General features: G+C 35.2%; 2 protein-coding genes across 2 annotated transcripts in view; both read right to left on the bottom strand.

Annotated features, from left to right (window-relative positions):
• Window positions 1–282: 282 nt before the first annotated feature.
• On the bottom strand, window positions 283–45,181 carry LOC140170344 (uncharacterized). The gene is made up of 3 exons (XM_072193711.1): window positions 44,633–45,181; window positions 16,385–16,565; window positions 283–2,647 (listed from the first exon to the last, which is right to left on the bottom strand). Exons 1-3 carry the CDS (start codon window positions 44,723–44,725, stop codon window positions 2,613–2,615), a joined length of 309 nt encoding a protein of 102 aa, XP_072049812.1. The 5' UTR covers window positions 44,726–45,181; the 3' UTR covers window positions 283–2,612.
• A 74,184-nt stretch (window positions 45,182–119,365) lies between these two features.
• The window catches only part of LOC140169088 (uncharacterized), a 7,345-nt gene continuing 4,814 nt past the window's right edge, over window positions 119,366–121,896 (bottom strand). Inside the window, exon 5 of the mRNA XM_072192363.1 lies at window positions 119,366–121,896. This exon is cut by the window's right edge and continues 301 nt beyond it. The gene's annotated coding sequence lies outside the window, so the exon portion shown is untranslated.

Raw genomic sequence — 121,896 nt, 5'->3', positions numbered from 1 at the left:
CATTACCCAGATTTCCTTCCATTACACTGAATACAAAATCAATACAATTTACTGCAACTTTCAAATCTTGGGTTACATTGATTTAAATGTACGCTGCGACGTCAATATTTAGTCAATTGCTGTAAATGAGGTGTCAAAATGTGCAGAAATAAATTCTGCTTCCAACGCATTTTACAGATTTGTAATACAATCACCCGCTTTTGATTAATGGTCATTATTTAAGGGGGCTTAGTTACTTTTTTTGAGATGTTTATATGATACATGTGTCATATTCTGTAGCAGGGATAGGTGTTTAATTCACAACTTCCGTAAAAATTCTTTAATAAGCATATGTGCCTATTATCTGTAACACAGATATTTGTAATTTTAATTTAAAGGGAAAAATATCAAAAAGTAAATATTCGTTCTTGTCCGAGCAACTCGTTAATATTATGCCAAATATTATTAAGTTGGTCTTATTAAATTAAAGGAAGGTGACCTGATATATTTGGAAAATCAAATTCTTTAAAACTTACGTATAACATAAAATGTCATCTTTCAAGCACTCATGCAAAAATAACATGTAAATGTTTTTTGTAAATGTGACTAATTCCTAATGGAATTACCGACATTATTACAGCGTGATAATTATTGGTAGTCTACAGCGTTTTTATTTATGATAATCATCATGATCATGTAATATATTGATTTCAAATGAAAGGCCCTATTTTTCTCATAAACATATTGAAATTAGAAGTTCCAACTCGGTTTATTTCCGAAGATATCATCAAAAAACTGCCTAATTAGTCTCAAATGTGGTATACCATATTTGAGACTAATTTCATCTGATACCAAGATCAGCATTTTGATGAGGTTAAGTGTGGGGATGAGATTGTCAATCAGGTTACCCACCTTTAAATGACTGTATATCACTTAAAGGAAACAAATAATTTAGATTATATTTGTCACGAGAATAAACATTATGTATGTTATGTGAATAGCACGTATCTTTTGCGATCACAACTCTTGATCTTCATCAGGAGTCTGCCAACCGAAGTTGGAGATCAGTGACCGCTTGGACACATGTCCCGAACTTGAGTCTTGGCAACTACTGTTACATCCACCTTCGCGGTTTAATTGAATAAAGGTTGGTACGATTGACTCAAACATTAACACCCTTTCAAAGTAACACGACTCCCGGTCAATGATCTTAAACTTTGTCCATTGGTCGTTTTGGTTTGGTTTAATACCACGAAAATGAATTGCTCAATTTTGGGGCTAAAGGGTTAATAAGAGAAATGAGGACGAGAATAATTTACTCATCTGGTCAGCCAGCATAAATAGGTATTTGAACATTCACATTGTAAATATTTCTATTTGTAAAACAGTGCTAATGGCTATGACACATCGACTGCTCACGTTGGTATGTAAACTTTGGCCTCCAAATTATACTTACAGTCTCGAGTGCACGAGTAACATAATATGACCTTCAACCTTTTCCTATCTTCATGTCATATGTTAGATTTTGTTCTTATACGTCGCTTTCACTTTCGCCATTTGCACTTTTTTATTCCAAAATCGTCAAAATAATAAATTTTTATGATTTCAATGTGCTCTGATCAAGTAAATCACTGATTTGGCTTCACAGGTGGCAGGTCGATGGCATTGCCAATTTCCTGATGAAGGTCGAAGATGCGAACACAAATGTTGCCGTACACCACGTATGAGCCGTAAAGTCGGCAAATTGTATTCCGAGTTACAGTGTAAAATGTGCATGAAGGGTGTATTCATAGGTACCTCAATTTGGTGCGACATGTATCTCATTTTGATAGCGCCAGTCAAATACCTTTTAAACCAATCAATAATCCTATTGCTGAAGAGGATAATAAGTTGCATAGCTCTAGTCTTTGTTTGCTTTGGCTAAATCCTGTTCAAGTGGTGGTTACAAAGCATTGTATTTCGTCTAGGTATGTTCATCCAACAATTACAATGAGAGGACATTCCTGAACCTCGTTAATTTCGGGATGATTTGAAATGACCGCCAGTTATGACTGTTCGACATTTATTACCAGCAATGTGGAAAAAGAGACACGTGTAGAACCGAAAAATAGTACCATTTTTGTTGAAGGAGCAGAGTTCAACAAACCATAACCCAGCTTCTGGATATCGTTTGAAGTCAAATGATATATCATTCTACAGCTAATGATATATATTTTCTAAACACGAAATAAAACAAAATTGACCGGGCCGACTTTACGGCTCATTCGTGTTGTACGGTCTCAAATATAGTACGTCTGAATTCTGATTCAAATACATAATGACTCTCTATAACACGGTAACTCATTGGCGAGATACTCTACGGAGGCGGTGCCAATTACAAAGCAGAATCCGGAGAAACTCCCTTAATGGTTCAAACATTAATAGTACAATATATTAGTACGTAGCTCAACCATATAGCATACTCAACTCATTCTCTCGCAATCATAAATAAAAAAAGTTACATAAGCAGTAAATGTCGTTAAAACGTCTTTTATCTTTTCACTTGTAAAGTAAGGTTCTTCCGATGAATAATTGATCTAAATCATCGCCACCTTCTTAGGACGGTCGACCTCGTTCCAGCATGAAATAACAATTTAGATGAAGTTGTTTTTCTTCTTGTCCGCCCATTCTGTTGAATAAAAAAAGACAGAATGGCACGGATTAAAATTTGGTTCATTTAAAGTAAACTTTGATATTTTTAAGCCGTTTGTGGATTTAATTTTTGTTGGCTGTCAAAATATCGCTAGACTAAAATTGGTATGCAAACTACGTAGGCATTATAAAGTTACTAGCTCTACATCTATACAATTTTTGAAATTTGGCAAAAAAAATAGGTTAACAGGTCAAAGGTCAGGAGGAATTCGGTAATTTGTAAAGTTTGGTATTTTTTGGGTAGTCAGTCGTACAAAAAGTCAAAATGCTAAATTGAGATCTTAACCAAGGAGGTTGATATCACAAAATGTGCTTCCAAGTGGTTAATTTCACGACGTCAAACTAATGCGCAATCAATTAATCTCAATGTATGTGGTCTCCGGTCAAAAGTAAGTTTTACCTACCTACTGAAGGGTCAAGGGTCATTATTTATCAGCTCCTTTATAAAATAAATACATTTTTAATTTATAAGTCAAAAATATAATTTGAATGCAATACTGCAAAGAGGTTGACCGTCGCTATGGGGAAACATCTAAGCATAACATTCTTCAACTACTTAATCTAAGCATTATTGGCAACAAGTAATAGCAATGTAAAAAAACATTCAACGTGTAATGCTTTTAAAGCAAACTACTGGCAGTTTCTGAGCAAGACACATTTTAAATGACTCGCATAAGAAAAATAATTGTGTTTAGGGTAGGGGTGTACGTGTGTGAATGTAGTGTGTAAAGGTGAGGTATGGGTTGTGGGGTAGGGTATGTGGAACGTTCATGAGAGACAATATATTGTGGGTAGTGTGTGGGGTACGTTGTGCGTGAGAATATAAATTTAAATTTCTGTTGAGTTATTTTCCTTGTGTCAACAATTCAATATGGCGAGTACAACAAATTATTGATGGATTAAAAGAATAGTGAATGTGCTAACCACAGACGAGAAAGAAACAGACCGCGTGCAACCAGTCAAAGTCTCCGCATCTTCCAATAATGAGGGCCGATTGTTCCATGAAATGCTACAGGCAAAACTGCTACGCATTTACCGCGTATTTTTATGGTCAATCGCGATATCGCGAAGGCACGCAACGCTCTATCGCGTATACGCGAAGGCACGCAACGCTGGCGTGATTGTCAGACACGGCACGATGGAACAATCGGCCCTCATGAATATGCGAGAACTGGCAGCATACACGGGGACTTTGACTGGTTGTACGCGGTCTGTTTCTTTCTCGTCTGTGGTGCTAACGCTTGTGAACAATTCATACACCCCCTATAAAAGACATCTTAAATAATCGTCCACACAGGGAATGTGAATTTCATATGGGGTTACCTAAATAGCTGACTCCATTTTAAATGGGAGATTAAGTATCTTCCATAGCTGGTGTATGTGTTTCAATTGGAAAAGTCCATTGAGCACCTGGACTTGTAAGGTTGTTGGCGTATGTTTGGGGTGTGTAGGGGTAGGTGTCTGCATGAGTACTTGTAGGGAGATATTTGTGTTATTGCATTAGTGCATTTCTCACTTATTTCTCACTTTTCCAATTGAAACACATACACCAGCTATGGAAGATACTTAATCTCCCATTTAAAATGGAGTCAGCTATTTAGGTAACCCCATATGAAATTCACATTCCCAATGTGTTTCAATTGGAAAAGTCCATTGAGCACCTGGACTTGTAAGGTTGTTGGCGTATGTTTGGGGTGTGTAGGGGTAGGTGTCTGCATGAGTACTTGTAGGGAGATATTTGTGTTATTGCATTAGTGCATTTCTCACTTATTTCGATTATTGTTCAATTGAAATTAGAATTTTAAAAGCGTATGGTGCTCAATGGTATTAGTATTTTGAAATGCTGAAAATTACGTTGTAATTGGAATATTGTAACTCTCGTCTGACTGACCCAATTTTTGGAATACGGACTACGAAGGAGGAAGGGGTGTTGTAACCCCCCTTATTCACAGTATCATACATCATATACCATTATATAAGTTACCAATGTGTTGCTATGTGTCTCTGCTATCCAGTTATATCAAAATAAGTACAATTAACCTTCACATTCCGGCTATTGTACAATAGAATTAGGCAAAATTGATTTTAAGCAAATGGCTATCATGCAGGAAATTGATATCTCTTGAAATGAGTTAAAAACTTAAAACTTTATCACTAAAATTAGTGCAAAGGATGGATCTACTATTAGCTTAAGTCGTTGGGGGGGTAAATACACCTTTTTTATGCGGGATGAAGAACCGAAGGGGCGCACCCCTTCGTAGTGCGTGTTCCAAAGGTTTGTTTGAAGAGTGTGATCAATGTTACGAACGTTGTGTGTGTGTCTCACAGTGTCATCGACCCTATACCTTCATGGCAGAAATCGCCATGGTAGGTTGAATCCACAGCCACGATTGGCCATTTGGTTCAGACCTTTGAAGCTCTTTGAGACGAATAATTAGTCGAGGGACATGACTAAGGCTACTCACAATAGCCGGGTAATTGATCTTGGTTGTGCGTGAATAAGCTTGTATACCCCATTGAGGTCAATGGTCATCGACTTTTATACTGCCTAGTAGTGAGTGCAGCTGTACTACACGATGTAGTCCATACAGGACCAACGCAATATAAAATTAGAGTTTTGGTCCGATTTTGAGTTCAAAGCGCACGGCCAATTTTCAAAGCGCATTCTAGCGACCATCATATATCTGTTCAACACGTATTGTCAAGTGTATGAGACCACATCTGGTTTCTTGAGAAAAATTCATTTACGGGAGATATTCATCATTTTCTAACCCGGTATCGGAAGATTTTCGTCTGATATCAAAATCGTGCATAGCAATTCACGTGTATCGATCCCGTGTATTCATTTTAGTGTCTCTGCTGCACCAAATAATTATTAGCCAGGCGGTGTCGGTGTGTGTGTGTTTGGGGTGTCATGGATAATATGTCCGTTTAAATGAAAATGAGGTGTAAAAGCGTATTACTCAATGGTCTTACTAGAAGTAAGAATGTATATTGTAGTCGGAATACTACTCGTGTGCCACTTAATGTTTCGTATGTGTCGATTTGATGTCGATCAGAAAGGGTGAACGTACGTGTATGGGGCATCCACATTACATTTATGTGTCAGATGTGGAAAATTATGTTGTAGTTGGAGTTGTTTTAAAGAGGGCTCCACCGTTACATATTTGTGTGGGTGTTATCGGGCAGAAAGACGAATCTTGCTCAGCGAACAAGTTACCACGATAGGAATTGCTTTATTCCGTGTGGAGGTAACTTGATTTTTGACCAAGATTCAGCTCGCTGCTGTTATCGGACTACAAGGGTAAATCCCATAAGCCTTTGTATTTGGATCCTTGATGTCGTCACGCATGCGCACTGCATCGTTCCTGGGCACCTCACGGTGGTGAAATGCGCAGTGACGATGTTAGCTATTATAAGATGTGCAAAGTACATCGGCGTGACGTCAGGTCACGACATTAGGGGTCAGGGTTCAAAACGCAAAAATGTATGGGACTCATAATAAAAAATATAATTGCAGGGAATGCCAAAAGGGTGAACATTATGCCTTTGAGCGAGATGTCTACAACTAAGATATCCTTGTATAAACTGATAAAGACATCACACACAATCCAACAATAAAATGTCAAAGCATTACAAAATATTGAACCATAATTACAGTCAAATATGTACAATTAGTTTATGCTATTTAGGAGTACATAAAATATGGCTACATGGTGTTACGGTATTACAAGAGTAATTATAAGAAATGGTTATTTTAAAGAAGAAAAATTAACATGTGGTAATTTTTGGATCAAATGCTATCGGGAATCTTCCTTCCAGGCCCGTAACCAGGGGAGGGGGCTGGGGGCGGACGCCCCCAATTCCTAAATGCCCCAAAAGTCCCCTATGCGAGCATAGAGAGCGAAAAAATTGGGGTTTTATGCCTTTTTGTTCCAAAAAGGTCCAAATTTTGGACAAAAAGTCCAATTGTTCAAAATCCGCCCCCTAGTAGAAAACCCAAATTTTGAAGAAAAAAAAGGTCCACTTTTTCTAAATCAGCCCCACATAAATCCTGGTTACGGGCCTGCTTCCTTCTTTGGGTTAATGTATGTCTTAACACTGTCCTAGATGTTCATAGTACTGTGAATTTCATGGTATGTTTGTATAAATAAAACAATTTGTAGTCCTTAATAATTCAATGTTTCAAAAGCCATATTTATTATTAAAGGTTCGCCTTCTTCGCATGGTGAAAGATGTTCCAATTATGTTAAAAAGTCTGGTTTGAAAACTACTCCCGGGATGGTAGTACGAATTTCCTGCGTGAGAAAAACATGGTCAGGGGTTAGTATCAATTTTTCGTAGAATATATTCGATAATTCAATTAAATGATTTTATGTGGTTTTTTTTCAAATTTTTTGCCTTCTTTTATAATCGACAGGTTTAAGACATTTTCAAATCAGAGATGCCAAAAACACTTTCCCGTCCAATCAACAAATTGAGGGGTTGAAAGCCAGAAAGCCTCAACTCACAATCACCTGCTCCCATGAAATAAGCACAAAGTCGCCAGAACACTATAGAAGAAACAGTCCATTAAATAAATCAATAGAAAACAAAAGAAATTCTGGAGAAAAATTGATGTTTAAAGACCAAAGTAAGGAGCCATCCTAACATGTTTGGTTTGATTTTAAAGGGTATAGAAATAAAGGATTTCAAATCTGCAATATCTCGAAAAGTTATTTTGCCAAGTTTATTTTATTTTGTGTGCGCTGGTCATAGTGAGTTAAAGCTTTCTGGTTCTGAACCCTCGAAATATCTCAAGTCTTTATTTGCTTTTACTTTTTTTTAAAAAACAAAATACACTTTTAGGCAAAATATTATGATGTGATCCATTTTCTTCCTCGAGCTTGTTTATTGTCACCGCCACCACATACGGCAAGGTGTTCAAACTATTAACGGGGTTTGGTCAAATAAAGCAATTCTATAATAAAAGCAAATCTAATATTTGTAATCTGATTAAAATACTGTTAGCCTTTAGTTGCAATTGGCATTTTGTGCAGCACCCGAAGACAACCTTTGCAATCTTACGTTATTGAATAAGTGGGCCGACACATGGCAACTAATTGAAAGAAGGAGGTCTCGTAAAAAACAAACTTAATTCTTAAACGCCCACGATCAAAATCAATTATCTGCCTATGGGCTGGGTTCACCCATGCTTGAATTTGACAGTTGGAAGGTGTTGGCGGGGCTTAATTTTTTCATTTACAAAATGGTATTTTGCGTGTGTCAAAATGTAGCCAAAATTGTGTAGAATTTTACAGGAATGCTGTATAGGAAGTGCAATATTGTACAATGCATACGTACAAATTTAGTCATATATATTCGACGCTGATACTTTAGAAGCAAAGAAAATTGTCGATTAGAAAAATGCCCGTGGGTTTTAGTATAACGGAAAACCAAAATTGCATATAAAGCCCATATTTTAGAACCAATCAAAATGACCTATTAGAACAAATGCCACTTAACCGTTGGTTTTAGTGTGCATATAAAAAACCAAAACCAAAATTGTCTTGAAAACCCTTTCAATACGGATGTTTCTATTCAAATTAGAATCAGCACGAAAAATGCATCAAAATGAGTACAAACAAGCCTATAATTGGTTCAGTAGTAGCTCTAGATATTTTGAGAAAATATATCTAAACTTGAACTTTTGATGTGGAAACCTATGGCCATGCAGCACGCAGAGAATGGGCTATTCCATTTAAAACCCACACTACCCCTGTGGAAGATTTTGGAAATATCTTCCACAGGGAGAGTATGTTTTTCAAATGTAATTAGTCAGGGTTAATCATTTTGAAACCCATACTCCCCTGTATTATGGCTTTACATATATATTCCACAACTGGAGTGAGTATTTCAAACAGAAGTTACCCAATTGTCTATTTTATTCAAAACTCATACTCCCTCTGTGGAAGACTTTAGCTAAATCTTCCACAGGGGTAGTGTGGATTTTAAATGGAATGGCTCAATGAACGACTTTGAGACTTGTTTCCCTTTACCGACCTCATAATATGCGCAACCAATTGAGACTACATATATCCTTTGATATCCCTTTAGGCGGAATTATTAGATGACGTCATACCCGGTGTTATGATTGAAGAAAGCAGCATAAGGAAATATTGATATTATAGTTTTGCCATTGGCTAACAAAACAAAGTTTGTTACTATTGTTTTATGGTAACATTTTTGTAACATGCATTGGTAATGATTTACAACAATTAATCTAACCAAAAGCCTTTTCTTGCACTGAATGATGATCTGTGTTATAACACAAAAAAGTCGTAAAGATAGGTCAAAATTTATGCCATGAACATGATAGTGTTCTTGCTCTATTGCAGATAATTTGAAATGACATTTAGAAGTTATACCTAAATAATTGAGGCCTGGAGGAATTTGTATTTTGCTTAAGAAAATATTTGCTGTAAGTTCGAGGAAATATGGCGCGATGGTCTTGTGAGCACGTAGTTCCTATAACGCGCGTAGGAGTTCTACATGTATAATGTAGCTAATCTAAAGGACTACTAAAAGATGGGTTTGATTTCTTAAAGAATGCTGAATTTGAGTGTTTTCATTTTATCAAATATAAGAGCTGAGGTCGTGTGAGTAGTATATCGGCCATTACAGGGGGCTTTATGCGTGTGTCATTTAAATCACCCATACCATTCCAATTATTTAATATTGCTTTATTTTCGTCGAATGAAAATTAAAAAAACATTCCAAGGAGAACATCCGACACATTAGTAAAAATGTACTCCTCACTTCCACGTTTTTTTTCTCACATTTAATCTGTGAAGCAGATATGTTAAATTTCGCTGCAAGTGCAAGGAGTTAAATACATTACTTAGTCCTGGCCCTGTCCTACAGACCCGTATACAACTTTTCAGGAAGAAAGTTTGAATGTTGATTCGAGTAGGGTATGCATAGGTCTTTCAAATTCTACTAGGTGGAAAATTCCAAACCCGGGCAAACTCTGTATATGGCCGTTTTTCAAAATGGCCGCCAAAATGTACTTATGAACCAGGTATAATGACAATAACTCTGAAACTATTTGACCTAGAGGGGTGATTGAGGTGTCTATCCCCACTAAATCAAGGCTGTCTGATTGAATGAAGGGGGTTTCATGGTTGTCCGAGGTCTAGGACACCTGAAATCCAAGATGGCCGCCCGTAGCAGCCATAATCATCATATTCACCAGATGAAATGACAATAATTCGGAATCTGCTTGACCTACAAGGGTCATTAAGGTGTCTATCCCCACTAAATCAAGGCTTTCTGATTGAATAAAGGGGGTTTCATGGTTGTCCGAGGTCTAGGACACCTGAAATTCAAGATGGCCGCCCATAGCAACCAGATAATCATCATATTAGCCAGATGAAATGATAATAATTCGGAATCTGCTTGACCTGCAAGGGCCATTTAGGTCTATATCCCTATGAAATCAAGACTGTCTAATTGAATGAAGAGGGTGTCATGGTTGTCTGATGTCTAGGACCCCCGGGTCTAGGACACCCACAATCTAAGATGGCCGCCCATAGCAACCATATAAATATTCACATTAACCAGGTGAGATGACAATATCTCAATAATTATTTGATCCAGAAGAGCAATTAAGGTGTGTAACTTCGCTAAATCAAGGCTGTTTGATTAAATGATGTGATATCATGGTTGTCTGAAGTCGAAGTCACACCAAACCAGATGGCAGCCATAGCAACCACTATTAACCAAGTAAAATGTCATCAATTAGAACCTCTGTAACATAGAGGCTGGATTAATGCCGCCAAAATATGTTTTTTCACTAACAAAATGGGTTAGAGTGGCATTAAAACAGCATTTAACACATTAAATATTCAAACTTATCAATGGTAAATGGCTTTGAAGGTTACAGCAGAAACATTTCTCCCCAATTGTGTTGTTAACATGTTTCAAATCCAAAATGGTGCCGATTATGAGGTCAAAAATGGCCACCAAAATACTTTTTTCACTCAAAAATGGGTTAGAGTGGCATTAAAACAGCATTATAAACATTAAATATTCAAAATAATCAATGAAAAATGGCTTTGAGGGTTATAGAAGAAACATGTCTCCCCAAATTATGTTGCTTATGTTTTAAATCCAAAATGGCGCCGATATTATGAGGTCCAAAAGGGCCTCCACAATACATTTTTTCACTCGAAAAATGGGTTAGAGTGGCATTAAAATAACATTTAACACATTAAATATTAAAACTTATCAATGCTAAATGGCTTTAGAGGGTTACAGCAGAAACATTTTCCCCCAAATTGTGTTGTTAACATGTTTCAAATCCAAAATGGTGTCCATTATGAGGTCCAAAATGGCCGCAAAAATACATTTTAAGCAGCCATAAGTAGTATTAAAACAGCATTAAACACATTAAATATTCAAAATAATCAATGGTAAACCGTTCTAGGGATTACAACAGAAACATTTTGTACCAAACAATAGGTTGTTAACATGTTTTAAATCCAAAATGGTGCCAAAAATGAAAACCAAAATGACCGCTAAAGTATTTTTTTCATACTAAAGGCGACATTAAAACAGCATTAAAAGCTGAGAAAAAATGTATTTGGCCGCTATTTTGGACTTCACTTTGGGCGCCATTTTATTTTTGACCTCATAATCGGCACCATTTTGGATTTGAAACATGTTAACAATACAATTTGGGGAGAAATGTTTCTGCTGTAACCCTCAAAGCCATTTACCATTGATAAGTTTGAATATTTAATGTGTTAAATGCTGTTTTAATGCCACTCTAACCCATTTTTGAGTGAAAAATGTATTTTGAAGGCCATTTTGGACCTCATGATCGGCGCCATTTTGGATTAAAAACAGTATTAGCAACATAATTTAGGGAGAAATGTTTCTGCTATAACCCTCAAAGCCATTTTTCATCGATTATTTTGAATATTTAGTGCATATAATGCTGTTTCAATGACACTCTAACCCATTTTTAGTGAAAAAACGTATTTTGGCGGCATTAATCCAGCCTCTATGTTACAGAGGTTCTAATTGATGACATTTTACTTGGTTAATAGTGGTTGCTATGGCTGCCATCTGGTTTGGTGTGACTTCGACTTCAGACAACCATGATATCACATCATTTAATCAAACAGCCTTGATTTAGCGAAGTTACACGCCTTAATTGTTATTCTGGATCAAATAATTATTGAGATATTGTCATCTCACCTGGTTAATGTGAATATTTATATGGTTGCTATGGGCGGCCATCTTAGATTGTGGTTGTCCTAGACCCGGGGGTCCTAGACATCAGACAACCATGACACCCTCTTCATTCAATTAGACAGTCTTGATTTCATAGGGATAGAGACTTAAATGGCCCTTGCAGGTCAAGCAGATTCCGAATTATTGTCATTTCATCTGGCTAATATGATGATTATCTGGTTGCTATGGGCGGCCATCTTGAATTTCAGGTGTCCTAGACCTCGGACAATCATGAAAACCCCCTTCATTCAATCAGAAAGCCTTGATTTAGTGGGGATAGACACCTTAATGACCCTTGTAGGTCAAGCAGATTCCGAATTATTGTCATTTCATCTGGCGAATATGATGATTATTGTTGTTGCCCGGGTTTGGAATTTTCCACCTAGTAGAATTTGAAAGACCTATGCATACCCTACTCGAATCAACATTCAAACTTTCTTCCTGAAAAGTTGTATACGGGTCTGTAGGACAGGGCCAGGACTAACTGGTGGACACGCGATAATTCACCCAATAAAGACGTAGTCACCGACCAGTTCCAAAAATTACTTAAGTACGGGCCCTATGGAGAAACCAATTCTTTTGTTGTGCATTCACCCATATAATAATAACAATCAGATTTTAGGATGTATGTATACACAGTGATTTGATTATAACAGAAACACATAATCATTATTTGCCTTTATTATGGATGAATAACCAAATGTTGAAATAACTGTAAGTTGGATATCCACCACAATAGAATAGCTTCTGACATTTATTTATCTTCTTAACTCCTCAACAATGGTCACTGACCTTAGTCAATGGACTAAATCTACAGAAATTATCCATGGCAAACCATGGCAAACTCTTTGAGCTGTGTGAAGGATCAAGAATATTTAGTTATTAGAAGTTATTGTCGGGCTTACTAGCGAGTGACCACCGAGTAATGAAAAATCGTTTTACATTGCTTCATGATTGTCACGTTCATGTTAAAATCTGTAGATGACACAGCTCAACTGATCATACTTTTCCTACATTCGACCTTGCATGATTTTTGAGTTGACACAGTCATGAAAATAACTATAGATACTTGACAGACCATTAGTAGCCTAGTTCTGAACCTTTTCATTCATCATTCATAACAATAGGTATGTGATGGATCAGTGAAGATAAGAAGGGATTATAATATATCCGTAACCTTGATATTATAGTACATCTCGAGGAAAAAGTGCAATGGACATGTTTTCATTTTATGTTTCAAATATCACGCGCATGAAAATTGAGTATTTAACCCAAAATGGAAAATTTATTGGAAATCTGTTTAACAGATTTTTTTGACATCTTTTTCTGCACTGTATTATACCTAAATTAAGAAATTTGATAAATATTCAAAGAAAATATAGGTCATCCAAATTTTTTTTATTTTTACACATTTTGGGGCAAAAAAGGAAAAATAGGCAAAAATATCAAAATCTGTTTTAACAGCTTCATTCATCAAGTCATAACAAACGGCCTACATGCTTAATTTCTAATAAAATATTGAAATTGTGAAAAATATAGGTATTTATTGATTTTCATGTTTTTTTCTTGCAAATATGCAAATATGCAAATTATGAAATTGCAATATATAGTTTCAACATAGCATACATCTTTCAAGTGTGATGTTCAAAATGACAGACATCAATAAGAGATTCGATGAAATGTAAAGGTGTAGTAACAATTTTGGCATGGACTGTCTGGTTAGGAAAAGTACGGTAAGTTGAGCTGTACAGCTTTGAGGTACCTTTATAACAGCCGATATGTTTAAATGAAATTTATGTGGTTCTTCTGCCATATATAAATTGTAGATTATAAGCAAATTCTAAAATATCATTTATTTTTTCAATTATGTTCTTACAAACTGTGATTAATTTTGCTATTCTAATCTGTACAGGTAAATTCGTGTTGCATTTGTGAACAATGCGTAGCGAGTGCATTACGTTGGGGTTCAAGGGGTCAACGTAGGCCCCTGTTGTGGCTCTGGATTTTATCTGTTTTAAAAGCATTTAGAAGCGTCTTATTTTACGTAGACTTTTTTTCTTTCCTTTTTTTTTACCCGGGGCGAGCACCCCTTAGGTCCCACTGCTGGATAGGCGCCTGATTATATTACTAAAGGCTGAAAAAAATGATTTACTCGTACTTTAGATTTGATTAACAATAATAAATTTCCCCAGTTTAATATTGTTTCCTGTTAGTATTTGGTTGTCATACCTGGGCACAACTTTCATAATATCTGGACAAATTAACCAAAACAAACAGAAAGAGGATACAACAAACAAAGATACAACGCTTAAAAACAACAACAGTGCTTCAGTATTACGAATGACGTCAACGTGATGTGAGTTAAAGGCCCATTCAGTGATTTGCTCATCCCGAAGATCGAAAAAAAAATCATCAAAATTCAGATTTTGGTACTATTGTCATTGTTATAGATTTGGACATAAATAGGGAACAGGGGAACCTGGTTCCCAGGAAATTTTATAATTTGGAGGGAAATTTTCAAGTTCTAAATAAAGAAATACATAAGAAATAGTGGGAAATCTCAACTATGTTCCCAGGAAATTGTGCACTTTTTCCAACCCTGAGCCAGTGGTTCAGCCGAAAGCTGTGTATTTAAGACAATAAGACAATATAAAGTCTGTACAAAAAGTAACTCAGCTGTTATAAATACGCCTATAGATTCAGAACTAATTATTGTTTTCACAATATTTCAACATAGAGAGAAGGATGATTTATTTACGCGAATTTTGATACCCCATTTGTCAAATGTCGTTCAACATTAACAACGCAGTAGTGCTTTTAAAGAAAAATACCTGCACTGTAGCACGTAAAGCACGTCATTATCTTCGCGCTTTACTTCCAATCAATACAAATACCTGCAACTTTTAAATTCGGGTATCTTTGTTTCAAAACACTGCTGTATTGAACAAAACTGGACAAATTAGGTATCAAAATGCGCGTAAATAAATTATCCTTCTTTTTATGTGAAAATATTGTGAAAACAATTATTAGTTCGGAAGCTATAGGCGTATTTATAACAGCTGATTTACTTTTTGTGCAGACTTTACATGAATCTGTAATAATTTATATACTAACAGTATATAAATTATCTACACGTATTTGTATGGGGCCTCAGCTTTGCCTCAGATTTGTCAATACTGTTTTTTTTCCACATTTTCGCATTTTTTTTTCAAAAATACCTAATGATAATTTCAATGACTTATCCTTCACTTTTAGACAATTTATAAACAATTTTAATTTTTTTGCACTTTTGCTGAGATCACTGAAAGGGCCTGCAGATTGGTTACATCGGTTGAGTGATGGAATGGGCTATTCCATTTAGAATCCACACTACCCCTGTGGAAGATTTTGGAAATATCTACCACAGGGGAGTATGAATTTCAAATGGAATTAGCACATTAGGCAGCTCCATTTGAAGTTCATAGTGAGTTTCAAATGTAGCGGCCTAATGTGCTAATTCCATTTGAAATGCATACTCCCTCTGTGGAACATATTTCCAAAATCTTCCACAGGGGGAGTGTGGATTGCAACTGGAATAGCCCAATTGGCGTCACACGTTCACGTATACCGCATCGACTTGAGAAAATTTAGTCATGTCTATAATTTGTTCATACGTGGTCGCGGTACGCATGATGCAAATGGGCTATTCCAGTTGAAATTCACACTACCCCTGTGGACGATTTTGGAAATATTGTCCACAGGGGGAGCATGGTTTTTCAAATGTAATTGGTCAGAGATAATCATTTTGAAACCCATACTCCCCCTGTATTATGGCTTTACCTATATCTTCCATAACTGGAGTGAGTATTGCAAATGGAAGTTACCCAATTATCTATTCTATTCAAAATTGATACTCCCTCTGTAGCAGACTTTAGCTAAATCTTCCACAGGGGTAGTGTGGATTTTAAATGGAATAGCCCAATGACTTCGTGACCAATTGGCAGACTTGCTTGACGGCTGGTGTTTACTATCATGACTAATTCAATACAATTATTAATTTGTAAACGTGAAGTGCATGATGTATGGTACGTTCAAGTCATCATAAAACTGGTCCATACACTCTTACGAAAGAAAGTTCCAAACGGAAACATTTTTGTTTTCATAGGAGAACCCTTCTATGGAGGAACTTACGAAGCTCCTACTTGTCATACGGCGCCTAGGATACTCTAATGAACCATTAGGTTTGAATATCCTCCTTAGATCCTTCAAACATAAAACAGGTTCGTGAAAACAAAGAACATTTTGTAGAACCAATAAAGGTTCGGGTAAAGGTTCTGCATGAGCTTCAGAGAACCAATCAAGCAAGGGTTCTCTTGAGAGGACAAAACTGTTTCCTTCTTGGACTTTCTTTTGTTAGCGTGTATATCAGAACCTCAACAAGTAGGCTTACAACTACCTCGTATAAATGGTTTGCATTGAAAACTTCTTCTTCTGAAATCAAAGGTACATTTGGATGGCACGTAGACTGCTTCTTCGCCTTCATGGACTTGTCGACGCTCATCCGGACATTGGCAACCAATCACATGATTTTTATATAACCCTAATCCTCTGCCTAGGCAAATATCACCCGGTTCGCACTGTAAATGAAAGATAAAGAAAGAAGATATTTTCACATTGTTAATAATCATTAATTATAGAACTACAAAGGGGGATGTACCAACCCCTCTTGGATTTTAATTCCTCATAAAAACGCACGAGTTTACGCCCAAACGACTTAAGCTAATCGTAGATCCATCTTTGCGCTCAATTTAGTGATTGAATGTTTACCCCAGCACCTTACCCGGGGGTAGGACCTGCCATCAAAGATGACCAGGGGGTGGTGAGGCCCACCATTGGTTTTTACAGTAAAATCAATGATTTTCCTTTCGCTGTTGTAAAATTCCAAGGGCTACTAACTTTTTACTTGTTAGTTAGGTGGAAATTGTCATTTCCTTTTATAAGTCAGCTGATTTGCCAATATACACGGAAAATAACACACAGCAAATGCAGCCATGGGGCAGGTGCGATATCTACTGAAGAATGCACACAGCAAACGTAGCCATGGAAGGAGGCAGGTAGTCCCATTCTATGATTGTCCGGGGAAGAAACTATATTTGTAGCTGTTCATGTGATTTGTCATAACTCTAAACATATGGGGATGGTATTGACGAGTTTTAACTGTCTGAGTTTGAACATATTTAGGGATGGGTATTGCACTTTCACCATTTTGAATTTTATACATTCCCTCATTTCAAATATATAGTTTTGGTTTCTCTATTGTTCAGAAACCAAAAATCAAGGGATTAAAATGTGGAGATGAACTGGTATGCAATCATAACACTATTGTGCTGGGAGGACACAAGAGGGTATATTATAATCAAAAGTATAATGGCCTATACCATACGTATATAATAGCCTATTGTGCTAACATTTTCATTATCGATATCTATCAACGCGGGCGACTTTTGCCGTAGGTGGCACACTTCCATGACACCATAAAATTACACCCGAGTTCCGAGATTCGTTTGATAAGTTATGCATAGACATCGTTGAGACCAAAGAGGTTTTAAATAGAAATAGAGTCGCAATAGATTATATAATCTTTTGTTCGTTTGATGCCGATTAGAAGTTGCGACAGGCTATTCATAAAAGTGGTACCATTGTTTCGAATAAAGGGGTTCCGCCATTAAATTGGTCACTGATCCGGCATCATATTAACGCTCTACACAACAGGCGAGTATCAATAAGTGACCACACTACAGTCATGTGTAAGGGCAGTCATGTGTAAAGTGGTACCATTGTACTCATGTATTCCAAATGTGTGCTTGTGTGGGTCTGAAGACTATAAGGAGGCTTTAGCTGTCGATGCAATCATCTTTACCACCCACCTGACGATAGGTGTTTCATTTAAATAAATTGAATGCTCTTGGTGATCGATTACACATTAGAATGTATGAAGGCTGCCATTTCCAGTCCATATACATTATCTATATTACACCGTATAATGGTAATCGCTATACGTATACATGTAAGTATAAGTATAGGCCTATAGGTTGTTTTTAAGAAATTTCCATTTAATTGTATTTTAAGAAGGAGATTGGTATAGAAATAGTGGCGTATCCAAAGAGGGGAGGGGGTTGGGGAGGGACAGATTCACCTCTGTGAGAAGTCTTGGGGAGGGGGAGGAGGAAGAGGAGAGGAGGGATATGGAGAATGAGAGAGGGCTGGAGGAAGGGATAATAAAAACAAGTAGATAAATAGAAATATAAGGAAAATGATGGGAATGAGAGAGGGAGGGTGAGAGGGACAATGAGAGCGAGGGAGTGATAAAATGTAGGCCTAGGAAAGAATAAGTACGGAAAAGAAAGGAATGATGAATACATTTAATAATAATTATTAGGCCTATATAATAACTAAACACATAACAGCACTGGGCAGCCATTCGACGATGTCAATGCCTTTATTCGTTACGTAATTAAAACGCCCAGTCAGATGTATTTCACACCTACCAAACACAACTCACCCAATTTCGCAAACTGGACGTTGAATGTACACTCTCATGAATATTGATTGGCAGCATTTTCCAATATGTCAGCGCTCTAATCGGAAACAATAGAACAATAGACCCTGCAGAGCGTTGGTTGAGACGGATGGATATATACGAGACCTAGGCCTACATGTAGAAATCATGTGCATATATTGAGGGGTGGAGGGGGGTGTTTTGTTTATTTGTCTGAAATATAAACGATGCATGATGATGTAGATGATTTGATTATGAATTAGATTATTCCCCGGAAAGCACAACCCATACCTCTTACCTATGTTCCCTCCGCCACCTATATATAACCTCCTCCTCCCCCTCCCCACACTCGATATCGACTCTTCCCTATTATTCCACTCCACTCTTGAGCCCCCTCTCCCCTCCTTCCTTTCCCACTTCCAATGCTCTCTCCCCTCTGTTTCTCTTTCTCCTTTATTCCTTTTTCCTCCCACCCCTCGCCGCACACCCACACCTACCCTCTTTCCCTGGCGATCTCTTCTATCTCTCTCTCTCTATTCTCAAATAAATAAATTGAATAAAAGTTAGTTTAAACCAGCTTTCTATGATATTGATCTTCCGTCATGCGACATGCACATAAATAGAATTGTGTATAATAGTGTTTATATCAATGAAGTCATAATCTGTCAAGTGGCTATTGTAATGTCTGTGGAAATATTTCGATGGTCGATATATTTTCACAGTGAAATCAGCTTAGGCTAATTCGTAGTCTCAAGTCAATGCTTTCAAACTAAATCAATGCTTTCAAATGTAGACTGCTTTGTTCGACTTCTCTGCTCGTGAATATTGCACTGCGAAATTTAAACATTTCTTTTGTATACTTAGAGTAGGTAACTTCAAATCAAATAATTTTACGATCCACACCACTTATAAGGAACTGAAACCAAAACCGAAACTGACTGACACAAATGTTCGGTTTTAAACAAAAGGTAGAAACAATGAGTTCGATATCTTATGATTCAAGTGGTTAGGCAGGACAATAGGAAACCACGTGACCAAAACCAAAACCAAAACTAAAACTATATATTTGAAATGAGGCACTGTTGTCTTCTTCGCTACTCCAGATTTTGAAGGATATTATTGACCATGCCCTCTGTTCTCCGGTAATTGTTGGATACAAACCGAGCTGCCCTGCACTGTATTGCCTCATTTGTTTGGATGTCGGACACGTTATGGGGTCCCATACAGCACCAGCAAAACTCATTAATTTTATCCATCCCGCTTGTAATACTAGCAGGGAGCACGGTGACCAAGCGGAACGGGCTCCGACTCATAATCGGAAGGTTGCGGGTTCGAGCCCTATGGTGTGCCCTTGATTACTGCGGATTAGATAAGGTGTGACGACCCCCCCCCCCACAGCAATATTTCACGGTGGAGTCTGGCGTAATCGCTAACGAAAGAGAGATGGACACTCAGTCCTGTTAAAATGCACTTGACTTCTTGACTCTCTTTTTAATACTAGCAAGAGCGTTACATTTTTAAAGCCGTTTTCCAATATGACATCATATAAATTATTGCCGGAAATAATTGGTTCTCAAGATGAAATGAAACAGTCGAGCAGTCTATTGCGCCTTTGATTACTATACGTTACATATTTACCACCCGCACCTGTTGGCACAAGTATGGTTGATGTAGGCGTATTTGATTGTATTGAGTACGTGATTTATAAATATCATCTGATCGATGATACAAAGTCACTGACATCTGGAACTCTGTAATAAGGGGGATATTTTTATAACCTTTGAATTTAAAGGTCGAGATTATCGTTACTGGGGACGTCTTCAACACATGTCTCATGATATCATTAATCTCACTGATGCCAAGAGCTTTTGCCCAGTGTGCGAGGTTTCTCGATCAAACGCTCTAGCTATAGGGCCAATATAAAGAAGTAAGTACATGCGAGTTCAACATTTTGAAACGCAAATTTGATTTTTACATTGTTTTTTTTATGCCGGATACCTCTCCTAAATCTATTTTAAAAAGTACAAGTGATGTCCGTTTTATATTAGTACCTTTACTTAGCTTTATGATCTACGCATGTTCTTTAATTTTCAGAAGAAAATACCGTATATGTTCGCAAAATATTGGTTAAGCAATCAAATTCTAAGTAGTGTTGAAGTTAATAGACCAGGTTAAAACTGAGCTAAGTACCACTTGGAGAACCAGAAATTCTCATGGTTTATCTGGACCAGTTTTGCATGGGGAAATATGCCCCTAAAGTGACTACTTTAACCATATATATGTTTTTCATTGGATTTTGGCGGCCATTTTGAAAAAAAGAGCCCTCACGGAAAAGTTCTCAGGTTATGGGCTTTTTACCCAACAAATTCTTGTTCCCCATGCAAAACTGGTCCAGATGAGAACCATATGAGAACTTCTGGTTCTCCAAGTGGTACTTAGCTCAGTTTTAACCTGGTCTATAAAAAAAATTCTTCTAATTTAGTATATAGCACTACATATGAATATTCAATTTTACAGCAGTTTTATGTGTTTTCAAAAAAAAAATTCACAAACACCCCGCCTTGTTTGATGTTATGATCTTGTCCCAATGTGAGCGTGAAGGATGGTCCCTCATTTGTGCAAGAGTGTGGATCGTTTATTTCAGCGTTTTGTCAAGTACAATTTAAAAAAAAACATATAAAAGTTTCTAGCATGGAAGTTGTTTTAAACTATCTAAACTGAACCAAACGAGAACAAACAAGTATTTACTGTGATTAGATGAAGTACAGATGTGATATAGTACAGATGTTTGTACAGAGTTTTCTTAGGGCTGAAAAGGAGCTTCTTAGTGGCAATATCTACAGTCACAAAATTGAGTCACACATACCACAGGCATTGCAATCTTAATGTAAACAAAATATCATTGAATGTAAAATTACCTTCGTATTTGCCCCTAAAAAGGTAGCACTCATTGCATAATGTTATTTCGGTGAAAAAATAGCACAGTTAACTTCCCAATGAGTTGTTACAAATATCCTATGGGAACTTTACAATGACAAATGAAATTCATTCCTTGCAAACAAAGTCAAATTTTCATTTTTATTATATATCTTAGCCAAAGCGCAAACAATTTTCCACATGTATTCGTCAAACATTTTACCTAACCCAGGGCCCTATTTATTGCAAAATATGATGTCATAAGCGTGTCGCTAACATTACCTGTTACCCTTTTCAAATGAATCTCATTTAATAATTACATCCTACAATTTAAACGCTTCCCGCCTCTAGGCGTCACTGCACTTAATGCACAACGTCATAAAGATTCTTTTGGATTGGGCCTCCAGGCGCTATGAAAGTCTTGAGCAATATTTCATCATTATACTAGTCTGCTATTAAGTTCATCATCCGACGCTTTAAGCAAATCGCGTCTCATGCAATTTGTCTATTTCACTACGTGGATAACAAGGAAATTAATATGATGTATAAGTACACTACTCTAAAAGTATTGGTACATACAGAACAAAGACAATTATTTATCTAAATAAGTATGTAATTGAAATTATTATAGGTTTATATTACGAAATAATTATGTTATGTCGATTCCATTAGCTTCTAACAATGCGGCTAATTAAAGTATGATATTCAAAGGAAGTCATTAAAAAGGACACACTAAGTTTTGTTCTCAATCTTGGTGATATTGGTGATTCTACACGGGAAACGGAATATGCATTAAAACGCATTCCTGGGATGCGTTTCAATGTGAGCTTTTCTTGTGCGTGCAGACGTCGCGTCACGAGCGCCCTACGGTCACATGGCATCGCGCCTTGAGCGCTCAACACGCACGCGCATAAATTATGGCAATCTTTTGGTATCTTAACCTGCAGCTAGTTACGCACAGCGTCTTTCCAGTTACGCACAGCTTATTACCACTCACATTTTAACATACATTAAAAAACAAGTAACTGTGACAGCTGATAACACTATTCGCTGTAGAAGTGATGATGTATCAAACAGTATTAATTACCAATAGGTAAAAACAAATTTTGAATAATTGCCTGGCAATATAAGTAGGCTGTACTCATCACCTGTATATGTCGGTATATATGTACAATCATAGATTAAATACAATAGAGGTTGTGCATAATTATGACGTATCATACCGTAAATATAGCGGACTATTTTTATAGTGCATTCAACAAAAGCATGATTGCAATCTACCACGACAGTTCGTCTCACACATATAACAAATGCACTACGATCAAATACCGTAGGTAGATTATGGTGAAGGAAGCCGGTTCAAATCCTTTGAGGCCAATAATCAATAACCTCTATACCGCTCTTTTCAAAGACATTAATCGTAAAAGTGCGAGTGAAATGTGTATACAAGGACTATGCATAATGTGAAATTTCTATACTATTACGATCCAGGTCTTTATGTCTAATCTTTAATAATTGATGATGCGATGCAGAGTCACAGCGTACATCTAGTCCAGGGCAATACATTCAAAAATTGTTTTCACCTATCGCCATGGCAATTAATCCTGTCACATCACTACTTCTACGGTGAATACTACTTGCAGCTCATTAATCGTTTCCGATTGGCCAAATAGTTGCATGTAACGTAAATATAAGCTGCGCGCAGCTACCACCAGCTAGTTTACCATACACGCACTGTAACGCACTTACAAGAGACGCTCTCATTACGCGAACATGTTGATTCGAGTACCGTGTAGATATTTATTTTACTCGCATCCCAGGAGATCGCGTTGATGGGGATGCCCGTCTCGTATGACTCAATTCCATAGAAAGCCCTTTGGTGTACCATGCTGTGGCCCCGCTTTACACATGTTACAGGTAGGTCCAAAACAGGATGGAGTGATACCACCAGGAAAGATGTAAGAAGTTGCGAAGCTTCAAAACTGTTATAAGAAGAGTATACCAATTGCAAAGCATGGCGATAGATCATCTTCAGATCTTTGAAGCTTGATCTAGGATCTAGTCATAAGGCTGAACAACCATAAATCAAGTAGGTCAATAGGTAACATCTAACTTAAAAGTCGGACATAACCATGAGAATACACAACCTTGTGGAAGAGTTCGATAAGCCGTCTGGTCCGTATGTAGAGCGTCATATTTAATATTCAATCCTTTTAAACAGAAAAGAGGTTCGCACCAATCAGTCTCTGTGCTTGGTGGTTATCAATGACTCGCGAGGTCCTGGAGGGTGCTAGTTCTGAAGTATCCAAATAATAAGCAGGATGTCTGGATGGAATATCGCTATGTAAGAACAAATGTATTTTTGTAAATTACTGGTGTTAGAGCGCAAAATGCATTTTACGAAATAGATGATAAAAACCCTAATTGGCCGCCTCTAACCCGTGCCGGTGCATACTAGGCATCACAGTTAAAAGTATAATAACATGAACATGACATACCCAGCGTAAATAACCTAGGCTAAAAATAGCTGTTTTCCCATAGCTAGTGGGTAATGATGTCAAAACGAATACAAATCATCTAAATGCTGATCTATACTTACTTATGTTCTATTTTTACTTGCCGTCTGTTGTTCCGCGTCAATAATTGGGTTTTGTTACTATCATGTGTTTAATATAAAATGGCTTTCAGCTTTAAACACTCACCCACATTAAATGCTTTTAGCATTTAAGAATATGACAAACATATATAATGATATTACCCAAAATAGTTTTTGTGTGCGTGTACATGTGATGTGTTTGTATGATGTCATATCCTAGTTCGTGGAACACAATATCAATAACAGTTTCAACCCTGGTAACAAGAAGCGGTAAACAGACTGTGTGTAGGTAACCTAGGCAAACCTTAGTTTTTAGTCAAGGGCTTTAATTTGATATATAAAACGATGCAATTTGATGGCAAATTTGAATTCACCTAGGATACCTACTGTGTGTACGGGGTGCGTGCGCAGGTTTTCAGGGGGTGTGGGGTTGCTTTGGGCACGGGTCTCGATTCCCCCGGCTGTTCTACAATTTTCGGCTCGTTTCGCTGGAAGTAATAGCTAATTTCACCAACTTCACCCCCGATTGGGTGTATTTCCCCCGATTGGGTGTATTTCCCCCGATTGGGTGTATTTCCCCCGATTGGGTGTATTTCCCCCGATTGGGTGTATTTCCCCCGACTGACTGAAAAAGTATGGAGGGGTGGGGGCACGTGCTTCCACCCCTTTCACACGCCACTGTGTGTGTAAAGATTAGAACAAAATAAACCTTCTATTAAGGTGGCTGTGTACTCTCAGATATGCATGTAGTAAAAGTGCAATAACTTTGTAATTATTCGCGCAAGATATATAAAAGTATACATTTTTATGAAGGCAAGACATCAATAAATCTTAATATAAATACAGATTTGGGGTAAAAACAACAATTATGAAGAAAATCACAAAAAGTGAGTTTTTGGCAATATTTGTTAGGTACATCATAACAAAAAACACTCTTTCCAAAATATTTTATTTTGTTTTTAGCTCAATCTTGAGGCTCCATTCCAAAAACGGTTTTTTTATTTTTTTGATATTGGCCTTATTTTTTGAGATATTGACCATATAAGGCATTAAATTGAACTTTTTAAAATTCACAAACGCCTATTTGCACAAAATGATGCCTAAAATCATAAATAGACCAAAATATAAAAAATGAGAAAACCGTTTCTTGAGTCGATCATGCTTTTTACGATTATCAAATTTGCTTACCTATAGATGCTGTATTTATTGAGTTATCGTGTACCTAAATCGACATTTTACCGAGAAAATGAACATTGAAAGAATGGCCGTTGAAGTTTAAAGTGGTCACATTCTGCACTTTCATCGAATCTTACAGGAGAATGCGGCAGTTTTCGTTTTTCTACCTTATATAACGTGAACATCGGGTAAATCCACAGCCCCTTGAGAAGTTTGAGCGAAATCCATTCATAACTTGATATTTAAATCGGGGAAAGAACTTGAAAAACCCACATTTTATCAGCTAAAACGGAGCCATTTGACCGCTAGGTTTTTGTGAAATCAGTGCTTCCGTGGTGCTTCCATAAGATGCGCCGCGCATGTAGATACGCGTTGCGTATGCGTAGCGTATTTGTGCGTTAACAAATTGCGCGATACGCAACGCGATGCGCGGTTGCGCGCGTGTACCCTGCTGGTACAACAAAGATTTTCTTTCCTTTTCAATCTCAAATACGAGTGGAATAGTGAAATAAAATCCTTAAAATATTGCAGTTGGAGTTTACAAATCTGGATTTTCATTCCTTGTATTTATAAAAAACATAACAAAGTACAAACTTATCAAAAAAAACTCAATTTTGCGAAAGAAACCATGTCTTGAGTACACAGCCGCGTTAAATACACTCAGACGAAGTTTTGAACTACCCAATCACAGAATTTAATAACATTAACATTCCAGAATAAATGGCCAAAAGAAATAATGTTTTGCACATTTTGACACGTGTGTGCAATATAATTGTGTACATTCATTCAAGATAATATTAAGTGTTTTTAGTCATAAACATATAATTCATAAAGTTCCTTCTAAGCTAGTTGTTTTTGAACGGTAACATAAAGCTTATAAAAGCTTTACCCGAAATAAATTTAGAAATAAATTATTAACAATAATATTTGAGCAGGCGATCAAGTATGACCACAATATCAACGCCCACCTGTTACTTATTACTCTACTTTATCTTTTTAATTTAGAATTTGAATTATCTTGCCTAAAGTATTTTCATCCTCACCTGTGTGGATACACAAAAGGATTTGGAAAGCCATTCTTTGCAGTTTATTAATATTATTATTGAATTATTAGTGGGTTTTTTTTCTCTAAACGTCCATTTTACAACAATATTTGTCATAGCAAGATTAGGCGTGCTATTAATGAAAATGCAAAAACACAATCCAAAATGAAATACAATCAGCAGAAAGATGTACAAATAACGCAATGATATATATTTCAAACGAACTTGGCGGTTAAGGGTACGGTCAAAGAACATTTCTTTCATAAGTTATAGCATTTCTGCGAGTACGCCGTCGGCTATCACAGTACCGGTGCAGCCGGTCCCTGTGTGAGTAATCGAGCTTTCATCAAGACTAATCAAGTATGGATGAAGACAAAGGTCTGACGAAAGCTCGACAACTCACACAGGGACCGGCTGCACCAGTACTTTGATAGCTGACGGTGTACTCGTAGAAATACTAAAACCTATTATGAATTTTTCCGTCAATAAAACCTACTTTTTGGCTTTTAACCAATGCCCGAAGGGACCAACGATTTGTAACAAGACAATAACTACTGCATAATATGGCGTTAAGCTGGCACGCAGGAAAGTGCGAAATTTTACACATTATTTTTCATTGTATAGTAAAAGTAATGATGATAAGTACATACAAGTATATATCAGGAAATGAAATGATGCAAGGAATCCAATATCTGCATTTTTGATTTTTTTTCTTCGTTTTAAAAATATCAACAATTTTGGTCCAAATTGAAAAAAAAAATTCAAAAAGTTTGATCCTAGTTGAAGCATATGTGACCCGGCAGCACAAACGAGCCGTAAATTCCCTAAATTGTATTCTGTGTTACGGTGTAAAATGTGTACGAAGGTCGTATTCATCGATAACTTAAGCTGGCCCGACTTCCGTCTTATTTTGATAGTCAAAAACTAATCAATAATCCTATTGTTGAAGTGGATAATAAGCTTCTACCTTAGATGGCCGGCTATAGAACTTTTAATAGCTCTGGTCTTTGTTTGCTTTTGCTAAATCCTGTTCAAGTGGTGGGTTACCAGGCATTGTATTTTGTACAGGTATGCATAACCAACAATTAACAATGAGAGAACTTTCTTAAACCTCGTTGACTTAGGGATGATTTGAAATGACCGCCAATTATGACTGTTTGATATATATTGCCAGCAATGTGGAAAAAGAGACACATGTAAAAACGTAAAAGCTATAATTTTGTTGAAGGAGCAAAGTTTAACAAACCATAACCTCGCTTCTGGATATCGTTTGAAGTCAAATGATATACCATTTTTAAGTTTATGATGTTTATTTTTTAAACACGAAATAAAACAAAATTGACCGGGGGAGGAATTTACGGCTCATTCGCCGTGGACGGTCACATATTTAATAAACAAAGAAATGTTTTTTAAAAAGTGAATAGTTTTGTGTCTTAAGAACAAAATATGCAATTTTATTTAGATAGATTTAGATATTTAGGATAAGCTGTTATGGTGGACCGGAAAAAATTGGCATGGAAAATCATATTTGGCGCTTTTCTCTAAAATTGCTAATATTTGCAGAAATTTGCCGTACTTTTAGGTACTTATCATCACTACTTTTAAAGATACAATACAAAACAATGTCTCAAATTTCCCACTTTGAGTGATCCTACCTGCCCACTTAAGGTTAGCCGAAAGGTTTTTCATGCGCTTGATTTCAGAGGGGCGTAAGTTCATAACAGAAACAGCCATGCAGAAAATGAACAAGCGTACCGGGAGGTAAGCCTACTTTAATAATTATAATAGAATATCGATCCACGGTCAAGACATGAAACTTGGCTCAGCTCGTGCCCGGAGCTCGTGATGCGGCGGGGGGGGGGGGGGGCACAAGCCGTTTTCGGCAATTTTCATGAGGATTTTATAAATTTTAAAATCGATTGGGGGCACTTCCTCTGGCCCCTATGCCCGCCCCCATGAAGATACGCCACCGTCTAGAAAATGTGTTGATATTAAATTTATAGAGCCTTGATATCTTTGATGAAATAAATTAATAACATCAACAACAACATCATGAAGCAATTAAATTTTTTAATTGAATTTGGGAATATTCAACAAGACAGACTTAGCAGGCCTACAAATTTCTGAATTATATAAAGTGAAAAACAATCAATCACTGTAGTCAGCGATTCAAACAAATATACAAAAAATATAAAAGAAAGGAGCAAGAAAGAATAAAGAAATAGTGAATAAAAAAAGAAAGAAAGAAAGAAAGAAAAAAAAAAGAAATGAAAAAAGAAAAGGAGAAAGAAAAGAGGGAAGAACAGAAGTAAAAATGAGAACAGAGGGAAAAACACCGAAATTTTAGCCGCACGGGGACTCGAACCCACAAAAATAAATCATATTAGATTCAAAGACCAACGCTCTATCCGCTCGGCTACACATCAGCTTACGCAATTGATTGTCCTCGAAGGGGATATATAATTATAATTATAATGACTTGATTACAATTGCGTCCGCATAATGGCTCTTAGAATAAACACGCATGTCGGCGCTGAAATTTTGGACGAACCCGATGGAGAAAAACCTCGTTTTTTGCAAAACTAGCTTCAATTTGGAGTGAAAATCAAATGGAATAGCAATTGGCAGAATGTTGAGAAATAATGTAGGTATTCAATTGTCTAAATTAACGTCCCGTAATCAAGATATCGATAATTTCACAAACCAGCTTTTTCTCAAGCAAATTCTCCAAAATTTTCCCCAAAAACGGGCTTTTAAAATTTAATCGGTACTGTATTTGGTTCTTCCCCATGGCAACATTATTTCTTTGATCGATTTGTAGTACAATACGAAAAAGAAGAAAACAATCACTCGGCGTGGATTTATACGGGGCGCACATTTGAAAAAAACGTCATGGAACGTGTTTTTGTCTTGTGAACATGGTGCGTAAAAATGCTTTAAACGAAGGATTTTCAAACTTATTCTAAAAATTTGTATATAACACACACAAAAATGTTAAGCTACATCCAATGCACCAACATTTCACTCGCTGCGATATTTGATTACTGAGAAAACTCTGTTTTAGAGAACAACTTTATACGTCTTTTATACGTTTTTTATACGTTTCTTCGTGTAACCTTAAGGAAAAAAATTAAAAGACATGATCTATGTACAAACATAGATCATGTCCAATCAGTGTGAAGTTATTACGGGGAGGATATAAGTTCTTAAAAGTGACCCCTTATAGGTTCGAATTGCACCAGCCCCGGGGACCAGCATATTCATGAAGCTCCCGTGGCCAAGTGGTTAAGGCACAGGTCTTGTAAACCTGAGGTCCTTGGTTCGATTCCCAGGGATCACTTGTTCTACTTGCCTCCTTTATTATTTGCGACGGCGAACCTGGTGAAAAATGTATGTTTATTATATAATAAACCCGTCCATCATGCCATTATTTTTCCGTGTTATTATTTCATATGCACAAAAGGAGGCAAAAAGAAAAATATAGGCCTACCCCTTATAAATGCATTCACAAAAAGCTACAAGCAACCGAATAAAAAAAAACAGTGCAGCACTTGTTTCATGTCACTTAAAAAACCCCTTAACATAGGGGCTTCTAACAAAATGAAGGCATTTCTCCTGGACTATTGATATGCAAACCAATAACCACCCCAACATCCCAGCAGGCAAACAAACAATGGTTAAAACAAATTGAAGCGAGGTTTATCATAAATTTTTATAAAAAAATACACAGAATGTCAACATACAGTTTAAAAAAATACCCATCTTTACTTGAAACAGGTGACAGACACTTTTTTTTTTATTAATAATAATATCATTAGGAAATGAATTTGAGAAAACCTTCTGTTAATAAAATACTATGCTGAGCCACCAGCCTGGGTGGCTCACGCTCCAGTAATTTCAGATGATTGAGCTCAGAAATACATCAAAGAATGTCTTCTTTTCTCCAAATTCATTCTCTAATGGTTGACCGCCTTTAAAAGTATACTTCACTGCGAGTCCTGTCTGATTAGTGATTTTAAAACACTAAATCTCATTACGTAGACTACATAAGCCTTTAATACTCGTTTAGTGTTTTACACGGCCTACACAAACATGACACAGATTTAGTCAGCAGTCTTTAATTCAAAAGCTGTTAGCCTTTAAGACCCCACGTCATCGCCACCTACAAACTGCTCGCGTTTGCGAGAACGATGGTCACTTTTAAAACTAGTTAAAAAGTTAAACCAGTGTATAAAAAATTCTTCAGGCCTAGAAAAGGAAAGAATGAAAGAAAGAATCCAGAGAAAGTGTTTTTAAATTAAAGCAGAAAAATAGAAAACCTTAAAATAAGATAACCCGATTACCTCATCCGATATTGAAGCTAGGGTTGTTAAAAGCCAGCTGTTCAAGTACGAATCGGATGTTTATTTGAATGCTATCTCCTGGGGTTATTCCATGGAGTCGTCTAGTATTTAGGTAGCAAACACTCATGTTTCAAGCTTTTTTCATCATCATCGCTTATTCAACGTTACTTGTGTTAAAGTTACCGGGTTTAAATATAATGAGATACGGGTTTGATCGTTTGTCGAATAGTAAAAGAGTCACATTTTTAGAAAAAGACAACCAAAGTTCGGTGAACTATTTTACCAGAAACGACGAGGCATTTTAATTTCTTATGTGAACTTTTTCCATTTTCAAAATGTCAACAAGGGTGTAGTACGTAGTAAAAGTTTTAGTTAATTTAGGAAAACACGGTTCTTATATGTTGTATGTCAAAAATTATTGTGACACCAAAATGGCTACACCGTGGGGTTAGGGCTATTAAAAAATACACTTCAAAATTATAACAACATGTCAAATTATTAACTGGTCCCGTGGATCACAAAAATGTAAAATTTGTGCGCATGCGATCTACATAGTTTATAAAAGGTCTACGGTCGATTTGTTTGTTGTACAAGGGTCATAAATTAAAGTTGCTCGAACTTTCGTGAATGAAAATAATTTTTTGCTCTGACCAAAGCCAATTGGCTAAGTTACACAAGTTATAAGTGACAAAGAAGTGACAAAGAATTGATTAAAAAGGTTAACACTTGAGCCGATTGTATTCCTCCCGTGCTATAGGGTCCGCACCTTATAAGTTCCCCCTCAATACTTTTTAAAATAAATCGAAACATATTTGACGAAATGCAAACGTATAAAAAGTTCATTCACAATGGTTCATTATGTAAAAAAGAGACCGTTTTAAAAAGTGTTAAAAGTTGCATCTGAGTCCATAGGAGTCAACTCTCAAACAATACAGTAGACCAGGTCTATTCATCTGTTTGTTAAAGAAAACCTGACTGCTATGTACTCAATAAAATGTACTATGTACTTTTAAAATGGCCTCTTTTCTTACACCATTAACCATTGAGACGCTATGAATTTGCCCATGTGTGTAAAACAAATAGGGCTATACATACTCATTTACATTTTTACAATTCAAAAATTATTTTCGACTTATTTTAAAAAGTATTAGGGGGGAACCTATAAGTTCGGAACCTATAATATCTATGTTCATTTGAAACCGTTACACGTTTTTGAAACACCTAGCATTTTGTGGCTCATGATCCAGAATATTACACGCACGCCTCAGTGCGTAAGGTACTTTACTCTATAATATGATACCTGCTTTAAGCCTTAAAGTTAACCGTATAGTTTAAATAATTAGCCATAACGAAATCAAGTAGACACTTAACACCACCACCCTGTAAATAACACACTTCAAGTGGGTCCTCAACCCGCGTGGTCCGCTCCGCTTCGACATTTAGAAAACACTGTTACAGTACAGGCGCGTTGTAAGTGTCCAAGCCAACATATCCTTCATATTTGAACACAAAATGCATTTCCCTTTGTGACATTGCTATAGAAATGTTTGAAATTAACATGCAAAATATTAAATAATAACATGCCTTATATTGGTATTAGGTGCGGTTCTCCTTTATATTACATAATGTGATCGGGCACGAAATAATTGTGGTCGCACTGAAGATATTAAGCAAGTATGACGTAATAACAGAACGATGATGTAATACGTCGACTGAGTGGTTACCGTGTTGCCTCATACTGTGTTTGTGCGTCCCATTAATTCAGACTGCACCCGACAAGTGACTGCCAGTAGCATCAGTAAGCAAAGAGGCGCGCTTGTGATACAGATGTAGTTACTGTTTATCTAAAGGTATATGAACTTGTGCAGGATGTGATTTGCGACAAATTGACTAGCTCTGTATGAACACAACTTGGATCTAATCATAACTTTCGATGTGGAATCTAATGCAGCTCGTAATATTGCTTCCAATTGTAGCAGTTGATGAAACCCTTTGTAATAAATTAGCTAAAACAAGATAAATAATATTTTCATTAAAGAGTAAAATATAATTAAGATAAAAAATTTAGATCTGGGAGTATATTAACTCTCTTCACGCGGGTGTTGTCTGCAGACGACAAGTTTAAAAAGTTTTTAAAAATTCAAAATTTCAGTAATGTATATTGTCATGACCATATTTGGAATAAGCATGAAAAATGCATTAAAATGAGTACAAACAAGCCTAGTATTGGTCCAGTAGTTTTTAAGATAGCCCTTGATATTTTGAGAAAATATTTCAAAACTTCAAATTTTTCCGTTGAAGCGCATGGCTAGCACGCAGAGCATTAATGAACCCAGTGATTGTTTTTTGTAGATGCTTCATCAATTTGAAAATTTGCTAATTATCTTCCTCAACCTGGATGCATGTCGCTCTAGATGTACGCATTGTAATAAACTTGCCAAAGGTTGAACTTCAATTCGAGAGCCACTTCTAGCTCAAGCCAGTCTGAAGTATAAGCGCTTGATGACGTCATCAACCATGGATGCTGGAATATGCAGCGAACGAGGAGCGCAATGGTAAGAACAAATCTCTTCCTCGGTTATTTGACGCCACAAATACGGCAGCTTTGGAAATCAGAGCAATTTGTTGGCAAGGGATTCTGCCTCTTTTTTAAGCACTTATAGGCGGGTAAATGTCACCGAACAAGTACTGGAAATAACATCTCTTGTTAACCTCAAGGGGTTAAGCTTGGCGTATAGAGTTCGGGGTGCGCACGGGCAGACCGTGGGTAATCCACTAAGATGTTATCAATCTTAACTCTCTTCACGCGGGTGTTGACTGCAGACGACATGTTTCAAAAAATTTAAAAATTAAAAAATTTCAGAAATGTAAATTTTTATGACCATATTTGGAATCAGCATGAAAAATGCACTAAAATGAGTACAAATAAGCCTAGTATTGGTTCAGTAGTTCTTAAGATAGCTCTTGATATTTTGAGAAAATATTTCAAAACTTGAACTTTTTCCATTGAAGCGCATGGCTAGCATGCAGAGCATTAACCGAATGCTTTGAATATAGTTCTCTATCTACATTAGCTACTCCCAAAAGCACACTTTAATAATTCAATATTTTGAACGTGTAATGTCGCCACTCCCTTTGGGGTTCCTATTGTGTGAGATACTGCTGTCTAAACTAATTTATCTAACACACACTGATATATGATTTAGATACTTGACCATTAAGCATTGGTTATCTTGTAAATTATTATCTTTATTTAATGTCTCCATTTCCCTTAAGTGATATTTAAGACTGATGTGAGACGTGCTACTTACAGTGGCTTGAGGGATTGACAGCTTTTCTAGCGTGTCATCTGTAATGTAGCCTGTTCATTTATGAAATCTCATTTCAGTATGCTATCGTGACACTTGTATATTCAAGTACAATCATTGCTTAACTAAATATTGTTGTTATCACTTAACATCAATTAGATCAGAAAGCAGACTAATTTTAAACGTCGTTTGTGTTTCTTCCCTTAGCTTGTGCACGGATGGCTACCTTTTAAGGGTACGCGAGATATTGTTGGTCGAAGCAGTCAAAAAAATGATTTTCATTGTCTAAATCAATATATTATTAAAATATAACACTTTGATGTTTTGCAAAAGTTCATTCTACAAATCATATACTTTTAAAACTTGCTTGATTTATTGTTGTTAATGAGTTATGTACGTTTTACAAAAGTGTTGTTGTTTCAGCCCTCTTTACAACATAGCTCAAGAACCACATGATCTACAAAAGTATAGCTGTGGTATTTGAATTCTTCTAAACACTCACTATGAAATGATCAATGCAAATTTTGCCAAAGCTCACTACCATTCTCAACAGTTTAAAATAGTTGCCAACCTTAAGGTCCAAACGCAGTGCGAAGTTACGACATTTGGATAGAAATATTCTCTGTGATTGCTTATGGGTGAAAACAATCCTGCAACCTTTTATATAATGACATTTAACATTGCGGCACATAATGCTAATTGTATTAATTCTAGGGATCATTTAAGGGGGTACTACACCCCTGCCCAATTTTGTGCCTATTTTTGCATTTTTCTCAAAATTTATAGCACATTGGGGACAATAAGATATGTATATTATAGGGGCAAGGACTACAACTACTGCACTGGAAATTTTATTTCAGCACAGACAACAGTTGTGGAGTTACAGTCAAAAATGAGGAAAACCAATATTTGATCAATAAATCAATAACTACTTGCTTTGAGTTGCTGAATTTTCAGTACAGTAGTTGTAGTCCATGCCCCTATAATATACATATCTTACTTGTCACTAATGTGCTGTAATTTTTGAGAAAAATGCAAAAATAGGCACAAAATTGGGCAGGGGTGTAGTACCCCCTTAAATGATCCCTAGAATTAATACAATTAGCATTATGTGCCGCAATGTTAAATGTCATTATAATCTCAGCCATCCTGTGGCTGACGGTTTGGTTCTGACGTAACACATTTGAATGCCAAACACACCAGTTATATATTGGTGTGTTCATTTAGTGCTAGATTTTTATGATTTTATGACAGACCTTTAAAGATTTTATATTAAATTCAAAGCTCTCATTAATAATATTTCCATCTTTTGGGGATTCAGACTCCTCTTAGTTAGACAAAGGATTGATATTAAAATAATTCAATATCAATGTATCTTAATTTCATTATGTTACTATGTATACGGAATCCCAGTCATTGACCATTCAGAAGATGTGCATCAATTAAAAAGCTCGTAAAATATTAATTCTGTCCGTAAAATTGTGTCTATATCGCTACCTTTAGAGTACCGGTCGGCGCTGTAGGCTTTAAGCTGTGACCTTTTATAGGTGGAAAGTCCAAAATGCTGCAACATTTTAATGAAGCCCTTAAGCTAATGATATTAACCTTCAACCAATAGAAACTAATCCCGTAATTCCCGTAGGAAAGAAATCCGCTAAATCACCATACGATTTGCGTTATGTGCATCACAATGTTAAATGTCATTATACAATACATGTATTCTCACCCAGAGGATGATTTAAGGAAGCCCCATCATGCACTGCCACTTAACTTTTCAAATCCAATTGAACTCTGAGCAAAAGATGTTGTTTTAGAACTGTATGTGTGTCATTATTACTTGGTCGATTTCAGAACAAAAGTGATGTATGCACAAAGGATAATTCACACCTTCTGTAGATAACATAAAATATGAAATCGACCAACATTTTGAATGTGTTTTTATTGTAAATATATCAGTCCAAATTCAAATTTAACCATGCACGTCAATGCAGTGGGCAAGCAGTGGTGTCATGTTCACTCACACAGCTGTGCTAACCGCAAGTTGACCCCAGTGGAGGTTGGGTAGTGCTTAAATCATCCTCTGATTCTCACCTGCCCTCTGTGGGTGACGGGTTGCTTTTAAGCAACACCTGTCTATGCCAAACACATCAGTTATATATTTATCCTGGTGTTTTCACTACAGAAACAGTGTCATATTTATGATGGACTTTTTAAAGATTCACATTAACTATATATATAAGTGCTCATTAATATTCTTTTCGGGCTTCAAACTCCCCTGTCATTAACTCTCCTAAGTTTGATTTATAGTGGTCGGTACCAATGTAGTAATTTGATTTTCATATCTGAAATGACATTTAACATTGATTTTCCACGATTGTTTGATGTGATCATCTATTAAAATTTCTAAAAAAAACCCCATTATATTATACTCGTAATTCTAGACCTGGACAATACCATCAACTATCACATTGATGTGTACATATATTTCCAGCTGTTTTTAACATAGATTTTCGTTTCTTTTTCAAGTTATTCATCTTTTTCTGCTTTTTTGTTGTAGTTTTTATTCTATGAATTGTATATTTGTGTGCAAATTGAGGCGCTATTTACATATATTTTTAATTTAATTTAGCCAAATAATATAATATATTCCTAACATTTTTTGATAAAAAGTGTTTTGAACATTTCGTTGCTATTTGTTACTCTTTTTCTGATGTTTTAATACAATTATAGCAGTGTCTGCCCCTTGTAAAGATAGAAACATGATTTAAGATAAATAGCGCCATCAGTATTCACCTTTTCTTAAAAATGATGTAGTTTTACTGCTATCAAACAACCGTGTTGCATTATCTTACGTCCAGTCATTGACCAGTCAGAAGATGATGCTTTAAAACCATTTACTTTAACTATTTACAACCTTGATCAATGTAAAAAGAGTGCTTAATTAAAAAGCTCATAACATTAATTACGTTCGTGAAATTGTGTCAATGTCGCTACCTTTATAGTACCGGCTGGTGCTGTAAGCTTTAAGCCGTGACCTTTTCTGGGTGGAAAATCCTAAAAGCAGCACCCTTTTAATGAAGCCCTAAAGCTAATGATTAACCCGTCACCAGCTGACCAATAGGAACTAATCCCATAAGCCGCACAATGACTATACGATTAGCATTTTGTACAACAATGGTAATGCCATTATAGTATCAGTCACCATATGGGCAACGGTTTGCTTTTGAAGTAACACACTTGTTATATTTTTCTTTGGTGTGTTCTTTTAGTGGTAGATTTTAAGATGGACCTTTAAAGATTTTACATTGAATTCAAAGTGGTCATTAATATTAATATTTTTGGGCTTCAAACTTAGATTAGATTTGCATTAAAATAAGTCAATGTTATTCAATGTATAAGTTTGATCTGCAATTATATGTTTGGTATTTGTTGAATTTTTTATACAGACTTTCGCTTCTGAGAATTGTGTAATTTGGTACTTGGTGTTTTCCAACGATTTTTAATAAATAAAAAAAGTTGCCGGAAAGCTTTTGCAAGTGCTTTAGCAGCATACGTTAAAGGAACCTCTCGTTATGTTTGTCAATTTTGATTTTGAAAAATATCTAATTAAACGGTATGTATTCCATTAAGAATCACATATTTTTCTATTGGATTATGCTGATATTGACGAACAACCAGGACATTCTTGTGACAGATAATTAGTGTAGAATACGTATTAATTTTTGTGGCTTTTTTTCAACTAACCTGACCTTTGTTTTATAATGTTTTGTGATAAAAAAAAACTCAAACAAAATGTTGATTTGATCATATGAGAAAGAGAGAGGGGGATAGGGGAGGGATATAGAGGGAGAGGGCGAGAGAGAAAGAGAGGGAGAGAGAAAGTACAAGAAACAACAGTTATCCAAAGTCAATAGTATTTCCAACTGTTCCTTTTCTTGTCCCGATCCTACGTCTAGATGGGAAGTGTGTTCAAATGAATTCAAACAAGCGTATTGTTATCAATTTGTTTTTTGAGATAAACTTAGAAATAGTGGCATGGTTCGCGAAACGCAAAGTTTAGATGTGGAGGCACATAATAGGAATATGCAAATAAGTAAATATCTGTGCTAAATGAGGTCATGCTATCCCCTGTGTCCAAACCGTGCTTAACCATCGGGTAGCTGGGAGACAGATGAATTTGAAACGCCCACTTCAAAATCAATCTTCTGTGTTGTTTACAAAAACACTTCTTTAAGTGTTACTTTAAATTTGGTGTCAATTTCCTTATAACATCGATACCCTTTACTTCAAATTGAATGATGTACTATCAAGAAAGAATAAAAACGAAAAAATGCATTTCATTAAGACTTTTTTTTAATGTCAGTGCGAATTCAAAGGGAAGTACTGAAAATAATATTGAAGACAGAATGTGATTGAACAACGTTGTTTCTCATTGTTTGCTTTCAAAGACGATTTTCACCGGGATTTTCACAACAACACCACAATACACAATGCTTTTGCAAAACATTTTAAAACTGGTTCCTGATACATGCAATTTTCCATTGAACAAAGCCATTACAGTGTGAAATTGGTTATTTGCATATTAAAGAATATAATGACGCATTTATGTATAAAATCATTCTGGGATGTTGTGATAATCTTCTTTGGGTCAGACTTTCAGTCTGGAATATTGGGTCCAAGTTTTTCGTGTGATGCAATTGCGTTCGCATGATAAAGGTGGAGTATTGCCTTACAAAAAGAAGGGCAAAAAGTATTTAAACCCAAAAATAAATGAATTCGTTTTAGGTATTAGAAAGTGACAACTTCTTGAAGCTTCTCAATGCGTTATTTAAAAAATAGATGAATGTCATGTTTACCGCAGGAAAAGAAGTATCGCCAAGATTAGAAGACTTCGTCATATGATCGTACCATGGCACGACATGTGGAGAAATAACATTGTTTACATTAAACATGTTAAACGTGTTTTAATGAATGGAACTGGCGTGATATTCTCCTGTATTATATTGGCTGAACTTTTCGGTGATCACAACTTTAGTTACCCTCATTGCATACCGTTTTAAGCGCCCGTCATACTTTCCTGCCGCAGCGGCCGTTTCAACCAATGACAAGCCTTTATTGTGTCCATTTGTCTGCACCACGCCGCTCAGCGGCAAGCGGCAGGGTAGTATGAAACCAGCATTACACCTTATATGCAGAACAGAATCTTCTCAGCTACTCGATTCGAGTATCGAGTGTTTGTATTTTGCCTTGACAAATTCAGGTGTTAGTTTAGGATTTCGGTTAAATTACGGTTATTCTGGTAATAAGAATAGTAATGCTTACAATAAAATTTATGAGGTTGTTTTGTCTTTTTAACCCTAAATTTTTGATGTTATTGTACATATTAAACAGTTTTTAACATTTATAAAATTTAAGTTGGCATTAATAAAATATTAAAGTTGCAGAAGTGGGTAATATAAACAACTAGTTCAAAGAGTCACTATCGCTGCCCACTTTTCCATTCCACTTTTTTCTCATTGCAAGAATTATATCAAATGTTTATGGTAGTTTTAAGTTGAGCAGCTTTATGTTCAAAGACTCAAATATAGTAATAAACTGTTTTTAAAATAATAAGTATTTTAATAAAACATAATAAGGAACACAAAAAAATACTCCTGATTAAAGTAGGGTCTACTCCAAAACAAGGAAGGTCTTCTCAAACCGGTCAGTAACAAAATTACAGACTTGACATCAAGTATGGAACATTTCTTCACAATGTGTCAAGGCTAGTCTGAAAGGGGTCTGCATACACCGCATGTGCTAAATATTAATTGGGGTGTGTCGGGATGTGTATGTAGCTGGGAAGAAAAGCCGAAGATCTGTGGAAAATTTTGCCCTTTCATATTGAAGATACACATTTGTACACACACAAAAGTTAATATAATTAGATTTATAAATTTTACTTCGAGGACTGTTTAATATAAAAAATATAAATTTTTAATAATTTGCCATAAAATTTGTATTATATCGCAAAACAAAATCAAAATTACTTAATATCAGTAGGACATTCTTCGTAATCAGAATGCAATTCGATATGTCTGATGTGCCCCAGGTCCCAGAAAAATACTGTGCAAAGGTGGATGGCCGACCCCTTAAGCAGCTAAATCGAAATAAATGAAATACTTTGTGATTTTACCTCTTCTCGCAACCACGAATAACCATTTTTCGGTGATATTGCGATGTCATACACACAGCTTGCACAGGAAATGTTCACCATACAAATCAAGGTCATACCTCATTTCCTTATTACTTACGTTTTACACATTTACAGATTTTCTCCACCTTTCATGCCCTCTTAAAAGTCACCTCGTACCTATTACTCGCTCGCTACGTAATTATTGTCTGCTTGCTTTCAACTCAATTGACTCCTATATGTCAATCAGTATACGCTTCGATGAGATCGGAAATAAGTACCTGTATAAAGTGACTAGGTGATTGCACACAGCAAGGTTGTTGTCGACATACTTTGCTAAGGTACCTCAACGAGTATCTTTCAGTTTTTAAATTCAAGAACCGCTAGACCGAATTTTGGCCACAACTTGTTCATTTTATATACATTTTATGATGAAGGCACAATTTGACTGTTTTACCTATATTCAATTTAATGGAACGGGCTGTCTTATTTACGTTATGCACGGTTAATACTCTCGTCACTACCTTAAAGATGCACTAAACTAAACTGAATCGTTTACGTAAGTAAGTATGTTGATAACGAATTAATTAGTCACTTACCCTGTAACCTTTCCGCAAAATAATATAGTTTTTGGTTACTGATTATGTTCATTAAAGCATGAAATAACGCTTAGATGCAATAGGATGTTTATATTAAGCTGTAATATAAAGTAATGTTCTTATTGACAAGTAAATTTCATAGTTCATTCATTGCGCCAAATATGGACAACATTGCCTTTACTTTAAAGAGTTAAGTGAGGCTTAATAAGCCAATAAAGTGTTTTAGCTAATTTAAAAGCTAAAGCAAGATAATATTAAGCACACATATTTTTTTTCTTCTGTTCTTTCTTCACGCTTTCCTATTTTGATAATATATTTGAAATTATATAATAATTCTATTAATACGAACTTGTTTTATCAACATTGCCTTTACTTTAAAGAGTTAAGTGAGGCTTAATATGCCAATAAAGTATTTTAGCCAATTTAAAAGCTAAAGCAAGATTTTATTAAACACACATAATATTTTTTCTTCTGTTCTTTCTTCACGCTTTCCTATTTTGATAAGATATTTGAAATTATATAATAATTCTATTAATACGACCTTGTTTTATTTTTTTTTTTACTTTACTTTTTTCACACCTTATTTTAACTACCCTAATTCCGTTCCTTGCAGCAATACCTAATTCCATCCAACCACCTTGCAGCAATACCTTAAAGAAAATTGCGCATATAAAGGTCACTATCTTAAACAAGCTTCCCAACCTGCTGGTATCGGCGCCTATTTCAGCTTGAAAAAAGAGTTCCCAACATGCCTTGCGAACTAATCACAGAGATTGTTTGGTCTTATCTTCATGTAAGGAACCCTAAACCCGAACCCTACACATAAACCGTAACCCTAAACCTCGAAACCAAACCTTAGAATTCGTGATAATGCTTACCATTTATTGCATTATTTTACAGAAGTAAAGGAGTCTAATTTAACAAAATTAGTGTGTAATGTACATATCAAAGGCCCCAAACGTCAAAAACGTTTTACAATGTGGCATTTTTATCCGCAGAAGCGAACATAACATGTAAGAGTATTCAAGGGTTGACGTAGCAAAGTAACATAACATGAAATTGGAAAAACAATGACTCTTTATCTTTATGTCTCGTTTGCTAATGCAATGACACAAAAGTGAATCGCTTGGAAAATGTGTAACAACCCCCACATTATTATTTCAGTATACATATGATCCTGTTTTGTGGTTTTGTTACATTTTGATGTGCAGCTTGGACTTCAAAACAGTGTCGCTTGAGTATTCCTTCACTTAGAAGATTCAATTAGGTCTTAAATTGAGGCTAATTTATTCTATATTACTCTTATTTTTATCCTGTTTTAAAATAATTGTTAATTATTTTCTTATGCCGTTTGGCATGAAATGTGCCAAGGGTGGTTGAGGATTAGGAGGAGGAGGATTAGGAGGAGGGATTCGTATCGTAAATTTGATCTAAAACCCCCATTAAAAATTTGAATCTAGTAAAAAATGTCTAAATGAACTCCCAGACATCTAAACGAAGTAAATAAATACAGAAGGTCATTTAAAAGACTAATACTTGCTCAGAATGATTGTAAATATGGAAAAAAGAGGTGGGTTAAATCCCACCTACTTTGTGATTGTTGTTGCCCGCATTTTCTCATTTTTTAACCGATTTCCATAAAAAGGTGTCAAAATGCTCAGGAGGATGAACCACTTCAAATGAGACGTGTAGGTAAAATGTTTGAAACATTTCATTTTTTTACTATGTAAAACAAAGGTACCCCAGGTTGTGACACAGGACCATATAGAGTATGTATTTAAATGACTTATACTATAATACAGTAGGTTGTGGGATAGCAAGTGTCCTTCCTCTGGGCGTCTTAGAAGGATTCCAGGGTTGGTTGACATTTTGGGTGGCTTAAAGCACGTTCATAATTTGCTATATTCCCGTAAATATATCCGCTAGATAATATTGATCTCATCATATGGGCCGTAAACAAACCAAGCGTAAAGGTGAAATGATTGTTGCCTTAATCGTAGAGATACCGGCAGGCAGATTAGCATTACGGTTATTACTGTTTAGAGCTATTGTTAAAAGGGGCAAACTGTGGCGCCAATGGCCCAATATTATATACCTTCGTTGCTGCTCATCTAGATACTTGTAATAAAAAAGAGTAACTTTAAAATCTTATTTTCAAAGTTTTAAACGCACTATGAACCTATGTCGCTTAAATTAAATCCGGGTAGCAGAATAGAATACCAAAATGTCACTAGGACTTAGTATTTAATACTATATACCATCGTTGCTGCGCATCTAGATACTTGTAATAAAAAAGGGTAACTTTAAAATCTTAATTTCAAAGTTTTAAACGCACTAGGAACCTGTCGCTTAAATTAAATCCGGGTAACAGAATAGAATACCAAAAGGTCACTAGGACTTAGTATTTTATTATAAAGGATTACTAAGAAAGTTGGATTAGTTGTCGCTTCATTTGTAATAGAAAATTACAAGACTATTTTTCTATTAGATTTGTTCAAGTACAAGGTCTTGTAGACGTATCTGTCATTTATATTTACGTGTAATTTAACCGTTGACAAGAACCTTCTTCGTAGCTTTGCCAATTAATGCATTACTGATGTTCATAATATTTAATTATTGACACACCAAGATAACGATTTATAAGTATACTCGATGTAAAAATCTTGATTTAACAAACTTAACTTTTCTTTCATTGAAAAATACTTGCATCATATTGTGCTGGAACATGTAAATAAATTTTCCACAACATTGTGCATATGACGTATCATACCGTAAATATAGCGGACTACTCAAATGCATTCAACAAAAGCATGATTGCAATCTACCGCGAAAGTTCGTTTCACACACATAACAAATGCACTACGATCAAATAGGTTGATGACAACATTTTATTAAATGGACTGCACTGCGCCATTATTACGGTGAAGGAGACCGGTTCAAATCCTTCGTTTGGATCCAATCAATAAAAGCATGCAGGGCCTCTATTGTCCAGTACTTAAATTTAATCGATTGCTAACATGTGACGTTGCACTCCAAAATACACAGTATCCCATGTACCGTGACTGACAACGGGTACTTTTGTTGTAAAGCTATGACACCATACTGATTTTATTGTTATACCTTTCTGATGATGGTTGTTGAAGCATTTTTTTTAATTAGACAGATGAAAACGTGTTTACTTTCTCTTCACTTTTTCACTTAAGGGATATGGACGTTTGGACAGTATTTATTGTGGGACATTAGAGCACATCAGACATATCGAATTGCATTCTGAATACGAAGAATGTCCTTCTGATATCAAATAATTTTGATTTTTGAAATTCGCAATGTAATACACATTTTATGGCAAAAGATTAAAAATTGATATTTTTGATATTTAACAATACCCGAAGTAAACTTTATATATCTGATGATTTATACTTAAAGTGTATGTAGGTGGGATGAAAAGCCGACGATCAATTGAATTTTTTTACCTTTCGTATTGAAGATATGGATTTTTTTCCCAAAACACCAAAAACATCTTTTGGGAAAAAAATTTCATCTGGAAGGGCTTGCTTTTTTTCATTTTTATTTTCACAAAGGCAGTTTTAGCTTGTCAGATTATATAAACTATCAACTCATTTTATTTTTTATGAATAAGGGTTTTATCAAAATCCAATGCACTATTATGTATTATTTGTCTGTAACATATCTAGTTTATAATATAACAGTTTAAAACACTTTTCAACACTCACTTTTTCTGTGTTTTATTGTTCCGTAAATTTCAGAGAAACCCTTTTCGGTCATCTGCGGGTGGTAGCTGAATGTTGACTAGTTGATCCAGTGACCACCTGCTGAAGATGGCGAAGGGTTTCTCGGAAATATACGAAACAAAAATGTGAGTACTGAAGACGTGTTGTAAACTTTTACATATTTCTATGTATAAGAGCAGGTTTTGCTTATAACATAAAACGAAAGAAAATGTTTTAGAGAGAGGTAAAAAAGCAACTTACCCAGGTAGTTGTGATAATTGCATCTGCAAAGGTTACAAGAAGCACCGATAGTAAACAGGTTGTAAGAACCACGGTTGATAAACGTAGATCCATTTTGAGTTAATAATATAGTTGTATCTACCAAATAAGCACCGAAATATAATCAGTAGATACGCACAGTTCAGGCACTATATGTGTGAATATGTTGACTTCAAACTTAGTTTTGGCGTGTTTAAAAATTAAGACAATAACTGCCAGGCTTAGTAAAAGCCTCTGTTATTATTCCAGGTGCATAACGATACAGAACGCATAATTATTCGAATCAAAACTGCTAATTCACTGCAGAATTATATGGTATCAGGTGAAAGTATACATCTCGGAAGAAACTATTAAAAAGCTCACTGGTAGCGCACTCTCGGTACTTATCATCTGTATATCAAACATTGAATGAGTATGGTGGATAGATGGTAAGTGCGATCAGTTAGACTGTGGGTGGTGGTGTATTGTAATGTACTGCAAACTATCTGTGGCGTAGTGTTGTCACTTGCTTCTTTAAATAGTAAGCTTGTCTTCCTTTATATTGCTTTGGGCAAGAACCCGATTTCGTTATACAATCTATATTCAAACGTGGTGGCATTTGGGTGCGCCACAGTTTTTTTTATAATGGTTTTAAATTTTGTATCATACAATGTAATACCGAAAAAATGAAAAGCTATACGTGGTATGGTGTAAGAATAGCGTATTGGACTATATTGGATCCTGCTTATGTCGAAATAATAGTCAGCTTTTCTCAAGGTGGACTTGCGTGGGTGGAAGGGCAATATACTGGTTTTCGGACGTTGTCTTGGATTGTTGGGGTGGGTGCAGTGGCGGCAGCTGCAGTAAAATTTATGGGTGGCGGAGGAGCATATATTGTGCTGGTTTTACTGGAACATTTGCGACCAAAACGCGCGAAAAAGTTTTAATTTTAGACTATATCTAGCCAAAAATTAAGGTGATTTTTGGTATTTGATGAATTGGGACGCGTGATCAGTGTAAAATTGCGCAATGTCACCCTGTGTTGGCCTAAAATACGATGTTTTATGGCTAAAAAGGAAGAGGGCACTTATTGCTTCATTTTTTTCCTGGAGGGACGTCTCCCATGGATTTCTCCAAGGGGAACGTCCCTTATGGAAAACTTTCGGAGGACTTGTTCCACGTCCCCCGTTCCAGGCAGCTTTGGTGTGCGTGTCTCTGATATGTATGACATGGTATAAGTAGGAGTATGTGGGGGTGCATGTGTAAGCTGTCTGTGTACATTATCCGGGGTGGTACGTATAAGCGCAATTAAAGAAATGCCTATTTAGTTTCAAAGAACCTCCCATAGTGTATCTAACGTGTACGGTAGTATTATCTGCTTTATAAGCAATAGAAAATTGTTTTACATATATCGTTGGGCAGTAAAAACCTCATTATGTCAAAGGTCAAATGCAAAATCTCATATGTAAAAAGTGGGCCCCAGCACAAAAACGTTATGTGTAACTTTGGTCACCTCAATTTCAAGCAATAATCATAGCAAGTCTAGTCAAACAGTTGTCTAGTTCAAGAAGATTATATTATATACAGTACACCAAAAAATTAAGGTACCAGTTATGTTCACCTCCTGTATATCCTAAACATAGACATATATGTCATAATTGGAACCAGCAGCCAATAGCTGCATCTTTTAGCTCGAATTTAAGACCTCATTCGTTGAAATTGTTCGAGAAATAAAGACACGGCGATCCCAAAACCCACGGAAGATACCAATGTAAATAAAAGTTGCAGTTCTCGTGAACAAGAGAACTAGCGCCACGCTTCCATTGATTAGCACGTTAAAATTGGTGTCGTGCTTTCATTGATTAAAGCACAAAAGTGCAACTTTTGATTTCGTTTCTTCATTAGGTTTTAGATCACCGTTTCTTTAATTCTCAACCAATTTCTACAAATAAGGCCTTAAATCAGAGCTAAAGAGTAAAGGTATTGACTGTTTTTAAAAAAATTATGTCTTTATTTAGGATATACAGGGATGAACACAACTGGTACCTTAATTCTTTGGCTTACTGTATATATATACGACACTCGATTGTCTTTTAGGGTATGAAGCAAAATTAAACAACAACCCAGAAAACACAAAAATGTCATATTTTGGGTTTTGATTTAGATAGAAATATTTTAATAACATTAAATGTCGGGTTATATAAAGGTCATGGAAACATTTTAAAACGTTTGGTATTAAAACACACTACAACAACATTTTAAAAATGTTTTCAAAATGTCATTTAAAATTTTTTTGCAAACTTTTTTTGCCAAATATTGTGCCAACACTTAAATAACATTATAATTAGAATATTTGCAGTAGGTTATCAACAAATGTTTTTGAATGTTATGAAAACGTTTTATACCCTTTATATGTCCGTTATATAACCCAACGTTTAAACGTTTTCTGGCAACCTTTTCTAACCTTTTGCGAGTGATGTCGAAAACGTGTTTGCTGGGAAAGTATAATTATTGACTAAAACTTATTTTGGAATTGAACATGCAGTAAGTATTATTGACTTTAACAGATTTTTGGATTCAAACTGAACTAAGTAAACACTTTTAAAATGTTTGCGGTAATTCTCATTGCAATTAAGCGTTACTTGTATATATCATTTGACATTTAAAAAGTTCTATAATTTAACAAATGATCGAATCAGTTTTTAACACTAAATATTATATAGATATGTGATATCTGATCACCTAATTTCATGTAAAGATACGATTTTTGAAACATATTTAAAACAAAAACGCTTTCAAGAAAAAACCCCTTATTTGATTTCTGATATGTACTGATTTTTAAGGCAATAGAACCATATTAGTTCAATTATAAGTGGTTTGAATGTGGTTATTCGAATCTTGGATCATTAGTGGTTGTACATTAGTGGTTGCCTACGATACGAAATTACAAAATCAAAAATATTTTTGCATTTTCTCGTATAAGCTAAAAAAGAAATATGATTGATTTAATAATTATCATCATATGTAAAGAAATGAATGGAAGCATTTTACATCGATATTCCTAGTATTCCAAGAGGATTTCGCACATTTTGGAATTATAAGAGGAACTCAGAACATGCCAACGTCTCCTTTATAGAACGAATAATCATATATTTCCCAAAAGTTCATATGAAAGTTATTTTCTCGGTTATCAAAAACTTCCTTCACCCAATGGAATTTGGGGAGCTGCACAGATAATTGGTGGATGTTACAAACTAAATGCGGATAGGTGTGCGCCGTTCGGCAGCAACTGGCCTAGTTGATGCGATCTGATTGTGATGATTCACCATTGCAGCGAAATTACAGCGCTTTGAGTCCACTACGATCTGGAGAAAGGCGCTTTATAAATCCAAAATTTATTTTTTATTTATCACTCATCATTTAAATGTACGTAAAGATATTCCTATATATATAACAGGTATGAGAAATCGGTTTTTTAAGTTAAAATTACCGCAACTTTAAATTCAGCCTGTTTTTGGTACTTCTTGCCCAATTTCACCCGCATTTTTAGCTTTTTCAGTTTTTTAGGAAAGTGCAGTCTCATGCCTGATATAATGTTGCCTACTTATTTAATTGATTACTTGAATTTGGTCCACTCAGTTGTTAATATATTTGCATAATCATTTACGTTAATATATTTATTAGTTTGTCATACTTATTTATTCATTCAGTCATTTTTTCTTCTATATATTTATTTTATATTGTTTGTTAGCTTGTGAAGACAAAATGATTTATTATGTTTTTAGCTTAAGGGATCTGGAATGAGCGTTTTGAGCGTTTCGACAGTATTTTTTGTGGGACATGAGAGCACATCAGACATATCGAATTGCATTCTGAATACGAAGAATGTCTTTCTGATATCAATTAATTTTCATTTTATGAAATTCACGATATAATACAATTTTTTTGACAAATTATTAAAATTTGATATTTTTCACATTTTTGATATATTATATTAACAGTCCTCGAAGTAAATTTTTATCAATCTAATGGTATATTCTTAAAGTGTATGTAGCTGGGAGGAAAAGCCGACGATCAATTGAAAATTTTGACCTTTTTCCCAAAAGACCTTTTTTTTTGGTGTTTTGGGAAAAAATCTATATCTTCAATACGAAATGTCAAAATTTTAAATTGATCGTCGGCTTTTCATCCCACCTACATACACTTTAAGTATAAATCATCAGATTTATAAAGTTTACTTCGAGTTGTGTAATATCAAAAATATCAATTTTTAATCATTTGCCATAAAAATGTGTATTACCATGATTACATTGCGAATTTCAAAAAATCTAAATTATTTGATATCAGAAGGACATTCTTCGTATTCAGAATTCAATTCGATATGTCTTATGTGCTCTAATGTCCCACAATAAATACTGTCCAAACGTTCATACCCAAGCCCTTAAAGCAATATTTTGAATGTATGAATAAAAAAAAAGTTTTCCGCATTATTATATTTCATCCATTTTATTTCGTATTTCTGTTTAATTCACAGCCCATCGATATTAGATTTTATATCACTCATACATAACTTCTAGACAGTTCATTGGTTGATTGCCATTTATCATTTTTACCATCAGCCTCTCCGTGTGATAGTGTTTACCATCATAGTGCTGCGCCGTACTGCACCTGCGCCAGGCCGTGCGCTGACTTTTAGACTCGCTGATTTAGTTACGGGTGGACACCAAAATGTGAAGTATGTTTATGTTGATGAAAATATGTATTCCCTATCTTAAATTGTATTTTAAGTAGTTTAATTTATGTATGAGTGATATAAAACAAATATTAACTGTCTTAAATTCGTGTAATGGTCGAAATATAATCACTCGGGGAAAGATGTACTGTTCCATCTTTCACCTCGTGATTATATTTCGACCATCACACTCATAGACAGTTAATATTTGTATAACATTATCTCTTAAGTCTGGGTGTGACCATATCAAATTATTTTTTCAACTAGATTCATGCATTAAAAAATGAAAATCATTGAAATAGCTATTGTCACAAACTAAATCGGCTTGACCCCCATATCGCAACTCGACGAGATAACTCAACGCTTCAAATGAGTTCATACCCATTTTTAAAAACGCTGCACATTGTTTAAAAGTATTTACTCAATTACCTTGCTGAATAACCGCTTGGCCTCGCGATTTTGTATTTTTCTTATATTTTAAAATAATTGTTATCTTTTGTAAAATAATATGCCTTCATACTATTCATCGGGTTCATTTTCACAAAATTGCTATTTTCAGTGAACACGTGTACCTTTGTTATGAACATTTCATAGGTTCACAAAACACCATATTCATTCCGACTAAATTCAGTTTGAAAACATTCCTGTATAATAATCATTTACATTCAATGAAATAAGCATGACATGTTGTTTTATTATATACATCATGGGTACCAAACAGACTAGAGATTATGTTCTTGTCAAACTTCAACCGGTGGTTCATGGTGATAGGTGGTGGGCGTTGAAAAGTCTCGAATGAACAGAACCTTGATTCAAACAGAAATACAGGGACGAAATACAGAAAACGCATGCATGTTATTATTTTGGTATTCATATGTGAACAGTAGTGTATGGCAGAGGATGATTTAAGCACTTCCCAGCAAGTCTTGCGGTTAGCACAGCTGTGTGAGTGAACATGACACCACTGCCCGCCCACTGCATACACACGTGCATGGTTAAATTTGAATTTGGACAGATATATTTACAATAAAAAAACATACAAAAAGTTGGTCGATTTCACATTTTATGTTATCTACAGAAGGTGTGAATTATCCTTCATGCATACATCACTTTAGATCTGAAATCGACCAAGTAATAATGACACACGGGCAATTCTAAAACTACATCTTTTGCACAGACTTCAATGGGATTTGAAAAGTAAAGAGGCAGTTGAAACTCTAGTGATAACACTTTTACAGTGCATGATGGGGCTTCCTTAAATCATCCTCTGAGTGTATGGGTACGCCAAAGATTCCTTTGTAAAATTCTAGGCAATTTAATGCATTCTATGTAAATAAATCCTCTTATGTTTTAAATTTATATCCAAATTACGAGAGCATTCAATGTTTTCAATATTCCAAATCTCTTCTAAACATGCTTGCGCAACTCGGGATCTATATATATCCCTAAGACCCAGACTCCAGGATCATCCATTTTCTTTCGAGCGTTTCAAACAACGAAAAACGACCACGCGACGACAATCCTCGTTTACATATTCAGCCACAAGTGATTGGAATTTGCTTCCTGATGACTTTGTTTGAAATTTTGCAGTGGATTTTTTTTTAAATTTTGCACGTGTATTTTTACACATGTCTTACGTATATTTATATTTAGGAGAATTACAGCACTTTTTTTTTACACTGCAACATATTTTTGGGAAATGTTGAAGTTTCATCTTTTTAATATATTGCCGGTCTTTTGTGTATAAAATTCTGCCTCAAATGACCATCTTCAAAGGAAAAAGAACATAAACAAGTGACAGCTTGCGTCACACATTGTGCAGTAGATGCAATTTTATGAATAAAAATATTATCCTTCTTGCGTCTTGTTTGCATCCCCAACGGTAACATACTTGTAATTAAACCCATGTAAGGCGAACAATCCTTGCCACAGGCACTTCCTTAATGGGTGTGCTTGAGTCGAGGAAGGGTTGAGTTCCTAGAAATAAGATGAGGTTTTATATCTAGTAAGATTTCTTACTTTGAAAATTTACTTTGTGTTCTTCAGGCTAGGTTTTGTCTGACACCCGGTCATTTATTTAATAGATACTAGTTGTTTATTCTCTGCAAATAGTTTTTGATTATCAAATATTAATGTTTTGAAATATTAATGTCTTACTTAAAAATAAGCTTAGCTTTATATCACTTTACTGAAGAAATGCCAGTGGCGTAGCGACGGGGGCAGGTGGGGCACATGCCCTGGGCGCCACCCTTAGGGGGACGCCGAATTGACCAATTCAGGATCGATTCTGCGCCCCTCCAAGCGATGAAAGTCAACATTTTCGCGCATTCAGCACAAAATAATTTGAAAGATTTAGCAATGTCAGAAAAGTCTCAAAAACTCCATTAGAAGCACCACAAGCTACAGTAATATGAGCGGCATTACCAAGAAAAATTTGACATGAAATACGGGTTTTTAGATAATAAAGCGTGATGAATGGAATGAAAAAGAATAATATTAACAAACGATTATAAAAGAAGGGTATAGGGTATAGTACTTCATTACATGGCCACGTTGGTCAATGAATTCATTGTAAATGCACCTTGCGGTTTATCGATATATCCCCAGGAGGTGGTCAAAATAACCACGATAGTGGTCAAGAAGCCGGTTTCTTCGAAAAGAAGAGAGACAAGTGCTATAAACAGATTCCAATGAGCTCTTTAAAGTCCAGTTAGTTGGAAATGGGTGCCCTACCAGGCGCGATAGGCAATTGTTGAAAGACCAGTGCATTACGGCAGAATAGTTAAGTACACACTGACACAACAGAGTTCAATATGTTGGTGTTAAAGTGGAAATGAAAACCATTTCATTGAAAATTAAAGAACTAGCGATAAACCCGTCTCCCCTTTCAAGTGAGTTTTCCTACATAATATATATTATATACAAATTTATGTGACCATTATCACAAAACATTAATATCTTGCTTATGGATTTTTTGATACAGGTGTAAAGAGTGGTTTATAAACACGACAAATTTACACCAAATTTGACTTTTATGCATTACACTTTTGAGAAATTTGCCTTATTGGTACAATTTAAATAGGGTACTTGTGACATAATAATTATTATAAAGACATTTTTGGAAATAAAGCAACGATTTGCTCCCATTACACTGAATTTCTGATGACCAGGCTCCAAAGATTTTTGCGAAGTTTTCCTTTCTCCGCGCAATTCGCAATGGAATGTGAACGAAGATGGTCATTTTGTTCATCTGTATTGCAATGACAGCCTTGTATGAAGCATTACAGTAAATATTGAGGTAACTATCTGAATATTATGTTGTGTTGAATGACAGTTTAAATCTAACTTGCTTCATTACAGTAATGTTAACGATTCTAAAACACTTGAGAACGTTCCTGCAATCTTATTGGTTCTTACCCGTGTGATATGACACGATATGACACGGGTCAGTGCGTGTGCACTACGCGATACGCGTACTCGCTATTTGAACCAATCGGAGGTCCCTAGCAACAACGGGACTGATCGATTTTTAGCCGAGTAGGTAATTCCTTGTAAAATGTAGGGTTTAATTTGATTAAACTTTGTAATACTTAGGATATTTTTATATGAATTGAAGTGTTTAAGAATGCGAATAAAGGTATTGTTTTTAGTCGCTGTCGTACATCTATCGTCTCATATAACACGGGCGTTTTTTGGCGTAAAACAACTCGGCTTCGTCTCGTTGTTTTACTTAAAATAATGACTCCAGCGGCTAAAAACAATACCTTATACTAAGCTGTCTCGAAATAGTGTTGCTTAGCTTTGCGTATTTATCATGTACGCCTATTATTACTGAATAGTTGGACTATCGCATTATATCTATTTAGCATAGAGCCCTGTATTGCACCATAAACCAGCACCTCACCGTTATTATTGTAGTTATTACTGTAAGTTTTATCAGATATATTTAACTTAGAGCCACGCTCGCACACATTATCAAAACTCGTTCCATAATGCTCATATCTTACTGTACTTAAGGGGGCACTACACCCATTGATTTTTTTTTTGCATTTTTTGCATTTTGTGAAGAAATTACAAAAAAAAATTGGACAAAGTGGTATGCAAAATGAAGGGGCAAATCTTCTCGCTTTATTGGTGGCATCGGTATCAATGTAGCTTACATGCTTTTGGAGATAGAAGCCAAAAGGAGGTACATCACTGATGATTTAAATTCACTTCATTTTGGAAAGCTTACTATCAACGGATTTCGTTAAAATTTTGGATATGTGTTGCTAACACATTAGGGAAATAATGTTGATATGTAAAATGGGAATAAGTGGTCCCTGATTTCTTTTATGACTTCATGAACTTGGTGCTCCACAACTATCAAAAAACAAACCGGTTAAAATGCTTCTATTTTCAATGTCGAGCTATATTTTGTATTTTGAACTTGCAACACTATGTCACTGAAACTTAATTAAGCCATAGGTAACAGGTTACCACAACCACACTACAGCAATGTTGAAAAAGATTGTATTTTTTGTCACCTATACCGCCATATTAGGTAGTTTTCCGTAAGCTTCATTTTTGTGATTTTGATAACTATTTTATATTTATTTGCCCAATCCAACTCAACTAGGCAATCTAAATTGTACTCACCATTTACATCCCAAGGTATTTTAGTATATCCACCTCACACATTTCCATTATATATCCAGTAACAGACAAAATATCAAAATCGATGCCTCATTATGACATGTATGATATCACCTTATAGCCTTTTTAAATCTCTTTTCCTAACAACATATTATAGAAGATACATACATGGTGTAGTATTAAATTGTCTATGTGGAAGAGATTATTTAGGCCTATTTAATTTATTCAGTGTTATAATCAGTGAGTATATTTCTATAGATAGTATAACAAAGGATTTAATGTATTCTATTCATGTATTCTACTTGGATATGTTCAATAGAATAAATTATGGTTTGTTATGAACCACGCATCTCAGTTACCAGGATACAGTAAACAAAACAATATATAGGGCTAAAATGATTTTCTAAAATGGTTTAAAACCACTTTGTATGTAGAGATATTTTATAAGTTCAGGACATGAGATGATGAACATATTTATATACTTTATAAATTTGCAACAAAAAAAAGAAGATGGGTACTGATGAAAATCAGGGTATTAAATCGCCTTAATTAAAGGTTTTAAAGTTACCGGGGTTCACTATCGAGCCATAACGGGTTTGGATTGCAATTTTATTACCTAGTAATGTACTTTATATTTCGTGATTTTCTTATAGTTCAAAGATTGCAAAATAAAATCCCAATCAGTAACCCGGTTGACAACAAGAAATCCCTAAATCATAGGGCCTGCACTTTGGCTCGTTTTTTGCAGGTTTACATGGTCCAATAATCACAAGATGACTGACATGTGGTAACAAAGGAAGCAGTCACTGCAATTTGATTATGTCCCATATGATTGGCCATTCAAGACACCCCTGTGAATATACTATAGCGGCCTTTTCAAAATATAATACCTGTTTGCTTGACTGTATTGACAATACCCGGGAACAATACACACAGTATATGCATTGGACAAACTTTTTTACAATAAGCATGATAAGTGATGATGTGACCTCCAGATTTATACATCGTTCGTCTCGCACACTGACAACATTTGATTGAATGGACTGTAGGCTACTGCGCCGTGATTACGGTGAAGGACACCGGTTCAAATCCTTTGTTTGGAGCCAATCGATAAAAGCATGCAGGGCTTCTATACCCATGTACAGTTTATCCCTACATAACCTATGGCAAAGTTATGTAATAATCGGATTAATACTATATAGCAGTAGGTAAAAACAAGTTTTGAATAATCCGCGCTATAAAGTCCCATTCAGTGATCCCAGCGAAAGTGAAAAAAAAAATTGTTACGTTTATAAAATTTATTAATGAAAAACAAATGGCAAAAAAACAAAACAGGAAAACGACAGTATTGACGAAGTTGAAGCCCCATTCAAATACATGTAGCTAATTTATATACTGTCAGTACCGGTATATAAATTACAGACTCACGTAAATGCATTATTTGTCTTAGACACACGGTTTTCGGCTGAACCACTGCACTAGCAAGCTATGTTAGCACATCTATGACAATGACGAAAGGTACAAAATCAGCCATAGGCCTTTAGATAGCAGAAGACACAAAAGTGGTGTTTTATGACCTTTGACATTCTTTTGTGGCGAGTGACCTTGGCACTCTCTAACCGCGGGGTGTCCTTGACAGGTTTGACTATGCTTCAGTGGTCATGAAAGAATTCAAAAGATAACCTCTGCCCCAATAATCCCAAGCAATTGTCTGAAACTGCTCCTCGGATCATAAGAACTCAGTCCTCAAATGATAGTCATAATAATGTCCAAAATATAAAAATTACTGACTATCATTGAAGAATGAGTTCCGCAGTCTAGTATCCAGAATCTGAATTTTGATGATTTTTACGATCGTCGGGATGAAAAAAAATCAAAAAATCACTGAATGGGCCTTTAGTTCCCTCTCCTTACCCTGGCAATATAAATCAAAGAAAAATAAAGAAAGAAAACTAGAAAAGAAAATTAACCAAATTAAGGGATCTGGAATGAGCGTTTTGAGCGTTTCGATAGTATTTTTTGTGGGACATGAGAGCACATCAGACATATCGAATTGCATTCTGAATACGAAGAATGTCTTTCTGATATCAAATAAATTTCTTTGTTTGAAATTCACGATATAATACAAATTTTATGACAAATTATTAAAATTTGATATTTTTCACATTTTTTATAAATAACAGTCCTCGAAGTAAATATCATAAATCTAATGTTATATTCTTAAACAGTCCCTGGCATGATACCATACATGTAGGCCTATAGGCCTATGTATAGTAAATTTGTCTGCTTTATCTGTTTTGTGCTGTTTAAGCAAATAGTTAAACATAATTTCCATAAAATGTAAGCTTTTACTGTCAGCTAGATATGTCCCCTTTTAATTTTGAGCAGAACAAGTGAGGTAAAGCAAAGAAAATTTACTACTACTAGCGCCAATGAATGTTATAAGATTGTAAAACGGTACGATCCTCTGGGTGGGGGTGTGTGTGTGGGGTGTGTGCGTATGTGTGTCCTGCACGCGTATTTTTTTTTTCTGCAACTATAACGGGACGCAATACGATACCGGTATGTTATAAGAATCAAACTTACAAGAAAGATGGCGCTTGTCAAATCCTACAATTCTGTCAGAGAAAATATGCATATTTGCATTAAATTTTTAATTAATTGACATAATTGATTAATTAATAAATATTTTATTTAATGATTTACCATAATTCCAAATATGTCAAACAATATGTCAAATTAAAGCTAATGAAATGCTTTATAAATTGGTCAGAGCGCATTTTGCAGAATGCATTTAGTACTTTAGTTACATGATTCCAAACATTCTATTCCAATTTTTTGCTATACACGCATAGGAGCTGTACTTTTAAAATCCGCGCCTAATCAAATAGTCTTTCACTCCATTGTCAAAGTACTGTGCTCCCTGTAGCTGTAGCATTATGGAGTGACCAGGTCCTAGAGTGTGATGGTTTTGTAGCAGATGACAGTGCTCATTCAAGCCTGTCAAGGTCAGTTAGTAGCCACTTGCTGAATGGATGGCCATGATCAGCTATCAAAGAGATGCCTTGTGCAGCTGCCAATCACAGTAGAGGTTTGATAACATTTTGTTAAAAACCCAAATGTGATATAAGGACAAAGCTGTGCATGTTGGTACTTAATTGTTTGGATTCTTACGTTGAAATTCCCTTGTATTAGTATTTTTATGTGTAGTGTATAGTGGTCATAAATTATATAGCTTTTAAATTTTGGGCATTTTTGCTCTGTTGCACTGTACCATTATGGAATTTGAGCAAATCAATTACCGACACAAGCAGGTATACAGTGTATTATTTTATTTTTATTTCGTATCTCAGGAGCACAGCTCACTTGGTAAGGCATCAGAATTTGGTTCACTAGCGCTTCGAACTTTAAATCGGAAGGTGGTGAGTTCGAGCCTCATCACGGTCACATTAATTTTATAAACCAAATATTGTTCGAACTTTTCATATTTGTTTTTCTTTTATTGTTTCTTTTCTTTGTCTTTTTTTTCTTCTTGTTTTCTTTATTTTTTTCTTTATTTTTCTTTGATCCATATTGCCAGTGTAAGGAGAGGAGGGAACTAATGGCCCATTCAGTGATTTTTTTTCATCCGGACGATCGTAAAAATCATCAAAATTCAGATTTTGTACAAGACTGCGGAACTCAGTCTTCAATGATATAGTCAGTAATAATCTTTTGGTCATTATATGACTATCATCATTTGACGACTGAGTTCTTATGATACATCATCCGAAGAGCAGTTTCAGACAATTGCTTGGGATTGTTGGGGCAGAGGTTATCTTTTGAATTCTTTCATGACCACCGAAGCAGAGTTAAACCTGTCAAGGACACTCGGCGTGAATTGAACTGACCATGTCACTCGCCACAAAAGAATGTCAAAGGTCATAAAACATCAACTTGGTGTCTTCTGCTAGTGGTTCAGCCCTAAGCCGTGTAGGCCTATTTAAGACAAAAATAATGCATTTACGTGAATCTGTAATTTATATACTGACAGTATATATAAATTAGCTACATGTATTTGAATGGGGCTTCAACTTCGTCAATACTGCCGTTTTCTTGGGTTTTGTGCCAATTTTTTTCATTAAAATTTTTTATAAAAGTAACAATTTGATTTCACTTTCGCTGGGATCACTGAATGGGGCTTTGCAACGCGATATATTCAAAACTTGTATTCACCTACTGTTATAGCATTAATCCGATTATTACACAACCTCACCAGCGTATTCAAGATATCCAATGCAAATAATCACCTAGATTATGACGTATCATACCGTAAATATGGCGGAGTACTTAAATTCATTCAACAAAAGCATGATTACAAGCTATTGCAATCTACCGCGACAGCTCGTCTCACACACATAACAAATACACAAATACGATCAAATAGGTTGACGACAACGTTTGATTGAATGCACTGCATTGTGCCATGATTACGGTGAAGGACACCGGTTCAATTCCTTTGTATGGAGCCAATCAATAATTTCACGCACATCCTCTATTATTGCCCAATTATTGCCCGGGATGATTGCACACTGTAAAAGAGCTATTGTTATAATGTTTGGTGAAATCGTGTTTAACTACCGTATTTGCTTAAGAAGGGGCACAATACAGATAAAGCAGACAGATTGACTCCATGTGGTACATGTATATACATATTAATATAGGGAATGTGTGTGAGTCGAGTATTACCTAATTATAATAGGGGCGTATCCAAAAATGAATTCACGCCCCTTTCAAATGTCGAGCCAAAGTGCAGGCCCTATGTTAGTAAATTTGGGCCGCACATAACCTGCTTTTAACGTAAGGCTAATATTATTCACGCGTACAAAATTTCCCTGTAACAACATCCAAACGTAGGTGATGTTTATTTAGTGTCTAAGGTGGTTTTGTTACTTAGTATAAGTAATCTAATCACTTAAATGCAATCGGATAAACGATTGGGACTCAAATACCAACTTATCACCACGACTTACGCGTGGGAGTAGGGTGTCGATAGAAACATACGTTTTATTATTTTAAAGGTACTAGTAACCGGCGTGGCATTTCCTTCCTACCTTAACACCTGTTGCTATCGGCATTACACAGCTACCTATTGACACGTTAGACCACTTCAAATATCATTTCGTCTTTCATATTAGGTTTCTACACAGGTTGCAGCAACTATTTTTCTTCAATATTTCAATACCCTCCTCGTTTAAATAATTACATTATGACCCATGAATATGGTAAAATTGTACTTATTGAAAGAATAGATAATAAGCTTCAAAATTACAATAAACTTGTTTCTGTACTTGTGAGTAAGGGTCGAGTTCCAGGAAATTTGTTATTCTTGGTAAGCTTTGTGAATTTACCTTTTGTTCTGTGCACATCTGTATTGTAATGTTGTACACTAGCTTTTGCTAGATAATCAGTTAGTTATTGTAATTGAAGTTATTTTTGAACAAACCAATGACGCTTTAGGTAAATATATACAAAAGAAACTTGAACTATTATACGTTCCAGAAAATGTTTCATCTTCTTCCTATGTAAGTGCAGACTTTATTCTGCAGATCTATCCTCAGGAGTTTCCAATCCCGGCTGGATCTTTGGAAGGAGGAAGCAGTGACCTATACAGAATCTGTAGCAATGACCTCTGGATTTCGCCTCATTGAGGTACTCTCGCCACCTGATATCAACCAAGTTGTAGCGGATGGACATTCTGCTTTGGTGTCGTCTGCTTTCCAGAGTTGGCCATTGAAGGTCTTTTAGTAGGCCAGTTACGATTGTCCTTCGGTCATATTTCCCCATGACATAGCGTGCACCATTACTGTTTGGAGTAACCTTTCTTTTTATGCAAGTATTATTACCATTCGACGTGTTCACCGACTCCATACTATGGGAGGAGATCAAATACTTAATTCCGGTACCTATTTTAGACAATAGTCGAGGTCCAATGCCCTTTAACCTTTTCCCAAAGCTCCAATCAGGAGGGTGCCTGTTCATAGGGACAATGTCGGGAACCACGTCACGCTATTGTTCGACCTAGGCTACATCATTTTTAACGCATGCGTGTTCGTCAATACAGCTTTAGTCTCCACCACCTTCGCAAGACGGTATGTGGAGTGACTGGACTCACACTGGCGGCGGAGGTCAGACAGTTTAATTCTATCAAGCATATAATACCTGAACAATGACTACAGAATATATTGTATACTTAAAATATAATTTAAAAATTGTAAACCTGTTAACTGATATATTTGTGTACTTAAGTATAACGACACGTAAATAACATCATGTAGGAAACAAAATGGCCGCTAATCCGCCTATTGTCTAGACCTAGGCTACATCTTCCGGTTTCGTTACGTCATTTCATTTGCCTATCCCGACTATTGATCCCTGTCCAATGTATTATGGGATCTATTATAACAACGCTTAGCTGAGTAAATAGGTATTGTTTTCATTTTGTTTGATACACTGTCATATGAAATATTTCACATGAAACCTATAAATGAAATGTTAGTATTGTATTTCAATCATTATACAGAAGCGTCTAAGTGCCACGACTTGGCAAGATAATTAATTATGTTGACGCTTCAGAATATTGATGTTATTATTCGGTTAAACGGTTTATGAAGGAGGCATACCCAGCCCCCTCTGTAAATTAAAAAGTAAGCCTATATGCTACCACTGGCCTTGATACGGATCTCCTCTAACACAATATGTAACAACATTTTCCGTATGACGTCACAATGATATAATGGTAGTGCAGCCTCGGAAATCCTAGCTATATATAATTATTATAGAAAACAGTTTGGCAATACTAAAAACATTAGATGAATATTATTGTAGGAGCAACATTTTAAATATCATTATGCATCACCAACTTCTACCCTCGAAAGTTACGGAAAGTATACATATTTAGAATGGAAATGACTTGATGAATGAATTTGTGAGGTCAGATTTGGGCAAAAGTGCTCAGTTTTGGAGAAAATCCCCAAAATGGGTTTTTTGGCCCAATTTTGTTAACAAAAAATAATTGTTATTAATTTCTAAAAACTATAGATATAAATATCTAGGACCTAGTTTTTGAATTTTTTTTGACCAACTTTAACAATTTTCACCAAAAATTAATGAAAAATGCTTAAATTTGCAAACAAAATCACAAAAAGCCTGATTTCTGCCCACATTTCAAATAGTTCTTGTTGAAGTTGGTCAAAATAATAATAAATAAAATAATAAAAAACGGGTCCAAGATATTTGTATCTACTTTTTATAAATTAATGAATCCAAATTGTTACTCAAGAAACTTTTTGTTACGGTGACCGAAAACATTTGGGCCAAAAACACGTTTTTTGGGATTTTTTTCCAAAAGTCGTAGTTATTCCAGTATTTTATTCATAATTCACCTTCTAAAGTTTCCATAATTCCTGGGTTAAGACCACCTTTTTAATCCGAGTAAAGCGCCAGGTCAAAGTTAAATCACTAAAAATAAGCGTAAGAGATGGTTCTCAGATTATTCAAAGTCAATCGGTTGCTTATTTAAGCGTTCAGCACACCGGGAAAAGGCTATTATTAGGAGGTAGAACGCCTCTAGTACGACGAGGGTTAAGTTAAGAACGACGTTTAGTCAATGTATATTTACGAGTAAAAAGGTTAAATATGCTCTCTTATAGCTCATAGTTACTTCAATATTGAAACACTTTTGATAGATTGTATTGATTACAAAAGATACATATCTACGACAGAAATGTATATATTGATTTAAGTGGCCAATCAACTCTACAATTCAAACTAAACCTCTAAATTAAGATGACTCTGCAGTGACATTTAGACGTAATTGTCATTTTAATTGATAACCAACAAACACTTGATATTTTATTTTAGTTTCCGTATTAGCCGACACACTGTAAAAAGTTATTAAAACTATATTGATTTTGCATACCTTTATTTATGTTTTATTAAATAATATGTCCAGTGAAATTGAGATACCGGTAAAAAGAACAGAACAAAAGTAATAAAACTTCACTGGGGTAATGAGAAAAATAATTATGAGCTTTCTTCTGCATATGGAAAGGTTTGGCACAATTTCCACCTCGATACACATGAGCACACAGTTTCGTCCAAGCAGCAGTACCTTGTAGAGAACACAGTCTGTGTTTACACTACACGGTTGAGTGCATAGCATCATAAGAGCTTTGTGAGCTTCTAGCTGGTAACTAGTGAAAAATAGGGCCAATCAGAATTTCTTTAAATCGAAAAAAAAAGATAACACTTCTCGCTAAAAACACTTTTTTTTCATTACGTCAACAGATTCAATGTTTATAGCAAGGCGAATCTGGTAAATCTGTTGAAAACAACATATTCACGCACATTTTTTGACCAAAATCTAGGTTTTAAAAGTCAAAACAACGAGGGATACTTACAATATTTTTCAAATTGTATGTCATCAAATGAAAGAGCACACTTACATTGTACATAATAGATTCAGTTCAATGAGCAATGGCCAATTCTCTTTGAATTGCAAATCTTTTTCGAAAAGTTACTATTTTCGCCTCTTTGTTCATATAGTTGTAATTCAATGAACAATGATTTTGCTTAAAGAGCGCTTACGAATTCATATGATGCCAAAACTTTCGTTTTAATGAAGAAGAAATGGGGAATGAGACTGTAGATAGGGTCATTGACCTAATGTGGATGTGATTACAACATTTACTATGTTTACGCTGCAGTGATAACTCGCGCCAGCATGGCATTTTGCGTGCGCTCGCACATGGGAACTCAGTGGATTCGCCAACTTAAGGTTAGGGAAAATAATAAAAATTTCTTCGTAAGTTTCGTTTCACAAAATAGCGATACGGTTTCATTTTTAAGTTCAAAATGCAACATGAATTACGTTATAGGCTGTATCAAATTAGCTATCAAAATAACAACAAAATTAGCAATCAAATTAACACTATTGTAGTAGTGGTAAGAGTGGGTGTTTTGACAAATTGTCGTAACAGGAACCTGAGCTTGAATATAGCGACCCCGGGATATACCGATATACGCCTACTTATGGAGCAATACAGGATGTATCAAAATGATAGTTGTTTTTTTGTTTTGTTTTTTCGTGCCCTAAACAGAGCATTTATATTCTCTTGCAGACGAAAAACAACAACAAACAAACAATATGTTTTTTTACTCATTACTCAATCTCACCTCAATAGGTTGACCATCAGGAGGTCGTGCAATACCATTATAGTTATCACGGATCCAAGTTCCCCAAGTCTTTGGAATGGCATTAATTAACCCATACCATAATAAAATCAATATTGTTGAGCGCTGTATTTGCCTGCACATCCTCAAAATCAAAACGATTGTTACCCACTGCAGACGACGAGTTTCAAATTTTATATGAATTTTTCAAAAATTTCAGAATTGTAAATTTTCATGACCATATTTGAAATCAGCATGAAAAATGCATTAAAATGAGTACAAACAAGCCTAGTATTGGTTCAGTGGTTCTTAAGATAGCTCTTGATGTTTTGAGACATTTTCTCAACACTTATGTTGAAGCTTATGATTAGCACGCAGAGCATTAAAAGCCTGTCTCTTTAAAACGCACTATGCGACCAATTTGAAATGACAAGACGTCATACTTTATTAAGTATATTTAAAAGTCTGCTCATTTCCAGTTGATCCAATAGAGCTTTTGGAAGAGACAACAACACCAAAAACAGACTGGTAGCAACTATTTTGATACATCCTGTATTGCTCCATCAGTAGGCGTATATCGGTATATCCCGGGGTTGGTATTCAATATCAGGTTCCTAGCTGTTACGAAAATTTGTCAAAACACCCACTCTTACCACGACAACAAAAAGTGGGTTTTTATTTTGCATTATTTACCACATGCATTATTCAAACAATATAACTTCTTAACAAGGACATGCGAATCTGCTACATATGTTAGTCGCCTAGAGATATCATATTTTGTCTAGTACTATTTGCATGTCACATTTTATCGTCAAAGAATAAGTTAATGAATTACTTCCACAATAATAGAAAAGTTCGCTATAGTTAAATGCATTGACTGTAGATTAAGTTACAAATTACCAATCGATGTAATTTTACACTGTGCAATGATTGCAAATTGTGTGTGTCTTTTCTTTTTTATGCTTTAATAGTGACTGTGTGTTTTTCTATCCACATCGGCCAATTTGTGAATTAAACGTCTGCAATTGATTCTTTAGAATCGCTCCACCACTGTCTGTTCGTGTGTCTCTTTTCATATTTTCTCATTTTTACCTAGATTTTTATCTACAGGGTGAGTAAAAAAAGTGCAATAGAGCAAAGAATCGATATTTATGCAAGTTGAACTTTCCCATTATTGAAAGATTCTGTAGTTGCCACACTCAATAGTCACCTTCTGTGCAAATATGAAGTGAATCGCGACTACCGTTTAATTTTTAATTATTTTACTGCGATACCCAATTTCGTTATTTGTCCACGAGGTACCGTGTATTTTGAATGAGAGCACACAATGCACGGTAAAGGCCCCAGCTTTGAAACTGACTTTAACTTAAATAAGGTTGATTTTTGCGTTATTTTAATTTCCTTAACATAACTTTAAGTCCTTCATATCTCACTCGACTCCACCTCCAGTTTTTTAAAAATCCCAATATGTCCAACTTATTGCACTCGGATATTTTGTAATTCACTCCATTTCAATTGCGCGCATTTCATTTTGACATTTGTCAAAATGTTTGAAATACCCGCCTACAAATTTGCATGTTTTTGATAGAGAATAAACATCTTTAAAGTAAATGTAAAATTGGAATATCAACAAATAATGTTTCTTCTCCTTAAACAAGACCAAGAGCAATAACACTTTGGGGGCTCCATTTTATTTCAATCTGAAATCTGTATACAGAGAAATGGTGGTCATGTGGAAGACTCAGACTGTCAATTACTGTAAATAAATTGGAGAAACATGTCATTGTCATGTTATTTTGATTTTAATTGACTTTGCGCAACTGCATTTTTACTTTGCTTACAAAAATAGCCACTGAGTCCTTATTAATTGTCACGCGCCAGTTGTTGGAGGACAAAATGTTGATTCTATCAACTAGGGGATTTTGACCAAATACCTTATACTTTATAATCTAGTGGCATTTTTCAAACTGTTTACTTAATTTTGATACACACTGTACCCTTTTTTTATATGTTTAGCTCAGCTAAAAATATTGACATTAGAAAAATATCAACACAATGTAAAGATCAATCAAATGAGGCTATACTGAACCATCCTGGACATGAACTAACTAGTTACTGCTTGATAAAGGCATCCACTAGAAGGAGATCCCTCTCATTACATTGGTGTAGGATAACCAAACCGTGGTGGGCGTATGGCAAGATAAGTTCCGTTGTTGGATATTTCAAGTACATTACAGTGTATCGGATTTTGTTTTCAGACTGGTAATCAAATACCGTTTACGGAAGAAAATTAATAAATTCTATTATTTTCAGTGAACGTATTCAAGATGTTGCTATAATTATTTAGAATTGATGTAGAGTGTATATAAATTTTCATACTTGTTTTTGAGAATAGGTAAAATGTAATTACGACCATACGTAACTACAATATTGGAAACGTGGCGTAGCTATTATAATCCTTCGTAACCATTCACAAGTTTTGCATCGGAGTTGATATTTGTGCAATTATGGTAGCCACATAAACTTCTATCATGTTTATAAAGTTGCCCATAGACAAAAATCAAATTGGAATGTACGTCTATTATTTTTTTCTGAAATCGATAGCCTTGTTTAGTGTTACATATAGGTCAAATTCAACTTCAACAAGCCCGCGTGCATTACCCGTGATTTTAAAGGAATATAACAATGATGTCAAGATATTGTGACATAGACAAAATATAAAAACTGAACTCTTAAAATAATTCAACTGAACTTGTGTTTTTTAGAGGCTACGCTGTTGTGACCTTAAAATTATGTCAATATGTCCTTGCCGTATTCATCATTATTAACAACCGTGTAACATAATTTCTAGTCTAAAAGAAGCAAAGTTAATATCTATGACGTCATACATAGTGACACGTATTATATTATCAATCACATTGTTGAAACTGAAACAATGAATTCGTATTGAAAGCCGTTAATGAATACTGGAGGGGTATTGGTTAATTTATACATTAACATTGATTGATATCTTTGTCAAGTGATGTCTTGGCAAGTAAACGGGTCAACCTCTACTAGCCAACAATACTTGCTGCAGGTTGAAGGGAGAATGATGGTTATGCGGCGAGTGGAATGTTTCCAAGTTCGATGTGTTTAATACATGGCACTTGTAAGTTAATGTCAAGAATAGAAATGTTGGACTGGAGCAATAATGAAATGCCGAAGTACCCACCACTTTTCCCTTAGTTATTTAACCAGATTCCATAATGTAGCTTGCTCTTGTATGCAGACCAGCCTTTCTGCCCGATTCATTTAATCTTCCCAGATTATTATTCGCCTATGCACGGTTCCGCCATACGAGCAACGAACTAGCAATTTTATTTATTTTATTTTATTTATTTCTTATTTAACCTGGGGTGACCAATCAATGCATTGGCACTGTTCTCCCTTGGTTCCTAGGTAACTAGCAATAGACATACGAATTAGTTAACTTTACACAATATTTATATGACCGGTCTAATTCCCATTCATGTAACTGCTGCCAGATCGAGGCTCTCCTCGAATATGGCGGAACCTGGCAATGGGCGATTTGAGCACATGTGAAAGTAATATTTTGACACAAACAGAGTGGCATATTTGCAATTCCTCTGCAATACATCCAATTCTGGGACAATCTACACAGTCCTTTAGTAATCCAATTTCTTAATAACACCCAGTAACACACGTACACCTTTGTCGTGGACATTTTGTGGGTTCACAAAATACCATGTTCATTCCGACTAAATTATGTTTGAAAACATTTCCGTATATCATTTACATTCAATGAACTAGGAATGACAGGTTGTTTTATTATATACATCATGTTAAGAGATGCATGGGTACCAAACTAGATAATGTGTTCTTGTCAAATTTATGGTGATAGGTGGTGGGCGTTGAAAAGTCTCGAATGAACAGAGCCTTGATTCAAACAGAAATACACGACCGGACGAAATACATAAATGAATGCATACTATTGGCTTGATATTCATGTTCTAGCAACAGTGACTTGATACGCCAACGATTTCTTTGTAAAATCCTATGCGAGTTAATGCATTTAATGTAAATCTAACCCCTTATGTTTGATGTTATTTATCCCGGAGACCCAGACTACTGGATCACATATTTGGTTTAGAGCATGTCAGACAACGAACAACTTTAATCACCAGTCATCAGTGATTGCAATTCACTTCCTGTTGACTTTATCCTTCAAATATCCCTCAAATATTTGTTGTAAATTTTACACGATTTGTTTATTTTTCACAAATGTGACGTGTCATGACAAAAGGAGACACTTTTGGGCAGGGTTTCAATTTTGAGGTTTTTACATATCTTAAATATAGAGATATTTTGCTCCACAACGCCGTTTTCCCCAATGAAATCGGACATTCCTAAGCGAAGATATTGAGTTCGTAAGTTATGGTATTATAAAATTGGAAATTGAGATATCGGCCTTTAAAAATATTATTGATAATGTTGAGAGTAGGAATTACCTTGAAAAATGTCTCAAAAAATACAAGTTGCCAGTTATATTCCGGTCTGAAACTATCAGACACTATTTTTAACATTAATAACATCACAAATTCGCAACAAACCTAAATTGTGAAAAAATCACCCCGGGCAGATTTTTTGGCTATTTCTCCATTTACGATCCTGCCCAAAAGTGTCTCCTTTTGACATGACACGTCACAAATGTTTTACATATTTAACATCAAGGAGATTTTCGTAATTATTATGAAATTAATAGTAGTATTCTTTTAAAGGTATGTGCTGTAATTCAGGAAACTATTCGTGGGCAAAATTTTCAGAAATGTTTCATTAAATGGTCTGTAGGCCGGCTCTGTAAAATACTTTATTTTCCGTAAAACATTTTTGATCCGCTGAAGGATATTACATTTTTGTAGATTGATGATGATATTTTAGCGGAACACATCTGGCGACTTTTTAAGTTTTGAAAAAATTACAGCACAATTTGCAAGAAATGTTGAAGTATATTTAACATTAAGGAGGTTTCCTTCATTTTTTGGTATACGAGGGTCATTCAAAACGATCTACCACCATTCTTCATCAGATCTCTGTTTTCTTGAAATTACCCATGGTTATACTCTCAAATCGTTGCTACAAAATCAAAGTTATTTCATTAAAGCGTGATTTTTGGTTGTTAAGATGTGTTGGTTAAAATGAATACAGATTTGGTAAGTCGGAAACGGTCTGAAAGGAAAGGGTGATTTAAAATGGTTTCCAACATCTATATGAAAATCGTTTACAGATTTATTTCTGAAAATGTTTCAATTGCTTTATTTTCTTTCAAATAATTTAATCAATATCTACTTAGGGCTTGCAGATAATACAGTTTTACTGGGTGTGATGTCTTTTGCACAGCAAAACCGATACATGACTTCGATCGGATGAGCACTTATTGGTTCAAGTCATATAAATTGGTTAAAGTTAAAAAGTTAAAATCAAATAAGTCCTATACATAGTATTTGTATTTTTGTAAGTATATACAAGGTTATTAACAAACTATTCATACAGGGTGTAACAATAACATTTGTACAATTTTGAAAATAGAATGATACTAGGATGCCGCTTATTGTTTGGTTTGATATTTATATGTCTATCAAGATAATTTCTTTAGCCACCCGATAAGCTTTGTTCCAATAAAATCGATGGTATACAAGTGAAGATATGGTCAATTATGTAACCTAGTCTGAAAACTGCCTGGGCCACTTTGTCTAAGTGTTACAAAAGTGACTGAATATAGTTGAACCATGGGCCAGTCTGGACGGTGCTCTTATAATAGGTAGTTTTAAACAATGGGGTATTCGAAGTGGTAGGAATGATTACATAATAGAATATCTTCTGAGTTTTTGAAAGTCACAACTAAGCACTGAAATAACAACCTCATTTACTAGGAATCGTGGCTGCAGCTCAACAACTTCAACCCCAATTCTCGTTGGAAGAGCGTATTTTTATGGTTGTGACATTCGGTAGCACATGGAGTCAAGCAGAATCCATACGATCACGTTTTCCAATGATATCTCAGGGATATGAGAAATTACTTTATCTATAAGATAATTTGAAATAATTTTCATGACTTCATTTATAGAGTTTAAAGAAATATATTATTATTAAGTTGATGTTAATTATACGAAGAAACGCCACTTATAATTCTTTTGTGTCAGTTCTTTGATGTTTAATGCACGATAAGCATATCTACGCACAAACATGGCAAAAGTGGCCCAACACGTTTTCTGGACGATTAAGTCAATCGGACATAACTTTTGAACCCAAGCTAGTAAAGAAACCAACTAAACGTCTTCTTTTAGCCATGATATTGCTGATTGTATTGAATATAACGTTTGTGCCATAACTCTTTTAGTTTGTTCCTGAGAAGTCAAAATGCAATTGTATAATTTTTATTGTTACACCCTGTATTATTTCCACGTCAAGATGAAACCATTGCTAAAATAGGACTTAATGACGAATTACCCTAAAACGTGGTATAGACGAACCCAATTTCACGCATTCCTACACCTCAATGGCAGCCATATTTGGGTCCCCGTCGGCTCCATCCCACCTAAAATGTGAAATGATGCGCCTTGGAGGGTATTTTAAACTGCATTATATCACCCGTGTTACACGTAGACAAAAGAATGATGACAGTTTACAACATAAAAGACATCGAATTTTAAGCGGCTTTAATCCACTCAATTGTGCAGTCACAATACCAGTTTGGTACTGCGGGGACCCAGTCATAGCCGACCAAATCCTGACCATTGTTTGGCTCGTTGGATTCGTCTATAGTCGAAATCTGGCAAATTCTACTATCATTTGTGTGTCCTTTGAAACCTTTGATGTTTTCCTCCCAAGACATGTCAGAGATCTGAAAAAGGACAAAAATATTTATTCTGAGTCAGCAGTTGGACAACCACATCTTAAAAACATTTTTATGGAGATTATCCAAAGCTACAATATGACGCTTTAAACTAAAGCATGGGTAATATCAATATCCTGGTACGTAAGATAACAGAGATATGATGATGGAGGTAGAACTTTTCGAATGACCCTCGTATTATGCCTCAAATGACTATATTCAAATGAAAAATAACGGGCAGTAAAGGAACACAAATAAACAAGTGACAGCTTGCGTGTGACACTGTGCAGTAGATGCATTTTTATGAATTAAAATATTATCCTTCTTGCGTCGTGTTTGTATTCCTGGTTGTCGAGTGTTAACACACTTGTAATAATCATACCCATCTAAGGCGAACAAGCATTGCCACAGGCACTTCCTTAATGGGTGTGCTTGAGTTGAGGAAGGGTCGAGTTCCTAGAAATAAGGGGAGCTAAATTATATCTAGTAAAATTTAATACTTTGCGAATTTAGAATGTGTTCGTGAGATCAGGTTTTGACAGAGAACCAGTTACTTATTTTGTAGATAATTTCATTCATTTGATAGATCAAATATCGCCTTTAATAAATTGTCTAATGCCCTACATAAAAACAATAATCGCATTATCGAGGAAATAAACTTTCACGTTACAGTTCAATCAGGAGTATAGTATTATATTAACCATGGTATGACATTAATTAAATGCCCCATGTTAAAGTTTCTGAACGTGTAAGGGTCTGTTTTATATGTACATTCAACAAAGTCACTTTGATCAATATGTACTCTTTCCGTTATTATTTGCATTTTAAAATGAATTGAAGAGGCCACTCATCTATAATGTAAACCTTTAGCTTCTAAATTAAGAGCACTCAATCCGGAAGTCTACAGTAAAACCTGGATATAATCATGAGGTTTCACTTTTTATAGACAACAAAAACAAACACTAAATATTTTATAGTGTCAGTGTATAACAGGTACATAATTAATTTTGCAGACCGTTCGTTTTGAATTAAGCCCATTATGAGACAAGTAAAGTAGGTAATAAGACGAGAATCATCTACTCAGATTTATGAGACGTCAATCATCTACTCAGATATGATTAAAGGTATAAATACATTGTGCAATTATAAGGAGGAGGCTGATATGAAGACCTGAACGCAAGAAGACCATAAGTCCATATTTGGCATTTTGAGATATGATCGTTTAAACTTTTTAAAATAAGATAATTTGGAAACCAAAAAAGCCATAATATTGATACTTCTCAGGTACATGGGTATAGGCAAGAAGAATCATTTTGAATATCAACCAAGTAAATATCTGTAATATTGATCGATATTGATCGATCATTTTTGGACTTACGGTCTTCTTGCGCTCGGATTGAAACAAAAGCTTATAACTCAAAACTGAATGCATTGAAAATATTTAACCACACATTGTATGTTGAATTTGAAGGTTGTTTTAAAATTTGACTTCAGTTGACCTTTAACCGGAAGTGACCCTCTATCTCATTAACCGAGCTCAAAATGTATGATAAATTATATATTTTCGTAATCGTTGTGACATGTCTCTTAACGACATTGGACAATTTGTCATTTTTGACCCCTCTTGACCCCTCACGTGACCCCTATGGGGAGGGGGCAAAATGTAAAAAAAAAATTGCCAACATTTTTTCATCCAATAACTTCAAAACCACCAGTAACTAAATGTCGTCAAAAGTGGACTTACAGTCTTCTTGCGCTCAGGTCTTCATATATCAAAGGGAACAAAAATAGATTTTAAATTAATAAACCAAATAAATGTAAACGTTGTGTTTTAAAAGCTGATAGGTTTGGAAACAAGTATGCTAGGGATGGACAGATTTTACCCATATGAGTCCTGGACAATGTGTGTGTGTGTGTTTTTTTACAAAAACTCACAAGCAATTAGCACATTTCACAGGAATTTCACTTTGGACCAGGAAATAATATATAAACGATTTAGTAACAACCAGTGACTCTAAAGACCCGTTCAGTGATCCAAGCGTACGTGCAACAAGATTAAAATTGTTTATAATTGCCGAAAAGTGAAGAATTAGTCATTCAAATAGGTATTTCTGGCAAAAAACCAAAAAAAAACCCAAAACAAACAAAAAACAACAACCCGAAGAACAGCAATATTGACTAATAATTTATGATTTTAAACTTTTGATCTCAACACAAGAATAGACATACCTCAAATTTTCGGTCGTAACTTCGACCTTCATTGGGAGACTGGCAACCCAAGTTTGGGATCAATGACCTTTTGGACACTTGACCCCAACACTTGGTTGACTCTAATATGGCCTCCTTGACACCCCTTCCGAAATACTTAGGTTGAGTTGGTTTGAAACAAACCCTGACACCGTAGTTACTGAAAGTTCATCTGAGGGCCTCAGACGTTCAGTCTTGTCTTTTGGTGACACAAGTAACTGTCTAAGGGTTTGAGTTGGTTTGAAACAAACCATGACACCGTAGTTACTGAAAGTTCCTCTGAGGGCCTCAGACGTTCAGTCTTGTCTTTTGGTGACACATGTAACTGTCTAAGGGTTTGAGTTGGTTTGAAACAAACCCTGACACCGTAGTTACTGAAAGTTCCTCTGAGGGCCTCAGACGTTCCCTTAATATAAGGTAGCACTAATTGGCTAAGTTGAAGCACCATTCAAATACATGTACATATTCGTGTAAAATGTTCTCTATCGTCTTTAATACACGGCTAGCAGACTATGTTAGCACATCTGCCAAACCCTGAATTTTGATGGCTTGGACCAAATTTAAAAAAAATTGTCATAAAACTTGTATTATCCCAGCAAACACAAAATGTTTTACTTTTAGACATCATTCGCGAAAGGTTAGAAAAGGTTGCCAGAAAACGTTTAAATGTCGGGTTATATAAAGGGCACATAAAGGGTATTAAAATGTTTTTATAACATTCAGAAACATTTGTTAATAACCTACTGCAAATATTCTAACGTAATGTTATTTAAGTGTTGACAAAATTTTTGGCAAAAAATGTTTGCAAAAAACATTTTACAATAACATATTTAAAATATTGTTGTAGTGTGTTTTCAAACAAAACATTTTAAACCGTTTTCGTGACCTTTATATAACCCGACAATTTAATGTTATTCAAACGTTTAAATCTAAACCAAAACCCAAAATATGACCTATTTAAAACGTTTTAAAAACGGTTTTGTGTTTGCTGGGGTATCGCGAATATCAAAAATTCAAAATTATTTGATATCAGAAGGACATTATTCGTATTCAGAATACAATTCGATATGTCTGATGTGCTCTCATGTCCCACAAAAAACACGTTAAAAAGGGTGAAAACGTCACTACCCAAGCCCTTAATTTCAATGAATATTAGAATATCTAAAAATAAAGCTTTGATTATAGTCTGAATACCTGAACATTCGTTAAAAATGAATTTTGATATTAATATTACAAAAAAACCCCACAATTATAAAGACTTTGTTGGGAATGGTTGCCATGGATTTATACTTGAATAAAGGAAATGTCGAGTTCATGCAAATAAGGCGCGGTTCTAATTCTGGTAAGCTCTCTAACTTTGGGTTACATTGCCTTTAATTGGTTCTTATTGTATAGGAAAAAACATAGAACTTATGCGGTCACTTGATTACGTAAGAAACTAAAATGAAAACCGGAACTGCTTTCTACAAGTTTTCATTTGTAACAAAGGCAAAGGAATCGGTAATAACATCCGTTAAGAGGTTAGGAAACCGCGTGACCAAAACCAATCTTAAAAGCTTAATTTGAAACAAGGCAATGGTGATAAGACAGAATGTATATTGATTTGAAGTCAGTTAAAGTGGCCATTCATCTCTATAATTTCGAGTTAAGCTTGGGCGCAACCCTTGGGTGAGGGCGCCGAATTGATCAATTCAGCATCGATTCTGTACTCCTTTAGGCGATGAAAGTCACAATTTCGCGCGCATTTGGCCATTCATCTCTATAATCTCGAGTTAAGCTTCTAAATTAAGAACATTCTGCGATCGGATGTAAATATGCACGTAATCGTAGTTTTTGGACAATCAACAAGTACAGAACTTTGGCACTTCTGTGGCCCGTGGAATTGGTAATTTTATAGCTATCAAACTTTGTCTACTTCTATGTTTACATTAATGTTGTTGTTTGTTGTGCACACTCGTTTCCCCTCATTAAGATGACGTACCTTTTCAGTTGTTCGCATATTCAAGGTACGCTTTTATATAATTAAATTGATTCTTGGTGGTGTTTTTGTCATTGTCCGTTGGATTCACCATTATTACTTTATTTTAATACATTAATAAATACATATTACGAAAGTAGGCAATATAAAAGTACATAATTTGCAACCTAGCAGTGGCGAAGCGATGAGGTCAGGGGAGGAAGGTACGTGCCCTGGGCGCAACCCTTGGGTGATCAATTGATCAATTCAGCATCGATTCTGTACTCCTTTAAGCGATGAAAGTCACACTTTTGCGCGCATTTGGCCATTCATCTGTATAATTTCGAGTTAAGCTTCTAAATTAAGAACATTCTGCGATCGGATGTAAATATGCACGTAATCGTAGTTTTTGGACAATCAACAAGTACAGAACTTTCAGAGTTATTTGGCACTTCTGTGGCCCGTGGAATTGGTAATTTTATAGCTATCAAACTTTGTCTACTTCTATGTTTACATTAATGTTGTTGTTTGTTGTGCACACTCGTTTCCCCTCATTAAGATGACGTACCTTTTCAGTTTTTCGCATATTCAAGGTACGCTTTTATATCATTAAATTGATTGTTGGTGGTGTTTTTGTCATTGTCCGTTGGATTCACCATTATTACTTTATTTTAATACATTAATAAATACATATTACGAAAGTAGGCAATATAAAAGCACATAATTTGCAACCTAGCAGTGGCGAAGCGATGAGGTCAGGGGAGGAAGGCACGTGCCCTGGGCGCAACCCTTGGGTGATCAATTGATCAATTCAGCATCGATTCTGTACTCCTTTAGGCGATGAAAGTCAAAATTTCGCGCGCATTTCAGCACAAAATCATTGGACATGATGCAGTCATGTCTACAGTAGAATTCACCACGACCTTTGCAGGACTTGCACCCCATTAAAAGCGATTAAACCAAGATAACACTCATTGAAAACAGCTCAACTGATTAAATCATATCTTCTCTGGTTAAATACACACAACATATTTTTATTTATATGTTTCTGCTTTACATGTACAATGGGCTGGTATTGTAGTTTCAGTTGGGTGAACGATTATAAAGCGAACGCTAGAGAACAATAATCTGTGTGGGCTTTTGTTTATAAAATGAGACAATACTCTGCTTATTGTTAACCAGCGTTCTTGAAAATGAGAAGCATGGTGGTTTGCAGACTTAAGGCGATATAATACCCTGATTTTCATCAGTACCCATCTTCTTTTTTTTGTTGCAAATTTATAAATATAGTATATAATAAGTATATAAATATGTTCATCATCTCATGTCCTGAACTTATAAAATGTCTCTACATACAAAGTGGTTTTAAACCATTTTAGAAAATCATTTTAGCCCTATATATTTTTTTATTTACTGTATCCTGGTAACTGAGATGTGTGTTTCATAACAAACCATAATTTATTCTATTGAACATGTCCAAGTAGAATACATGAATAGAATACATTAAATCCTTTGTTATACTATCTATAGAAATGTACTCACTGATTATAACACTGAATAAATTAAATAGGCCTAATCTCTTCCACATAGACAATTTAATACTACATCATGTATGTATCTTCTATAATGTGTTGTTAGGAAAAGAGATTAAAAAAGGCTATAAGGTCATCAAAGGTCAGGTTATAGGTCAATTGGTTCAGGTCAAATTCAGGCATCAATTTTGAATACATGTGATAGTCTGTGATATCATACATGTCATAATGAGGCATCAATTTTGATATTTTGTCTGTTACTGGATATATAATGGAAATGTGTGAGGTGGATATACTAAAATACCTTGGGATGTAAATGGTGAGTACAATTTAGATTGCCTAGTTGAGATGGATTGGGCAAATAAATATAAAATAGTTACCAAAATCACAAAAATGAAGCTTACGGAAAACTACCTAATATGGTGGTATAGGTGACATAAAATACAATTTTTTTCAACATTGCTGTAGTGTGGTTGTGGTAACCTGTTACCTATGGCTTAATTAAGTTTCAGTGACATAGTGTCGCAAGTTCAAAATACAAAATATAGCTCAACATTGAAAATAGAAGCATTTTAACCGGTTCCTTTTTTGATAGTTGTGGAGCACCAAGTTCATGAAGTCATAAAAGGGACCACTTATTCCCATTTTACATATCAACATTATTTCCCTAATGTGTTAGCAACACAATATCCAAAATTTTAACGAAATCCGTTGATAGTAAGCTTTCCAAAATGAAGTGAATTTAAAACATCAGTGATGTACCACTTTTTGGCTTATACCATTAGAAGCATGTACGCCTCATTGATACTGATGCCACCAATTGAACGAGAAGATTTGCCCCTTCATTTTGCATACCACTTTGTCCAATTTCTTTGTCTCATTTCACAAAATGCAAAAAAATGCAAACAAAAATGCAATGGGTGTAGTACCCCCTTTTAAAACACGGTTTGGAATAATTTCTTCATATTTTTTGTGTTATCTGTCGTTTACATATCCTTCCTAAAACACCAAAGTACGAAATTAGCTAAAAATTTAGGACATGTTACAAAACTATATTTTCTAGAATTTTAGAAGAGTACTTTTAATATTGGCCGGTTATTTTTCACACAGCGACGTTAACCAGGCAATTACCCATACTTCTAATATACGCTATTTGTAGAGGTTACGCGTCAATGGTAAGAGCACTGTGTATTGTGTATAGGAAAACGGACAGTAACTGCAGTACGAAAGACAATTTTTAGACCGATATGCAACTTCATTATAACCAAAAGTAATTAGTGGTAGGCCCTATTTGTCTAAATTTTCGCGCGCGTGATTGTTTCAAGAGCTGGGAAAGGATCCATCATGTTTCATTAACCCTGGGCGCCACAACCCCTAGCTACGCAACTGCAACCAGGTATGCTGATGAAATGATTTCAGAAATAGCGGCACTGGTTAAGTTTAATCCGATGTCTACTTTCCTCACAACTCCTTTATATTTGGCCTTAAATTGAATGTGTCACAAATGCACAGCGTACCCACATCACAAACACAACACCTATTACGAATTGCTTTGTATTGTAAAACAAAACAAAAGCAAACACGTAAACAAGATAATAATATTTTCAGCTACCTTGAAAATAATAGTTATCAGATAATATTGTCATATAATATTAAGAAAGAATAATTGTTTCCTCGGTGTGGCTACGTTGCATATCATTAAAATGTTTTCGAAAACGACAATATAAACAATAGGGATTAAAGAAAGAGATGCTTGAACCTTTTATGACGTTATAAAAGGAAGTTTTTAATCAAAAGTTTTGTAATTAAGGTTCTGTTATGGTGTCCAATGAATCAGAAACAGATATATACAAACAAACAAACATTGACAGGATGTAATCGTAGTTTGACTTACCACACGCCCATGTACAGGCGGCGGATGACCTGATCGAGCCGGCAACTCGTGAAACCGCCCGGCCGTATGGCATTTTCCATATACTCGGTTAGTTTTGTGGGGTTCATTATCGAACCCCAACGGTTTTAGCTTGTATTTATATTATTTATCAACATAGGCCTATTTGTTTGTGATATTTCAAGCGTTTTAAAATTTCAAAATAATCCCATTCAATTACACGGTTGACGATGAAAATTTACTGAATTTAGGGACTGCACGTCATACACCACCTGCCCATGTACACATCAATATTCTTAAATATTCAGCTTTGCTAACTATAATCGATATATTTGTCTATGCCTATCCTGGTTGGAACGATTTCCGTTATTTAGGGGCAGATGAGTAATTACTCGAAACTACGCTTGCTGCAGTCAAACAAATGCCAATTCTAGCACTTATTCTCGCGCAGTATTCTGCACTTTTGTTCATAGGTTGAAATGGTTGGACCCGTCAATGCTGAACATGCTAAAAGAGGCGTCACAATCCATACATACATACATACAAATAAATTGTGTGGGGTGTGTGGGGTGTGTGTGGGTGGGGAGCAGGGGGTTTGGTATGTGGGGTATGTGTTTGGGGGTGTGGTTGGTTATAGGGCTGTCGGTGAAGTGGGATGTTTGGTGTGTGGGTGGGGTGTATTGCTTCGCAAGTTATTGTAAACCAGCAGTCCTTCCGGCATTACTCTTAGTATTGTTATTGACTATCACAAGGGTCAAGACCAACATTTGATATTTACCTGTCATGATTATTCAAATGTCTAAAGTTGGATTGGACAAGAAGAAACAAAAAACAAAAATAGAGGGTTCAAGATACTCCCTCTTTGGATGTGTTTGACAAATATTGCTCTTTGTTATGTTTAAAAGAGCAACGTGAATTATTCGATTTGATTAACTCAACAAGTAGCAGTGTATAGGCATTCAATTGAATATATATGATTACAAAACCCACCCAAGTCCATACTGTGGCCAAATTGAGTTAAGCATGGGAATTTGTTGCTATGCATAGGCCTGTCATATGTATGAAAAAACAACTCAAATTCATCCACTGTGTCTATTGGGCATGTGACAAATAGCATGTATGAAAGAACCACCCAAGTCCATGATTTGAGTCTTGAAACACATTGATTGAAATCCAGTATGTATAAAAGTCCGCTTGTAACACATTCATTGCTGGAGAGTGACTTTTGAAAAAAAATGGGTTTAATAAAGGAAAGTGTGTTGTTTATATTACATGGCAGAATGCTTATCAACATTATACATACCCGTGTGCTTTATTTTGTATTATCTTACTAGTGGTAATCTCATTCAAACATTGTTGTCTTTGTATATGATTAAAAAAACAACCCAAGTCCAAAATTTTAAATGAACCCCACGAAGTCCCTGAAACGCTAATCGTCATACTTAATACAGTTTAACCCACTCATTTGCACGTACAACTTACCATATTGACCAGGTAAATATAACTGAAGGAATTAAAATGATACACAGGTTTTTCTCTCAAAATCACCTCCCATGGACTTGGGTGGCTTTTGTATTCATGTATTCAATTACAAGTTCATGTGACGACACATTTGTCACAACACCCACTGTTACCATGACTACAAAAGTTACCAATGTGTTTATTTGATTGTATTATTTACCACGTGGATTATTCGAAGACTTCTTAACAAGGACATACTGTATAATACTTCTTCACAGATAACACTCTGCTCATCTTTAACCATGGTCAAACCTATTACATTTGTCACGAAGTATTTTGCGTCTGCTTTTAAGGTTAGACTAGGTATTATTGGTCACAGCAACCAAAAAATTGATTTGCATTATCTAAAATTCTAAATCAATATATTATTGAAAATTAACACTTTGATGTTTTGCAGAGGTTCACTCTACAATTATATACTTTGACAACTTGCTTGATTTATGCTATAAGTTATGTACGTTTTATAAAAGTGTTGTTATTTCAGCCCTCTTTACAACATAACTCAAGAACCACAGGACCTACTAAGTATATTTGTGACTTCAAAGTAACAAAAGTGGTTTTTTTTATTACATTATTTACCACATGCGTTATTCAAAGAGTATGACTTCTTAACAAGGGCATGTCGTATAAATACCTCTTCACAGATAACACTCTGCTCATCTTTAACCATGATAGAACCTATTACATTTCTCACGTAGTATTACTACGTATGCCACGTTTTATATCAACAAAATATACGTTAGAATTGTCGATGGAATTTATTTAAGTTCGCTATAGTTTAAACCTGCCTTAACTATGGCCTTTACAAATGGCCAATGTAATGTTACCGCTAAAGCTTTACCGCTCTGCCCTGAGTTAAAGTGTCATCATTGTCTTCACACGTGACGTTCTTTTTTACGCCTTTTTTAAAGACCGGTCATTTTTTTCCTGTTTTCCTTTTTTAATTGGCACGTATGCTCTCTTTCATTTCAAGTCTCAGCAGCTAAAATGAGCTATTAGCCAATAATTAATTAAATAAATTTGGCGTATAGTTACAAAGTGAAATTTTGTGTTTTCCATAGTGGCGTATCCACTTTGCGCCTCTTTTACGCCACTAGCGTATCGCCTTAGTTTCGCCAAGTCATCTTACGCCACTATACGGAATGGAATGAAACCGACGTAAAGTAACGCCATAGAGATTACAGGGTGACCATGTTTTCCATGCTGACGTAGCTCGTACTTATTGTTTTTCAATTTGTCAGTAATAATATGTCTTTATTTCTTTAATTTCGTTCTTTATTACTTGTGTGTCTGTTCATATGTCTCTTATGCTTTCAACAACTTTCTGTCCTTGCCTTATTGTCTCGTATTGTTGGTCACTTCTTTTTTCCTCTGACTTTCGTTTTCTCACTCTCTCTCTCCTCCCCTTTCTCTCTCGTGCCCCTTGTCTCCTTACTGCTCGTTTGTGTTATTGTCTCCTCTTAACATCCACGTTTTATTTATATATGACGTGATATTAGAGCCGAATATGACGTCATATAAGTGATATTTACATTAGTTCATATATTTCTCACATCGTGTTGATTGAGATGATTAAGTCTTCCCAGATTTATAGACAGGATGGAGCTTTACGGCTGTCAACGCTGGAAAATAGTAATCCTAGATTTTTGAGGCGAACTTCAAAGAGTTGAAATATTTTCAGCCTTCAAAAGGTTATTTTGGTTCATTATAGGATTGATGCAGACATGTGTCAAAATACCAAAGCCATACCCAGTTTTGTAGAAGGGATGGGGCAATCTGCATATTGGTGAAACAAATACAAGTTTCAATTAATGCGTCATATGAACTGAATGCTCCGATTGCGTCAAACTAACATTATTCATGTTATTGATAAGGATATTGGTCCAAATAACCCCTTTTCAATTTCAAGACGTTATATGTGACCGTACAGCACGAATGAGCCGTAATTCCCTGTAAGTTACAGTGTAAAATGTGCATGAAGGTCGTATTCATCGGTACCACTAGCTGGCGCGACATCTATCTCATAGGTCAAACACCAATCAATAATCCTATTGTTGAAGAGGATATTAAGCTTCTACCTTAGATGGCTACAGAATTTTTAATAGCTATGGTCTTTGTTTGCTTTGGCTAAATCCTGTTCAAGTGGTGGGTTACCAGGCATTGTATTTTGTATAGGTATGTATAACCAACAATTAACAATGAGAGAACTTTCTTGAACCTCGTTGACTTGGGGATGAATTGAAATGACCGCCAATTATGACTGTTTGATATTTATTGCCAGCAATGCAATGTGGAAAAAGAGACACATGTAGAAACGTAAAAGCTACCATTTTGTTGAAGGAGCAAAAGTCAACAAACCATAACCCCGCTTCTGGATATCGTTTGAAGTCAAATAACATACCATTTTAAAGCTTATGATGTATATTTTCTAAACACGAAATAAAACAAAATTTCAGACTTCACTGAACAATCCAGAACAAGAAATAAATGGTTACCACAGTACTGTTTGCTAAAGGCATTCACTTGAAGGAGATATTTGCCATTACATTGGCATAAGATACCCAAGCGTGGTGGACGTATATCAAGAAAAGTTCCGTTGTTGGATGTTTCAAGTACATTGGGTATATCGGATTTCGTTTTCAGACTAGTAATCAAATACCGTTTACGGAAGACTATAAATAAATTCCTCAACTATAGTTATTATAAACCTTCGTAATCAAAGTAGCCGTTCGCAGGTTTTGCATCGGTGTTGATATTTTGCGCAATTATGGTGGCCAAATAAATTTTTTCATGTTTCTAAAGTTGCCTATAGATAAAATCAAATTGGAATTTACGTTTTTATCTTTCACAATCGATAGCCTTGTTTAGTGTTACGTCAAATTTAACTTCAACACTGCTGATTGGACTAGACTCACGCTTTTGAGAGGCTGTGTTGTTACCTTAAAATACTATATCCAATTTATCGTTATAAATATCCGCGTAACATAATTTCTAGTCTAAAAGAAGCCTCAAAAGAGAAGCAAAGTTAATTCATCAGAATGTCTATGACGTCATACAGACTCATATTGTTGAAACTGAGACATTGAATTCGTATTGAAAGCCTTTAATGAATACTGGAGGGGTATTGGTTAATTTATACATTAGCATCGATTGATATCTTTGTTAAGTGATGTCTTGGCAAGTAAACTGGTCAACCTCTACTAGCCAACAATAATTGCTGTAGCTAGAAGGGAAAATGAGTTGCTGTTCAAAAGCGGGATGCGAGGGATGCTACTGCATAGTACTACCCAGTTTCTTACCAATACGATGATGAGTGTTATCAGTTCTGTATTCCTGATTTATAAATAGCAATTTATAAATTCTTGATAGAGAGAACTGGAGGTTTTCATTATGGTTGGGCGCCAGTATGTCTGGAGAGTTGGCCTCTAGCACAGTGGATGGTCTTCCTGTACTTTTCATTGGTAAGGCAGTTGACTTCAGCAACTTATCGCTTAAAATTGGGTGTGTTTTGCCGAATATAAATCATTATAAAATGAATGGCGCTCGGTAACTTTTTGAAAGCTTTCCGTAACTTTTCTCTAAAATAAGTTTGTCATAACCCCAATATTCAGATTTTTTACAGTAGTCATTTTTGTGAAAATTCATGAATACCGACATCTTGTTTTCCTTTTTATTTGTATGGAGTGAATGCTTATTTAGGTATTTTTAGCTGTACGGTGTTGTGTAATTGCTGCGCCCATGTACCCCATGGAGAATTTATTATATTGCTATTTATAAATAAAGAATATATGTGTCCAAGTTCGATATGTTTAATGCCTGGATCTTGTAATATAAAGAATAGAAATGTTTGGCTGGAGCAATAACGACATGCCGAAATACACATCACTTAACCCTTAGCTGCTGAACCAGATTCCATAATGTATATAACTTGTTCTTGAGGGCTGGCTAACCTTTCTGCACGAGTCATTTAGTCTTCCCAAAATTATGAGGCATTATATACACCTGGTAGGGGAAAGGAAGTGGAATTATAAAGGGTTTTTTCTTAAGTTAAGTGTACAAAAGCTTGACTCTGCCAGGGTTGGAACCCGAGACATGGCTATGCTATTTGCTATTATACTTTTTAATTATTCTATGTCCTCAAAAAAATTATACTTCTGATAATGTAGTACACGAGGATAAATATTTGGCATTATGTTACTAATCATTATTATGAACTTTGTTCAACTTTAATCAAACCATTCGGTACACGACTCGCATATATACCATAGATACACGAAAATTCAATTTATATGAAAAGCTTTCAAGTTCAAAACTAAGCCTCATCATCTAATTCAATTTCAATTTTTGACATGTTAATTGAACATGTGATCCAACAACTTGAATGTGCATAGTTTGAAATAAAATACTAGTTGCTGGAATGCGGTTATTCGAATATTGGAACATTGATCAATTGTTAAGATTTGGCCTACTATACAACATTACAAGATCAAATCATTTATGTCATACTGCCTTGCTTTCGTGAAGTACGCTAGCGATTCCTTCACCCAAAGAAATAATGATTGAGTTTATATTATCAGCTGTAAACAAATGAAAAGAAACATTTGGGATCGATATTCCTAGTATTTCGTGAGGAGTTCATATATTATGTAATTGAAAGGAGAACTCGTAATACATGTATTTGGCACTCTCGTATGGCACATATCGAAGATTACTCTCACGCCCCCTTCATAGATAAAACTCTTCATAGTTTTATTCTGTTTTTCATTATATTATATCAAATTTATAAGTACATGCATATTCATATTTCGACCCTTCGGTGCGCATGCACAAAATATTTAGACCGGGTCTAAAGTTAGACCTGGTCTAAGTGGAATTAAGTTCCATCAGGAATGGTCCTTTTCTCTTATTTCCTTCCTAGAGTAGCTAGCAAATTTCTAAAGATTTAAATGCAATGTAAAAAAAAAAAACTTTAGAAAATGTCCTTTCTCCTGGAACTAAATTCCAAAATAATCAAACAATTTAATATAATGTAGGTAAAATAGCAGTTAAGTATTTTTTTATCGCAATTATATTTATTAAAATTTCATTTGTTTACTTTATATATTTATTCATTAACTTATTACTTCTTTTATTTCCTTTAAACATCTTTCTTTTATAATTACCTTTATTTGAAGTCAACTTCGTTTTACTGTTTTGCTGAAATCAACGTTTTGTAGGAACATATACAAAGAATCTTGTGATGAGTATATATCACTTGTTAGTGTTTTGTTTGTAAACTCAACCAATAAAGTATCGAAACGATTATAGATGGTCAGATATATCGGGAACTAAAATATATAGCAAAAACTTATTTAATGTATATAAAGAGCAGCTTTCTCCTGCGCATTTTGGAACCTCTTTTGTTGCTCTACGATATCATTTGGTCGAGTTATGGGCGCTTGAGTGGCTTTAAGTCGGATTTTGAAAGTTGCACTTAGCTCCTACTCAACCCAAATGCGTTCATCGTGTACACACACACACACAATCAAGACAAAGGACACCGATGTGCTCTGTTTACTTAACCATGAACTTTATTTTACTCCTTCGACTTCCAACTTCAATACTTCCTACCCTTTACTTATCTCTGACTTATGTCATGAACTCTTTCTGCTGACATCTCAATACTTGGTGTGCGCACCATCACTGTCTATCACTGCACTGCCTGGATTCGTCGTCGCATGTACTAAACAAGATGCTTATCTTTCCTTGGTCAATGTCTCGCCATTTCCTGAGCAGGATGAGACGAAGACCGTCTGAGGTAATCTGACTTCAACCTCATATTGATTTATGCCTACCATTGTTGACCATTGAGTACAATTAATGGTCATCACAATCAATTTATCCAACAGGCGACACACATACTCATTTGAATTTACTAGTTTCATGTTTTACAAATTGAAAATTTCTGTAACCAATTGTCTCGAATTACTAGTAAATCGGTTTTCCAACTCAAGCTGGAAACTCTATGCTCCGAATGTGTTTACATTTATTTCAAAACAATACGGTTATCGATGCTAAAATTTTCACTAGATTGCCTTGCTGAAAAACCACGTGGCGAATACATATAGGATGAATAAAAGTAAGCATCTATGAAATAGTGCTTAATAAATATAAATACCATACGTTTCGGTCTCATTTTTATATAAGATAACAGTGCTATGTTTTTGTTTTGTTTTTTAATATAAACAAGTAATTGAAACCTATCCAGTGAAAGTTATTGGAAATATGCAAGGAAGTGTTACAAAACAGGTGTGCGAATGGGCATTGTCATTTGCGTAGAATAGTTGTCGTAATGAGCCACCTGTAAATACTTCTGGAAATATTAGGCTTTTCCAATTAATTCATATACCCCTATGGAAGACATGACCGTAATCTTCCACACAGGGAGTGTGAATTTCAAATGGGGCTATCAATTAAGGCTATCATGATTCATAAAAGGAGTTTATCGATACCATTTTGGACGACTTTAGATTGACGTACTATATTGCACCTGAGTATGTGAGTATGGTGGTTTCTATCCCAAGTAAAAGTTTGAAAACATTTCCCAAACCTTGTTAACACAAACTCTCTTATCACAAAGTGATTTTTTATTTTAGATAACTAGATGATTTGGTATGTAATTTATATTTTACAAACTATTTTAATTCTTTTTGTTTACATAACGTTTGTGAATGGAATTATTGTTTCAAATATTTGAATAACAAATTGTTCTCAATATTTAACTTAGCTCTGAGGTCATGCAGTAGTGCTAGTCTCTACACTGACTGTAATAAACATCTAAAAAAATTCTGCATTTTTGATGATTTTGCTTGTCCTTGTCCTTGTTATCGAGGACCAAGGACTTTGAGGTCCGAGGCCAAGACCAAAGAATACACGTCCAAGACCAAGCCTAGAACTACATTTCCGAGGACCAAGGACTTCAAAAACTGTCCCCGAGGAATCCTCGTGCCCATGGACAGTACTCGAGGACAACACTGTCATTTACACTAAAAAAACTAGGAATGATAGATTGTTTTATTATATGCATCATGTTAGAGATACATGGGTACCAAACAAGATAACGTGTTCTTGTCAATGGTGATATGTGGTGGGCGTTGAAAAGTCTCGAATAAACAGAGCCTTGATTCAAACTGAAATACACGACCGGACGAAATACATAAATGAATGCATATTATTGGTTTGGTATTCATGTATTAACAATAGTAAATTGATACGCCAAAGATTCCTTTGCGAAATTCTAGACAAGTCATTGTATTTCATGTAAATATAACCCTTTATGTTTGATATGTCTATCCAAATTACGAGAGCCATTCAATGTCTTTAATATTTCACTCTCTTCTTAACTCTCGTGCTTGCGCAGCTCGGGATTTACATATTTATCTCGAAAACCCAGACTACTGGATCATCATCTATTTGCTTTAGAGCGTTTCAGACAACGAACAACGACCACATAATCTCCGTTTGCATACTCAGCCACCAGTAGTTGGAATTCACTTCCTGCTGAATTTATCCCTGCAAATATCCCTCAAATATTGGTTTGAAATTTTGCAGAGGATTGCCACGTCTTTCGTATATCTTAACATTAAGGTAGTTTACCTAATTATGAAGTTTGTACTACTCTGTAAAAAGGTATGTGTTGTAATAAATTCAAAAATCTATTTGTGGGCAAAATTGGCAGAAATGTTTCGTAAAAATGTTCAGTACACCAGATCAATAGAATACGTAACTTTCCGTAGAATATTATTCTTCAATATGGTAATTTATATAGATTGATGATAATATTTTTGCGGAACAGATCCGGCAACTGTGCTTAAGTATGGGTACAATACAGCACATTTTGAACAGTATAACACATTTTTATCAGAAGCTGAAGTGTCATCTTTTTGTACATTACCTGAATTATTATTTACAAAATTCTGCCTTTAATTACCATCTTCAAATAAAATGAATATAAGTAAACAAGTGACCGCTTGCGTCATACAAGCGTGGAGTAGATGCATTTTATGAATTAAAATAATGTCCCTATGATTGCCGAGTGTTAACACACTTGGAATTAAACCCATGTAAGGCGAACAAGCTTCGCCACAGGCACTACCTTAATGGGTGTACTTGAGTTACGGAAGGGTCGAGTTCCTGGTAATATAAAAGGCGAGGATTTATATCTGGTACGTAGCTTTCTTACATTGAGAAGGTGTTCTTGAGACTAATGTTTATTAGACAACCAGACAGCAAACACAAACATGTTTTAAAAACGTTTTAAACAAGATATATTTTGGGTTTTGGTTTTGGTAAATACGTTTTAATAACATTAATTGTCGGGTTATATAAAGGTCGTGAAAAAGTTGTTAACGTTTTGAATGAAAACACACTACAACAATATTTTTAAAATGTTATCAAAATGTCATTGTAAACTGTTTTTGCAAACATTTTTTGCCATATATTTTATTACACTTAAATAACATTGTGTTAAAATATTTGTTGTAGTTTATCAAAAATGTTTTTGAATGTCATTAAAACGTTTTATACCCTTTATATTCCCTATATCACCCGACATTTAAACGTTTCTGACAACCTTTTATAACCTTTACGTTCACGTTTTATAGCACTGGCGTCTTGTCGTTATTACAATATACTAGCCATGATATAACTTATGATAACTTCTGGTCAATATTAACTTAACACGTTTCTGTTATATTTATAATTTATATGAAGTGGCCACTCATCTCTAGCTTCTAAACCTTTAGCTTCTAAATTAAGAGCACTTTATCCGGCACTCTACAATGAAATATGGATATAACCGTGCGTGTTTTTTTAGATATATTTTTATAGACAATAAAAACAAACACTGGCTATTAGATAGTATCAGCGGCGGGTAACAAGTACAACGTTTAAAAGTTATTGCATAATTCATTGTGCAGACCATTCGCTTGGAAAACGAAATTCGTTTACTCAGATTAAATATATTATTGTGAAATTTAGAAGCAGGCAGATATAAGGGAACAGAAAATACGTTTAAGCACAATAAAGCAAACACATTATAAAATAGGTATTTTAAAAGCTGATAGCTTAGCAAGCAATATGCTAGGGATGGACAGATTTCAAGTTTCTGAAGATTTATAGCGCGCTACACGCAGACACAAATCTCAGCACACTACAGGAATTCTACTGTGGCCCAAGACGCCATAATTATAACGATGATGTTGCAACATTAACCATGACATTAAGCTAAAAAACGTATAACTATGCCAACCGCAATAAATTATCGCAGCCATGGTCTCCGAGTTCTCGTATGGATAACTGAGACAATAAACAATAAGTTCTTTGACTCGGGAATTTCAAGTTCAATTATTTCACTAGAACAAAGAGGTCTGCGCCGGACAAGTATCGTCAAACACAAGTGCTCCTGACACGAACCTTATTCACTTTAATCAACATATCCAAACAACCACAGTTTACATTGTAAATAATAAAATAACTTTCATTGTGTCGCCTAGATTTAAGAGTAGTTTCAATAACCTGGCAAGATAACAGAGATGTGATGATGGAGGTAGAACATTTTGAATGACCCTCGTACAAGCATCCAATTTTTACTGTTATGTCTGGTGGTCCTTCAAACATGAGAGTATCTAATTGGAGACCATCTGTATGAAATGACTATTAAATTCTGTCTCGGAGCTGAAAATAAAAGATAAAGATACCCAGCCACTTTTTGTCACTTGCTATTTTCAAATTAGTTTCCTTGGTACCCAATTACCAAGTGACCATAGTAGGTTAAAAATGGTCCCATTTAGCCCTTTTCCTCATACACACAATTTCTGCATCAATGTCTGTTATGCATTTGAAAGAAAAAAACACAATTTTTGGGTCATTTACACAATTGTCATTATTATTCTTTATATCAGCTTCAATTTAAGGCAACTGAAGTTACCATTCCCGCGACACCGAATTCTTATTTCATTATTACTTCGCCTACAACATATGGAAAATTATATTAAAACAATTTTCTTACAATGGTATATAAGAGCATAGGTTACAATCAATTTTCCAATGAATCAGAAGCAGACATATGTGATGCGATCAAGCAAAATCAGTCGGAACTCGGAAATATTGATTTTGAGATATAGCCAAACAAAGGTAGTATTTCCTTTTGTTTCCTGTTATTTTGCAAACACTTTAATTGCTCGTATCTTTGGAACTGGTTGTTCAATTTCAATGGGGTTTTCTGCAAAATGTAGCTTTGAAAATGTTTTTTACTATCCTACAAGAAACTGAAAATTCAATATTTCCGAGTTCCGACTGATTTTGCTTGATCGCATCACATATACGAGCATTGTGATCCTAATGTGACCTACAACACCTCCATGTGGACATCAATATTGCCCGTATTCTTTTAAATATTCAGCTCTGCTAACTATCATCGCTATATTTGTCTATGTCTATCCTGGGTGATACGTTTTCCATCGGGAAAGATGTGTAATTACTCGAAACTGTACACTTTGGCTGTTGTATTATTGCTAATTCTAGCATTTAACTTCTCGCACTGTATTCCGCGCTTTCGATCATAAGTTGAAATTGTTCGACCCATTAAAGTTGAATATGCTGAAAGATTGCGTTACACTCACAGAAATATTCACACGTTATGTAAAAAAAAAAACACGATGTAAATTAAATTATACACAATATATGTAAAAGTTTGTCAAAACTTTTACCATGCCAGTTTGTAAATGCTTCAAATACATATTTGAACTGTAACGAAGCTAGTTTACCTAGTTTGTGTAATCATTGCATGAAGTGAAGAGAAAATCTACCTAACGTGTTATGTAAATCGACACACATGTAGTTTTTACCTATTTTATGTAAGAAATTATAACGCAGACCGAAAGCAATGGCGGGCACGACGTGTGTGTGATCGTGTGGCGCATACCTGCTGAAACTTCATTCAAATAGGTAGGTTTCGGAGTCATTAAGCTTGAACCAAACTGGAGATTCGTTCGATAAGTTATGCATGGATTTCTTTGAGACTTTAAAATGGCTATTTATGGGTTCATTTTGCTAGATTGATTAGCATTAGAATTGACATGCACCGGGACATTGCAGCTATCACGTGCTACGAGTAGGACAATCATTACAGTACAATGTACTGTATACTGCGCCCGGACCGGCACTGCGTGTATCTATCAATGTGTGTACGTGTTGAGATCACAAATACCACAGGAGATCTTCTTTGGTATTACGGACAGTGTACTATAATAGACGTGATATGCATTGAAATGACTTCGATAATGTAGCCTAGTGTACCAAGTGTGGGACTCGAATTAGGCTTGAACCCTTGAAGTGACAATGCATTCGTGTACTATAGCATTGTATCGTACATGCGAGAGAGAAATGCTATTGAACATTAACTAGATAGCGGGTTGAACTGATAGGATGAAAAGAAAAACAAAATAAAATAGTTCATGCATGAAATTGTATTGTTGAATGAATCTGACAGTTGACCAATAGTGACTTCAAATCTATCGTGAATTATATTTCAGCATAAAATAAAACCAAGAAAGAAAGAAAGAAAGCCCCAATCCTATTGACCTGTTTTTTGTTGTTGTTTTTTTGCTTAACTGGTATGTATTTTTTACATAATTCAAGATTGTGTGAAAAATACCTATTTGTTATAGGGTTCATATGCACATAAATGTTATGTATTTTTTTACATAATTTGTGTAAAATATTACATAACAATTATGTAGTAAAATACCTAATAGCTGAGGTAAAGCTATATAAAAGTTATGTAAATATTTTACCTAATATGTATTTTTTTTACTTATCTGCTATGTGTTTTTTTTACATAATTCATGGTTATGTAAAAAATACATATTTGTTTTGGAGTTCTATACGTACATCGAAGTTGTGTAAAATGTTACACAATTTGTGTATTTTTTTCTGTGAGTGTATAAACCATCACTTTAAGCGAAGAAATACATTCAAGTTATTTGTGTGTGTATGGTTTCATTTTTTTTGGTGGTGGTGGTGGGGGGTTGTCGAGTTATCGTAAACCAGCCTTACTCTTAGTATTGTTCATGACTAACACAAGGGCCAAAAACAACATTTGATATATTACTTGTCTGATACAAATTTTGGACAACAAGAAAAAATAGAGGATTCATAATCTCTCACTATACGGATGTGTGTGACAAATATCGCAACGCGATTATGCAATACTACTTAAAAGGGCATTTCGTGATCCACAGCCTCGTCCCACCACTTTTCTCAAAAAAAGTTGAGATTTTTATATCACTGGAATACTCTGGCTACATAATGTTTATGTACAAAATATTTCTTGCAGATTAATTCGTTTAGCAAAGATATCATGAAATTTGAATTTCGTTCTGGTATACCAGAACGAAATTACAACGTATTGTCTATGGAGCAGTGTAATATACACATAATCATGCATAACTCGCAAAAGCAAAATCGGAATCAACTGAAATTTTGGGAATATGCTTTTTTCGTGGATATGTACTGAAAAATGTCATAAAAAGAGGATGCTAGGATCACGAAATACTCCTTTAACTCAGCAAGGATAATAGGTATAGGTATTCAATCTCAAGTCCATGCTGCGACAAATTTGTCAAAACACCCACTCTTACCATGAGTAGAATAGTGTTTATTAGATTGCATTTACCACACGCGTTATTCAAAGAGTACGACTTCTTAACAAGGGTATACCGTATAAATACCTCTTCAAAGATGACACTCTGCTCATCTTAACCGTGGTCAAACATGTTACATTTGAAGACCTGAGCGCAAGAAGACCGTAAGTCCACTTGGCCCCTCAACATGTATGCACTAAAGTTACGTATAGTTTCCTAGGGTTTGATAATGTGTAATACATGTTCAGGGGCCAAAACCTTATGAAAGGTTGTGTAAGATCTGTTTTGGCCCCTGAAAATGTATTAAACATTATTAAACTATAAGAAACTATACGTAACTTTAGTGTATACATGTTCAGGGGCCAAGTGGACTTACAGTCTTCTTGCGCTTATGTCTTCATTTGTCACGTACCATTACTACGTGTGCCACGTTTTATGTCGGCAATGTATACGTTGTAAAATTTGTCGCTAGAATTTAGGAAAGTTCGCTATACATGCTATAGTTGCCTGTCTTTCTGTCTGTGGATTTATATCCACATTTCGTCGGCTTCCTTCCATAGTGGCGTAAGATAATTTAGATTCCTTTTTTTAATTGGTACATAATGTGTTCTCTTTTATTTTGCTAAGTCTCAGTAGCCATAATTAGCTAGTTAATTGATAATAATTGATTAAATATGGCGTATGGTTACAAGTGAAATTTTCTGCTGGGTGCTTTTGTCCATAGTGGCGTATCCACTTTACGCCACTTTCTATACACATTTTATAATAGTCAACAAACTAAGTAAGAGATATCAGCAAAATGAAAACAGTAATACTGGCGCACACCGACATCGCCTGGCTAATAATTACTTGGTGCATCAGAGATTCTAAAATCAATACCCGGGATCGGTACACGTGAATGTGCTATGCACGAGTTTCACATGAGACGAAAATCTTTGGATACCAGGGTTGTAAATGATGAATATCTCCCGTAAATGATTTCATCTAAAGATGTGCCGACTATATAGCGCAGTGTATAGGCCAATCGTGAGGTAGTCTAAAAGCAGATGACATATGGCGTACCATGGTCACTCACACACTAGCGAGGTCAGTCACCCATGGTCACCGGGCTATTGTCAGTTGCCTTAGGCCCATTCGGCCCATTATGCGTCTCAAAACTATTAAACAGGTCGGAACAAAATGGCCATGCGTGGCGGTGGATTCAACTTACCATGGCGATTTCTGCCATGAAGATATCGGTGCGATAACACTGTGTGGCGTATCACCTCGCTTCATTCCATAGTGGTGTAAGGTCACTTTACGTCACTATGGAATGGAATGAAGCCGCAATGTTACGCCATATGGATTGCATGGCGACCGAGTTTGGCGTAAGGTTAGGGTATTGTTTTTTTGTGTTTTTCCATGCAGACATACTAGCTCAATTTGTCAGTAATTATTTGTCTTTATTTCTTATATAAAGATAAAATCTATTTAATGTACTAAAGAAATTTTATATCAAGTACAAAATATAATGAATGTCTCATTTACAGAACTCGATTTTATATTGGCATTTCTTCAAATCCGATTTTCTCGAAAAGCTGTTTATTCACGGTGCCCCACCTTACGCCACTATGGAATGACATTGACGACAATTTTCTTTTGTTTCAATGCGTCCTTAATTGGTTATTTGCAAAGGATCCGAGCTCTCTCTTCTCCCCTCCTCCTCCTCCCATTTCTCTCTCGCGCCGCCATCTGTCTCCTTACAGCTCGTTTGTGTAATTATCTATTGTTAACCTCCAAGTTTAAATAATTTATATATGACGTGATACTACAGCCGAATATGACGTCATATAAGTGATATTTACATTGGTTCATATATTAGTCACTTTGTGTTGATTGAGATGATTAAGTCTGCCCAGATTTGTAGACAGGATGGAGCTTTACGCTGGAAAATAGTAATCCTAGATTTGTGGGGCGAATCCCAAAGAGTTGAATTATTTTCAATCGACAAAAGATTATTTTGGTTCACTGTAGGATTTAGACATGCGTTAAAATACCAACGCCATGCCCAGGTTTGTGGAAGCGCTCTTCTCAGATGGGTATATAGAACATATTATAGTTACAGTGTATGGGCCAATCTGTATTGGTTATTGGTGAAACAAATACGAATTTCAAATTAATGTGTTATACGAGCTGGATGCTCCGATTACTGACATTATTGATCAGGTAATTTTGGCCGAAATAACTCATTTTCAATTTCAAGGCGATATAGAATCATCTCGGAATAACAAGCAAACTTAATTGAAATGCTCTTTTCCATTTCTGCCCAGCTAAACATATATATTCGAAAATATCAACAAATAAAAAGATATCTGTAAAGGTGAATAAATGAGGCTACATTGAACCACCCAGTATAAGAACTAACGGGTTACTGCTTGTTAAATGCATCCGCTTGAATGAGATCGTTCTCATTACATTGGTGTAAGATAACCAAGCCGTGGTGGGCGTATGGCAAGATAAGTTCCGTTGTTGGATATTTCAAGTACATTACTGTGTATCGGATTTTGTTTTCAGACTGGTAATCAAATACCGTTTACGGAAGAAAATTAATAAATTCTTCTGCTATTTGTAGTCAATGTGTTCAATATTTTGTCATAATATTTTAAAATTGATTTGTGCATATCAGTTTCCATATTTCTTTTGAGAATATGTTAAATATAATTACGGCCATTGGTATCTGAACTACAATATTTGAAAGCTTGACATAGTGTTGTTCCTTTAAATTATTATTTTAATACATAATATTTTTTATGAATAATTATGTGCGTTACAATCTGGGTTCAATTAGTCAAATTGTGCTCTCAAGTTCAGAAAAACAGTTCAGCAATAAATCGGGTCAGTGGAAGAGTGCAGTTGTGGTGGTGACATCCCGCTATCTCTATGGTCCGCTATCTCTAAGGTTCGCTATCTCTAAGGTTCGCTATCACTAACGTGTAAAGTCTATGGAGATCAGAATCCCGCTATCTCTAATAGAGAAAAGGGTTTGCTATACCTAAAAAAAGGTCCGCTACTTCTAAGGTTCGATATCACTAATTTTAAATAAGGTTCGCTATCACTAATTTAAAATAAGGTTCGCTATCACTAATTTTGAATAAAGTCCGCTATCACTAATTTATTGAAGGTTCGCTATCTCTAAGGTTCGTTATCACTAATTCCAATAAAGGTCCGCTATACCTAAGGTTCGCTATCACTAATTTTGTTTAAGGTTCGCTATCCCTAATTAATTAAGGTTCGGTATCTCTAAGGTTCGTTATCACTAATTTCGATTAAGGTTCGCTATACCTAAGGTTCGTTATCACTAATCTTAAATAAGGTCCACTATCTCTAATTTTAAATAAGGTCCGCTATTTCTAATTTCAAATAAGGTCCGCTATCTCTAATTGTAAATAGGGACGGCTATAGGGAACCTTATTTGAAATTAGAGATAGCGAACCTTATTTGAAATTAGAGATAGCGAACCTTATTTAAAATTAGAGATAGCGAACCTTATTTGAAATTAGTGATAGCGAACCTTAGAGATAGCGAACCTTAGAGATAGCGAACCTTAGAGATAGCGGACCTTATTTAAAATTAGAGATAGCGAACCTTAGGGATACCGGGATTGTTAAAATTAGAGATAGCGGACCTTATTTTAAACTAGTGATAGCGAACCTTACGGATACCGGGATTGTTAAAATTAGAGATAGCGGACCTTATTTTAAATTAGTGATAGCGAACCTTAGAGATAGGGAACCTTCAATAAATTAGTGATAGCGGACCTTATTTAAAATTAGAGATAGCGAACCTTATTTAAAATTAGTGATATCGAACCTTAGAAATACCGAACCATTTTCAAAATTAGTGATATCGAACCTTAGGTATAGCGGACCTTTTTCGTAATTAGTGATAACGAACCTTAGAGATAGCGAACCTTTGAGATAGCGAACCGTAACCGTTGTGGTACCCATACCTAAGAGTATTATGGTTTCAACTCAGATCTGTTTTATTAACACATCATTTTACCAAAGTTTTTGGTAATTTGGTTTTTCGAATTTGTCATCTCATACTGGTTAATGAATGATATTGAACTGTGAATTGATGATGGGCAATAAAAACATCATAAAGCTGATCAACCAAAAAGCATGTCTTGTATCCTTTATCGAGTGGTTCACAATACCCGCCCCTTGCTAAAAATTGGTACTAGACTGAGTCCAAATTTGACAATTAACGTTTCTCAAAAACAGACTGCAATATGGCTTGTAAACCTTAATTCAATTCTCGTTAATTAAAATACTTAAGAGTTCAACCATCAAGAAACTTTGTTTAATCTTATCAAACAGAAGTAAATTTTCTGATTGTAGGTTCTTTATCAATTGGTGAGTAAGTGATTGATTGGGGAGGAAGGAGAGAGATGGAGGGAGGTAGGGGAAGATGTGTGTGTGGGGGGTGCAGCCAGTGAGGGTGTATGAGAGAGCGAGGTCATTTGCAGTTGGTATGTTTTTGTTTAAAATTATTGTCGAGTTGTATTTATGTGTCATTTTGGTATAATTTGTTACGATGTATGGTATTTTACATTTGGCTCCGAAATGTATATTTCTAATATACCTTGAATATAATATAAATACATCAAATTTAACTTCAACAACACTGCAAGTATTACTTGTGGAGGATATGTTGTCAACAATATTGTGACGTTAAAATTGGGTAAAATGTCTTTGCAGAAAATATATGTAATATTAAATTATTTATTATTATGAACGTCCGTGTAACATAATTTTAAAAACAGCATCAGAGGAAAACAATAAAATGCCAATTCATAGGAAATGTGTATGACGTCATACAGAGAAGACGTAATTGACCTTGATATTGTCAATCACATTATTGAATCTGAGACATTGAATTCGTATTGAAAACTTCAAATGAACACTTGAGGGGTATTGGATAATTAATACATTACCATCGATTGATATCTTTGTTAAGTGATGTCGTTGCAAGTAAACAGGTCAACGTCTGTTAGCCAATGCTGCAGGGTATGCAGAACGGAGAGTGATTGTTGTTACGTTGTTCTTCAAATGCGCAATGCGAGGGATGCTACTGCTACATTTACATTTAAGGGTAGACGAGGCAACCTAAAAAATCGATTTTCATTATCTAGATCAATATATTATTGAAAATTAACACCTTGATGTTTTGCAAAAGTTAGTTCTACAAATCGTATACTTTGCAAACTTGCTTAACTTATTGTTGTTAATGAGTTATGTACATTTTACAAAAGTGTTGTTGTTTCAGCCCTCTTTATAACGTAACTCAAGAACCGCAGCACCTATAAAAGTATATCTGTGATATTTTAATTCTTCTACACACTCGCTATGAATTGAGCAATGCAGTTTTTGCCAAAGCTCACTACCATTCGTAAGATGCTGTGAACTACCAAATCACAACAGTTTAAAATAATTAATAACCTTAAGGTTAGCAACTATTTGAAACTGTTGCAATTTGGTAGTTTACAGCATCTTGTGAATGGTAGTGAGCTTTAGCAAACATTGCATTGATCATTTCATAGTGAATGTGTAGATGAATTCAAATACCACAGATATACTTTTGTATATCCTGTGGTTCTTGAGTTATGTTGTAAAAAGGATTGAAACAGCAACACTTTTGAAAAATGTACATAATTCATTCACAACAATATAATAAATCAAGCAAGTTTTCAAAGTATATGATTTGTCGAATGAGCTTTTGCAAAACATCAAAGTGTTATCGGATTTTTTTGCTGCTTCGACCAACAATACCTCGTTTAAGGAAAACCTCATATTGTCAAAGCGTTGATTAATATCATGATATGGTCGCTTTGTTTATTGCCTTGATGTTGTAAGTTTAGCTCAATTTTCGAAAAGGTACGTCATGTTGGAGCAGTGTTGACATGCCGAAGCTTTCATCTTTGTTTCCCTTAGCCAGACTTACCATGATTATAAGTTGATAAATCTCACTTCAATTCTGTTCAATTACAAGACCAATAATTTAGAGGCTAAATGGTTTTGTTTAATCTAAGCAAACAGAAGTGAAATCGAGACAAGATAATGGACGACATGAGATTTAAATGCGTGGTCGGGGCATTTCCAGGCAGGAATTTACATGACAAACATAACAAATTACATCATTACACTATAAAAAATTATGTATTGGGAATGTTGTGTCAATAATATTTTAAAAACATGTCAAAAAACAAAAAACAAATCTTAAACGGGGGGTATCGGGTTCACACCATCAGGCTCACGCCACAGGTGACAACAAACATTACCTTAATCGGATTCGCTTTCAGACTCCCGAAAAACCCAGTATTAGGCAAAAAAAAACCCAAACAAACAAGTTTGTTTTCCTGTAGCGCGCACATTAACGTTTTTGACGGCTTATTGTGCGCATTTGATTTTTTTTTCACTTACAAAGAAAAGAAAAAACCCGGAAAAATCGCAAACAAATGATATAAAACACTACTGGAGTAAACATTTACACATTACACAACAAACGAGCATAGTGAAAAACTACTGCAGGTTGAAAGGGGGTCATAAATATTCTGAACCCTTGAATTGTGAAAGAAGAAATGTATCCACTAACAGATGAGGAAAGGGACTGTCTTTGAAATTCATTAAAAATAGGCTTTAACGACAAACAAAAATTGTGTGAAAATCGTGAGAGAAGAGCACACAAGGTAGGAACAAGAATCAAAATTATCTCCAAAATGAAACAAAAACAAATATGATTATTGTTATGGTATGAAAGATCATAGTCTAGACAATAGGAATTATTGCAATAAAAGTATAAATATGCGTATGCGTGGATGGTATGCATGATTTAAAGTACCAAAATATATGAAAAGGGAACATTTAGGCAAAAAGGCGTTATAAATAATTATGACTAAATACATGCTGCGGAACAGAAACCGTGTGAGTGAGTTGCTATCCTAAGTCTCACGTTAAAATTAAACAAACCTTTTGAAATTCAAATTTATTTTTCATTTTAGAGCCTCTCTATGGTGTGCTACTCTGATCACATAAACATGTCCTTTTTGAAAACAAAGGGTTCAAAAAGGAAGAAATGTTTACGAATTCACAACCGACCTTTTTAATAATCAGTAGTTATCTAATCGAACCATGTAACATTTGTTATTGTGTAGTTGCTATCTATTATTATGTAAAGAATAACTAATTGGAGATATTCAACATAATTCCTTATCTTTAATAAAAATGGTTTATAAGTCAAAGTTCAACCCCAGCAAACACAAAAAGTTTTCGACATCATTCGCAAAAGGTTATAAAAGGTCAGAAAACGTTTAAATGTCGGGTTATATAAAGGGTATATTAAGAGTATAAAACGTTTTCATAACCTTAAAAACATTTTTGATAATCTACTGCTCAACAAACAAAAATGTTTTACAGAAAACGTTTAAATGTCGGGTTATATAAAGGGTATAAAAACGTTTTAATAACATTCCAAAAACATTCTTGAGAACCTGATACAAAACATTCTGGGGTTGACAAAATATTTTGCGAAAAATGTTTGCCCAAAATATTTGCAATAACGTTTTCAAAATGTTTTCATGACCTTTATATAACCCGACATTTAATGTTATTGAAATGTTTTGAGAAAAAAACCCATTTTAAGAACATTTCTGTGTTTGCTGGGTTTAAATATTTTAACATAATGTTATTTAAATATTGACACAATATTTGGCAAAAATATTTTCAAAAATAGTTTACATGACATTTTTTGAAAACATTAAAAAAATATTGTTGTAGTGTGTTTTCATACAAAACGTTTTAAAACGTTATCATGGCCTTTTTATAACCCGACATTTTAATGTTATTAAAACGTTTTTACCTAAACCAAAAGCCAAAATATAACTTAAGACGTTTTTAAAACGTTTTTGTGTTTGCTGGGACCCTGTGTTATCGGTCTACCAAATTGCAAATCGCACCAGATTCCATACTTTTATTCTCGAAACATTTGAAATAACAATACCTCAATTTGGCACGCTATTTTTCACCATAAATCAGGCAGTGTCCGTTGCTATTTTGTTTATGCTAGTGTCATTACGTAATCAAGGATTCAACTTCGCTCATACACATTTGTGACGTGTCATGTCAAAAGGAGACACTTTTGGGCAGGTTATCAATTTTGAGGTTTTTACATATCTTAAATATAGAGATACTTTGCTCCAAAATGCTGTTTTCCCCAATGAAATCGAACATTCCTAAGCGAAGATATTGAGTTTGTAAGTTATGATATTATAAAATTGGAAATTGAGATATCGGCCTTTGAAAATATTATTGATAATGGTGAGAGTAGGAATTACCTTGAAAAATGTCTCAAAAAATACAAGATGCCAGTTATATTCCGGTCTGAAACTCTCAGACAATATTTTTAACAATAATAACATCACAAATTCGCAACAACCCCAAATTGTGAAAAAATCGCCCCCTGGCAGATATTTGGCTATTTCTCCGTTCACAATCCTGCCCAAAAGTGTCTCCTTTTGACATGACACGTCACATTTGTTTTGAAATAAAAGGTACAAACTTGTATTTTTCATAAGTAACAGTCATCAAAGTCATGAATGAGTGGAGATAAATAATAGTTGCATTAGTTAATTGACCGTCACTCGTACGAGCATTGGAGTTGAATTTACTTTCTTTGAGCGACGCGACGAGTGTTTTATTTTTGATCCACCAGTTTAAAAACAGCAACACTTTACTTTATTGATTAAACAAACAATCGCCTGTCACTCAGCAACTTAATGATTTATAAATTCAGCTTTACAATTTCGTTCGTCAGGGCGATGAACTAGCATGACTAGAAACAATCTTGCTTGATTTATTGTTATTTAAAATGAGTTATTTACTTTTTACAAAAGTGTAGTTGTTTCAGCCCTATTTACAACATAACTCAAGAACCACAGGGCCAAAAGTATATATGTGATACTTGAATTCTTCTACTCGCTATGAAAAATTCAATGCAAGCTCACTACCATTTGCAAGATGCTGTGAACTGGGAAATCATTTTTTTCTTTTCTTTTGTCTCTCATGTGACACCGCCCTGGGGGTCATACCTTCTTGGCATTTTGAGATATTAATCCGGGTCTTTTGATGGGTGTCACCCCGAGTGGGGAAATATTTGTATTATATTCTTTACCTTCTTCTCATTCATATGACTGGGAGGTCATACCTTCGTGGCATTTTAAGATATATTAATTTCAGACTAAAATATTAGTCAGTAAGTAAGTTAGTAAGCAAGTAACTATTATAGGCTAATACCATTTCATGGTTCAGCAAACACTAGAACGTATGTCTCTTCTTAATGAAACACAGATATGACACCATTTGAAATAATGGAGACATTTTATTTGTAAGATTTTAGTATAACTGTCAAAATGTTACCAATGGGTTTTTTGTTGGATTTTTATGTTCTGTTTTCTTTTTACTTTCAGGCTTACCATAAAAACTTATATGTTTCTTACTTTTTGAGTTGTGACCAGCTAAAACGTGTACAACATATAAAACATACTTCCGATTGTGGTTCATTTACCAAGATTTTTGTTCACTACAATGAAAAAAAAAAAGAAGATTTTGTTCACTCCGTCTAAACGGGTTATATCTTGGGCGTCTAAACGGGTTATATCTTGGGCGTCTAAACGGGTTATATCTTGGGCGTCTAAACGGGTTATATCTTGGGCGTCTAAACGGGTTATATCTTGGGCGTTACATTTTACAGAGGTAATAAGAGAAATGTTTCTTTCTTTAATTCTTTCGATCGATCGGTCACAACCTTTTCATAAACTAAAATTATACTTTGTTCATCATGTTCATTGATCGTTTGGTGTGTTTTTTTGCACTTTTTGGCTAATTTGAGATTTCATAATTATCATGTACCTGCTAGCAAGCAACAAAAATAATCCCAACTCAGAATTAGTTTAAATTTAGGTAAGATCCATTCAGCGTATATTTTAAAATTAGCAGCAAAGGGGGTCAAAATGACCAGATTTGGTCAATGAATCATTATACATGCATTGCGCGGTTTTACAACATTTAGCGAAGTGTGGGTCAACTTGGCCAAGAGGCTGAAAATGCTGGTCAAGAGGTTGGTTTCTCAGAAAAAAGGGCAAAATGCATTAAAAAAGATTCCAATAAGCATTGTAACAGCAATTATACCGTGGGAGGGGCAACACAAGCAATGCGTGGAGCCGTTCATCCCTGTATGATACTCATCGACTTCGTAAGGACTTTGCGGTGGTGTGTCAGAATGATCAATCAGCTGCAAGGTTTAGACTTTGTAGATGATCAATTTAAAGCCACTACGGCTGAACTTATACAAAGACAAACATATAATTCGAACGCCAATGGAAGAACATGAAAAGATAAAGTCCGGTATCTACCAGGTTTTAATGTGCATCTCACAGGACTCTACCAAACCAACTTTTTTAGTTCCCTTTTATGGTCCTATAACATATCCAAGATGTTTTAACAATATTTTTTGTTAAAACAAAAAATATTTCCCGGCACTCCGGCCATATTCAAGGTTAAAGGTCAACACAGTGGTCAAATCTGGTTAACAAGCACACAAAATTATTCCTCTCAGTGCAAAGATTCATAAAAAGTATAGTTTGACCTACCTACGACATACCGTTCTTGACTTATAAGCAAAAAGGTCAAATTTTGAGCAGTGGTCAGTTTTTTTGTACACAGGGGCCAAAAATTAAAAATGCCCCGATTTAGAGTTGGCGAAGAAATTATCTATATCTGAATCAACATTACGTCTAACGACAATCGGACCAGATCATTTCCTTAAGTAAAATAAGTAGTTAACCCGTCTAGATACGCTACATATATAATTCAGTGCAAGACGTCGACACAGTGGCGTGGCTGGGATTTTTTCCAGGGGGGCAAGCCTGTATGGGACGGGGCCCAAATCCACCAAACACAAATTTTGCCGCCCCTTGATCAAAAAGCTTGACCCAATTTTTTTCCGGTGGTTTGAAAAAGTGAAAAGCAAAAAAAAAAAAAAAGGATTATAGGCGCTAGCGCCCTAAAAGCAACACATTTTAATATTATGAGTACCATTTTTTCCGCTCCTCTCCCTCTCTCCTCCTTTTTTCCTCTCCCTCTCTCTCTCCTTTCTCCTCTTTTTTCCTTGCGCTAGGGGGCGAAGGGCCCAAACAGGCAATTTTTGCCAGGTGGGCAATTGCCCCCCTGCCCCCGGCAGCTACGCCACTGCGTAGACACCTGTTAAAGTTAATGAAGAAGTAAGTTCGAGGGCAGAACTGACGAGTAGTATCTGAGTTGCTTATTTATTTCCTTAGACCTGCGCAAAAGTCGTCACGTAGGTGCTGTTGTCACTTTCTCTTTACAATGCACGTGATATCATCGTGCAGTTTTTGTATCCATCAATTAATTAAGTACGCTTTTGAAATGGCGAAAAATACTCAAAATTTAACAATGTCAAGTGGAATAAAAGTGGAAAAGATATTAACTCTGAACTCGTACCTTATATGGTCAATATGTTCATCGTATATAAATTAGTTGTACTACAGATACCAGTATTATGATAAAATGATATTCATAGCACTATATAATAAGTTTAAAGTATTATACTGCGTACAAAAAGTTCGTTTTTGTTTTAAGTGTTTGGATACTTTTTTTAATAGTATATTTATCGTAACTCGAGAGTTTTTATTTGTTTAATGCATTTATGCATTGTGCATTTCTTTATAATGATCAACAACGATATAAGTGGTGGTGAGAACTGGTGTTTTCTGAGGATAATTGAGATATACAGAGAGACAGATAGAGCAAGAATGCCTTAAAATTGCTTTCAAACCTGATTTTAATTTTCACACAATCTTCAGAGAATTAGCCTTTTTTGTTAACTTATTTCGTCGTCTTGGTCTCGATTGTATATTAGTCAACCCACATATGATATTCATGAAATACACAGACATTAATATATATATCGTAATAGAGTAGGAAATCGCGCCAACGGTGTTTGTTATCTTGTCATGCAATTTAATAATAGTAGTGTTGGGGCGCGGTTCTCTGTTTCCGGTTTCGATCAATATTCAGCTTTAGGTTTCAATGCCGTAGAACAGGCCGCTGATTCGGATTTGGATCTGTTTTGTTAATGTCACCATTATCTCAAGAACTGCATATCTGAGGCAAGGTCTGTTTGTTCTTATTTGAAAGCAATGACTATCAATTTCAAATTATAATTTGTAAATTATATAATTGATTATCCTTATAGCAATTATTGTTTGGAAAACTGAAGATTCTGTTTTAACCTAAACGATAGTGTCACAGTTAAGGCTGCCATTCATTAGGAGTAGGTTATAAAGCCTTAAGCGTTTGGAATTCTTGTAAAAATCAGGCGCGGATTTTGTTTTCTTTTTCAGTGGATATCGATTTATTTTGATGCAATTTTCAGAACAATCTCCCTCTGGTTGACAATAACAATGAAATTTTGATAACGAGTAAAGAGAATTATGTGAATGGGGACAAAGGAACAGGTGAAAAGGCAATCTACTTATCACTTGTCACGACATTTCATCAAATCAAATTCTCGGAAAAGGCAACTTTTGAAATCCGACCATTTGTTATTGAAATGCTTGTAACTTTTTCAACAAGATCTAAGAATAGCAACCCAACAAACACAAAACATTTTCGACAACATTCACAAACGGTTATAAAATAATGCCAGACACCGTTTCTATGTCGGATTATATAAAGGGTCATATCAATCTGTAAGCGGTCTTTAGCAAAGTCATAGTTCATTGAATATAAGTGTGCTTTTTCATTTAATGATATAATGTTTGAAAAATATTGTAAGGAACACTTGAGGGTCTGACTTTTAAAACCTACATTTTGGTCAAAAATGTGCTTGGATTGGTAGTTTTCAACAGATTTTCACATTCCCTTTGCTATAACATTGAATTGCGTTATCTGTTGACCTAGTGACGAAAATTGTTTTTAGGGGGAAGTGTTAGCTTTCGTTTAATATAATTATATATATAAAAATCTGATAGAATGAAGGGAACACTTGAGGTTTCGACAAAAACCAAAAAAAGAGGCCCATTTTTCAGCTAGAAGCTCCACAGCTCTTACATTGCTATGCACTCAACCGTGTAGTGTAATCAAAGACAGTGCGGAGACAATGTACTGCTTGCTTGAGTGCTCTTGGACAAAAATTTATAAGAGAATCGTTTTTGTAAAGAAAACTTTCCATATGATAAAACGTTTTCACAAAGTGTTGACGAACAATTTGGCAAAAATGTTTGCAAAAAACATTTTACAATAACATTTTAACAACATTTTAAAATCTAGTTTTTAAAACGTTTGGTTGACCTTTATATAACCCGACATTTAATGTTATTAAAAAATTCTTCAAATCCCAACATATAACCCGTTTAAAACGTTTTAAAACGTGCTGTTTTTTCTGGGAAATGAGGTGGCAAATTTTACAGTATAACGATACATTTTTGAGCGGTTCCACAACAGATGTACATGTTGACCGTCAATTAAGGGTATACGATGTATTGTTGGTCGGAGCTGCAGAAAAAAGTAGTTCACAGCATCTTGCGAATGGTAGTGAGCTTTAGCAAAAATTGCATTGCTCAATTCATAGCGACCGTGTAGAAGAGTTACTAGAGGGCTGAAACAACAACACTTTTGTAAAACGTACATAACTCATTAACAACAATAAATTAAGCAAGTTTTCAAAGTATATGATTTGTAGAATGAACTTTTGCAAAACACCAAAGTGTTATTTTTCAGTATTGATTCAGATAATGAAAATCGGCTGCTTCGGCCAACAATACCTCGTATACCCTTAAAACAAATTCCACCGGTGTATTTTGATCTTTCAGTACGAGTTGAAATTAGATATAGCACACTTAAATGAGGATATATATAATAATTTAACCCCAGACAAAATAATGAAATTGGAAGCAATGATTTGCGTCTTTGTCAGACGTTCAACAGACATATATGATTTATTTGCAATAAGTATGTAACACAGATACATAGCATGCATATAAGGAATCAGCACCTTAAACCTGGACTTATTAGCAAAACGATATTTAGATTTACAAAGGACCCTGATGAACTATCAAAAGTCACCACCCCAGTGACCTACACAGTAAGGGCTTATAAATATCTTAAAATAAACAAGAATATTTTAGAGGACCTAGATGAAACCTATCTTAAGTCACCACCCTCGTGACCCCTACAGAGGGAGCTGAATAATATCTTGTTAATATAAAATATAAATATAAAATAAGGAATATTTAATATAGCACCCCAGATGACCTATCTGAAATCACATCCCCAGTGAACTACAAAAAGGGAGATTATAAATATCCAAACAAAGAGCACAGCCAGTAATATAAAATGATATGGGCTGAAACCTTTAACAATATTTGTGCATGCAAAATATATAATATATATTCCTGTAAGATGGTTTCCAGGAATCGCACATTCATATAGGGGAAATCCCTGACAGGTTAAATTGGATACTTGATCCATACTAAAATGTCTACATACTTTAATTTGTGTGCATTTCTTATCCATACTTAAATAGATATATGTTTCAAATTAGAAAATCTCTGCCAGCGGATTTTAAATTTCTTTAAATTGATGCTAATGCTTTAGCCTTGCTCACTTCAAATGACATGGTTAGACATGTGTATATTTTTAATCAACTACAGCTATCTCATCCTTTTCTTTTAATTTTTTGTTTGAAAAGCAGTAACATATGATATAACATTTAACTATATGCTTATTAGCCCAAGGAGAGATATTCCGCCGAGATGTACATTTTACACGATGAAGTTCAACTATCAGCAGGAAGTTCTTGATTGATATAGCAAAGGAAGGCACCTATCAAGAGTTTCATGATTTGAGCAATTTACCGCTCTCAAAAGGAAATAGACGACTGCACCAAACCAATCATCAAATCACGAATCGTGACCCAATCTTTGCTCTATCAATTACGTTAGAATTGCTTCTTTAACTTTAACATAGAAACTTGAAATTTTCTTTATAAATTTTTCCGCACCACCACTATCATACTCTCAATATGAAAAATTGCAAAGGGAGTGGTGGGTGGGAAAGAAAATTTTTTAAACACAACCTAGTCTTGTTGAATCTGACAAAATAATGACGAAACAAGAAATGATCGGAATGCAAAACATCGCCTGTGTACCACGTGACTTGGCAAGAGTACACAAATTCACACAATAGGCCTTACCAACGGGGACCACAGCATTTATTCTGCAGGGGTTAAATTGGTTTTCAATTGATGGGATTGAAAACGTTATTAACCCCAGACAAAATAATGAAATTGGAAGCAATGATTTGCGTCTTTGTCAGACGTTCAACAGACATATATGATTTATTTGCAATAAGTATGTAACACAGATACATAGCATGCATATAAGGAATCAGCACCTTAAACCTGGACTTATTAGCAAAACGATATTTAGATTTACAAAGGACCCTGATGAACTATCAAAAGTCACCACCCCAGTGACCTACACAGTAAGGGCTTATAAATATCTTAAAATAAACAAGAATATTTTAGAGGACCTAGATGAAACCTATCTTAAGTCACCACCCTCGTGACCCCTACAGAGGAGCTGAATAATATCTTGTTAATATAAAATATAAATATAAAATAAGGAATATTTAATATAGCACCCCAGATGACCTATCTGAAATCACATCCCCAGTGAACTACAAAAAAGGGAGATTATAAATATCCAAACAAAGAGCACAGCCAGTAATATAAAATGATATGGGCTGAAACCTTTAACAATATTTGTGCATGCAAAATATATAATATATATTCCTGTAAGATGGTTTCCAGGAATCGCACATTCATATAGGGAAATCCTGACAGGTTAAATTGGATACTTGATCCATACTAAAATGTCTACATACTTTAATTTGTGTGCATTTCTTATCCATACTTAAATAGATATATGTTTCAAATTAGAAAATCTCTGCCAAAGAAGTTAATGGATCATGCAAGAACTGAATGAGGAATAAACTTCCCAATCCCCCCCCCCCCCCAGATTTTTAAACATATTCTATTTATTCTTTAATTTTCATCAGTTAAGCCTGGGGGATATGGGAAGCTCTCTGGATGTTCTTTTGCCTGATATAAAGGAGACCGAACGGTGACTGCGAGTGCAATCCCCTACCCATAGTGGTATTGTCAATATTACGCATATCTGGATGAACTATATCTGTGGGTAATGACACGTTAACTCTGCTCTACTAATTTTGTGTGCCATTTGTTTATATTTCTGGTACATCTAAGCCCCGCACCATGTTTTTTATCATCAAACGAGAAGTGTGCCATGCTATAAAAGTGTACAGAGAACTAGGATAATATGCCCATTCTATAATAAAATAGGTCAACATACTTCTTGAATCAACGTGATAAATGGCGGCTGCGCAACCTCACGAAAAAACTTGAACACAATTTTTTGATTTTGAATTTTGTTGAACAAGAAAAATTTGAGGGCATAGTACTTGGCCCCTGCCTAGGCTATCCCATGCCAACCTGGAGTTGATTCCTTCCTTAGTATTAATAAACTTAATCGATCAAATCCCACATGCTAGACCGGCTTTCAATAAATATTTATTAAGTAAAATACAATAGGGCAATTCATGGTTCTGAACAAGATGATCGTTTAAAACAATACAAAACAAAAACAAAAACAAAAACAAAACAAACATTCATGCTTCTGAAGCAGCAACTTGACACGTTCCTTGCTTATTAACTTATACCAATCTGACAATTGAATTCTTAAGTGTTCTTGTATTTAGCCTTAAATTTACATCTCCTTAATCCACTATATCATGTGCACATATTCAGTGTGCATTCCAAATGTTATGCATACTTTCATTAAACATTTTTGAGTACCTAACAACTGAAAGTATAATAATAGATGATGTTGTACAAGTGTACATACCTGTCAAATGTTCAGAATGTCAGAAGATTGATTGCAGCAACTGCAGGACTTTGGGAACAGAGGTCTATTGGTCAGATGACATTCAAAAACCAAATAGACTGTCCCTTGTGAATGCCTAACATGCAACATCTTAGATTGGACAGGCAGAGTTGAAACAACACTCTTAAAATCACAATACCAGGTCAGTCATATTACTTATGACCCACAAGACAACGACGACGTACAATTGTACGTGATTTGTGATTCTTACCAGATCGTACACCATTTTATGTTTTTTAAAAGCACTTGACATGATTCTTCCATTGTACGTATATAGTTTGTAGATAAAGCAACGTGCAACATTCAATGTTAATTCAAAATGTGCAAATATAAGTCATTGATTGCTGCAATGTAGCTGTTACGTGGCTCCATGTCTATTGTCTAACTGAAGTAAACCCATTATAGGTAAATGCTTGATGATGAGATCACCGTCAAATATTATTGTGGTCATAAACAAATCTCCAGTCTCACGACAAGCAACGCGTCTTCCCTCCTGTTACCTGACATAATCTGCAATGAAGAAGACAGAAAAAGAGAAGCAAATTGTGCAAGCAAAGGCTTTTGCATATATACAAGCCTGATTATTAATAAAACTACCTTACTATACACTAAGGAGTTGAAAATTGAATTGATCTTGAACATGATTATTTTTCCATTTATTTTGTTTATTTATTTATATACCTCTTTATTTACTTTTCAACTTTTTTAATATGCCAGAAGGTCCAAGTGGAAAGCTTAAGACAGTGTGCTCTGTTCCCACTATCTAGGCGAACTTCACAAAGATGCTGCCAAGTAGAGTAAAACCAAATCTAGTAAAAACTATGCCGAGTTAATTTGGGCAAGTAAAGGGAATCGTACCAAGATCCACCAAACTTGTTTTACATCAGATGACTCTACAATTTTGCTTTCCTGATGATACATCTTCTATGAATTCCTTAAATGCCAACACCTACGCATATGTCATAAAACCCATAAAACGACCTTCCAATTGTTAAATTATAGGGCTGCTACTCACTGTTAATATTTTCTGTAATTTACATATTCGAAGGACTCTAACTTTGACCTTCACCGATTGCCTTGAATGACCAAAATCCAACAACCTTTGCATATGTCAGAAAAACGACCTCCAAAATTGTTAAATTATAATGGTGCCCTTCGATGTTAGTATTTTATACCAGAAAGGAAAGCTGTTCACATATCCTAACCCTTACCGATTGCTTTAAACAATTTTCCAGGAATTTTCATGAAAATCCAACCAAAATTTGACTTCCAGTAATTTCAAGCTTTTCCAAGAGCCACTAACATTCTTTAATCAGACTAAATGATTCACGAATATCCCACTTGTAATATCAGGATATCATATACCGCGCATCACTAATGCACCGCAAGCAATGTTACTATATTGCATATCGCCCAACACTTGTTTACGATCTCTTCGGGTGGGAATACAAACTGCTTGTAAATTTTCCCGACACTAATTACCGAAAATACGCCAAAGCCCCAAAAGCGCGGCCTGAGAATGACTCCTGTCCCACGATTGGACAAAGCAGGGGCATTATGCAAAGCTTGATATCGCAAGTTCAACAATGTAAATATCTTTGTTTATGTGATACATGTTCGAATGACGTCATTCCATTAATAAATAACTTATGTAATTTCTCGTAAATGGGTTGATCAATATTGTTGATAGCACGCCATAGAAATGGGCTATTTGCAAAATCCCCAGGACTGATTGACGGTAAACAATTTACGCAATCATCGAGACCGCCATTTAGTATTGCCAAATCCGCGATTTGGTCGCCCAATTGGGCGAATTTCGATTTTTATTTATTTCTTTTTTTTTGCGACTTTTGACAATTTCCTGGCCTCAAAAAACCAATGATTAAGGAACATTTTTGCGACTTTTTAACATTTGGCTCCCATAAAGTTAAACCAAATTAAAACATTTTTGGACACTTTTTGATTATTTGGCCAGCAATTCAAGCAGAAATGTTTTGGCAACCTGGTTTTGCGTTCTGCTTGTGTGAATATCACAGTTTGAAAAACTTAAAACCGTGTCAAGCCCAGTGAAATTATAAAATAAATCGCACTCGACCCAATGTTATTTATACTTCCAATGCCCATTTTTTACAAATGTGTTCTACCTTTAGGCTTTAGGCCTAGGCCTGCTACTAAAACCCGGGATTGATTATAAAAGCAAATTTCTCACCGAATCAATTCATCATCTTGACTGCTCTCAACACCGCTGCCGGATAACGCCCGACGCAGGGTGACCCGTTCACGTAAAATTGTCACATTCCGCATTTAAAATACCAGCCACTTCGCCTCTCTATCACTCGGGTTAGTTTTGTCCAACTATTTGTATTATTTTATTAAGAGAATCCCAGACAATGTCACAATTTCCACTTGCCGCAGTACCATCACTATGATAATATTGACGACTTTACTTGATTGCTGCAGCTAGTTGTTTCGTGCGTAAATTCAACAACGATTTTCCGTTCATGTAAAAAAGACTTTGGAATCGTACGGGAACCAAACTGGAACTATATCATTAGCCTATGATCGCACTTGTACTTTCATAACTGATGAATTATCAGCCATGCACCTGGCGAGATGCTCTCGGTGATAGCGCAAATAGACATAAAATTCGATCCAGCTGGTGGTATAGGCTCCTTTTCTCCCAATGTTCCATTCAAAGTTCATGAAATTCCAAACCGCCGCACATATTTTGTTGTATTTTTCCGACGAAAACCATCAATGACAACATGGTCCACGCCACGAAATATTGTTGTAAATACGCTTCCAAATTAATATATATAGCTACTGGGATTACTACTTATGAACGATAGTTAAATTGTAAAATATGCAAAAAACTTCCGAAAGAAAATTTTTAAACACAACCTAGTCTTGTTGAATCTGACAAAATAATGACGAAACAAGAAATGATCGGAATGCAAAACATCGCCTGTGTACCACGTGACTTGGCAACAGTACACAAATTCACACAATAGGCCTTACCAACGGGGACCACAGCATTTATTCTGCAGGGGTTAAATTGGTTTTCAATTGATGGGATTGAAAACGTTAATATCACGTAGCCTATATATTTGATATCTAGTGCTAAATGAATAAATATTTGTTTTGCGATTACTCTTATTTATCATTTGAGTGAATATATGAAATAATACATGTTATTCATGTAATCATGCAATTAAAACAAATGTAAAGTATTGAATTGGACCGTATAAACAATTCATCGAACAGAAGTGGCTTCTAATTATCTGTTGACAAACGGTTGTCTCGTGTCCAGATTTGACCTCTAACATTTCTTTAAAAAGTCTTAATTCAATTCTCCTTAATTACAAGAGTTAAAATTTTGTTTAATCTAAGCACACAGAAGTGAAATCCTGACAGTGTGCGTAATTCAAATGACAAATATGACAAATCGTATAATTGCACTTTGTGGTAATAGTGTCTTTAAAAAATAGTAAAAATAATAGTAAAAAGCAAAATAATAATAATAAAAAGTTGATAAAAAAATAGATAAATAAATAAAATAAATAAATGCCACAGGTGACCAAAATAAAACATTCAGATCCATCGTCGGGCATCACGGGGCTCTAGTTTGCATCAAAATGAAAGCATTAAACTAATACGTCCTTTTAAGTAGGGGCGTACCGGTGCCGCGGAGCTAGGGGAGATAACATTTCGCAATCGTCTCTGTCACCCGCTACTAAAAATGCGCGCGAAAATCAAAATTTGGATTGTGGATTTTTTAGCTTTTAATAAATGAAAAAATCTTACCAGTTAATATTTTTGTTGCACTTTTTGTCCTTATACCCCTTAAATTTAAATTGAGATTTCAGAAGTATCCTTTAGCTGCTAGCTAATAAAATAACTATAATCTTTACCCAGAAATAGTTACAATTGAGCAAAGATTCTTTTCAGCACTAGAATACGTTAGAAAAACCAAACAGGCGTATAATTACCTGCCATGGGGCACTTTGACCATATTTGGTCAATGAATCATAAATGCACTCTGCTGTTTTAAAGCATTTTACAATTTGTGGGTCAACTTGGCCATAATGCTGGTCAAGAGGTTGGTTTCTTAGAAAAGAACCGAGTGCATCAAAAGTTTCCAATAAACATTGAAAAGTTCAATTAATGGAAATTTTATACCGTGGTACGTAGGTGCAACGCAGGCAATTCCTGAATTTCGTAGGTGGTGCCGTTCATCCCTGTCTATGATACTCATCGACTTCGTAAGTACCTTGCGGTGGTGTGTCAGAATGATCAATCAGTTGCAAGGTTTAGACTTTGCAGAGGATCAATTTAAAGCCATAGTGACTGGACTTATACAAAGACAAACATCATTCAAAAGGCAATGGACGAAAATGAACCGATATAGTTTGTGATTTCATCAATGCTAGGCTGTAGGATATGCCTACATTATTTATTATACTGGTTTACCCATAGAAGTTAACGTTAATGTATACTAGTATCATGTAAATCGTGATCTCTCAAAGTATGTCTTAAGAAAGGTGGGCTGATGTCGGTCAAAAATAGAAGCAATTAAAGTTGTTTGACTAGACTTTATGTAATACTCAGTGTTTTCTACCTCACATTGAGGACAACCATTACCAACCATTTTTATTTTAAACCAAGTTTTGACTTAAATTGCTCCAACTATCTGGTTCTGAATAAGCATAAACGTGTTGCGGACCATTTAGTAGTAGGTACCGGGTGTCCCAAAAGTCACTTAACATTGTGAATTTGCCATAACTTACGTTGGGTTAATAGTGTTGTTACAAAAATTGCACAGTATGTAGATAATTCTTTTAGAAATGTTATGATACCAAACATGCCTATGTGGTTACGACCCTTTGGCATAAAATTAACGGATATCTACCGTAACGTAAAACACACTTTTATAAACGCAAAATAAGTCTCGTCATTTGAGAAGTGATAACACGATATAACGTGTTATCGTTTTAAAATCTGTTTTGTTTAATTTTGCTGTGTTTGTTTGATTGTTTGTTTGTTTTCAATGCGTAATCTTCATTTTCTGTTATATCTGGATTTTGTATGGAAACTGCTTAAGATCTTTTCTGAGGATTCGATGAATAATTGTACGCGGTACGTTGTTCTCCATTGAAAGTCGACGTACTGATCTTCTTGGGCTTTTCGCCACCGCTCTTCGTATGACATCGATGTTTGTAGTCGATCTTCCTGTTCTTCCACGTCCTACCCGAGGTAGATCATGAACAGATCCAGTTGATAGGAATTTCTGCACTAGTTGCTGGATTGTATTTCGGCTAGGTGCATAATTTACATTAAAATGTTCCTTAAACTTTGCTTCAGTAAGTTTGTCCGACTTTGTCTCGGCAAAGAACCATGTATACGATCTGAATCCGTTGATCTATAGGAAATTCATCTTCACTTCAACTGTTTTAAAGTTAAGTTTAATATTGTAATTATCCTAATTATAATTTAAAACAGCAGTCAATGTTACGCTAGGCCATGTAATCCATGCATGTTCATACCTAAAATGTAGCGTGTGCAGTGGGTGAACCAACTCTATTGTTCAGGGAAGCACATCATTCATGTGCTTGAACAAATAACATAATTATGAGCTTGCTTTTGTAGGTTTGATACACACATATATACAGTCGCACAGTAAGGTCAAGGGGTCATCAATAATGCTGTTTTTGGTATCAAAATAATTCTAAAAGATCAATCTATGTGAATATGTTCTCCATTTTGGTATGAAATAGGAAATATTTGAGATATGCCAAATTCACAATGTTAAGTTACTTTTGGGACACGCTGTATAAAGGCATAAATACAGTTAGAATAAATTTTCGAACTTATAACCTCATAATAATAAGTTTCGACCACTATTTTGAATACATTTATCGTGCAGCGGAAGATTTTATACAATACAGTTTGTAATTGTTTTTTTTTTCTAATTCCAGCAATGTGCAGTTCTTTATGATCGACCAGTACAGGTATATTCTCAGCACTGGCAGAAGGGTATCATGCATGACCATGGAATCTCAAAAGGCACCGCAAACAGGATAGAGACAGAGATGAACTTTTTTGGAATTGAGAGATGAGGTCGGAAAAAAGTTCTTGAAGTATAGAGATCCAGGACCTTGTGGTGACAGAATAAGTTTATGGTACAAAACACGTGAAGCGCTCGAAACATTTGGCTATATTGAAGCTAACATGGTAAAATATTAACTTTTTTTGTGGCCTCGGCCTCGATTGTATATTAGTCAACCCACATTTAATGATAACGATAAAAGTACTCACAGACAATAACGTACATCGTATTAGAGAGTAGAAAATCGCGCCAATGGCGTTTGATGTCTTGTCATGTAATTTAATAATAGCAGTGTTGGTGCGAGGTTTTCTGTGTTTCCGGTCTTAATCAATATTCAGCTTTAGGTTTCACTGACATAAAAAGGCAACTGACTCAGTTTTTTCTTCAAGTACACAAGGTCTGTTTTTTCTTATTTGAAAGCAATGGCAACCAAATTCAAGTTGTAATTCCGTCAATCGCATCACGAACTATCGTATCTCACTTTTTTTGAGATATATACATTTCTAACAAAAATTGGAAGCAGTTATGAAAAATAATGCGTTTCACATAGAGATCTATGATTTTGATGACATATTTAAGATGGAAAATGGGATAAAATAATATTTTTGTTATCAATCAAAACCAAATTTGAAGTTTTTTCTTAACCTTGGTACTACGAGGTATGTCTCACCTATAGACGTACAAAGCAAAATTTTCTCGCGAATTTCTCGGAAACTGCATTTCGTGTAATACGGTTGTATGTGATGCGGGCGATATTCCAGCGATAACAACTGCTTGGAAAACTGTACATTTTAACCTGACGATAGCAGTTCTGGATGGCTAGCCTTCAGCGTTCGAGATTCTCTGAAACATTCTAAATCGGGCGAGGATTTTGTTTCCCTTTTCAGCGGATATCGATTTGTTATGAAGTAATTTTTGAAAGATGTGTCTCTGATGACAAACAATTAACTTTTGAATGACGAATATGGAGAATAGCTGAATGAGGAAAAGAGAGAAGGTCACTTGTTACGCCAAAATTGCATTATATCAACCCAGTGGTAAGCGCAAAAATGTTTTTAAACTGTTTTAAAAATGTTATATTTTGGGTTTTGGTTTGGATAAAAACGTTTTGATAACATTAAATACAGGGTTATGTAGGTCATGCAAACGCTTTGAAACCTTTTGTATGAAAGCACACTACAACAATATTTATAAAAGGTTTTCAAATTGTTATCGTAAAATATTTTTGCAAACATTTTTGGCTAAATATTTTGTCAACACTTAAATATGTTAGAATATTTACAGTAGGTTATCAACAAATTTTTGTGAATGTTATGAAAACGTTTTATACCCTTTTGTCCTTTGTATAACCCGACATTTAAACGTTTTCTGGCAACATTTTGATGATGTCGAAAACGTTTTGTGTTTGCTGGGAACAGACTAGAAAAAGCTTCCCCTTTCATTGCAATATGTCGAATTGAAAAATGTGGTTATTCTTATTATTATGTTTATATACAGGAGAACAATTTACTATGTATTTCTATATGCTTGTTGTGTTGTTCTTAAGAGCCAATTTAAAGACTATGACAGATATAATGATTTTCGCGGAATTCGTTACTTAAATACCCGGGTTGAATACAAATGGTGTGGCAACATGTTAATGATGTAGATTATGAAATAGAATTATTACTAGAATCAATTTATTCTATTTTTTCCTATCATTATAACAAATCAAGAGAATCGTTTTCTCATATCTTGGCATTGTCTGGAATTGTCTAATCAAGGTAGTGGCAAACAAGGCCGCCAACAATAACTGAATGGATTGCTTATGATCAACAAAGGGGGGCGCCATTTTATTTACGTTACCATACCGAAACCAGTCACTGAGAAACAAACCTTAGCTATTATAGCGAACTTATATTACACACATGAACGGCACGCGGAATACCAATTCTAATCGCGTAGTTATCTAACGTAGACAGCAAATACATTTATTCCTACATGCAGTAGACATTATATGCATTCATGATGCAGTCATGTCTACAGTAGAATTCACCACGACCTTTGCAGGACTTAAACCCCATTAAAAGCTATTAAACCAAGATAACACTCATTGAAAACAGCTCAACTGATTAAATCATATCTTCTCTGGTTAAATACACACAACATAATGTTTCTGTTTTACACGTACAATGGAGCAATGAGCTGGGATTATAGTTTCAGTTGGGTGAACGATTACAAAGCGAGCGCTAGAGAACAATTCTATGTGGGCTTTTGTTTACGAAATGAGACAATACGTGCTTATTGTTAATCAGCGTTCTTGAAAATGAGAAGCATGGTGGTTTGCAGACTTAACACGGTTTGGAAATAATGTCTTCATATTTTTTGGTGTTATCTGTCGTTTACATATCCTTCCTAAAACACCAAAGTACGCATATTTCCAAACATCTAAATTAGCTAAAAATTTAGGACATGTTACAAAACTATATTTTCTAGAATTTTAGAAGAGTACTTTTAATATTGGCCGGTTATTTTTCACACAGCGACGTTAACTAGGCAATGTACTATTACCTATAACATACACTAAAACACCAAAGTACGAATATTTCCAAACATCTAAATTAGCTAAAAATTTAGGACATGTTACAAAACTATATTTTCTAGAACTTTAGAAGAGTACTTTTAATATTGGCCGGTTATTTTTTCACACAGCGACGTTAACTAGGCAAATCCCCATACTTCTAACGTACGCTATTTGTAGAGGTCACGCGTCAATGGTAAGAGCACTGTGTATTGTGTATAGGAAAACGGACAGTAACTGCAGTATGTGCTATCTACAGTAGACAGCAAAATATATACATTGCTATCTACAGTAGAGCGCTATTTACATACGACAACAAAATACAGGCATTGCTAACTATAATTCGTGAATTTTCTTTTATAATTGACGACCGAATTAAAAAGACTAGTTTGCGTATGACGTCCTGTCAATCAGATCAAAAATGCTGCACTGCGCAGGTCAGCAACTAATCACGTCGCACGTTTTCACTGACGTCAGACGCAAACTTCAAACGCGGTCTTCAATTTTAGAGGATGTCGTCTTCTTCCCTCCTTGGCTTTTTAGTCATTTCCTCCATGTCATTTAATGTGTTACAAAACTTGTGTGGGTGTGTGTGTGTGGGGGGGGGGGGTGTGAGGGTGAACGGAATACTGCGCAAGGGTGCTGAAAATTCGCTAACGAAAAACTAATGGAACAAGCGCTACTTGTAATTTTTTCTGAGTCACAAACACAACTTTAGAACAATTTCAAAGTCCTTTGATGTTTTTAAAGAAAATTGGATTGATTTTTAGCAGAATTCAGTTAAATATTTTTAATACCATAAACAAATCGGACATAGACTCTAGGCAATAAACCAACCGGAACGGCACAATAATTGAATTAGTACTAGTAGCCATGTTGGTGAAACTTAGGCACTGAGTATTTCTGAATGACACACACCGACATCGCCTGGTTAATAATTACATTGTACAGCAGAGACACTAAAATGAATACACGGGATCGAATGTGCTATGCACGATTTGATATTCAGACGATAAATCTTTGGATACCGGGGTAGAAAATGATGAATATCTCCCGTTTTTTTTTTTTTCTATAGAAGCCATATTTTTTCCTTGCACTTGAACATATGTGTTGAAAGGATATGATAGTCGTTAGCTTGCGTATTGAGAAAGAAGCGCGCGTATTGAGCTCAAAAACTGACAAAAATTCTTTTATATGTGCCGAACTATAGCGCAGCGTAGGCTAGCTGCACTCACTCGTGGAGGCAGTCTAAAAGCAGACGATCTCATGGCGTATACATGCTCACTCACACACAGAGAGGTCAGTTACCATGCTATTGTCAGTAGCCTTAGTCGGATGTCCCTCGGCTCATTATGCGTCTCAAAACTATTAAACAAGTTGGAACAAAATGGCCATGCGTGGCTGTGGATTCAACCTACCATGGCGATTTCTGCCATGAAGATATCAGGGCGATGACACTGTGTGACAATAAATCACCTGTTTATATCATGTCTGATCAAGTTTTTCTGAAATCCATGTTTGTGGATAGTCGTTTGATGTCGTAGTATTCGGTAGGGTCGCTAAAATTAATAATAATAATAACCGCTCGGAAACATGTTAACCTGCTACGTTGGTTATTCAGGCGCTACGGTAATGAAACGAATAAAGAAACAAATAAGACTCTTGCATCTTTCATCCTGAACCACTTTTTATTGATGCATTTTGTTTGCTTACATAACATTCTTGTTTAATTATTTTACCAATTTTCCCTCCTTTTCTACTTCGTCCTGATTTGTATAAGTTGAGCTTAATATATCATACAGTTGCCAACTGGATTACTTGCAGATTATTACTATTATTACCTAGACCGTGGTCAATGATGGCCAATGATTTCTGTGCGTGCGGTGAAGACAACAACACTTAAAGGATGTCTCCGGCAAACACAACATTATGCCTTATATGATAGGAAATTAATTATCAAGCACGAACCACGTGGTTTTATTTGAAACAAACTCGTATTGACCATAAAAGCAAATTAATACAGCCGTCTCTCACGCGATATTCAAAATTACCGGGCGCCTAAATTGTCCAGTGCAACGAAGTCCTAGTAAATACAAAGAAGGCTGACAACAATCAGCCTTCATTGAGCGTGGCGCAATGGTTAGGGTACTTGCCTTTAGTTCATCAGGTCCCGGGTTCAATTCCCGACTTCAGACTTCCGCTCTCCCCATGGTTTAGATTTAGAATTGGGCAAATGAATCATGAAAGTACTCCGTCCTTCTGAGGGGACGTTAAGCCGTCGGTTCCACGTGCAGAGAGCCATACCTGTACATGTTTTCGCAGCCAGTTTCGAAAATAGAAGGCTGTTAACCCCTGACTGTTCCCAACCCGCCCGGTGTTCAAATGGACCCCAATGGAAATAAGCTTCAATAGAGGTTTTTTTTGGGTTATCCAGGGTTGTCAGAACCCGATCAAATCAATCAAATAAAAAAAACAATTGAGCACAAGTAACCACGACGTCATTGTACTAGACAATTTCGGCGCGGGAATTTCGAATATCGCGTTTTACGAGTCGGCTGTTTTTATTCGTTTTCATGGTCAATATGAGTTTGTTTCAAATAAAACCACATGATTCGTGCTTGATAATTGTTTTTCTAACATATTTTCTATGTGATTGCCGGAGTCATCCTTTAATAATATTCATAACGTCAGTCACGAAATGCAAGAAAATACAGCCACGCAACAAGTTCCATACTCACTTCTTTACAAACCAGTTTGAAAGTGTTTTACAAAGCTTTACTATCTTAAAGGGCAGGTCTATTGCAAAAACAACATCATATCATTGGCAAGCTAATATTATAAGGACAATGAAAATGACTCCTTTTTTGAGAAAATAAGACGTTAAAAATTGATATTCCGCAAAAAACAACTTAAGCGGTGAGTTCCTTCGAACGAGACAGATTTGGCAAAAGAAAAGGTGACGTCATGAAATGAGATGTGTCCGCTTTGAGAAAAGGGACTATAAACGCTCCCAATGGACGAACGTATACTGTTGTTGTTCACAGAAAAAACCCCTCTAAATTAAGTATTACAAATTTAATGGTTTTTAAACATATGGATAAAATCAGCCGCTTATTTTTATATATTAGAAAATTGTGACATTACAATTCACATGTATATCAATATCATGAGAAATATTAGGCCTAAAAATAAATAGATAATTTCAGCTTAGAATTTCATCGTGATCATTTGAGACTAGCATATAAACGTCCACAAACTCATGTATCTGATTTCCCTGTGCGATATCAGTTGGATTAAATATTACAAAGCAAACGCATAGTAACAATACTGTGTGTACTTTGTTTCCGTAATGAGAACAATAGTCTGCATATTGTTATGCAGCATTGTTGTGGTAAATAATAGTACAACTTATTGTTGGTAATGTCAAACTTGTCACACAAGTAAATGAGAGCATGATATAGTGTCCGCTTCATTTATTTACGTCATAGCCCGCTGCCTTGAAAATTAATTTCGCTTCAAACGGGGGAAGAACACGAGCCCGAATTTACCCACACATTTTCTCTTTTTTTCAGGAGAAATACGCATAAAAAATTGCAACGAGTGTCAACTTGTAATGTAATATTTATTCTCTTCGAATAGAGATAAACTTGTTTTTGCAATAGACCTGACCTTTAAACATTGTTACGGTACAAAAGGTTAATATAGATACTCAAAAAATCTTACACTACAACTTAAAGCCATTATAATATTATTATAACATTTCTGTAAAAATAGATTAGTATTTATTTTCCGTAAAATGTTAGCTTTTACTGTCAGATATGTCGCCTTTTAATTTTGAGCCGAACAAGTGAGGTAAAGCATAGAAAATTGGAATTTACTACTAGCGCCCATGCATGTTACTCCCGCGGTTGTAATACGGTACGATCCTCAAGATGTGTGTGTATGTGTATCCCGCACGCCGTGTACATACTGTGCATACGTGTTCGACTAATATTTCCATCGTAATAATAAAACGCCGGTTCCATCATTTTATCACAATCGCATCAGAGCCAATACACCAGCAAGTTGCCACATCCAGGACCTCATACATTGAAGGCGAGTACACTTAAAATAACCAGCGTGGATGAATATATTTTACAAAATATGCATAACATGGTTCAAATCATTAAACAATATAATTATACAAAAGAAATTGCAGTAAGGCTAACGAAAGTCTAT

Source organism: Amphiura filiformis, chromosome 14 (genome assembly GCF_039555335.1).
Source record: "Amphiura filiformis chromosome 14, Afil_fr2py, whole genome shotgun sequence".
Taxonomy (NCBI): Eukaryota; Metazoa; Echinodermata; class Ophiuroidea; order Amphilepidida; family Amphiuridae; genus Amphiura; species Amphiura filiformis.
Note: the sequence above shows the minus strand (reverse complement) of the source record. Positions and strands in the feature narration are given on the sequence as shown.

Bases quoted from the DNA above. Each gene is read 5' to 3' on its own strand.
- LOC140170344 (XM_072193711.1), bottom strand. From the start codon at position 44,725: ATGGATCTACGTTTATCAACCGTGGTTCTTACAACCTGTTTACTATCG. The intron at 16,566-44,632 runs GTAAGTTGCTTT...TTTCATTTACAG, and splicing joins CAATTATCACAACTACCTGG to TGCGAACCGGGTGATATTTG. The intron at 2,648-16,384 runs GTAGTTGTAAGC...TTTATTCAACAG, and splicing joins ATGCAAACCATTTATACGAG to AATGGGCGGACAAGAAGAAA.